The sequence below is a fragment of the Lynx canadensis genome, chromosome C1, assembly GCF_007474595.2.
Source record: "Lynx canadensis isolate LIC74 chromosome C1, mLynCan4.pri.v2, whole genome shotgun sequence".
Taxonomy (NCBI): Eukaryota; Metazoa; Chordata; class Mammalia; order Carnivora; family Felidae; genus Lynx; species Lynx canadensis.
The window spans coordinates 106,042,461-106,159,246 of NC_044310.1; the positions used below are offsets into that span (position 1 = coordinate 106,042,461).

General features: G+C 49.4%; 7 protein-coding genes and 1 pseudogene across 9 annotated transcripts; 1 reads left to right on the forward strand and 7 right to left on the reverse strand.

Moving 5' to 3' along the window:
• Nucleotides 1-2,759: 2,759 nt before the first annotated feature.
• On the reverse strand, nt 2,760-6,364 carry MRPL9 (mitochondrial ribosomal protein L9). The gene is made up of 7 exons (XM_030325042.1): nt 6,233-6,364; nt 5,903-6,059; nt 5,321-5,445; nt 5,069-5,119; nt 3,976-4,077; nt 3,127-3,210; nt 2,760-3,019 (listed from the first exon to the last, which is right to left on the reverse strand). Exons 1-7 carry the CDS (start codon nt 6,347-6,349, stop codon nt 2,885-2,887), a joined length of 771 nt encoding a protein of 256 aa, XP_030180902.1. The 5' UTR covers nt 6,350-6,364; the 3' UTR covers nt 2,760-2,884.
• Nucleotides 6,365-6,472: 108 nt separating this feature from the next.
• OAZ3 (ornithine decarboxylase antizyme 3) lies at nt 6,473-12,562 on the forward strand. The gene is given in 8 exon segments (XM_030325043.1): nt 6,473-7,000; nt 8,571-8,617; nt 9,163-9,275; nt 9,554-9,614; nt 9,616-9,690; nt 10,793-10,968; nt 11,474-11,559; nt 12,305-12,562. Coding segments are annotated over 7 exon segments (681 nt in total). The 5' UTR covers nt 6,473-7,000; nt 8,571-8,590; the 3' UTR covers nt 12,448-12,562.
• Nucleotides 12,563-13,948: 1,386 nt separating this feature from the next.
• On the reverse strand, nt 13,949-29,072 carry TDRKH (tudor and KH domain containing). 2 transcript variants are annotated; one of them, XM_030325041.1, is made up of 14 exons: nt 29,014-29,072; nt 22,410-22,559; nt 21,349-21,455; nt 19,824-20,013; nt 18,962-19,101; nt 18,530-18,854; nt 17,042-17,202; nt 16,687-16,859; nt 16,403-16,467; nt 15,992-16,143; nt 15,438-15,539; nt 15,102-15,198; nt 14,844-14,924; nt 13,949-14,665 (listed from the first exon to the last, which is right to left on the reverse strand). In XM_030325041.1, the coding sequence occupies exons 2-13, from the start codon at nt 22,531-22,533 to the stop codon at nt 14,872-14,874; spliced, it is 1,689 nt and encodes a 562-aa protein (XP_030180901.1). In that variant the 5' UTR covers nt 22,534-22,559; nt 29,014-29,072; the 3' UTR covers nt 13,949-14,665; nt 14,844-14,871. The 2 variants fall into 2 exon arrangements, with proteins under 2 accessions (XP_030180901.1, XP_030180900.1); XM_030325040.1 differs by having other exon boundaries at nt 28,976-29,072.
• Nucleotides 29,073-38,008: 8,936 nt separating this feature from the next.
• Nucleotides 38,009-42,992, reverse strand: LINGO4 (leucine rich repeat and Ig domain containing 4). The gene is given in 4 exon segments (XM_030326165.2): nt 38,009-40,371; nt 40,891-40,937; nt 40,939-41,026; nt 42,861-42,992. Coding segments are annotated over 4 exon segments (1,995 nt in total). The 5' UTR covers nt 42,926-42,992; the 3' UTR covers nt 38,009-38,576.
• A 1,922-nt stretch (nt 42,993-44,914) lies between these two features.
• On the reverse strand, nt 44,915-67,470 carry RORC (RAR related orphan receptor C). Its single transcript, XM_030326164.1, has 11 exons — nt 67,379-67,470; nt 65,153-65,182; nt 54,246-54,331; nt 53,781-53,922; nt 52,066-52,578; nt 51,720-51,841; nt 50,627-50,759; nt 50,425-50,532; nt 50,133-50,243; nt 48,192-48,301; nt 44,915-45,175 (listed from the first exon to the last, which is right to left on the reverse strand). Exons 1-11 carry the CDS (start codon nt 67,416-67,418, stop codon nt 45,014-45,016), a joined length of 1,557 nt encoding a protein of 518 aa, XP_030182024.1. The 5' UTR covers nt 67,419-67,470; the 3' UTR covers nt 44,915-45,013.
• Nucleotides 67,471-73,116: 5,646 nt separating this feature from the next.
• Nucleotides 73,117-74,493, reverse strand: C2CD4D (C2 calcium dependent domain containing 4D). Its single transcript, XM_030327041.1, has one exon. It carries the CDS (start codon nt 74,205-74,207, stop codon nt 73,179-73,181), a length of 1,029 nt encoding a protein of 342 aa, XP_030182901.1. The 5' UTR covers nt 74,208-74,493; the 3' UTR covers nt 73,117-73,178.
• Nucleotides 74,494-82,071: 7,578 nt separating this feature from the next.
• THEM5 (thioesterase superfamily member 5) lies at nt 82,072-92,750 on the reverse strand. Of its 2 annotated transcripts, XM_030325056.2 has the most exons (6): nt 91,890-92,750; nt 90,523-90,724; nt 89,189-89,327; nt 84,994-85,104; nt 84,541-84,665; nt 82,072-83,996 (listed from the first exon to the last, which is right to left on the reverse strand). In XM_030325056.2, the coding sequence occupies exons 1-6, from the start codon at nt 92,010-92,012 to the stop codon at nt 83,953-83,955; spliced, it is 744 nt and encodes a 247-aa protein (XP_030180916.1). In that variant the 5' UTR covers nt 92,013-92,750; the 3' UTR covers nt 82,072-83,952. The 2 variants fall into 2 exon arrangements, with proteins under 2 accessions (XP_030180916.1, XP_032450272.1); XM_032594381.1 differs by lacking the exon at nt 84,541-84,665 and having other exon boundaries at nt 82,879-83,996.
• A 2,731-nt stretch (nt 92,751-95,481) lies between these two features.
• On the reverse strand, nt 95,482-103,306 carry LOC115520573 (annotated as a pseudogene).
• Nucleotides 103,307-116,786: the final 13,480 nt, after the last annotated feature.

Genomic DNA, 116,786 nt, shown 5'->3' on the forward strand with positions numbered 1-116,786 from the left:
TGTCCTGGACCATATGGACATTCCACAGATCATCACGTTACTTCATTGATGACATCATGGTAATTGTACAGGATAAGCAAGAAATGGCAAGTGCACTAGAGGTCTTGATAGGATAAACATCCTTCAAGTAGTGGTACATAAAACTGCAAATACCCAGTAATGTTTTTAGAGGCCCAGTGGTCTGGACCATGCCAGGATGTTCCCTCCAAAGTAAAGGAGAAATTTTACTTCTCACATCTCACTCCCAAGAAGGGAACACAGTGCCTGACAAACCTCACTGGGGTCTACAGACAGCATATTCCACACTTGGAAATACTGTTCTGACACATGTATCAATTCTGATAATGGACAGATGCAGTCATGGCCTGCAAGGGCATAATGACCAGGTACCTTATCAGGTAACCTATTTGGACCAGAAGTACAAGTTGAGGGGGTGTGGGTAGGAATCTAGATGGGGAGTAGAGAAGGGAGACGAGTACCAGTGCAGACAGGGTAAGTTACAGCAGCAGGGGCTACGGCCTGTCCCAGACCTTCCTCTGTTAATCAGTTTTCCCAGGAAAAGAGGCCCATCAAATCCTGAAGGGATCACTCTAGAACTCAAGAAACAATGGATCCGAACAGCACGAAAGGTGGACTATAGTGAAGACCTAGTGTGCTGCCCAGATTCCCCGCTTCAGGACTGAAGCACTCATTTCCCAAGCTGCTGAGAATGCGGACGGTGCTCTTCTGAGTCCCCTTGGGAGCTGCCTTTTCCTGAAGTCAGACACCTCACCCAAGGTCATGGCCCCTTTTTAGCCAACGTGGGGGTACGTATGTGGCCACTTGCCTCAATAGAGTACACATTTCCACACAGCCATCCTAGCTTGAGTGTGAGGGACTGACGGAGGTCTTTGTTGAGACCAGCTTAACCTCCTCCTCTACCGAATCCTGCTTCCTGGACTCCCCCACAGGTGTCAACCCAGTCTAAGATCCCTTCATCATAAACTCCCTGCACACAAATTTCCAATTCAGTTTGTTTCGCCAGGAACTTACACTATGACAAATATTTAAACACTTTTGAGACGAGCTGTGTGGAATGTTGTGGTTGTTGCTCAGGCAATTTCAGAGATGTTCTGATGGGGACATGGTGGTGTGGAAAGATGTGTTAAATGAGCTTTTCACTAGTAACAGTAGGGATGAAGATCATTGAAATGGCAGATTTCAAACAACACCAGTCGTAAGTTTCAACACACCTTGAGTTATGGAGTCTGCTGGCTAGTGTGTGGCTGGCTAGTTTTCAGCGCAACTGATGATAGACTTCTATCAGTTGGGATGGCCTCATGTGAATCAAAGTGCTTAACGGACTCATAGTGGTAGGTGAGCTCAAACATTAGGTTAGAAACTAGTCTCTCTGAGCTTCTGATAAAGACAGCAAAGAGTCATAAATTGTGTGACCTCACATTGTATTGGAGTGACTAGCACAATCCATTTGTCAGCAGTTGGATCTTTTTTCCACTCGTAGACCTTGAACTTAGGCAGAATTATCTACTTCCCTTATCTCCTATCAAGATACCTGTTCCATAATTACCTAATGACTAGCCCTATATCTTAACCTTGCTCTGGAAACCAAGATGCCATCTTTTTCAAAATTTCAGGGTTACAGAAACAAAGTAAGTTCCCTTTTTAAGCTTTTTTCATTGCAGCTTCATTTTCTCCAACAATTACCCTTAGGCCTTATTTGGATCCCTTTAGAAAAGTAGAATCCATTGTGCTTATTCATATTTATAGCTTTATAAATATACCTAACAAAAATGACTTTTAAGACCTAAGACATATCAGCTTGTTAAGTAATTTGCCCATAGCACCCACAGGATATAGCCTATAAATGAATTTTATTTTCCCTTCCTTTTTAGCACCAAACCCCAGTAGCTCAAGAGTACAACCTACTTGGAAGTTCTGCTCCCAGTCTACTCATGCCCAGTAAACAGCATCTAAGAACACAATCTCTCTAGTCAATGGTTTTGTAATAGCACTGCATGGTGACAAACGGTAGCTATACAGCATAACGTATAGAATTATCCAATCACTACGCTGTACACCTGAGGATGTAACACGGTGTTGTCAACTATACATTAAAAAAACCTAAAAATTAAAAAGGTAAAATTTATCAAAACTTACGCACACACGTAAAGACCATACATGGTGCCATTTGCTTGAGAGAAATGTAAATAGACATAAAGGTGCAGTACTAAATCATAACTGCATAAAATTAACTGTAAAGACTGTAATAAACTAAAAAATAAGTAAAAACACAATCTCTTTATTTCCTCTTGAAATACAAATGTTCAATTTGTATGAGAATGAGCTTAGTGACGGAGACAGTGACTAGCTCTTCCATTTGTTCCAGTGAATTTCAGGCTAAATAAGATCCAGACTGTTTCCACCTGTTAATATTCAGCTTATCAAATCAACAGCCTGGTACTCCTTGAGCAGGACTACCCCAGTAAGGCCAGATGTGGTAACAGTCCAAGACAGAGGTGGGAAATACGGAGGATTCAACGTGTATATGCAGTTTCGGCTGTTGTCTCCATATGCTCTGTAAAATTCCACTATTTCGTCAGAGCTGGGAGTTGATCAGGGTGATGGCCCATCGTTGCTCCACTGCTCCTGATTCGGCTCTTCTTTTTTGCTTATTCATTTGGGGAGAGAGTGTGAGTGGGGGAGGGGCAGGGAGAGAGGAGGACAGAGGATCCAAAGCAGGCTCTGCACCGACAGCACAGAGCTCAATGTGGGGCTCGAACTCACCAACTGAGAGACCATGACCTGAGGTAAAGTCAGATGCTCAACTGACTGTGCCCTCCAGGGGCCCCTGATTCTGCTCATCTGATTTTGAGGGAGAGTAGATTCAGAAAGTCTGGGAGCTGGTGGGGGCCATTCCCTTGGCAGCTTGTTGGGCTAACCAGTACTTGTATCTTTTGGTCTTGGGCCTCTCAAAGTTCACCACAGACATAGGTACCCTCACAGTGTCAAGTCCATTTACCTGTACACAAAACCAAAGGAATCTTCAGAGGTTAGCTGGGCAGATAAGAGCTAATACCAAGCTTTTTACCCAGCCAGAAAAAAGGAGACAGGACGTGAAATACTCACCGTCACCTCACACCAGTACTTGCCCCACTGTGTAATGGGTTCTTCTGGTAACTTTAATGCATGTGGGGCGACCACAACACCAAGCTGCAAAAAAGTCAAAGCCAAAAGGAGTTCTGTTTATGTTGATGTAACTCTAGGCAACCTCAAAGAAGGTTCTGGAATTTCCTGTACAGGAATGAATAAAACTGAGTTTACCCTGGCTGATACCATGTTTACCCTCCACAGATAGTGGCAGAGAAACTCAGTCCCAATTTCTCAGAAAGGGAGGAGGATCTACCAGAGAGAAACAGGGCTTGAGACCAAAATCACTTCCTCCACACAAGAGTAGAAACTCCACAGTGGGTCACATTTCCCAGGTTTTTCCTAGAGAGGAAATAAATGATGCCACCATCTTTTCCTATCAGTCTTCAAATTTTGACCACCCTTACTCTTTAGTCATTTCCCTTCCTCAACCCTGCAACCAAGAACACTTTCCCTAACTCCAGCTGGACGATCACACCCTTTCCTAACGAAGGGATCGATCCTGGGCCTCCTTCCCAGGGGTAGCTTCTGCCCTCAGAGGGACAGTGGTGCTTGGGAACACTCACATTTTTTTTTTTTTTATTTTTTTTTTTAAAAAAATTTTTTTTTTTTTCAACGTTTATTTATTTTTGGGACAGAGAGAAACAGAGCATGAACGGGGGAGGGGCAGAGAGAGAGGGAGACACAGAATCGGAAACAGGCTCCAGGCTCCGAGCCATCAGCCCAGAGCCTGACGCAGGGCTCGAACTCCCGGACTGCGAGATCGTGACCTGGCTGAAGTCGGACGTTTAACCGACTGTGCCACCCAGGCGCCCCGGGAACACTCACATTTTTGAAGAAATGGCGGGCAACTATTTCAGGGTTTAGTTCCCATTTGACGTTGTTTTTCATCCCCACCTCCAAGTGACAGCTTTTGAGAAACGTCACTGTCTGATAGGAAATATAAACAGGGGCTAGGTTAGAGTTGGAATCAAAGGAGAAGAAACATGTTAGCAAAAGGCACAAGGTCTGAATTCAGGAAAGAGGCACAATGTCTGCCTCACAAGCATACAGGTGAGAAGATGAATAGGAAGGCGAATATTTCTACTGCCTCAAGGCTGATTCTGTACAAAGAAGGAGAATGTCACCTATTCCTGGTTGTTCCTAAGCAAGGAGAAACAGGCCATGTCAAAGTTAGACTTATCAGTGGGGACCACTGATACACCCCAGGATAGAATGGCTTTCGTACACCATTTTAACCCAATACTTCTGGCCCTTCAGTCCCACCTCTATCCTTTCTGCTTATAGAATGAAATATAAATTCATCAGCCGAGGATTCAAAATGTTTTACAAATCTCACCCCAACTCCCTTTACAGCCATAAGTATTATCCTGTATGAGTCCTCTGTTTTTGCTAGACTGGTCTACCTTTTATGTTAAAGCGTGCCTTAATTATCTACGTACACTTTTTCTTCCTTAAGAATACCTTTCCCACCCTCCTGGCCTATCCAAAGCCTACTAATCCCACAGGGGCCAATCTAATCCCATTTGAAGAAAAGCCCTCTCCATCACTCTAATCCTTTTTGGTCCATGTCATTCTTCTAATCTACTGCCTTGAAGTTACTGATCACTTTCTCATGTGTCTCATGTTTTTTGTGACTTGTCTGTAAACATCTATGGAGGCAGAGCCCTCATCTCACACTTTTCCATGGGTCCCCTACTACCTGGGTTGGGGCTTTACTCAATAAGCTAGGGCACTTCACCCAACAAGTCAGGATCTCCCAGGAGGTCTCAAAACCAGTTTTGGCAGCCAAGCATTTCCCCTTTCTCCTACACGTGTGTCTGCAATCAGGATACTTCAAGGAAATCAAGGAGCCTCTCAGGAAGAGGCTGGTAACTCCTTAAGTGACAAATAAGTAAGAACTTTCCATGTTTTTACTCACCATCTCACCCGCCCTGGTCTGGATCCTCTCTAATTTTCCTTCTTGTCTCAGCTAGAAAAAGAAAGTTAAAGGTGAAAAAAATGAAAAGAAAAATGAGTCCATGATAAATATCAAACTCTTATTATGCTGGACATAGGCTGGGTTTCTGGATTCCTATTCTAATCCCTATTTCGTTTTTAAGTTAAATATCAAAGGGAAGGAAGTTGCTAGAAGAAATCTTGAGGTTTTATTCTTCCAAGTCCCTCTGCTCACCAATTTCTCCTCTTCAAAGAATTTCTTGTTGTCAGGGGATGCATATACAGCCAGACCTTGAGGCAACAGTCGATTCCGGCCCAAAGGTTTCTTCACTGAGACCAGGTCACCCCGGACTCCAAGTCCTGCCAAGGAGAACAGACACTGGATCAGATGACCTCCTAAAGAGGCGATGATCAAAGACACACCTCTTATTCTCTCACAGTACTTATTCCTCCTAGAAAAAATATTAATACTCACTAAGAACAACACTTAAGAGACTTCTAATTAGTTTTTTTACGGCCTGATTTAGAAGTTTCACATTCCCTGTACAAAGTGAGAGTTGTCCCATCACAGGGTTTCAGTCATTGTAGCACATGCTGTTGGGCCTCCTTTCCCCTCTACACAGTTGCCCCATTCGCGTTCCTTTTTCTATGCAGGAGGCCAATGGCACAATCACAGTACTTTTTATGGCTTCCTCTCCTCAAATACAGAGCAGATTATTTCTACAAACGGCGAGAAATAGCTAAACGGGGAGGGCAGGAAAGAGCTGACGCCAAACGGGGCCAGCCTGAGGTAGGAGATACCTTTGCCGGGCCTTACCTACCACCGACTGGGTGAGGATGAGCTCCAGGTTGCCTTTGGGCCCGTGTTTCGTGTCCTCTACCAGCTTGTAGACGCGGTGTCGCCGGTGCAGGCGCGGCTTCCGGCCGTCTCCAGCCAACGGTACCTTCCACCAGCGCTCCACGATGACCGTGCCCTGGCAGTCGGGGAGCGGGGGTGAGCGAGTCTCCCGGGGAAACTCCTGGCGCCCTCGGGCGCCGGCACAGTGTGAACCCGCCACCCTCAGGCCGGAACCCCTCGGAAGCAATACTCGGGGGTAAAGAGCCCCGCCGGAGGCGAGGACCGCCACGGCTCAGAGCTGGGCCTCACCCGACTGTGAGAGAGGCTGAAGCCGCGCTCCGGGCCGGGGGCGGCCCCCGCGAGCGGCAGCCGCAGCAGCTCCCGGACGGCTCCTCGCAGCAGCACCCACGCCCCAGCCGCCGCCATGTTCCCGGCGCCGAGGGAGAGCGGAGGAGGCCCCCGGCGCCGGCGCAGGAAAGGCCCCAGCGGCTGCCCGCGGCGCGCCTGAGCCGCCGCTGCTCCCGCCGGCGAAGCCGAGGGGCAGGCCCGGCCCGGGTCTGACCGGCCTCCCAGCCGGGGTCTGGGTTGACGCTCCGTGCTTCAGCGCTGCCTCATCCCCTCTTCACTGTTTCTTCTCGGGGCAGGGACGCCCGTAGTTATTGGCAGATCATGGAGGGAGCTGGAAAAGGCACCGTGTCCCTCTTGGCTTCGCTTTAAAATGGGGGCTTCGGTTTAGCTGCAGCAGCTCTGAGGGTTCCAGCTCTGGCATTCTGTGATAACCGGATGCTGAGGGAAGAGGGACGCTGCTTTCCCTTTTGCTTACTGCAGATCTGCCTAAAAGTGGGGGAGGGATGGGATCCTCTGGAAAACTATGGCAGCCCCGGGAGGAGGCTAACCCTTAATCTTTACACCTGCGGTATTTAAGCTCGTGTTTAAAGCAGAATTCAAAACCACAAGGGAGATGAGCCACAGAAAAAGGAAACTGTGGTAGAGTCTGGACCGTTCGAGAGTCTCAAGCCCTCGAGAGAAGACCATCTAGATGGGATGAGCAGGGTCTGTTTTGGCAGCGGAGATTGTGTAAGGGCGCTCTCAGCATCGTGTTGTTTTACTTGTTTCACCGGTAAACGTTGTCCCTCCTCCTAATTGCGCTTTCCTCGCTTAGCTTCCAGGACACCAGTTTTGTTTTTGTTTTCTTCCTACTTCACCAGTTTTCACAGTCTCCTTGCCTGGTTTCTCCTTTTCTCCGAACTTCTTAGGGTGCCGCCTAGGACAGTCTTTGGATCTTTACTCTTCTCAGTATACACCCCCGCTTTGATCTCCTTCAGTCTTGATGACTTCCAAAGTTCTCCATCCTAGACTTCTCCTAACTTCACCCAACTCGAATAGCCTGCTGCTTACTCCTCTTCTTGTGTGTCTAGTGGACACTTCAAAGTTAATATGCTCCAAACTAAACCCGTCTCTAGAGCCTGCTTCAAACTGTCTCACCTTGCAACCTTACCCATCTCAGTTGATGGAAACTTCTTTCAGTTCTTGGACTCAACTTCTTTCTCTCATGCTCCAGGAAATCCTGTGGGTTCTATCTTTAAACGATTTCCAGAATCCAACCACTTTGCACCACCTTCAGTGCTTCAGCCTGGAATAAGACACCATCTTTCTCCTGGATCACTGTAGTAGTTAGTCTCTTGGCAAATATCCTTTAATGCTCCCCAGTTTATTTACAACACAACAGTCAGGATCTTTTAAAAAACATAGATAATATCATATCACTCCTCTACTCAAAACTTCACAGTGACTTCCCTCACACTGTAGTCTACAAGGCTTTCCCAAATCTGGCCCATTAGCTCTCTGACCTCACCTCCTGCTTTCCTCAGAACTTACACTGCAGCCTCCCTGCTGTTTCTTGAAAACACCGGGCACTCTCTTCAGGGCTTTTACATCCACTGTTGCGTAGGCACGGAATCCTCTTATCCCCAGATGCTGGCTTGGCTGACTCCCTCACTTCCTTTAAGTCTTCGATTAAATGCCATCTTTTCAATGAGGCCTACTTGGATCACTGTATTTGTTTCCCCAGCCTGCCCCACCCCCTTCACCTCCTGACCTTCCTTTATCCTGCTCTTTTCTCCATAGCAGTTCTCATTGAACATCCTAAGTTTTCTTACAATGTTTACTGTTTTCTTTTGTCTTCTCACTGTTAGAAGCTAAGTTCCATTAGGCAGGGATCTTCGTTTATTGGTGGATCTCGGCACCTAGAATTCTGCCTGGCTTTCAGTAGGCCTTCAATAAATATTTGTTGAATGAAATGAGTGAATGAATATGCAGAGGTCTCAAACTGGTGGCCCCAGAATCAAATTTTGCTCACAATGTTGATTTTTTTAATCAACAGCTTTTATTTTTTAATAACCACTCCTTTTAAAAATTTGGAGGAATTTAGCACAAAAATCTATCTTTCCATTTTATGTTGAAAAATCATATCATCTGGAAGCACTGAGTCTGCATTTCTGCAACTGGATGAAACTGAGTTGTCAGCTTATTTTAGACAGTATATGAGCTTTCCATTTTGCTACAGCCCCACCCAGCAGCTCCATTAATTTCCATTAGCTGTCTTGGCTCCTAAAGGCATTTATAGTTTGCAATTTCTACCCTCCAGGGCAATGAGAAAGTTCAACAATGTGTAGCACTCCTGGATTATTAAAGGTAGGGATGACAATAAAAATATTGAATTGATAGGAACTGAGAACCAATGAATCAAGTCAGGCATTGGATCAGGGCTTTGGAAACCTACAGTGTCAGACACCAACCATTTAGTTGCTGAAGTGGGATGTGTGTGGTGTGTGTTACGAGTGTGCGCACATGCACGCATGCCGCTGGAATAAGGGGCCAGGTTGAGGGCACTCAACAAGTGTTCAGGCAGGGCTATTCGCCAATCAGTACAGAAGCTAAAGTACTGGTACAATTAAAAAAAAAAAATCACTGGTACAGCCATGAAGTACATACTAGGTGAGTAGGAGGCTTAGTTAAGGGGGTTGGGTGGGGTGGAGGAGCAGCAGAGTGGAGTCTTGAAGTGACATAGGGCTGACCCTTTGCCCATGTCATAGTGCCCACCGGGTCACAATGACACCAGACTGCCTGAACCCCTGCCACTCATCTCTGAACCTCACTTTGCCGCAGGGAGGCACTGAACTGAGAAACTGCCTTGTAACAGGTTGCGCCCTTCTATCTTCTCCCTTTCTTATATCAAGAGGGGAAAAACACGGAACTACCTCTACCCGATCTGGTCACCATACGCCTATTACCTTTACTGTTACAAATACCGGATCACCCTCCGGGAGAAGATGCTGCCTTGTTATAAAAGGTACTTGTTTTCCTCTCTACTTGTAGTCGTTTACGTAAACTGTCAGGAAAAATAAGAGAATTTGAAGGAAGTGGCAAGAGATAATAATAGCAAAATAGGATGGAAGGCTGGCATGGAACTTAAAATTTTCCCACCTGGCTGGCCTGGGAGAATGGAAGCAGATAGGCTCATCCACAAAAGATAGTGCCAGAGCCTGGTCCTATGTACCTGGAAGTTATGAACCCCTCCCCTTCTCAGATGCAGAAGTAAACTAATTTGGGCCCCCTTTTCCTAACCAGCATCATATATAAGGAACGGGAGGACTTGACACTCCGGCCCCGTTACTGCCTTCAGTGCTCCTGAGTCCCCAGCAGGCCTCCAGGGGGTCAGAAGCACCGAGCAGGGTGACCACGACCAGCTTAAAGAATTATACTCGGTAAGTGGACTACACACTGATGCTGTCCGGGGGCGGCCCCTGGCTTGCTGTAATGACACCTTAGGGAGAAGGGGCATAATTAGCTAACTGGAGAACAAATTTTAAAGTTTTTTTTTTTAACGTTTATTTATTTTTGAGACAGGGAGAGACAGAGCATGAACGGGGGAGGGTCAGAGAGAGGGAGACACAGAATCTGAAACAGGCTCCAGGCTCTGAGCTGGCAGCACAGAGCCCGACGCGGGGCTCGAACTCACAGACCACAAGATCATGACCCGAGCCGAAGTCGGCCGCTTAACCGACTGAGCCACCCAGGCGCCTCTGGAGAACAAATTTTAGATCTCGAGGCTCACGCAGAACAGCTACTCTCTTTGGAAACAAGGATTCTGGCCCAGAGATATTAAGTCAAGATCACAGAGCTGGTGGTGAGAAGCAGGATGGGGAAAGAGGAGGTTGGAACAAAGAGCAGAATGGATTAAGAGTTCTGGGACGGAAACTTGTTTAGATGCCAAGAGGGGACTAGAACCTAGAACTCCTCGACTTGGCCCTGTACCATACTACAATAACATGCCTGTGGGTGACCTCTGCATTTTAACTGAGAAATCCGAGAATTCAGAGAAAACCCCCATGATGTAAAAAAAGTGGAAGAACACGGTCAGTGAGTCCGTAAACAGATGACATGGCATTGTTTAAAGAATAAGCTCCCTAGGGGTGCCTGGCTGGCTCAGTTGGTGGAACATGTGACTCTTGATCTCGGGATTGTGAGTTCGAGCCCCATGTTGGGTGTGATTAAAAATCTTAAAAACAAAACAAAAACAAAAACAAAGCTCTGTGATGTAAATATGTTTCTGAAGTGTTGGTGCACCCCTCGGGTGAGGTTAGCAGGCAGTGATATTGCAACTGCATTGACTGCTTTCCAGATTGGTATCAAGGAAAACTCCACAATAGAGAATTAGGTCCTAGGACTAAGGGACAGAGTGAGGATTTGGCTCCAATTCGGTCAGCCCCAAATTTGCTTCCTCAGACACAGCCAAATTGGCCTGAGATCTGACTTGAGGACTAGATGAGAACAGGAGGCTATGTTACTCTTTTGTTTCCTTTCCAGGCTGGGAACCTGACGGTGCTGGCTACTGACCCCCTGCTTCACCAGGATCCAGTACAGTTAGACTTCCACTTCCGCTGCACCCCCCAAACCTCTACCCATTGGCACGGCCTTCTCTGTGATCATCGACTCTTCCTGGATATCCCATATCAGGTCTTGGATCAAGGCAACTGGGAAAGGTGACTGAGCCCTGATAGGAAAGTGGGGTGGGTGAGCGGGGAAGAGGCAGGAGGGTCCCTTCTTTCATCATGTCATAATCAGGTGGTGGGCGTGCTAACCCATGAGGGTGGATTCAGGAGCTAGATACTTTCACACCACCGAACTGGCATGCAGGCAAGCCCGTGAGCTGAGCCACGATCTGGGCTTCAAGGGAGAAGAGCCCCCAGGGAGATTGATGGACCCCGATTCAGAAACACAGAAGTGAGGATCAACAACAGGATGTGTCTTCGGACTGTCTTTCTAGAGTGGCTCCTTCTCCCCAGGCCCCTCTAGGATATGGAGGTCAGTCCTGTTGTAATCCCTGGGCTTCGGAGAAACATTTACCAACACCAGCTTATCAACTTTCATTTCCTGGCTTGGGTCAGGAAAAAATTGAGCCATGAGGTTTCTTCTACTCAAGTAGGTGTTTGGATTTTGAATTCACTAAATATTTCATCAACTAGGATTCCTCTTTCTGGCCCCTAGTTTGACTGCCACACTGGAGTATGTGGAGGAGAAGACCAACGTGGACTTGGTGTTTGTAAGCTTCCAAAATAACCGGAATGACAGAGGTAGGGATTGGCAGTCCTTCCTGGCCCCTGGTGCTGAAGTAGCTGACAGCAACTTTTCCTTTGTAGGAGACCCTCTTCCCTGACTTTTTAAAAAAGATCACACTCATGCACATTTCAGGGATTTAACCACCATCATCCCCACCCCCGTTCCAAGGAAATGAAGGCAACTAGCACTCTGTTCTCAGATTACACTTGGATTATGAGGAAAGCCTCGAAGGTAGATTTCAGAAGCCAGACCGAGGAAGCACTGGTGACATTAACAGAACTATTCAAGGCATGTAGCTGGTAGGACAGAAAGGACCTCAAATGTATTAAGCACCTACAGTGTGAAAGTGTTGGGTATAGGGCCAGGAAGATAGGAATGGGTTTATCCGGATGCTTGGAGCACACGTTCCAGAAACTACGACCTCCTCCCTCCTCCTCCCCCGCTTCTGTGGGACAGAAGATGGTCAAGAGCTTAGTACACCATCATTGTTAGGCATTTCATGATCATCTTATTTAATCAAATTCTGAGGAAGATCACCATCTTATAAATGGAAAAACTAAAGCTCCAAAAGGGTAACTTGTACAGTGTCACAAAGCTTAGCAAGCCTTAGAGCCAGGGGTGGAGTGTAGGTTTGTTAGTCCAAAGCAGATCACCCTAATGCTTGCACTACATGGCTTCCCTTCAGCCACTCCCTAAAGAAGCCAAATCCAGGGAAAGTTGTATAGAGCCTCAAAAAATGTTCTAATTTTTTTTTCACAGGTGCCCTGCTACGGGCCTTCAGCTACATGGGCTTTGAGGTGGTCAGACCAGATCACCCTGTCCTCCCTCCCTGGGACAATGTCATCTTTATGGTGTATCCCCTTGAAAGGGAACTTGGCCACCTGCCCAGTGAGCCTCCCTGAACATGCCTATTCCTGTTGAGGGGCTGGGAGCCTTGACCAGTGGGAACCAAGATGTGATTCAGGACACTTTCATCCTAGAAATAAAGGGTAGTGCAATCATCAAGTGTTCACTATTTCTGGGGGTGTGGGGGAAGGCAGGGTTGGCTGTAGTGGAACATTAGCCTTACAGAACTGAATTCACTATAGAATAAACGTTTAATGATGGAAAAGTCAGAGAGGGAAGAGAGCCAAGGATTTTAGGTTCCTTTGCTTTCCCCTCTACTCCAAAATCCATTTACTTATTCTAACCAGTAACTGTGTACTTGCCAAGAGCAAAAGCCAGGGACTAGGGAATTCAGAAAGACAAGCCTTGTTGGGAGTTTTTCCTTCACATATTTCAGATTGGATTAGAGGCAAGTATGAATTCCTTCTCTTTGGATGTGGAGAAAATCCAAGAAGGTAGCTGGACCCCACAGCTTTGGCTCAAGGGGAAGATTTCAAAAGACAAAATAAGAAATATGGAATAGAAGAGGGTGTTCCAGGCAAGGACAGGGTGTGTTGGAGCCCATCCAACTGGGACATGAACTGATGAGACATAAAGGCCACATAAATGGAACAGACTTGTACTCACGGGAAGAAGCCAGGGCTAAGAATGAGGCACTGCTTGTTTTCCTCAGCAAGAAGTCCTACCAATGAATTACATCAGGGCCTCCTTTAAGAGTGAAGGCCAAGGGGCCGAGGAGCCTGGTGACTGACTAGTGGGCCTCGTGACCCTGTTGTGGAGCAGTTGCCAACCCCAGGGCTGAGCCTGCTTCGGGGGGGAGGGGGGGACCGCGGTAGTTCACTGCAGCCAAGGTCCGAAACCTTGTCAAATCAATGGCAGCCCTCCAAGGATTCTTCCAAGATCCCACAAACTCATCAGAGATGCTCCTTCACTGGAGCCTTTCTCTAACACACGGTACTGAGAGTTTTCTGAGAAAATAAATTTTGAAAATTTTGGCTATGGGAAAACCCATGCGGTATATGGGTAGGCCTAATTACTAGATTAAAAAAACAAAACCCTGCATAAAGCATCCTTATGTGCTAGTTTTAAGTTTTGTAGTTCATCTTACAGATCCTTAAAAAGCCCTCCCTGTTCATCGGCCATTACCCCACCACTCGCATTACTATACACTTACACTTGCTGCCAAGTCCCTTTCACAGCTCTCACTGGCTGAATGCTACTGGCCACGATGCAGGGGTGCGTGAAGACATGGCCTCCCGGAAGGCTTACAGTAAGGTCATAGTGGAGACCTACCAGAACCCAGGCCTCTTCCAAATACCTAGTTTGGGTGGGGTCCTTATTCACAAAGGTTTGGTTCTTAGTGAATGTTTAATTCTGAAATACCTTTAGGGAAAGGATAGGATCTGTGCATGGGATGGACACTCGCTTCAAAGACGGGCCCTCCACGTAAGGTATGTGACAAATTCCAGGACCCATAGTCCTGCTTCTACCTTGATTCAACCAACATTTAGTTTTAGATCTTTCTTGAGAACTTTATTCATCAAAGAATCCCCCAAATGATTTAAACGGCTATGGAAGTTCTCTTTCACTTCATGGAGGTGTGTGTGTGTATACATATAGATACTACACTAGCACTTTAGAGTATTTCCTGAAATGCCCTCTCTTTGTCTAACTTGTATTTTAACCAAAGTTAACAGGGAAATAGCTGGAGCACTGTTTCAAAAAACCTACCTCCAATAACATTTCAGCAGTTGAGGCTGGGAGGCAGTGTTCTCTTCCCATTTCCTGAGGCTTTTTAATATAATCATGCTGATTTGTGCCTGTGCCTCCCAACTCAACTGCGGTCTTTGAGCTAACCACTCAAAAACCTCCTTTAATTAACAGAGTCACCTGAGGAGGTGAGTCAGAAGTCTGGAGAATCATCACTTCCACTGACCAAAACCTGGCTGCTTTCCAGCCTCAAAAAGGACACAGCCTTGCAGAAGCATACAATAATCGCCTGGCAGAGAGCAGCGGACCAGAGGCTGAGCAGCCTGGAAGCAAACTCGAAGAAGATGGGGTCGGGCAGGTGGAGAAGGGACATGTACTTGTCCTCTTCTCCACCCCACACTCTTTGTGGTAGTCCAACAGAAGGAGAGCATGCATTTGGTCCACAGCAAGCCAGATCATGTAGGTAATGGAGGAAGGACTACATAGATCCCTTTATCATAGGCTCCTCTCTCCAGGCACCAAATCCTGCCAAGACACAAACACACAGACACAAAAGTCTGAATAGGCTCAACCTGAGAACGAGTGAAACTGCAGGAAAGCAGCTGTAGTCATGCTAAGATGGGCTAGGGAAGGGAGGACAGGGCAAGCCCCAGCTGTCCCCTGGTTACTTTCCTGTTGCTAGACAGAGGAGAGGTGCACTCACATGGCACAGCAGACGGTGTCAGCTGACTTCACAGTAAGTAGTCCTCTTCAAGATTATCATCACCAGACACAGAGGCAGCTTCTGCTTAGCAGAAAGGGGAGGAAGTTAGGCATGGCCACTGAGACTCAGGGAATACGGACTTCTTGGTGCCCCGTGGCTGCTTTTTAAGAGCTAAGTCTTAACATTGTCCCTAGTTTGGAGACCCACTGAAAACCAGTAATTCCCAAAGATGCTCTGGGGAGGAAATGCGGTTTGTACCTGACAAGCTGAGGCAGGACAGGGTATTTGCTATTTCTCCAGGGCTCTTCCTGGTCTCAGCGAGCATGTTGCCGAGAGAGACCTCTGTTTCTGTGGCCTGCAGGGATGAAGACAAGAGAAGAAGACTGTAGTGGCTGGTGGGAAAGGAGAGGCCGCCCTCTCATTTTGTCCTCAGGCTCTGGTTAAGGCAGTGGAGTCAGATAGCTGAGAGGAACAAGGATGCCCCCTTAGGAAAGGCATCCTTAGCACAGAGTCCATAGCACGTCACGTGTGACCAGAAGCCCTCCCGTCTCCCGGGGCAGACTCGCCCCGGGGCAGCACATTACATGTACTCACCACATCGTGCAACATGTCTGGGATGGCTCTGTCTTCTTCCATGTCTTCAGGAAGTTCAACTGCATATCCTTTACGAACTAATTCTAACCCAATATCAAGTTTCTGAGAAGAAAAATGCAAAGGGAATGATGTTCTCTGTAGAGAGGGGCATATCTGAGGAACCAGGACAGCAGGGTTAGGAGTGATACTTTAAAGACATTCCTTCAGGGGTGCCTGGGTGGCTCAGTCGGTTGAGCGTCCGACTTCAGCTCAGGTCATGATCTTGTAGCTTGTGAGTTCAAGCCCCGTGTCGGGCTCTGTGCTGACAGCTCAGAGCCTGGAGCCTCTTCAGATTCTGTGTCTTTCTCTCTCTCTCTCTGCCCCTCCCCCGCTCACACTGTCTCTCAAAAATAAACAAACATTAAAAAAAAATTAAAGACATTCCTTCAGTAAGCAGGATCTTAGGAGGCAGGAATAATAGCAAATATCAGATAAGGGCTTCTGGGAAAGAAAAAATGAATGAGGATATAAATATACTGACGAGACAGTGAGCAATGAATAGACCCCAGTCATACCTTCCCATTGCTAGTATCATATAAGTAAATCTTGGGCCAAGTTGAGATCCCAGTCTGGACATAGCTGGAGATCTTAGCCACCAGGGGCTTCCAGTCAGCACAGTGAGTGAGTCTGTCAAACTCATCCAAAGCTTCCTCTTCCCACTGTTCACCTGGCAAAAGATTGCAGGGAGAACCTAAGAAGGAGTCCCTACTGATGGGATGAGATTATACCCACCTATTTCTACTCCAAAAGACACCTATGTCTGCCTGCCAGGCGTGTTCCTGGTTATTGCTTTCTACTGCTGGGAGGGAAAAGACAACTGAGTGCCCAGAACTCAAAAAGCCTGGGAATGTGAGAAATCCTGCCAAGTGCTATAAGGAAGTTATTTTATTTGGAGGCAAGGTCAATAGGTATTGTGACCAATTTACCTGAGGGGGCGATCCGTGCCAGACTACATTCTATTGCTTGAAATGGAAGACTTAGGAAGTCACTCCTAAAGGAAAGAAACAAATTAGAATCCCAGTGCCAGAAGGGCCTCTTACAGTCTGTGTTTCTAGACATCACCAATGAACCCAAGGGAGAAGATAATCATCTGCTCTCTGTCAGCAGGCTCTCTTCCCAACCCCCCCAGTGATGAGTGCCAAGAGCAAACCACCTGCGATGGCCAGGGCTGAGTTAACAGCTGGGACTCCACCTGGGCCTCCACACTGACCTGAGTGCCCGGAGGTCCTTCAGTGGGCAATCGCCATTATCTCCAAAGTCAACGAAGTACAGGTCCAGGTTCCCATTCTCCAAAGTGCCAAGGACCCGAGCTCGGTACCAGGAGCCATTTGTAGGTAGAGGTGCTGCTACAATGTCTCCCACATGCACAATCAAGTCTTCAGGCTGCACATGAGGAGGGGGATCAGGATTGGGAGAGTTAGGATGGGCAGGCTAAAAAACAGATAAGCAGTAAATACGAGGAGAAGAAAGAACAAGTAGTTGTTCCCTAGGAAAAAAAGAGAACATATCACAATAAAAAAGGCCCCCTTTTCATCAAACCCAACCCTGTCCCTACAGTAACTCACTAGACTGTTCTCATAGTGCTGGGTCATCTCACTGACAAGCTTATCCAGCTGCAGACTGCGGGAGCCAATGATCTGGATCCAGAAGTGGTTAGGGTGTTCAGAGGCAGACACGTAGACTTCCAGGAACTCATCGGCATGGAAACTGAAGTCCGGACTAGGGACTAAACACAGGGATAAGCAAGTTAAGCTACAGAATCCTCACCATCTAACCTGGTGACCATATTAAAACTATGGTTGAAATGGGGAGACTGGAGGTGCCTGGGTGGCTCAGTGGGTTGAGTATCCCATTCTTCTTTTCAGCTCAGGTCATGATCCCAGGGTTGTGGGATTGAGCCCTGCATCAGGCTCCACATACAGCACGGGGCCTACTTAGGATTCTCTCTCCCTCCCTCCCTCCCTCCCTCTCTCTCTCTCTCTCTCTCTCTCTCTCTGCCCCTCTCCCCTGCTTGTGCTCTAAAATTAAAAAAAAAAAAAAAAAAAAAAAAGGCAGACTGCATCAGAAGCGAGAGTTACAAAAATAACCAAGTGGCTATCACCATTTAAAAAATGGCTGGAGGGGGGCGCCTGGGTGGCGCAGTCGGTTAAGCGTCCGACTTCAGCCAGGTCACGATCTCGCGGTCCATGAGTTCGAGCCCCGCGTCGGGCTCTGGGCTGATGGCTCGGAGCCTGGAGCCTGTTTCCGATTCTGTGTCTCCCTCTCTCTCTGCCCCTCCCCCGTTCATGCTCTGTGTCTCTCTGTCCCAAAAATAAATAAAAAACGTTGAAAAAAAAAATTAAAAAAAAAAAAATGGCTGGAGGGACAACTGAATGATTCATATAAGAACATCCTGAAGAAAGGTGCTAAGCTGAGTGGTGTACTGTTCTATGTAACTGAGTAATAAGTTTACACTTCTAGTCATCTGCCATGTATTCAAATCAGACATCAATTATAACTGCAACATGGACCAAAGGAAAGATGTGGGCCTGTTCCAGATCCTACTCTATCACTGACTCATTGTGTGACCCCCAAACAAGTCTATGAACCTCTTAGGGGGCCTGGTCTTCCCCGTCCATCCCTAAACCTATGCACAGAAGAGAATGCTCACAATCTTTTCATCCTCCTTGAATGGTGATGATTTTTAAAAGCAGTAATGAGATAAGCCAAAAAAAAAAATCAGGCTGAGTATTTTACTTGTTTAATAAATCTGTTTAGAAATGAATACCATGTAAATTCAATTACTTGATATATTACTCAGACTAGTTTCCTGTGAACTAGTATATTTCACTAGTATATTATCATTCTCCATCACTAGTCTGGTTTGTGTTCCGAAAATTATTCATGGTTAATAGTAACCCAAGTAAAATATCACCACACAAAAGGACTTCTGTGAAGAGGCTCATAAGTGCAGTCAAGAAAACAGAAATTATTTTTACTGCTTCCTTTTTTGGGTTGTCTAAGCCAGTATTTCTACCTTTCATATGGTAAATGGGTTCCCATTTGTTACATACTTTCAAACATGGACATCTCTGGACTGGTCTGGGCTCCAGATTTCTGAAAGCTGTCCCCATTAGGTTTCTCCCAAGCACCTTCTGGCCCTTCGACAGCCATGTCACCGCTTCCTTTTCGGGGAGGAACTCTCAGTGGTGTAGCCGGCTCCGGCCCGGCACCAGTATCAGTGCTCTTCCACAAAGCTGGCTCTCCAGCTCCACCAGACTCTATCGCTTCGTCTCTTCTTACACTGATTGGCTGCTTGCGTGGGACTCTGGTTTCTGCAGAATGAGCAATTCTCTTCCGAAGTTCTTCATCTTCTGAAACTTTCTCTAGTATCAAATGCTGTGGAAAATAAGAGAGGAGATCGATTTGGCCACATATTTTGACCCAGGGTGGAGTAAAGGATTCTTCTCATTCTTAGACACAATTCAAGTCTATTAACTACTTGCCTTGGCTGCTGCCACTTCCTTCTGTGTTCCTGAGATTTTTATAAGCCTTGATAGTAGTAGCGTCCCCTCTGATTCTTTGTCACAGGTAATTTTGGCTCCAGAGGCTTTACAGATAGAACGAATTGTCTCGCCACCCCTCCCTGCATTGAAAAACACATAAAAACCTGTCCTTCCCTCTTGGCCAGCTTTAACCACTAGAAAAATCACTATTTTGTATATACTAGGAGAGGAGAGTCTGTTCTTATTTTCAAAGTGAACAGAATGTAAGATACTGACTAGAAAGCAGGAACTATTGCAATCCTTACTATATGAAGGGGAACAGGGACAATCTTCTCTTTCTGCTTTACTTAAACTCTATAAACATTTAGTGTACTTCACGTCATTCCCATTTTTTGGCCACTCAGCACACTTTATATCTGCACTTTATTAGAAGATATCCTACACAGTGTGAGAGGCACTGAGGCAAGAATGGACAATTCTCTGCCTCTAGGAGAAGCATAAGGACTGCTCTAGGGGAAGGCATAGCAGGTGCTCTCTGGAAGAGCACGGTCTTGAAAGATCTGGGATAAATATGAGCAGGCTTAGCTCTTCTTTAAAAATCTATTGTGAGGTAAATACATTTACCTGAGCCCTTCTGGAGCCTATTTGTAAAGTTCAGACCATATAGCTTCTTGGGGTAATGGGGTTTGGGTTTACCACTGCTTCTGTAAAAATGTACAGCTCTGGTCTCAATGTTCCTGTCTCCCCACGCTCCCTCAGGAAGGTGATGGGGAAGAAGGCCAGGAAAAACCCTTGGGAAGGTATGAAAGGAAGGCAAAGGTGAAAGAAAAAGGAACCAGCAGAAGAAGCTGTCCAGTGGTACCTATGATCCTGCCCACGGATCTCTGCGGAACAGAAAGCTGCTCAGACACAGGGGTATTCTCTGTCAGGATCTGATGGATGGCTGCTTTGGCCTTGCACACCTGCACAGGAAACCCACTGATAAGCAGCACCCGTTCATCGCCTACATCCTCTGTGTCCACATCAATCCGAGCACCTGTCTGTTTCCGCAGCTGCAGAGAAAAGGATACGTGGCAGTCCGCTCTGGAATAGCTCCCATTTGGGTCAGCTAGGTATACTTTCAACTTAACCCTGGAAGTAGATGGAACTGGACAGTTATCAGTTAAATCAAGATGCTATAAGCTGTCCTCAACTATCTGTACTGATGAAAGGCGATTAGTGACAAAGGTAACCCCAAATAATAGTTCATTCAAAACAGTTTCTCTTTATATTTTTTAAAAAATTTTTAGATGCTTATTTATTTTTGAGAGAGCGTGCACGAGTGCAAACGGGAGAGGAGCAGAGAGAGAGACAGAGACACAGAATCTGAAGCAGGCTCCAGGCTCTGAGCTGTCAAGCACAGAGTCCGATGCAGGGCTTGAACTCACCAAACTGCAAGATCATGACCTGAGCCAAAGTCAGAAGCTTGACCAACTAAGCTTCTAACTAACTAACTAACTAACTAACTAACTAACTAACTAACTAACCAACCAACCAACCAACCAACCAACCAACCAACCAGGCACCACTCTCTTTGTATTTAGAACCCTCTTTCCCTCTCATTTTATTTGGATCAGAGAATCCAATATTTTGTTTTCTTAACAAACTGAATAGATAATAAGAAAAATTAGGCCAATTCAATATTTACTATCAATTAATGAGAGCTAATTAATTCCACAGTAGAAAAGAATGGTTCAGACTGCACCAAGTTTAGAATCACACAATCAAAAATTCCCATTTCAGGGCATCTGGGTTGCTCAGTCAGTTGAGTGTCCGATTTCAGCTTAGGTCATGATCTCATGGTCAGGCTCTGTGCTGACAGCTCGGAACCTGGAGCCTGCTTCAGATTCTGTGTCTCTCTCTCTCTCTCTCTGCCCCTCTCCTGCTCGCACTCTGTCTCTCTCAAAAATAAATAAACATTAAAAAAAAAAATTCAAGAGCACCTGGGTAGCTCAGTTAAGTGTCTTGACTTCAGCTCAGATCATGCTCTCCCATTTTGTGAGTTCGAGCCCCACAGCAGGCTCTCTGCTGTCAGCGCAGAGCCCACTTAGGATCTGCTGTTCCCCTCTCTGCTGCTCCCCTGCTCACGCGTGCATGCTCACTCTCTCTGCCTCTCTAAAATAAACATTTAAAAAAAAATCCCCATTTCAAGCTAAGTCATGCATGCTCTGGGGAGAAGTACTCTTCTTTAGAAGGAAAAGAGCATGGTTAGCTAAATGTTCCTTTATTTTTTTCTTTTAAAGACCTACATAGTGCAGGTGGCTTTTGTGGGATGGGGGCAGAGGAGGGAAGAAGTTATTAAGCAGAATCAATCCCTGGGAAAGCCAATTGCTTGCTTACACACTTACCTGTTTAATATTGGCTCCTTGCCGGCCAATGATGAGCTTTACGGCCTCCTGGGGAACTCGCATCTCTATTTCAATGTCGTCCTCCCCAACAAATGTCAACCGTTCTTCTGCATAGATCATGGCTCATCAGATCAGACTCAGATAGCATCCAAGTACCCCAGCCCTCCCCTGAAACTAGGTGTCAAAGAGACTGATCCACAAGACAGACTAAGGATCTCAACCATAATGACAAAGAAAAGTAGCACCTGAGTAGGAATTAGAGGGTCCCAGAAGATAGGCATTGTCTCTGGGATACTGTTTCAGATGCTAAAATGGGAGAAGCATTTGGCTCTGCAAGAAAGGGGTGCTGGATTTTGGGTAAGCTGTGTCTCCCAAGATAGGACTCCTGGAGAAGAACAAAGGCTAAATTGCCCAATGAATACACTGGGCTCAGAACTTCTGCTTGTACCTAAATCCTTTCTCTAGGTTCAGCCTGTGTGGAAGCTGGACCCCATGGTTAGCTTTCTAACAACTAAATGCAAAAAGCATATAAAAAAGATAAAGAGTATATGGGGCGCCTGGGAGGCTCAGTTGGTTAAATGTCTGACTTCGACTCAGGTCATGATCTTACGGTTCGTGGGTTCAAGCCCCATGTTGGGCTCTGAGCTGACAGCTCAGAGCCTGGAGCCTGCTTCAGATTCTGTCTCTCGCTCTCTGCTCCTCCCCCGCTTGGGGGCACATGCTCTCTCTCTCAAAAATAAACATTAAAAAAAAAACTATTGTAAAAAAAGAGATTATACTCTTTACTATCTATAGATACTAAAAAAGAAAAAGAACCCATTGCAGTGCTGCTGTTGCTGAAGGGAACAGAGAATAGAATTAGGAGTTCTTCATTCCACAGACTAGCTTCACATTAAAAACATAGAAAAGAAGAAACCAAACAGTTTCAAAGACCCCCTCACAGAAAGCCAATTACATCCCAATAGACATACCCAGTCCAACAAGGAAAATTTTCATTTCAATTTAACAAGGCCAGAGCACAGCCTGAACATTTCCATATTTACAGCCGGGGGTCCACATACCTCTGCTCTCCCTGTACCTGCGGTATAGGATATAGGCAACTGTTGCACTGGCTGGGATCCCGAGGCCCAGCGCTATTTTCTGAATAGTGGACAAACTTGTCCAAGAAGTTCGTTCAGTGGACATTTTCTGCTGTATTCTGACTTAACATCCTGAAATAAGCAAATGAGGGAAAAGAAGCAATTTCATCCCAACCTTTACGACTGGCAGAGAAGCATGGGAACATATGACAATATTATTGAAAAGAATACTACAATATTATTGAAAAGAATACTGCCTACCTTCCCATATCAAGAGCTTGAGCAGTATCAAAATCTTTTTTTCCAAAAATCTATTTCATGTAAAAAGGTCTCGGTATTTTTTAAAAGTTGCTAAGGGACATACACAACAGAGGCATACTTCATTCCTTCCCCCCTCCTAGGGAGAACTACACGTTGATCACGACTTTATAGGACAAAGGAATAAAAAAATTATTATATGAATCAAACATTACAAAAATACACCTTTAAATTTCACATCAGACTGCTTCAAATTCCTTATCTGTGCTCTTCCATGTCTCTAGGCCTTTCCAGAAGCTGTTGTCTCTGCAAGGAATAGCTTTCTAGGCCTTTCAGGCTCTCCTCCCTTCGACTTCTAGACTCCGCTGCTTCCACTTCATTTTCTTTTATCTACACTCCTGATTTCTAGTCATTCCTCAGCGAACACTGGAAGGAGGTCTGCCCTACTCCTTTACCAAAACAACAACCTCCCAGGTAGCCAACAGAGATGGCACGTATAAGCCCTACCTAATCTCCCCTATGTGCCCTTCTTCTCTTGGCTTCTCCTTCTCTTGCCCTGGAGGTGCCTTTGTGGTTTTGGTCTTGTTTTCCTGTGGCCTCTATCCACTGCTACTGTCACTCTGCTGTCTTTGGGCAATTTCATCCACACCTGCAGCCTCAACTACTACCTATATGCTAGTAACTCCAACAACACAGCACCTGATTCAGAAGCTCATTGAATCTCATTCAGACCACTGCAACAGCCTTCTTGCTTAGTCTGACTCTGTACCTTCATTTTGCTGCCTAGCTAATCTTAACATCTTCACTATATTTCCTTATTCTCTAGTCTTTCTCACCCTCCCAGGCAATTCATACGGTCTCTTCTCAAGCCTCTAGTGCCTCCTTCTCCATCCTCACTCTCAAATCATGTTCTCTTCACTTCCTACGCCACTGAGAAAGTAGAGCATTCAGAGAAAACATTAGCCAAGTTCCACCACATTTACCCATCTACTTCTATCTATGCCCAAATCCCTACCTTCTCTCCTGTAACCATGGATGAACCGTTTCTGTTCTGGGCACTGAAGTCTCTCATAAAAGCGTCGCTCTCCTTCCTTCTCATACATTGTTAAGGTTTTCCTCTCTACTGGATCTTTCCATCAGCAAACATACCACTGTTTCTAGTTTCTTTAAAACTCTTGATTCTACTTATTCCTCCAAATACTTCTCATTTCTTCCCTTCCTTTTACAGGAAAACTCACAAGTGCCAATACTTCTGTGCTCAATTTCTCTTCTTGAACCCACTCCCGCTGCTCTTGCCAAGGTCACCAGTGACATCACATTGCTAAGGTCTTCACTCTACCTGCCCTTGCCCCCACATCTGGCACAGCTGGGGATCCCCCTGCTCGGAGACCCTTTCTTCACTTGGCTTCCATGACAGCACTCTCCTGGTTTTTCTTTCTCCTTTCTGGCTGCTCTACTGGTCAGTTTCCTTCTCCTTCTTGTAACCTCTAAATACTGCAGTGCTCCAGGGCTCTGTCCTTTGCCCTCTCCTCTCCTCACTTCCTTGGTGATCTTGCCAAATTTCATTCACAGCTTGACTTTAAATCCCATCTATGCTGAGAACTCCCAAATTCATAGATCCAATTAGGACCATTCTCCTGAACTCCAGGTTTGTATACGTAAATGTCTGGGAGACAACATCTCCACTGGATGTCTAATAGGCATCTCAAACTCAAACTCAACAGGTGCAACACTTGTCTGTAGTCTTGGCTGACTCAGTAAATGGCAACTCCATTCTTTTGCTCAGGTTACCCTCAAATAGCACCTCCAGGCTATCAGCAAATCCTATTCGTTCTACCTTCAAATTATCCAGAATCTGACACTTTACCACTCCACTGCTATGACCACCATTTGCTTTAAACATCACTATCTCTTGCCCAAATCGCAATCAATTATATCCCAGCATTTGCCATTGTCCAGTTTATTCTCAACAGCTGGAGTAAGTCAGATGTTGCTCTTCCACTGAAAACCTTCCAGTGGTTTTCAATCTCACTATGATTCTAAGCCAGAGTTATTATAATGACTTGTGAGGCCTTCGTTTTGATTGTATATCTACTGGAATGTAAATTCTATAGGGCAGGAATGTTTTCACTCTTCAGTGCCTAGCACACAGTAGCCAGTCAATAATCATTTGTTGAATGAATAAACTTCAACAACTGTTGCTTTCATGAAAAGTCATTAATGGCATGAAAGTTCTTTATCATCTGATCTCTGCCTACTACCTTCGCAGCCTTCTATTCTAACCCCACTGCTACTAGGGGAAAAGGACATGCTCTCCTGTATATCCTTACTCTGACCCATGTGTCACTTGTCTTCCTTATACTCCCTAGCCCATCTGATCTCCCTGGCAAAAACCCTACTCCTTCCTCAAGTCTCAGCTCTACTGGTACACTCCTTCTAAGGCCTGTAGGATTTCCCCTGGCTGGCTTAGGGTTTCTTCTTAGTTCATGCTGCCCCGTAAATGGTACTTCCCTGATGGCACTTGTTCACACTGTATGCAACTGTGTACCTGTTATGCCTGTGTCTTCTAGACTAATGGATTCAGCAGTGCCATTCAACCACATTTATTAAGCACTTCTATGTGCTAAATGCTATTGTGGCACTAAGGATGACAAAGATGAAGAGATAAATGTACTGAGTAGCTACTATGCCACTAGGCCCTTTCCATACATTATTTTAATTGATCTTCATGCAATCCTATAAGGTAGGAAGGAGTATATATGCTTAGAGAGGTCACCTAATCTCTTAGCCAGAGTCTGGGGTATTATTTGGATATTAAGAACCTTACAAAGTAACTTTAGGAGCCCCTCCCCCTTTTCTTTCACATAAACTTTCAGCAGAACAGTACTTGGGTGTCTTTACTTTGGCAATTCAAAATTAACAAATACTTGTTTAACACTGAAAACACTGTAGCTGGTAAAAAACTAAAGACAGTGTCTATTTCCAGGTAGTACAATCTAGTATAATACAGCATGGCTTTTAATGAAACTTGCCTTAAAATGAGTGAGGAAATATAATTTATGCTATGATTTGCCTCCAGGTACAAAAATTCAACCCAAATGATTACAATATCCAAGAAAATAATGTGTGTGTGTTTTTTTTTTTACCTTAAAAAAACTAGTTGTATCGTAGGAAGGCTAAACACTCGTTAATAAAAGACCTACTTAGGAATAAAACTTTGGTTTTAAATGTGCTTTTCCTGAAAGCCTTTCAGGAAGAGTGAAGGAAAAGAGAAGTCTTTGCACAGAAATCTCCTTCCAAGGAGCAGATAAAAGTCATGTCAAGACCGCAGGTGGATTTCCTACTATTAAACAGAGGACCGAATTTTTGCATGTGGCCTCATAGAGCTTTACTGACCAGTAGAAATAAACAAAGTTCTTTAAACAACCACCAGAAGTTTGCCAGATCTGTTTTCAACCAACAGTTTTAAACAAATTTAATTCACTCTCTTGCCTACTCATGCCCTGAAGAGAAAAAACCTTGTATTACCTGGGTGAGTGACCCTTTTCGAGTGTCGTTATTCCAGGCAATTAATTATTTAGTAAGTAGGTCCAATATATATAGTGTATCACTTGGAGATTCAGTACAGACATGAGGGAATTTTTTTCTTCTTTAGTGGGTAGGAAGAATGGAGTTTAGTATGGGTTTGAGTTAGGAGATTCCTTTCCTAACTGAATTAAAAAAAAAAAAATTTTTTTTTTTCCTAGGCTGTAAATAGACCCTTTCACTGCTCTCTATAAAAGTTTGGGTGGGATCATATTTGCATATACTAAAAGAAAGGAAACAAACTGTTTCACAAGGATTTTTGCTTACATTCTTGAGTTTTTGAACCTCAAACTATTTTCTTATATTACGAGATGGTTTATTCTGGGTATTTGGAAAAGATTCACCTTCTTTTATCTAGTGGTTACTGCATGTATTTTCTCATACAATCTCTAAAGTGCAAAGCTTGTCTTCACTATTAATGTGCCTCACTGAAAGAGTGCTGGCTCCTTGTTATGGGCTGAACATGCTGGGGACACAAGCAGGAATAAGAATTCTTGCCCTGAAATAAAGTCTAGGAGGAAAGATAAACACCAAAACAACTAATTACAGGCAATGCAAAGACAATATAAATCTTGGTTAATGGAGCAGCCTGGAGGAGCGAGAACTTAAAATGTTTCTTAGATGGCACAGAGTTGAAAACCACTTCATTAAAATACGAATTTATCTTCTGCATTCAAACCAATAAACACTGAGTATCCAACGTGTACTTGGCCCTGGGGATACAACAGTCCAGACAGACTTGGTAGCTCCTTCATGGGACTTCCTATTAGGCAGGGAAGGTTTTATCTTGACAAGCAGGAGTCTGTAGGTGTTGAAGGTTTTGGGAAACAAATCTAGGCCTGTGAACCAGAGCAGTAACTTAATCTCCACTGGAGTGCTGTCTGCCTTTTAACACCACTTTTCTGGCTATAATTCATGCCTAAAAAAAAAAAATCACAGAATTTTGGAATTGGAAGGACCAAAGAGATGATCTGATTCTACTAATAATGTTCCCACTGGGGAAACCAAGGCCCAGGGAAATAAAGAGATTTCCCTAAGGTTACACAGTCATTTCCATACAATGCGGTATGCAAAGTGGTTGGAAGACCAGTCACAATGGCACCTCTTTAAGGAGACTCAAACAAAACAAAAACCCCAACAGCATTTCCCCTCCAATTCAGAAACTATCAAGATCAAGGCAAAAATATGATATTCCTCTGGCTCTGCAGCCAAACCCCCCTTAATCCCGAACTTCTGTGCTTGGGGTTTTATCACTATGGGCTTCCATAGTTCTCCAAACATCCCTTCATAACACATGCATTGCTTGCAATTCTTGACTAATGACGGTCTATAGGAGAATGAATTGAAGGCAGCAACTGTGGGGGTAGGGAGACCAATTCACAGGCTAGTCCAGGTGTTAATGATGGAGACAGAGAGTAGTTTTGACAGGTAGAATACACAAGACCTAGCAACTGATTCAGGGAAAGGTTAGAGGGTGAGCCAGGGAGCTATCAGGTTTTTCATTTGAGCACCTGGTAGATGTAGTGTTTGAGAGAGAATGTTAATGATCTGGTGGTGGACGGAATGTGTGTGATGGGAAGATGAATGTCCGCGACCAGGATAAATTTATTGCACGGCTTTTCTTTGAATCCAAAGCTAATTTCCACTTAACTCCTTTTCACATATTACAAATGAAGTTTTCGCTAATTGAGTTAGTGGTCTCAAAGAAGGAGTAGCTACTTGATTAATTATGATTTTATTTATAATATACATATTTCATACGGTGTCTCTTTAAGTGGGAAATAACACGACACCAACGGAGAGGTAACTGTATGTACTGAATGTCAGCTTGTGTTTGATTTTAGGACTTCAAAAATGAACGTGAAAAGGAGGTTGGAACTGAGAACCTTCCCAGGGGAAGCAGAGTGAAGAAGAGGAGACATGTGGCTCATTTCAAGGGAAGAAATTCAACTAAATAATGGTTTTCAGTAAATACTGATTTTGAAACTTGATATTTACATGAAACAGTTGCTAACTACCTGATATGCATAACTATGGGTTACTTTTACATTATCATTTCAAAAACATCGTTAGCAAATCACTGCAAGCTCCACGGGGGCGGGGGGGGGGGGTGGTGGGGAGATTTCTCATCCCCAGTTATCTCCTGATAACCAGAACCTACAAAGTGGCTAAAACATGGGGATATGCTTGTGGAACTGAAACAGCTCAGTTTTTCCCATCCTTGCTACATTTATCTTTAACCAGTGAGTGGAGAAAAAAAAAAAAAAAAAGCATCAACCGACTTCAAGCTGTGAAAAGAGTAAAAATGTAACTTTGACACGGGAATCTTCAGCATTAGTAAGGAGGGAAACTGGAAAAACAAACAAAAACCCCAATTTACTATTTTCTGACAACTGGAAACAGTCATCCTATTAGAGATAAAGAAAACACTGGAGAAAAATCAAAGGCAAACCGATAAACTGATGGCGGTTCTCAGTGTCAAAAAAGACCAAAAACACCAGTCGCGGAGTCCAAACTGGCCTGGGGGTTCGTGGTGGGGCCAGAGCACTTCCTTTGGATTCCGTTAGTAGCCCCGGCGTTCTGCTGACCACGCCCTCGGACGCCTCCCTTCGCTCGGCCCCACTTTCCCGCCTGCTTGTGGCCCGGGCACCCCAGGCTCGGCCTCTCGCACTCCCCAAGCCTCCGCGCCGCGTCCCCGCCTTTACCGCTCCTCGACTCAGCCGTCGCGCGCTCCGCCTCGCACCTCACCCCGGCGGCCGTCACCTCCTCCCTCTTGCACCGCGACTCCAAGCCCCTCCTGCCCCGCTTCAGCCGCCTCTTCCCCACCCCCGCAGCCCGCCTGCACCAATCAACGCCCGGCTCACAGTCCGACCAATCGTCTGCCGAGCCGCAACCAATCCTTCAGCGGGCTGCCCCTGAGCGACGGGGCTGCTGCCTGCTCAGACCCAATTACCCGGATGGAATTCAAAGCCGGCCACCGCGTCAGCCAATAGGAGCCCGGGAAACCAGACGTTGTTAATTGAGATTGCACCTGCTGAGAATTAAACAGCCAATTAGAGGCTTCATGGAATCCTTCCAGGCTCCCTCTAAGCCAATTACCGAAGAAGCTTCCACCTCCCCTAACCTCGGAGAAAATCAGCGCTCCCGAAGCTGGGACCGAAGTGCGAGAGCGTGGAATCACTCATGTGTGTCATCGTTCGCAAAAAATTAGTGCCTTTGTGCAGAGCCAGTGTCACTCCACAGCCCAGTGACCATGGGAGAAAGCAGCCTTATGATGGGCGATGCTCTGCCACTTGTTTCCTCTGCGATCTTTTGCCTTGATTGGTCCTATATCTACTGTGGCAGTGACTCAGGTGGTATGGGAAACATTTTGGGGGGAAAACCTAAAATAGGCGGCGTAGAGTTGGAGAGGTTGAGGGGAAGGAGCTACGGCGGAGGAGTGAAGAGACGATGTGGACGGACAAGGCAGCAGGAGAGATGGAGAGGAACCCGAGTTCGAGCGCCCCGTGGTAAGGGAGCTGCGGGTGGTGCCGGCGTCAGGGATTCCCCTTTCCCTAGGGATGGAGGGGAACGGGTCGGGGGATCAGCGCAAACGCACAAGCCGGGGGTCATTTCTCAGGGGGGAGGGGCGGAGTTTTCTTTGGAAGCGGGCATTCCAGCCGCGGTCCAGGACCCTCGACCGTTAAGGACGGTTGGGCCCTACTACCGCCTCTGCGCAAGCCTCGCAAGCCGGACCCTGCACCCCACCCCTCCCCGCTCCGCACCCGGGCTCACCCTGGGACGCTGGGTTGGGCGCTCCTGGTAACGCGCGGAGGGCTTTTGCTTTAGCTTCTGTTGCTGTGCCGGGCACATGATAAGCACTCTGAATGTTTAATGAACGCGAGATTGTCTCTTTGGTGAACTAAAGCGATCTATGCCTTGGGGCCTCAGGTTTTCGTTTTGTATTAATTTTTTAAATGTGTATTTTGAATAAGTAATACACATTCTACAAAATTCGTAAGCATAACGGGTGATTACAGTGAATACCGTCTCCTTTCCCTCAAGAGGCAACCAGTTTTACCAGATTCTTGTAAAATTTTCACGAGATATTCTATAGTAAATATATACATATTTTATGTATTTATATATATTTATTACTTAGTCGATAACTTACTGTCCATACTGTTTTTGCAATTTCCTTTTATGTAGCCTAGATAGCTTACCATAGTAGCACATGTATTTGCTTCATAGTATGTTTCACGGTAAGCCTAAGGGATATATTAACATATGTTTAGTCAATCCTTTCACATGTTGATGCCAAATATATGTCATTTGGCTCTTGTATATCTGTATAATAAATGCTTAGGACTGCAAATACTAGGTCAAAGAAATGTGTGCATTGTTTTTTAATTGGATAGATACAATTTTGCAAAATCCCTCCCTTGCAAAGACTCTTCTCATTTTCGTTCCATCGGCAATGTTTGGAAAAAAAAATTGGTAAGTATAGTATGTATTGCCAAACTGCCTTCCACAGAAGCTTTAAATTCTCTCTCCCATCAGCAGTGTATGCAAGGGACCTGTTTGATAACGTATGCTTTCTGATTTTTGACAGTCTCGTAGTGTAAATGTTATTTCATTGTAATTTTAATTTCCATTTCTTTTAAGTCAGGTTGAACATCTTTTAATGTTTAAGTGGCTGTTGTATTTTGTTGGTAAATTGTTCATATACTTTGTTCATATTTGTATTGGTTATTTTGTCTTAATATTTGCTCCTTGTTCGTATATAAGTTAAAAATGGTTTTCCCTTTTCTCAGTTTGTCCTATGTCTTTTTACTTTTGCTTATGGTGATAGTTTTGCTGTGCAAATCTTTTTTATTTTTTATGTATTTGAATTTGTCACCATTTTATTTTTTATATAATTTTTTAAATGTTTATTTTTGAGAGAGAGAGAGAGAGAGAAAGGAAGGGAGGGGCAGAGAGAGAGGGAAACACAGAATCTGAAACAGAGCCTGATTCAGGGCTCGAACATCAGGAACCACGAGATCATGACCCGAGCCAAAGTGGGGGGCTTAACCCACTGAGCCACCCAGGCATCCCAAATTTGTCACCATTTAAAAAATAACTTCTGGGTTTCCTATGATATTTAGAAAAATCTCCTACTAAGATTATTAAGAAATACTATGTTTTTTATTTTTTCAGTTTTTATTTCACTTTTTTTTTTTTTTTTTTTTTTTTGAGAGCACACGTGTACGTTTGCTGGGCGGGGTTGGAGGAGGCAGAGGGAGAGGGAGAATCTTAAAACAGGCTCCCAATATGGGGCTTAATCTGGCAACCATGAGATCATGACCTGAGCCAAAACCAAGAATCCTAGGCTTAACTGACTGAACCACCCAGGTGCCCCAGAAATTCTCCTATGTGCGTATGTTTTTAAAAATACTTTAATAGTGTCTTTTTGTATATGTAAGTATTCTCCTGGAATTTATTTTGGTGTAAAAGTGTGAGATAGAGATCCAACAACTTTGTTTTATCCATTCCTACTTATTGAATAAACCCATATTTCCTCCGTTATTTTTGAATGCTACCTTTATAAGACCCAGTTGCCTGAATTGTATTCAGACCTGTTTCTGGACTTTTCATGTTCCATTGATCTGTCTATTCACATTGTAATTCTATACTGTTTTAAAAAATTAATGTACTTTATGTGTTTTTTCAACACAACTTTAAAAAGTGATGTACATGGGGCATCTGGGTGGCTTAGTCAGTTAAGCGTCCAATTTTGGCTCAGGCCATGATCTCGTGGTGGGGGAGTTCGAGCCCAGAACCTGGAGCCTGCTTCTGATTCTGTGTCTCCCTCTGTCTCTGCCCTTCCCCCGCTCATTCTCTCTCTCCGTCTCAATCTCTCTCTCTCAAAAATAAACATTAAAAAAAATAAATAAAAAACTAATGTACAATATACAAACAGAAAAGTGCACAGATGAAAAGAATACATCTTGATGAATTTTCAAAAATGTAACCAACACCCAGATCAAGAAACAGAACATTACCACTGTACCCAAAACCACTCTACACAAGGGGGTAGTCATACTCCCCTCAAGGGTAAACCACTCTTCTGACTTCTAATGGCACAAACTAGTTTTGCCTGTTTTTGTTTTTTTATATAAAGAGAATCACATGGTATGTACTTTTTTGGGGTCTGGCTTTTTTTGTTTGACGTTATTTTTGTGAGATTCAGCCATATTGTTGTGTGTAGTTTAAAACAATTTTTTCATGTTTTACTTATTTTTGAAAGAGAAAGTACAGAGCCCAATGTGAGGCTCGAACTTGTGAACCTCGGGATTGTGACCTGAGCCGCAGTGGGACGCTTAACCAACTGAGCCACCCAGGTGTCCCTGTTGTGTGTGGTTTTAGTCCATTTGTTCTCATTACTACATAGTATATTGTGGAAATATACCACAATTTACTTTTTGATTGTGCTGTTAATTTAATTTTGATTGGAGCCTCATATTGTTAGATTACCCAAGGGAGAATTGTATTTATGATACAGATTCTTCTTACTATATACACATTTAAGCCATTGGTGTCCCATCAGTAGCATATTAACGTTTTTGTCTTATAGACTTTATTTCTTGTTAAAATTATTCCTAAGTATTTGAGTGCCTTGAGTGCAATATCCATTTTTACTTTTAAAAAGGTAAACGAGTAGTTCAGACCCATTATTACAATAAAAAGTGTAGGCCTGCTTTATGAAACCATTATCTTTTAGCTCCAATAGGACTTGGTGGGCAAAAAGTAATGAAGTGAAAGTCCAAGAAGGATTACAAATTAACAAACCACAGGAGGAATTTCTTAATCAGAGCAGCAAAGAGCCAGGTGTAAAACTTTTCCCAGAAACACTTTGAAGGAGGGTTGACTTCTAACTGGCTGGGCAGGGAGGTTGGGGAGTAGAAGGGATGATTCCAATCCTATCTGGGATCTGTCATCTCACGCATCCCCCAAGAGCCCAAGTCAGGATTGAAAGATTGGGTTATGAGGATGAGATTGGGTAAATTGCAATTTTTGTGTTCTCATCTCCAGTTCTGAAGAGTCCTCTTTCCTCAAAGGGTGTTCTGAACAGGGTGTGGGAGTAGGTGATACCAGTTAAAGGTCTGTGTTTTCCAGAGCATTCAGTGAACAGGTGTTTCCATTCAATAAGCCAAGCAGGCGAGCAGACTTCAGCTAGAGGGCCAGGCAGTGAGAGGTTCTCAAAGGCAGTAGGCTGGTTCCAGAGCCTTTGCTGTTCCCAGAGTTCCCTTCCTGGACAGCAGGCAAACAGTCCAGTCAAACAACATTGAGCCACTTGGGTTTTTGGAAAACAGCACTCATATCTCCCTTTGCCCGTTGTAAGAGTTCTTACAGAGCCCTTCTTCCCCATGACTCAAGGTTCTGCATCAGAAAGCAGCAACCCAGAGGGTGGGCCTTAGTATCAGCAATTACCCTGGCCTTGCTCTTTAGCTCTGACTGATGGATTGTGGTGGGCGTCATGAGACAGAGCTGCTTCTGTGGCCTCCACCACTCAACTCTAGTCTTCCTACTTATTTCCCCTTAGAGTAGTTTGGAGAAGAAGGACTCAGGATCCCTGGTCTCAAGCGCTCTCCATCCTGAATCACCACCACACTCACTTCTTTAAGCAAAAGTGCCCCCACCCGGAAGTCTTCTGCCTCCTCCTGAGAGATGGAAGCTGGCTCTAGGAGGAGAGCAGGGGAGGGGAGAAGCTGGAGGCCCTAGGGACCTGCTATGACCCATGCTAGTGTGTGCTTTGTGCTATAGTCCTTGCCAGCCTTTTCTCCTTGTATGTGATGGACCCGGAGAGTACGGACAGGCCGGTGCTCAGCCTCCCCTCCCCACCCGATGCTTCTCACAGTAGACTTTCTTCACCTGCTTTCCATCCAGGCTGCAGTGGCTTCAGGGTGACTGAGAACAATCCATGCACATTTTTGTTCATAGCTCACACCAGGCGTTCGCAGAGGGGTCTGTGACTCAAAAATGCTCGCAAGGCTTTCATCCTTGAATCAGGGATCCAGCACAGCAAAGGAAATAGAGAAATTAGAATATATCAGGGACTGGGGCTCCTGGGTGGCTCAGTCAGTTAAGTGTCCGACTTCGGCTCAGGTCATGATCTCACGGTTCGTGGGTTCAAGCCCCGTGTCAGGCTCTGTGCTGACAGCTCAGAGCCTGGAGCCTGCTTCAGATCCTGTGTCTCCCTCTCTCTCTGCCCCTCCCCTGCTCACACTCTCCCTCTCAAGAAAAAAAAAAAAAAAAAAAAAAGGAATATATTACGGACCAAAATGGTGGGGAGTGCCCAAATGCTACCAGAGTATCTTGGGGTCCAAGCTTCTCTTAGCTGAGGTGAGACTGTCTCTGAAATGGAAGAGAGGGGGTGGAGAGGGCAGGGTGGGGTGACCTCAGGAAGTTTCTGTCAGGGAGGGGTGGGCACACTCTTCCGGAGCGGACAAAGCCTGTAGACTGTCCTGCTGTACTAGATTCCTGATCAGCTTCTTGTACCCTAAGAGCTTGCTGAGATTAGAACCCAGAAAAGGACCTAGAAATGTGAAGTCCCCAAATCGTGAGAGGCTCTGTTTCTGGCAGCCAGGATTTCAATTCGGCCCATCCGATCCCGGGAATTGCTGCCCCTTTCTGGCCAGTCCCTGGGGCAGAGGCAGCAGAGGGCACTGAGAAGAAAGGGTAGCCACCAGCCAAACAACCCTCAGCTTCCTGAGTCAGGTGCCTCAGGGGTCCTGAAGGTGGGGCACCACCAGCAACTGGCTTTGTCCCCCTAAGGGGCTGGCTCAGAGTGGCAAGTGGAAGAGCACCTGGGTCAGGGACCCATGGCTGAGAGGCCCTGCAGACGGGCTGAAAGAGCAGGCAGTGACTAGGACAGCACAGGTGGTGGAAGGCATTTGGGCTTTTAATTTAATTTGATTTTTTAATGTTTTATTTTATATTTGAGAGAATGTGAGCAGGGGAAGGGCAGAGACATGGAGACAGAATATGAAACACAGAGCCCGACGCAAGCTCGAATGCATGAGCAGCAAGATCATGACCTGAGCCGCAGTCGGATGCTTAACCCACTGAGCCACCCAGGTGCCCCAGGCATTTGGATTTTGAGTCTGACAACCCCGAGTTCAAAAGCAGCTCCCTCACTAACTAGCTGTGTGTCCTCAAGCAAGTGAATCTATTTGACCTTCAGTGGCATCAGTTAAAGTGTCCTGTGTTACAGAGTTCGTGGAAGGATTAAATAAGAAAACAAATACAAAGCCGCCGACACAGCATAGGCTCTGGATAAGTGTCTTCTCCACTCCTGCACAGCCCTGGGGATTTCCCCACAATGTGACCTGTAACATCCCTGAACGTGAACACACACCACTAGCACATGTCTCTGGTTGCATTTACATGCTGGTTTACACACACACACACACACACACACACACACACACACACCCAGCCTGTACAGTCGCAGTTGGCTAAGGGCAGCCTTCCCCAGCAGGTCAGATAGGGACCTGGCTTGCTGATGATTGGACAAGCTGTGGAAGTGCCCATCACAGTGACCTGTCACATCAAAAGGCTTTAGGAAAAACCGTGTTAAGGAAACAAGGGGTGGCAATTGGGGGTAAGTCCACTGGCGTCCTGCACCCCGCCCTGCCCTAGGAATGTGCCTCTCAAGGGATGCCACGCCCACCTCTGCTGAGAAGGCCCTGTCGTGCCCAGAGGTGATGTGTCTGCAGCTGTGCTGTCCAGGAGATTGGCACTGGCCACGTGTGGCTTTTGAGCACTTGAAAGATGGCTGGTGTCCCTGAGGAGTGGAATTTTAAGTTTATTTCAGTTAAGTTAATTGAAATGTTAAAACTGATACTTGATTTGGTGGAAAACTTTTTAACATGTTTGGAACAACTTGTGTGAACCTACTTTTTCAACAATGAATTTTATGAAATCTAAGAACAGATCAGATCTTTCTGGTGAAAATTCAGTGAGATGTGCTATAAATGTAAAATATACACTGGGTTTTAGAGACCTAATATGAAAAAATAATGTAAAATATTTCAATAGTAATTTTCATATTGATAACATGCTGAAATGATAATAGTTTGGGTACCTTGGGTTAAATAAAATATAGTATCAAAGTTCATTGTATATGGGTTTTTTTGCTTTTTAAACGTGATACTAGAAAATTTGAGATGACCTGGGTGCCTCACGTTCGATTTCTGGGCAGAGCTGCTCGGGTGACTTTGGGACTTGGCAGCTGTGGCCCCTGCTCCCTGCGTCACCTGTGCCCCACTGTCTCTGGGGGCTTCCCTGAGATTTCTCTGCACAATATTGCTGTTTTTGCTGTCTTCTGCATTGCAGGGTGGGCAATGAGAGTGAGAACCTCTAGTACTTGACCCCCAAGTCCCAACCTAGTAAGCCGTGGATGGAGGGTTTTGGAGAGGAGAGAAAGAGCTGTGTGGGGGCTGGGGGGAAGCGTGGTGGAATCTTTCCGGTGCCTTATAAACTGGAGAGGGGAGGTTGTCAGGATGCTAAGAGAATTGTGAGTGTGTGGCGGGGGCAGGGTTGGAGGCTCAGGGGTACGCTTTTCTCTAGATTGTTGGATTCTCCAGCCTCCCTCTCCCAACCCCCTGTTCTCATCTCTGACCCACCCCCAGAAGCCCACCAGGGCCCCACTGAAGAGCTTGCCTGCTGGTCAAGTCTGGCTGCCTCCTGGATGGCGTCTGCTTCTCTCCCCTGTGGGGATAGTTTGAGCTGGGAATCTTCTAATGAGTAGAGTCTCCTCAGAGCAAGGAGCAAGGACGAGAGCAGCAGGAATCAGCAGGAGGCTGATGATGCTTGCATACTGAGGGGTGGGTGGGGGCCCTTGAGGGTGGAGGGGAGCTAAGGACACTGAGCAGATGCTGCTGCAGAGAGACCCAGGGCCTCGTGACTCCCCACTTCTCAGTCCTTCCTCCCTGCCCCTCCTGTCCCTTCACTCCTCCCCTTCTGAGATGCTGAAGCTGCTGCCTCTTGAATCTCTCCTTTTCCCTGGCTTGGCTTTGCCACCTATTTGAAGCACGCTCAGAGCAGTCAGCGTCTCCTCTCAGCCTGCCTCTGCGTCTGGGGTCTCCATTAGACAGTAGCCTCTATCCAGAGACAGCTTCCCACCTGGGCTACGCTGAACAGGGAACAAGAGGCCCCTGCAGAAGGGCAGTGGAAATTAACTAGGCAGCCAGATCCTGCTGTGGCCCCTTCCCTCTGCTCTCCCTACAGTGTGCAGTGCCCTTCCTGCCTGGTTCCTCCAAGCCTGGTCCTACCGGGTTCTTGGTCTGCCTGCTGGGACAACTGCAGATCTGTGCTTTTGTTAGGCATTTTCTAGGAGTTCCCTTTGTACTTTCCCCCTAGGGTACTAGGGATCTGTGATTGGGGGATCCCAACAAGAACTGGAAAGTAGGGAAGGAGCCAGGTACCCCAGGCTGGAATTTCTTCAGAGGGATCCCTTGGAAGGTGGAGGATCCCTCCTTCTCTAACTCCAGAGTACAGGGAAAGGGCCGAAATGGAAACAGACTGAGAGTTTCTCCAGAACATCTCTGGGCCTCCTTTGGTGTTAAGCTTATATGTCGGGGAGGCTGCTGGGGTACATGCTCAGTGGGCAGGCAGAAAGGGTAGGAAGGGAGAGATTTGATAAAAATGAGGGGGGAGAAAGAGTGAAGTAAAGAAAACTCCGGATATCACATTAATTTAGACTGCTGCTGTCATGGCCTTTTGGCAGCAAGTTTAATGATGTGACAGATGGGGCAGGTGCTGGAGGCCTCATGCAGACACAGCCAGTGTGCAGTCTCCCCCCCGCCCCGCCCCCCTGCATTGTACACTCACATCTTCTGAGCCTGAGATCCTTGGCCCTAGTTCCTTGCTCCTGGGGAGGAGCAGAAAAGAGACCAGAAAAGAGAGGTAGACTGCATGGTTGAGAAGCAAGCGGCGCTTCTCAGCCTCACCTCTGCAATAATCTCGTAGCTGTGGTTAGCAATTGGTACTGGTTGTTAAAGGGTGTCAGTGTGTGTGAACGAGTAGACTGGAGCCTTGGGGATGTTTCCTGCTTGGTGGAGGGGGGTGCGGGGAGGGCTAGACTGACTACAGGTCTACAGCTTCTGCTCCCATCCTCAAACTGCAAAAGCAGGGGGGAGGCAGACCTTCTTGAGAGGCGTCATTAGCTGTTGGCACGATGCAGGCGGGGGTGAGCCTAGGTTCTGGTTCAAGCAACCTTGGTTTTCTTCCCTTTTGGTATCCGAAGCTGTCTTGGCTGGAGCTCCGATGTGGAAGTAAAGGTCAGAAGAGCTTGGCGGTGACCCGGTTACCCCCCGAGTTCTTATCCCCTGAGGGCCGAGGTGCCACAAAGTCAAAGGTCATGTGATGTTTGACCCGGCCTTTGCCCTTGCTCCAGAGGGCAATGAGGCCAAAGCAGAGGGTCACCGAGGTGAGGAAGGGGAGGAAGCCAACTGCTAGCACCATAGCTACGCCTCTGCTATCCAGGAAGAAGGGCCCTGGGATCCCTGGCGTGGTGATGTTAGGGTCAGAGAGAGTGCCATTTGGTGGTTCAACTTGGAGTACTTCGAGCCAGGTCCTCAGGGAGTCATTCCCAGCAACATTGCTGACCACGCAGACATAGGCCCCTCTGTCCTGCAGCTGCACTGAGCGGATCTCCAGTGTCCCATCCTCCAGGACCCTCACTCGCCCAGCCCTTCCCAGCCAAGGGCCCTGAGGCCTCCTCCAAGAGACCGTGGGCGCTGGGTCTCCGTCTCCGGAGCAGGAGAAAACGGCCTGCCCCCCTTCCTCTGCGATGACCCATCGCGGCCCAGACTTTCGGATCAGGGCCGGTTGGCAAGTGAAGTGCCCTGGAGGCAGGATGTCTGAGAACTCCCTCAGGCTCTTGCCCTGCATGTGCCGGGGGCTGGCACAGGCAGGGGGTGCCGCACCGAAGTCCAGGCGCCTGCGCAGCCGGAGCAGCCAGAGGAGGCGGCAGTCACATGTCAGGGGGTTACCCGACAGCCGCAGGGTGACTAGTTGGTCTGGGGAAGGGAAGGCCGTTTCCTCCAGCGTCTGAAGGGCATTATCTGCCACGTCCAGGAGGTGGAAAGCGGTCAGGCCGTGGAAGGCGTGGGTGGCAATGGAGGTGAGGCACGCTCCCGCCAGCCGGAGCTCCTGCAGCCGCACCAGGGGACTGAGGCTTCGGGCGGGGATGGCTGAGATGGGGTTCTGAGACAGATCCAGGACCCTGAGGAAGCTCAGGTGGTGGAGCGCTTGGCAGGGTACTGCGCTCAGATTGCAGCGGGTGATGGCCAGGTTGCTGAGATTGAGCCCAGCCAGGCTCCCAGGCTCCAGAGCCCCCAGAGATGGCCAGGAGTGGATCTCCAGCTCCTTTAGCTGCCCCAGCCCCCGTAGTGCCCCAGCTGGCAGCCTCCCAATATCCAGTTCTCGAAGCCTCAGGGTCACTAGTGCCGGGAGGCGGGCCAGGGCCAGGCCGGGCACTGTGCTGAGGTTGCAGCGTTCCAGGGTGAGGGTGCTCAGCTGGGCCAGCCCTGCCAACGCCCCTGGAGCCACGAACACCAGGTGGTTGTCCCCCACCTCCAGCTGCCGGAGGCTGCCCAGCTCCCCAAAGGCTCCGTCAAGGAAGAGGACAATGTGGTTGAGGCGGAGGTCGAGCAGCGTGAGGGCAGACAGGCCTGAAAAGACCCCGGGCCCCATGATTCGCAGCCGGTTGCCCTGCAGCCTCAGGGTCAGGAGGCTTTGGAGGCCATAGAAGGCCCCAGGCTCAAGGGTGGACAGCTGGTTGTAGCTGAGGTCCAGTTCCTGGAGCAGGCCCAGGCGGGAGAGCATTCCGCGCTGAAGCCCCCACAGGCGATTTCCACTCAGGTCCAGGAGCTCAGTGTCCGCCGGGAGTCCCCCAGGCACAGCCTCCAGTCGCCGAAGGGGGCAGAGCACTGCCCGGGGCTGGGAGGCACAGTCACACACGGCAGGGCACCCACCACAGCTGCCTCCAGACAGGAGGAGCAGGAACAGGAGAGGGGGCCATGGGGGCCAGGCTTGCTTTGGAGCTGGACCCATAGCCTTCCCCTCTTCAGTCCTGGAATAGATGATGACATGGTCCTGTTTGGAAAGTGACTTCAGACGATGGTGACCCTGGACCTCCTGGGCCTCCGTAGAGGAGAGGGAGATTGAGCTACCTGTGTCAGCATCACCAGCAAGTAGGGAAGACCCAGGAACAGTTCTGGGGGACTGCCTCCTTGGGGGCTCCTGGGCCTCCTTTCTGGGGAATCTCTGCTTTGCTCTCCCTCCCAGCCCTGGGTAACAGGCCGCGTGCCTCCTGGCTCATGGAACGTGAGTGAAGCCTAACTTCAGCCGGGAAAGTTGTACGTGAATGGACAGGAAGCGGGGAAGTAATGTTGAGTCTCCCCATTTTCCTATGTCTGTGAGATCCAGGAATACCGCAGGTCCCTTCTCCCTGACACTTGTCTTCCCCAAGCTCTGCCCTCTGCTCTCTGCCCACCCTGTTCTCCCATGTTATCTATCCATAGCTTTGTCTATCTGTCCATAGCTCAGGGGGAATCACATGCTTGGATTCTGATGGGAGCACGGTCCTCACCTTGATGAAGTCCTCCAGGGCTGGGAAGTATGCTCAGCTCTGTGCCCCTGGACTCCACCTACTGCCCCTCTGCCCTTCTGGAGCCTGGCCCAGGGCCTGGGGCCCTGAATTAGCAAGACCCAATCTCCCTGAATGCCTGTGTGGATGACAGCCAAGCAACACGTTAGCCATGGCACAGGCTACCGGGGGGCACCCGAGTCCCTCATGAGAACCCTACGCGCAGCCCCTATAGATGACACTGTGGTGTGTGAGGGACCCAAGGGATGCCTGGGTTTTGAGTGTTGTTGCTTGGTCCTCAGGCTCAGGCTCCTGTTATATCCCTCCTCGATAGTGTTTTGATTTAGTCCAACGTGGGAATCTGAGGGAGATCTCTTGTCCCCAAACAATACACAAGAGACAGACTGTGAGCCAGGGAGGCATAGACAAGGAGGAGAGACAGCACCTGGCCAGATGGTGTGGGTGGGGAGCAAGGGAGCCCTTGGCTGGCACAGATGATCTCTGGGCACAGGCCGTGTGCAAAGCATGTAGACTGCAAGTGGGTTTCTGGGAACCAAGGGCCTGGGCAGAATCAGGATAATGGCAGGTATCATGGCCACTGGGGACTGGTCGAGGTGACAGAGGAGAAGGGGCCCCATAGGTGGTGAACTCACTCTCACCTCACCGTGTTAAATGTCAACAGGGCATTGAACCATGGAGGGGAGGTGTTGGGACCAAGAGGTAAGTGATGCTCCCTAGGAGGCAGGATGCCTGGGTTTCTTTCTAGCTGCAGATCCAGATGGCCTTTGGGGCTTCAGGCTGTCTGTGCCCTGAAGGGTCAGCTTTCTGTCACACGCCCCATTTTCTCCCACGTGGAACTTTACGAGGTGGTGTGACTTCTTCCCATTGCGGGGTCGGGGGAGGGGGATCACATCCCTGGATCCTGATTGGAGTGAGGATCTGCACCCCTCCTCTAGAAGAGTTGTTCTGGCGCCTCTCCCGCTGTAGTAGCGGGAAACCAGAGAGCAAAGAGGCCCGGAGAGCAGAGGGATGTAGGACACCATCCTGAGGCTTGGGAGGAGAGAGAATGGTGCGGGGCGGGCAAAGGCAGCTGACCAGGCTCCTCTTGTCCCTAGACCGACCTGGCAGGTATCTCTGGCATGCTGAGAGTTCTCCAGGGACAGACGTGTCCCAGTCTCCCTCGTTGTCCCTACTTCTGTTCTGGGAAGTCCACTCGACAGCTAGCTCTTTATCACTACCGCTGCAGCTACTGCTCCTCCTTTGTGCTCTGCACTCAGCAAAAGTGCACTGAAGCATGTAACCCAGCTTCCCTCCCTCCCCCTTCTGTCAGTTTCCTCTTAGTCCCCAAAGCCTGCTGGCCCAGGGGCTGGGGGATCTAGGGACAACCCCTTTTCTTTATTTATAACGTGGCTAATTTAATCCCAAACTTCCCTTGCCAGTCTCCATGGCTACAAGACTGGCTTCCAGCCACTTTGCCGGAAGAAATGGGTGTCAGAACCACTTCTTTCTTTAGATGGGGTGGGGTCTCGGGCATCAACCCTTCAAGGAGTAGGAAGCTTTCTTCTTCTTGTCTCTATGTGGCAATCCAGAGACACATATGAACCTTTAAAGCAGACCTGACTGGAGACATGGGGACTTGCGTGGGGAGGGGGCTTTTAGGGGAAAGATTTCTGGAATTTCCATACTGATAGTGGAGAAACCCTTCCCAGAGGTAGAGGAAGCCCTGGGGAGACGGAGGGAGGTCTCTTTAGAGTCCTTCCCCATAGAGGTGTCTGGGACATTTTAGTTTTCCCATCAAAGTCCGGTGGGGCCAGGATCAATGGCTGGTTGGGGTGGGGTGGGGTGGGGCAGGGGGGAGGGGCAGGAGGAGCGCAAACCCTCTAGCCTGAAAGGGACGCTGGTCTGGCCTTGTCTCTGAGAATATTGTAGAGAAGGACAGCTGCAGCTTTGGGACAGGAGGTGGGGGCACTTACCGGAGAAGCTGGAGGGCGGCATCAAGTTGGACACTGCCTCTGTCCAGGGCTAGGGGCCGTCCCATTCAAGCTGCACCCCGGGCCGCCAGGCCTCACTCCCCTCACTGCCCGCTGCCCCGCCGCCCTCCCGCCCGCCTGCCCGCTGGGGCTGCTGTTGCTGCTGTGGCCGCTGCTGCCAAGACCGAGGTAGAGAAAAGAGCCAGAAAGCATTTCTCCTTTTTTTTTTTTTTTTCCTCTCTCTCTTTTTAAACCAGGCGAGAATGAGTCTGCAGCAACCCTGTTGGTGCAAAATAAATAAATAAAGCAACCAGGGAGGGCTGCAGCAAGCGCCACTACAGGATGGAGAAGGGGAGGGAGCGCAGATGGAGACTTTGGGGTCTAGGAGGGGTCAGGAAGTGGAGGCAGCCAGCAGCTCTGAAAGGGTCTCTGGCGGACATGCTGACTCCCCTCTGGGGAGCTCAGGGACAAGCACCTTCCTCTCCCAGATGCGGCCTTTCAATCTAAATGCCCCCCATGGGTATCATTTTGTGGGGAAAGGTCTCCATCCAGAACATCTGCTGTGGAGCTTAGTTCGAGACTCCTGTGGGGGTTTCTGAGGAGCAACTCCCAAGCCTCCCTGGGGGCTGCTCAGAGTGGGGACTGCGATCCTTTTGATGCTCATGGGTTGCTGGGCTGAAAACCTGGGTCTCCACACAGGAATGAGACAGGAGAGAGCAGCTGGTCGGTGGTCTGATTTAAGACCCTCCCCCCTCCCGGCCCCCACCACACATGCCCCTGGCCTTTAAAATCATTTTATAAAGAATAGCACAAGTTAGGATTTATGTCTAGCCTATTAAACCCTCCCCTGAGAGCAATACAACCCCCTCCCCCGCATCACCTGCTGTTTATCCCTCAGAGGATGGCTCATAGCGATTTGTAAAGCCAAGCAAGAGAAGTTTTGGGGCAGCCTGAGAGGCAGGTGTCTGCCCTGTTCCCTGGTCTCCTCCCTGCTAGAGTCAGTAGTGCCCCATCACAAAGTGATGAAATTGTGTCTGTTGCCTTTCTCCATAATGACAGCAGGACTCCTCCAACGTCTGTCTGGGACCATCTGACTGACCAGTGTCCAGCCATCTCTTCTTCTCCTGGGATTTCTTGTGCTAGAAGACATCTGGGGCTGGGATGGCGTTTGGGCCACCCCAGGTGTAAGGTTGGTGGACTGGAGCACCATGAAAATGTTCTGGGGTCCCTCAGGGTTGGGACTCTTTTCCTGAGGCCACTATGCACCTCTGAGCTGTGACCTCAAGGAAGACAGGGACTGTGTCAGATTAAATGTACTGCAGAGGTGCATAATTGCAGGTTGAGTTTGTGAGTATGTGTTTCACCTGTGCATGGGTGTGTGTCTCTCATCAGGTTTGTGTTGACCCCTAAAGTCTACTTCTAAAGTGCACATAAGAGGTTTGAGTTCTAACTCAATCTATGATGCTCTTGGCCTCCATTGTACCTTATCCCTAAAAATCCCATAAAATCCCATAAAAGATTATCCCAGCCCCTTACCCCCATCTCATCCTTACCCTCCACATATCCAGTTTTTTTTTAGACCCTGGGTAAAGGGAAGCGTGCCCAACCACTTCCTTGCTGAGCTGAGAGGAAGAGGGAAGGCAGAAAATCTAAAGATCTGTGTTCATGTTATATACAGGTCCTTCTGGGCTCCAGCTGCCAGTCTCTGAGCTTGACATACCTCCCCAGCCAAAGCCCACAGGGAAATGCAATGAGGTATTTTAAAGTCCTGTTCTTAGCTTCTGAGCTCAGAGTTGAGTTCCATTCATCCAGGGTGTCCTGGATCCCCCTGGTGTCCTGAGGACACTGTGGTCCTCCTAGAGGTCCCTATGTGCCACCCTGGGCCTCTCAGAAGCTGGGGGTGAAGAGTCATGGTGAAGGAGACGCGACCAAGCTGAGGCTGGAGATGGTGTTCCTTCATCCCTACCCTCTCTGGCTCTTGGCCCACCGCTGGGCATGCCTGTGGGCAGAAAGCCAGTCTGAGCAATCGCTCACCCCCAAAGAACAGGCAGGGTCCACCCTCTCAGAGCACAGGAAAGAAAAAGGTGAGGGTAGGAGGAGGGCTGGGGCGAGGGCCAGCGGGCTCCAGAGAAGGGTAAAGCAGTCCCTCCTCTGGGTCACTCGGACAGCCCCTCAGGTGACTCAATTTCAGTGCTGAAGAGTTCCTTGTAGAGTGGAGGGAAAGCAGCCTGGACCACGATGGGGTGCAGATGCTGGAAGGTTTGCAGCTTTTCCACGTGCTGGCTACACAGGCTCCGAAGCTTCCCCTTGGGTGGCAGCTGGACATGGGTTAACAGGGGGGGAGGGTCAGTACGCCAGCCTCCTCCCCAGAGCCAAGATGTCCTCTCAGCCCTCCCGGGCTAGGGCAACCCTCCTTGCTTTCCCCTCTGCACTTGGCATCGGAGGGGTGGCTGGATCCGATCCCATCACAGGGGAAGTATGTGTTCAGGAAGCCAGAGGCAAGCGAGGGCTGCTGCAGGACAGGTGTGTGTTTTCTGAGTGAACCCCCAATCACATTCCCGCTACTCACCTGGTAAGTGCTCCAACTCCCACTTTCTGCTCTTAGGATGGTTGGATCCTGCGACTCTGTTATGTACTATCACTGGCCTTCATTGATGCTGTTCTCACGTGGAATGCCTTTGCAGTTCTTTGCTTGGCTAATTCTTCCTCACTTTCAAGTGTCACCGCCTCTGGGAATGTTTCCCTGACTACCCCTCCCTGGATTAAGGGCATTTCCTTTGGGCTTCTCTCTGTGTAGTAGCACTTAAATCTGATTGTAGGAAAACGGTCTCATTTGTCTGCCTTTCCACCCTAGGTCTAATCTCCTTAGGTAGGTTCTCTCCCTGTCTCCCTCTCTCTCTGTACCTTTTGTTCCTATCATAGTGCTTGGCACATGACAGTTGCTCAGTAACTATTTGAACTAGTTTCGAAGCAGGTACCCAATGCTACCAATACTCAGTTGGAGGGGAATAAAAAAAGCCTAGAGACCCAGGAAGAGACAGAGGTAGGGAGACCTTATTGAAGAAAGGCCAAGAAAACCATTCATCTTCTGCAGCTTCCTGTATAACCAAAGTAGGCTTGAAAAGACCGCTCTCCAGCTACCACCTCCTCTCCCACCACCATCTTAGTTTCCTAGGAAAGGGGCAGTCAGAGAGGACCAGGCAACATGGATCCCTTGATATCTTTTAGATTCATTCTTTTTTCATTTCTACTGCTTTACTTTGAGTTTGCCTGGACTGTCACAGTACCTCCATCCTTCCTTCCTTCCTTCCTTCCTTCCTTCCTTCCTTCCTTCCTTCCATCCTTCCTTCCATCCATCCTTCCTTCCATCCATCCATCCTTCCATCCTTCCTTCCATCCTTCCTTCCTTCCATCCTTCCATCCTTCCTTCCTTCCTTCCTTCCTTCCTTCCTTCCTTCCATCCATCCTTCCATCCTTCCTTCCATCCATCCATCCATCCATCCATCCTTCCATTCAATAAATGTTTGTTGAGAACCTACTCAGCTAGGCACTGTGATGGGGTGTGGGGATAGATCAATGGATAAAATAAGGTAGAATAAAATATCTGGCTTTATTAAATGCATATTCTAGTGAGGGAGCCAGAAAATATAATATGCCTGAAAATTTCTTAAAGAGCAATAATGCAGGGTGGGGTGGAGGGCTTTTTGCATCAGAAAACCTCTCCAGAATGGAGGGATGGGGCAAGCCATTTGGAAAACTAGGGGAGGAACCTTCTAGACAGCAGGAACAGCAGATACAAAAAGCCTGAGGTGCAACTGTGTGTGATGTGTTGAAGGAATAGCCGGGAGGCGACTGAGAGGGCAGGGAGAGGAGAGGAGGTGAGAAAAATTCAGGGTCATATTGTACGTGAGGCCAGTCAGCCATGACAGACCCTACAGGTGAGTCTCAGCAGGATGGGTGGCTATAGGAGGGCTGAGACTTATGCTGTGTGGCTACTGCAGGGCAGAGGAGGGAGGAGCAGGGGCCACTGTAACAGGCCAAGTGAGAACTGATAGCTGGGGGAGGTGGGGGGTGATGGTGGAGGGGGTGATTCTGAAGGTGGAGTCAGACCTGCTTTCCAGCTGCACCCCCCCCCCAGGGTCCAGTCAGTCTCTCCTTCCAGCCCGTCCAACTGGACTTGAAGTTCTTTAGGGCCTAGACCGTTGTGTAAGTCATTTCTGTATCCTTGGCACCTAGCACTCACTGTGCCTGGCACATAGCAAGGGTCCATTGCTTGAATGATTACATAAAAGGTTCTTTTACACTGGTTCCAAATTAAATTGCCTAAATAATAGCTCTGATGATATCATTCCTCCAGCCCTCATGGCTCTCCATTGCCTGGAAATAAAGCCTTCACTCCTTAATATGGCACTCAAAGTCCTCTCTGATTTGCTACCTGACCTGATTTCCAGCTTCTTCTTGTCTTCTGCTACTTCCCTGCCCTCATCAGTCAGTGCCAGCTCCCAATCTTATGCTTCAGTCAAAATGTACTATGAGCTATTCCCCATATATGTACTATTTTGCCTCCTTATTTTTGCTGATATTGTTCCCATAGCCTGGCATGCCTGTCCTACCACCACGAATGTCTGTTAAAATCTGTCATACTTCATGGCCTACCTTAAATGCCACCTTCCCTAGGAAGCATTGATGACCCACTCTTTTTACCCCAGATTATTTTTAATCCCTATTCTATGCTCATAACATTTCCCCAATATCTCTTACCGAAGGAACTCATCAGGGGCGCGGGGACACAGTGGGAGAGCACTGGGATTCAATCTTGTATTTATTACTCGCCAATCATGCAAACTTCGGCAAGTCGCTTAAGTCTCCTCACCGCTAAAGGGATATTTGAATACCTGTCCTATTACTGAGTTGCCCTGAGGATGACAGCATGTCTGTGACAGCACCTTGTTAATCGTACTACTATCGTTATCACATACCATATGCGACTCTGTACCAGAGTACCAGTACGAGCCTCTTCCTACCGCACTACGAACCCTCAGTGGGGGCAAGGATCGCTTCTCTGTAGCTTTCCATTCCATGGTGCCTTGCACAAACAGATACTGGGTAAGCGATGGCTATATTAAACTGAACTGATTCCTGGAGCCCCCCCCCCCCATTCCAGGCTCTCTCATGTTCCATCTGTATGCAAATTGCAGCGATTGCTTGTCCCCTTGGTTTCCGTGCTGCTGCTGCAAGCTCTCTAACACCATATGGTACTCTGTCCCCACGGAGCCCCGGGGTCCCAGATCTCGTGCCAGGCCTGACCTCCTCCACCTTGGGGACTGCTCCTACCTTGGCCAGGATACCTTGGCGGTGGGTCTTGTAGAGATGGTGATGGAAAGCCAGCTCCAGGTTGTGCTGCAGCTGCTCTACTTTCCTCTTCTCTTGGAGCCCTGGCCGGTCTGAAGGAGGGTGCGGCACCATGGCGAGAAGAAGAAAGAACATGGACGTCAAATTCCCCCAACAGGGTGTGTCGTGTTGGGTATCTGTGCTGGAGCACGGCCTCCAGTGCGCGTGCACATGCGCATGTGTCCTGGCTTGATAATGAAAAGCTCTGGGGGGTGGGGGGTGGCGCCTGGGTGGCTCAGTCAGTTAAGTGTCAGGCTTGGCTCAAGTCATGATCTCACAGTTCATGAGTTCAAGCTCCACATCGGGCTGTGTGCTGACAGCTCAGAGCCTGGAGCCTGCTTCACATTCTGTGTCTCCCTCTCTCTCTCTGCCCCTTCCCCGCTCACTTTCTGTCTCTGAAAAATGAATAAATCTTAAAAAAAAAAATTTTTTTTTTTTTTAAAGATGAGCTCTAGGGCCTGGGGCTGGGCTAGCTGTCTACAAGGCAAACTGGGGAGAGATAAGGCGGATAAGAACACCCAATTTCCTGATGCCCAAGCTGCCTTCTCCCTGATACCCTGATATTTCACATGGCCCCTTCGATGCTGGGATTCCACTATGGGGGGATGAAGTGGAAGAGAGCCCTGCCCCCTGGCCAAGGCTGAGACCAGATGGGAGATTGCCTTGGTGAAGCCTCCTAGGCCAGCATCAAGGCCTCTGCATCAATTGGTGGCTAACTTCAACAGACAAAGCACCTTTTGCCCTGGCTCCATCAGATAGCCAGAAGTCATCTTTTTTTTCCCTAAATGTTAATTTATTGTTGAGAGAGACAGAGCGTGACTTGGGGAGGGGCAGAGAGAGAGGAAGACACAGAATCGGAAGGAGGCTCCGGGCTGTCAGCACAGAGCCCAAGGTGGGGCTCGAACTCACAGACTGCGAGATCATGACCTGAGCCAAAGTCAAACGTTTAACCCACTGAGCCACCCAGGCACCCCACCAGAAGTCATCTTTTAAGTCTTTATTTCTAGTTCAAATGATTAGGTCTCTGCTCATTGGCAGAGCCAGACAACAGATCGTCTTCATCTGCAAACTCAGGTTAGTAGCTCAGCTCATTAGCCCAGGTTCTCCAAATACTTAGCATTCCCTGGCTCAGCCCAGCCCACTCCATTCCAGTGGAGAGGGTGTCCAGAGTTCCATTGTGATGGCACACAGTCTTAAAATTAGCTCACGCATGGGGTGCCTGGGTGGCTCAGTTGGTTGAACATCCGACTTCGGCTCAGGTCATGATCTTCCGGTTCGTGAGTTCAAGCCCCTGCGTCGGGCTCCATGCTGACAGCTCAGAACCCGGAGCCTGCTTCAGATTCTGTGTCCCCCTCTCTCTCCGCCCCACCCCTACTTGTGCTCTGTCTCTCTCTGTCTTTTAAAAATGAATAAACATAAAAAAAGTTTTAAAATTAGCTCACGCAGAGCAGTGATTCTCAGATTTGGTGGCACACGACAATCACCTGTGGGAGGCTGTTAAAAATCCTGGTGCTCCAGGCTGCACCCCAGATCAATGACCTTAGAGTCTCTGGGAGTGGAGCCTGGAGAAGAATCACTTTTAGAGCTTCCAGGTGATCACAGTGTGTGGTCATGGTCACACTGGACACTCTGGCATGAGCTCACAGGCCAGCTAATTTCTCTCTGGGATGTGGCTCACTTCCTTTCATCCCCACGGCTCCCTGGCCCCCCACTTGTCCCAACTCCACCTTGGGAGCCGTTTCCCCTTCTCAGGCTCCTCTGACCCTTCATTCTGCTCTTTAAAGCAGTTTTCCAGACTTAACCACATTTGAAGGTCCAGACCCTTCACTATCCCTTGCCCCCCTGCCACCCGAATGTCCCTTAGGCAGGCCCAGCAACACTCACTGGCGTTGATGAGCACGAGGGCTGTGTAGAGAGCAATCTCATCCTCAGAAAAGCGCAATGTGCTCAGGGAGTGGGAGAAGTCAAAGATGGAGCTGATGAGCTCCCCACAGCCTAAGGACGGAAAACCAAAGGATTTGCCGGGTGAACGAGGCCACGGTGCCCGGGGACACCCACCCTCTTGATGTTTGGAGCAGAGGGGGTGATCTGACCTGAAAAGAGGATACCCTGGTTCTTGAAGCTCTAGGGGGCTTGCCATCCCACCCCTCCCTCTCCATTTCCCCCTGCCCCTCACCCAAGGCTCGGAACAGCTCCGTGCCTCCGTATTTGCCTTCGAAAAAGACTGTGTGGTTGTCAGCGTTGTAGGCCCGGCACATCCTGACCAGGACCACTTCCATTGCTCCTGGAGAGGGCAGGGACATGCAGGCAGGAGTCAGGCAAAGCAGGAAGCCAGCTCTGTCCCCCTCCCCCCAGGCCTGCCCACCCTCCCTGGGCACCTGCTTTGAGAAGCACAATCTGGTCATTCTGGCAGAGCTCCATAAAGCCTGAGAGCCTCTTAGCGAACTCCACCACGTACTGAATGGCCTCAGTGAGGCGGTGGGCACAGCGTTCCCACATCTCCCACATTGACTGCAAGGAAGGAGGAGGTCCCACTGTAGCCCGGTTTATGACCCTGTCACCCTCCCAAGCCCCCAGGAGCCCGGACTGATAAACATCAGGAGTGAGGTTCAGAACTTCCACACTGTCTGCTCCGGCATTTTTAGCCTATTCTCAGCCCAGATGCACACTTGGGGTCAATGCCTGTCACGTGGTTGCACTCACTGAGCCCCCACCAGCAGCTGGCACCCGGTTAGCTGTCCATGGGGAAACAAAACCCATCTGAGAGCAGCTTTGCCCTCAAAGAGTTTGCATTTTGTAGGGGTGAGAAGGACACACTGACCCCTCTCCCAAAAAGACACACCCAAATGTCTTGATACCCTGGAGAAGTGAAGGCTGAATGCCAAACAAGTATTTTTAGAACAGGTTGTATTGTGAGAGTGTGATGCAAAAGAGTGTAAACTTTGGAGCCTGGTGGATCCGAACATGCCTTTGGCTCCACGACTTTGTGGCCCAGGAAAAGTCTGTGAACCTCTCTGAGCCCAGTTTCCCGGTCTGCTAAGAACCGAAATAAATGCCAAGCTCTTAGGTGGCTGTCGTAAGAATGGAAGATAATTTATGTTAAGCGTCCAGCACAGCGCCTGGCAGAGAAGGGGTGTGTAACATCAGGGTTCTGACTACTGTTACCATCAGAGGACGAGGAAGGAGAGAGAGTATGCCGAGGTCTGTACGCCAAGGTGTGGGTGCTGGAGGCGGTAGGATGAAGGGCAGGCAAAATGTTAACCAGCAGGGGCCAAGGAAGAGCTCTCATCCATTGGCTAGACACATGCACACACGCACACACACACACACACACACACGCACACCCCATGTTTCAAAGCGGGGACACCCTTGTGCGTTGCTCCAGCCCGCTCGCCTGTGCAGGTGGCCATCTCTGCACTCCCCCAGTGGAGGCGGGATGTCCCCCCTTCCCACGGGCTCTCCTGGCCTCACCTTCCTCTGGTAGCCAGCCACCTCCTCCCGGGAGAAGATGTTAGGGCGCTGTCGTAGCAGATCCTCCAGTCGCAGCTGACATGTCTCTCGGTAGGACTTACAAACGTTCTGCACCAGGTGCTCTGGGGCCAGAGGAGGAAGGCACAGGCTCCGTGTCAGCCAGCTGCCACCCTACCCACACAAAGGGCACTCCTGGCCTGGCCTACCCCTGCTCTGCCTCCCTCCCCTCTTCGACCCCTCGGCTCCCTTGGGCTCAGGTTCGGTGTACATGGAGTGCTGGCTCGGGCCCCTCTCTTGGAAGCCCCTCCCTCATGGTCCCTGCCCTCTCCACCTCCCAGCTGCTCACCAGTCTCTGTCAGGGAGGCATAGGGCACCTCTGGGGTGCTGTGGAAGCTGGGGCTGCAGTAGCTGTCCGGGCCCTGTCCTGGTTCCTCAAGCCCAGGATGCCTGGGGTCCTCGAAATGAAGCCCACATGTGTCAGGGGGCAGCTGGCTGCCTGTGCCATAGAAGCCGTCTCTGGCCTCGGCCTTGCCCCGCTTGGGGCTGTGTCCCAGGTGGTATGAGGCCCCGTTGGGCCCCGCCTTGGCCAGGCTGCTGGGGCAGGAGGGCCCAGAGCCTGGGGCTCTCAGGAGGCCGGGGGGGCAGGCCGAGGCCTCAGGCAGGTCAGGCGAAGAGCCCAGGGGCAGCTGCCCATCTGGGAGTCCCACAGGGCATGCGAGGGCATCTGCTCCCTGGCCCCCCACTGGCGGGGTCTTGGCCACTTGTCCCCGCTGCTGCTGTTGCTGCCGCTGTAGTTGTTTCTGCACCTCGGCGTGCAGGCTGTCCCTCTGCTTCTTGGACATGCGGCCAAACTTGACAGCTGAAAGAGGTCGGGGACCAAGAGTGTTCAAGGCAGGAGGACTTGGGTGCTGGGCGGCACCAACATGCATTTTGATCATTACAAATTCACTTGCTGTCCCCTGAATAGCTAGCACCGAGCACAGCTTCCTCGGGGGCCCCCACTGTTGCTTGAGACCTCTGCCACCTCTTAGGTGTTTGCTGCAGGGCCGGTCCAGCCCAGGCGTTTTGGTCTCCCAGGCAAACTCTCCCGGCTGGAAACTGGCTTCTGCTAATGGCATGAATCTGGACTGAGGACTCTGGCCTCCTGATGCTGGGGCTGGGGGTGGTCACGTCGGGGGCCTCGAGCTGTATTGGGGTCACCTCGCCTGTCTAGGAGGGTCGGAGGAAGAGGAGAGCTGAAAACACAGGTCTCCCTGTGGTCAGGCCTGCAGGCTCCCTGGTGACCTAGATACTCACCACAGCCCAACCCAGGCTCCGCGGCTTGTTTCTGAACATCCTCTTCTGCTCTCTCTTTCCTGCCTTTTCACTCCCCCCCCACCCCTCCCAGGTGTGGGGGCACAGCCCCTCGCCCCGCCTGCCCCTTTGCACCCCAGCGTGTTTCCTTTCACTTTGTTATTTTGGGCGCTGAAAAGTGCTGACGGACTCTTTCTGGCTCCTCATCACCTCATGCCTCCCCCAGCCCCTCCCTGGGCTCCCTCTGGGTGGTGATGGGGGGCTGTGCTGAGGCAGGGGCGAGGACACGAGAAAGCGCCAGGGACAGCAGCCCTCCCCACGCTCATGACTTCTGGGTTGTTCTCAGGCCCACTCTGGCTCCCTTCCTAGCCACCATCCTGTGTCCTATCATAGGGCTGGCAGACCAGGAAGGGAGATGAGCTAGTACTGGAGCCATGGGGCAGCAGGGCAGCAGGGAGGATGTGGAAGCTGGATGGTATCTGGGCCACAGGTGAGGGGACTGAGGAGAATCCATCACAGGAAGAGGAAAGGGAGGAGTCGGGGATGTTGGGGAATGGAGGACTGTTCTAGCAGACCCTAAAACTGGGGACGGCAAAGTCCTTTGGTGAGGGTGGTGGGCCTACCCCACCGGGCACCCCCGTTGTGCATGGCCAGCCCATGCCCCACAGAAGGACGTTTCTACAGGGTAACCTCTGCCTAGCACAGCAGGCCAGGCTGCCTCTTTGGAGACTCCAGGGAAACCCCAGGGGGCTCCCTGCTTGGCCTCACCATCTCGGGACATGCCCAGTGCCAGGCATTTCTGTAGCCGGCAGTGCTGGCACCGGTTTCGGCTGGTACGGTCGATGGGGCAGTTCTGCTGGCGGGTGCAGGAGTAGACCACGTTACACTGCTGGCTCCGGCGGAAGAAACCCTGGGGAAGGCAGGCGAGGAGACCTTGGCTGTCTCTCCTGGCCAGGCCCAGCTCAGTCCCCAGTGCTTCCAGCCCCAGCTCTGGCCCCAGCTTTCCCAGATTCGACCCCCCATCAGTTTTCTCTCCTCCATGTCTTAGCATGATGACAGTTTGCCCTGCCATCATGTTCCCAGCTCAGGACAAGGCCCTCCTGTGCACAGGGCCTCCCAGGTAAGGCACCTCCCAAGCAGCTCCCTAGCTGCTTCAGTAGACCATCCCGGAATAAAGGCCACAGAACCCCTTCTCCTCACCTCAGAAGAGACTATACGCGCGCACGTGCTCACCTTGCACCCCTCACAGGTGATAACCCCGTAGTGGATCCCAGACGACCTGTCCCCACAGATTTTGCAAGGAATCACTTCAATTTGTGCTGGAAGAAAGAAAGAACGGGAGGTCAGCCCAGGAGCCTTATCTGCCTCCTGCCCCCTCACTCGCCCTGCTCCAGCTTGTTCCCCTCTTGAAGATGGAAGGAAGGGAAAAAGTGCCAAACACTGCTCCACAACAGGCCTAGGGGGGCCGTGTTTGGTTCGGTGGGGCAGCCGGAGGCTGTTGCAGCCCCAAGGGGGCAAGAATGCAGCTGCCGAGAGGCCACCTGTTCAGCCCTTCAAGTGGAAAAGCTCCAGTTGCCTCCCTCCCGCCTGGGGACCTAAGAGTCCTCGCTGCTTTACAACACCTGCTTCCCACGCAGGGGGCTTCCTCTAGGCCCCCCTCCCCTACCAGGGCTCTGCTTCCATGGGAAGAGTGTGAAGCGTGGGGGCGGGGAGGGGGGAGATGTGGTGAACCAGCCGGGAGGCACTGGGGGCCAGGTACAGATGCCAGCCATCCTTGGCAAGGCAGTGAAGGCTCGGGGGTGGGTTGAGCAGAGGCCCCGGGGCCAAGCAGACAGGGTCCACAGAGTAGGGCCCAGGGGGTATGGAGAAGTGAGTTAGAGCCCAGGAGAGGGTTCAACAAGCCAGGTCTGTCAGATGCTGGCAACCCAGGGAGAGAATCAAACAGGGTGCTGAGGCCCCTGGCCCCGGAGCAGAGAGTGGGCAGCTTTGTGTGTATCAGTACATGAGAGTGTGGATGTTTACGTGTGCACGAGGGCCTCTGGGTCCCATCGTATGCCCACGCATCATGAATGCTAACTTTGGCTGGGACTAGGGACCATCTCATTTAAACTTTTTCCTTTCCTTTACAGGTGAGGGAATAGACCAGATGAGGTAAGTTTGCCCCAGGGCCGGGTCTACATCCTAGCTCCCCTGCTTTCCATTATGCTGTTCTGTGTACATGGCTTTTGGGGTACACACACCAGTGGGCATGTTTGAGGGTGTGTGTACACATGGAAGGTACACATAATTGTGAGCCAGTGGGCATGTCTGCTTGAGCCAGCAGTCTCACCTGCACGTTGGCGTGTTAGTGTTTGTTCTCTGGGCCACAGGGCCCCTGACCTATACCTGGCTCCAGATTCTTCTCTCCTTTGCCCTGGCTCCGTCAATGCCCACAGCTCTCTCCTGAATTTCAGGGACCAGCAGTTGGCCTTCTCCCAGCTCGTCGTTGAAGAGGAGTTGGGATTCCCACTATGTCAGGGGGACTCCGTCCCTCCCAAGGGACAGGGGTCTCTTGTGTGCCTTTGGTGTCCTGCTGCCTCCCCTTTGAGCAGGGAGGCTGAGGTGGAGCAGACCAGAAAAGTGGTCTAGGACTGCAGCCCCTGCTCATCGGTGATGTGTTCCCCATCCGTGTCCTACTCTGAGGGTCAGTGGAAGCAGCAGCTTGTCTATAGGGCAAACCTATATTCCAGTGAGCTTACCTCTGGCTCTGGCCTGGGCCCTGGTCACACATATGCGTAGGGCCTCCCAATGTGAAGTGGGCGCCTTTACACCACCGACCCTCAAGCCAGCTTTGAGCTGAGTCAGAGTAAGCAGCCACCTCCTCATGGGGGACTGGGCCCATGAGTATCTGAAACCCCTCCGTGAGAAGTCTGTTCTCTTCTCCACCCCAGCCCCCATCCGACTGCCCAAACCCCACACAGGAGGCTGTGATCACCTGTGGCGGGGGGGGGCGGCGGGGGGAGCGGTGACGGAAAGTGAGCCTTTCAGATTCTTTCCAGTAAATTAGGAGTAGATTGGAATGCATGGAGGGGAAGAGAGAACAAGACGGGGGATTGGTAGCTGGAAAAGGGACAGAAAACATGGAGACACTGCATGTCAAGTCACTTAGATTCTCTAGGCCTCAGTTCCCTTGCCAGTGAGACCGGGGTACAAATAACACTGTTTGTCCATGGGGGGATTGTAGGTAGTTTTGCAGACGCAATGACATTACCTGTGGGAAGCGCTGTGTAAGAGGCAAAACTCTACGTATGCTGTTACTACAGAGCAGGGCCAAAGGTGAAGAAGGCCAGTGGGCATTTGAGGCCTGATGGAAACACCCGTGCCCCATGGAGTCTGTGCTTGCATCAACACCTTCCCCTTCAACAGTGTGGGTCTCCCTCTGTAGTGGCCCTCAGCCCAGAGAGGGGAGAAACCACCTTGGGTCACCCAAAAAAGTAAGCGGCAGGGAGATTAGGCCAAGCCACAGTGGGAACTCGGACTCCAGCCCAGCAGTCAACCACAGGCCTCCCTGCCTCTTCCCTTCTCCAAGAGCCACATCCGTGTGCGTGTGTGCACCAACCACACAGGTGACCCAGACACATCTCCCTGCCCTATGCCTGACCCACTGCTGGTCCTGGCCCCAGGAACCTCGCGGCACTATAACCAAGACCTTATTCTTCTCATAGGCTGATGTGGCCAGCCATGGACCCCCTTCACAAATACCTATTCTTGAGGGGGACGCTGGAGTTTAGACCCCAGCCACCAGGCCAGGCACTCCTCAGGGCTCCCCAACCACAGTCCCAAGACAGAGGTACACAGTGAGAAGGAACACAGAGTCAGAAGTTCCGAGCTGGGAGGCTCAGACTCTTGTAGCTTCTGAGCTAGAGAGACCAAGAGGTTCAGGACTAGCAGACAACAGAGACTTAGAAACTGAGCTGAAGATGCAGGTGCAGAAACACAGAAAGACCCACACCGATGTTCTGGCCCCATGCCCTGCCCCTGGCCCTGTCTGCACCACCAGGCCCTTGCTCTCTCTGCTCCCTCCTTCCCCTGCCACCTGTACCCCTTTCAATGCCATCTGCTTGAAACCTCAAAGAGAAAGTCCCGTTGCACGCGCGAGGGGGACTTGTGGAGGCGGGGAGTGGAGAGAGCGGGGAGAGAACGGGAAGAAGCGGCAGAGGTGGCAGTGAGGTGAACAGGAGCTGAAAGCACCCCGCACCCCTCACCTTCACAACCTACCCCCGAGCCCTTGCCTGCAGCAGCAGGTGATGGGAACCCAGGTTGGGGAGGGGGAGCTGAGTAATCACGGGATTACTCAAACGGTTGCCCTGGAGCCTGGCCTGCCAGGAACTTAGCGTCTAAGGACCTGATGGTGCCAGGAACTTGAACCAAGCAAAGGTCAGGACTGTCTAGGCCAGCCCCTGCGGCCCCCGCTGCTTCAGGAAGATCTTTGCACCTCACTGCTGCTCTCTCCCAGGGCCCATCAAAGGAAACCCTCACACTCCCAGGAGAGAGAGGTGTCCACCTACAAACGCTCCTGAAATCAGCTAGTGATTACATGGCTCTAGCCCCCCATCAAGGGATCTTGTGAAAATTTTGTGAGCAGGTCCCTGCTCAGGTCTGAGGGCCCAGATCCTGCATATGGACAAGCTCTGCTTGGTGCCCAAGCTTGCTGGTCCTCAGTCTGTACTTTTGAGTAGCAAGAATTGAGTCCCTCTTGAAGCTTTTGTGCAGGGCTGCTCCTCCCTGGGGGACAAGGGTGGGGTTGGCCGTCTTTCCCCCAGCTCATTTTCATTTCTTCTCCTCAGCCTGTGAGGCCTCTAAAGCTGCATTCTGATAGGACACTGGGAAAAGAAAATGAACCCCTTCTCGATTGCTTCAGAGACTGAAGCATCCCCAGGGAGCTTGCTGTGTGCACCTCTGATGTGGGGGAAATCCGGTAGTGAGGAGGTGGTCTTTCCCTCCCTCCAACCCCTCTAGTCTCACCCTTCCCACAGCTGTGAGATTCATTGATAGCGCTCTCTGAATGCATCCAGAGCCTGGCTCTTAGGAAGCCAGCTCTGGGCCTTGTCCAGGTGCCCTATGCCACAGAGAGGAAGTGGTAGGAGCGAAGGAGGGGCTCTAGCCCAGGGGGATCTCTCCCCTCAAACCCCAGAACCACTCCCCCACCCCCACCCCCGCCGCCCCGCCAACCCTGGTAGAGTGGATGCAGCCAGAGGCGCCCTGGGGTCCTTATCTTCTCTTGGTGCTTTGTCAGTCTCCAGATGGGCCTTCCTTCTCTTTCTCTCCCCTTTTCTCCAGCTGACAGGGGTTCAAGGGCGATGATAATGATAGACATAAGCCGTGGCTGAATTTTCCTTGGTGCCAGGCTTCGCATACGTGTTTCATTAATGATTACAACAACCCTAGGGACCAGGCATTGCTTGTACTGTCCCCATTTTACAGATGAGAAAACAGTCGAGGAGGGAGTAAGTGGCTTGACTAAGGTCACACGGCCTAAAGTGGCAGATCTGACATTTGAACCCAGGTCTCTGTAATTCTGTAACCCATGTCCCCAACCATTAAGCTATACACCCTGTAAGGATGAGATGCCCAAGTGAACCAAGCAAATGGGATACGGGACAAGGTTACTGGCCACAGGGGAAAGGTGGGCTGGAAACAGAATTCAGAGAGGACCCCCGGGGAACTAAAGCCGGGACTCATGCCTGGTGTAAGGACGCCCAGGGACATGGTCCCCTCACTCCCTGCTTTTCATCTGCTGTGCCACCTCCTCCTGCCTGTATTCATGTCTTGGGGCCAAGGTGTCCAAGGCCAGCTCGCCTGACCCAACAGAGCTCCTCTGGGGGTGTGGGCTGGCTTTCATACAACGTAGTAGGCCTCTGCAGGGATGAATGAGTGGACAGGAAAGAGGAATGCACCTCTTTTCTTAGCTTAGCTCCCCCACCCCCACCCCCATGGAGACCACAGCTCTGGCCAGGGGTCCCAGTGTACCCTAGCCTGTCACCAGCCTCCCTCCTTTCTCAGCTCTCCTTCCCGCAGCTTCTGCAAAGCTGGAAACCACTTTGGTGTGTGCCCCCACAGGGGAGCGGGAGGGGGAGGGGTGGTGGGGGCCAGGAGAGAAGCACTTCTATCTGCTGAACACTGCTCCCAAGGTAGGGCGAGGGTTTTCTGCTGATACACCCAGATCCCAGGGCTGAGAAAGTAGTGAAGCTAAAACTCAGGTGGGCGAGGGAGAGTCTGGGGTTCTGAAAAGCCACGAAAGACAGCCAGCCACCTGAAACCCCTCTGGGTGCCCCCGCCACCCCCGCAGTCTGGGACAGGAGAAAGGAGGGGAAACAAAAGAATTGAGTGAAAACAACCAGTGAATGGGGGGAGGGGATGAATCACCAGGAGGAAGCTCTGAGGAGTGGGAGCCCCAAGACACAGTCAGCGGCCTTCCCTGCCGCCAGGCTTGTGCATCCTTTCCACAGGGCTCTGCTGTTCCAGGAGACCAGGAACCCAGAGAGACTCTGGCTGGGGTGCTGACGCCCTGCCCTGTAACCGACCCTCCCCCGAACACACATCCCCATCTTTTCTGAGCCCAGAGTCCCAGGACAGCATTGCAGTAGCAGGAAGAGTAGAGATTAGATCTCAGAAAGGACTGGCCGTGGAGGACAAGAGGAGACCCCAGAGCTGCCTTCCTTAGAGGGCTCTTAGCATAGGAAAGTCCCTGTTCCCTGTCTGAGTCAGGGGCACAGAGGCAGGGGAGATGAGGGGGCCCCTAGGAGGGCAGCAATACTGCTTCAGTGTGATGGGACAGGCTGCAGCGCCGCGGCCTCTAGGACCTTGGGCTAGGGGTATTTGGGATTCCAGTTAGGGATGGGAAGAGAAGAAAAGGCAAAGGTTCTGGGGTGATGCAGGGAAGGAGGGGGCCCTTTGTAAAGTCTTCAGGTGGTTCAGGGCTCCCAGGATAATAGCTGTGGCACCCTTGGGGACCTGGACTACTTCTGGCCCACGGCTCCTCATTATCATGACCAGACTTGGAAAGATCAGGGCACAGCAAAAACTGGCATGCGACCTCACACCTCCCCTTCCCCTTCCCCCTACTGCCCCATGCACACTCAGTGGTTGGTGGGGGGAGCTCATGCCTATTGCCTCCACACTGGCCGTGCCCTCAGAGAGAGATGACTAGGGCCACCATCCCTCTGGCTGGCTGGGAGTCTTTCTGGGTAATGGACATTTCCTCTTTGCTTAGCTGCAGCTCGCCATGGCAGGGAGCCCCTATCACCCTTCCAGAACCTCCATAAAATCCATGCCTCCCCCTTCCTGCCTTCCTAGACCCACTCAGTACTCAGCGTCTCCTCTCTGCGGCCCGTCCTCTTTCCTCCCCATCTCTCCCTGTGTCTGTGTGCCTTTCCATTGTCTGTGCTCCAGCTCTGTGTCGGGCTTCACGCGGTGCTGTTGGGGTGGTAGTTCTCCACTTACAGCTCCATCAGGGCATCATTCTTTCCCCAAGTATTTCATGACTCTGTCCTTTGGGTTTGGCCTCTGCACCTCTCTCTATTTCCTGGTGTGTTTCTGCTCCTTGTTTGTCTGCCCCTCAGTCTCTGGGTGTGTCATAGTCCCCAGCCCCCAGTGTGTAGACTCTCCCTGGCTATAGTCAGAGAGTGCAGAGGTGGCTGGCACTCACTAGGTGTGTGTGTGGGCGGGGATGGGGGCAGCCAGGTAACCTGGGGCTATGAGATACCCAGAGATGTCCAGGTGACAAGGACTAGTGGCATCTACCCCCAGATCGGAGGGGACCCCCTTCTCTTATCTACCAGCCTGGATGGAGCTGTTGGGGGGAAATTATGTAGAACTGCCTAGTGGCTCCCTCCTCCAGTCCTGGGGACTCCTGTTCTCCTGCCAGGCTCTGAAACACACCCAATCCTTGCTTCCCAGGGTGGATTTACTGACTGGGGACCATTTCTGGGAAGACTGGTTTGCTAACTTTTGCTGCTAGTCTGAAGAAGCTAGAAGGAAACTGAAGCTCCAAAGGGCCCCTCTTCCTGTGGAAATCTTTGGCTCTTTTCCTTGCCCCTCCTGACCCATCCCAGCTCATACACCCACACTGGAATCTCTGTCCCAAGCTCCTTCTCTTCTATGGCCTCTCTGTCTATGTCCTGGGAGAGTTGAGATGCCTTCACTAGCTTTGGGGGTGCTCACCTTGGGGACCAGGGCTCTCTCCTTGGTCGTGGGTCCTCAAGAACTGGGACCCTCTTCAGAGTTAGTTTTGTTTTTAAATTTAGCTCTTATTTTGCTTATGAGGAGACCAGAGCCCAGTGACTTGTTTAAGACTACGTGGCTAGTTGGTGACAGAGCTGGCATCAGAATCTGGTCTTTAGATTCTCAGCCCATGGGTCTTTCCAGGACCCAATATGGCCTCCCTTCTGTGGTTTGTGGGAAGACCCCAGGTTGAGGCTGGGCCTGCCTCAGGCCTCAGGCCACAGGGACATGGGGCTTCCTTTTTCCTCGTTTGCCCTGTGCTCCGAGAGGCCCTCCAGCTTTCCTGACGCGAACAGAGGGATTGTCTGATTTACTTGTGCTTGCTCTGCTAGAAGGCACAGGGACTGTACACATCTGCCCACAAGCTGTTGGCCCATGGCTTCACACCAGGAAGGGGTGAAACTGAAGGCTTTCTGCTCTGTCTCCCCTGCCTGATCCCCCCTCATCAAATGAATGAGGGAAACTGGGGACACACACACACACACACACACACACACACACACGCTGGATGTTGGGTTCTGACCCTCTCTATCTGCCGATCTGGCTGTCCTGCTGCTTCAGGGCACAGCAACCCCTCTGGCTCCTCTTTGAACCCACTCTGAGGCAGGTTGGCAGCATGGAGGGAGTTGCTGCAGTGGGAGAGTGTGCCTGTCAGTCACCAACCTCCCTCTGCTGCAGCCCTGTGATCTGGGGTGAAGCACTGGCCTCGCTGGGGCTCAGTCCTTTCTTGTTAAACGCGGGGCAGAGCACCTCAGACACTCCTGCAGACCCTTTCCAGGGCTCATGACATACGTGGTCCTCCACAGCCCCCTCTATTACCCTGCCCTAAGAAAATTGCCTGGGGAGTGAGACTCCACAGCTACTCCACCCATCTCCCAACAGAACTTGGCCTTGACTGGGACACACCCTGTGGTGGGGGGAAGAGCCCTCAGCTTTTCTCACGCTGTTCCCAAGACACCTCTCTGTTCCAGAGGCCCAGGGATGACAGTGGCATCTAGGCTTCCCCACTCCCAGGTGGCCCCATTCACTTACTTCTCATGATTGAGCCTTGGGCTTTGCTGCCTTGGCTTTCTGTCCTCAGTGGGGGGTGGTCCGGGGATGGGGCACAGCTGGCAGCTGGGTTGGGGGTGAGGCCCTCTCTGCCGAGCTTCAGCCTGTAGCTCCTCACCTAGCTCCCTCCCAGTTCTTCTGGGCCAGGGGGGTTGAAGCCACCACCACACAGGTGGCCGAGTGACAACCCCCCCCACTCCATCCCCACCCCCTCTGGGGTGCAGCGAGTAGGATGACAGGCGCTGCACGTGGCCAATCTGGGCCTGGGGCAGGGTGTGAGGGGCGGGGCAGCCAATTGCAGGGGGCGTTGGAAAATTCCAAAACCACATGCGACAGCCACACGCGGTAAAAGCTGTTTCCACCCGTCAAGGTAGTTCTGGCTGGGGAGCCAGAATGGAGCTCACGGGAGCCTGGGGCCAGGTTCCTACTCCCCCTCCCGCTGAGGACCAGAGCCTGACCCTCTTTGCCAGGCGACTCCAGGGACAGGGATGTTTCTAGAGGTAAGTCACAGGATGTCTGCCCCCGGGGGGGCAGTGGCTGGTGCCACCAGAGACCCTGTGGACTGTCAACTGCTGCCCAGTGGGGTGCAGTCTGAGAGGCCGCCCCACCACCCCACCCGCCATGCTCATGACCTCCCTCCAGACATGGCATATGCCCTCGGCTAGGGACTAAAGATAATAGCAGCAGTAATAATCATCAGACAAATATCCATTATCCGCAGGTAGGGTTATTTCCTCAGGACCAAAACTACTGAAACTGGAATGCAGATAATGTTGGCAACGACGATGATGATGATGATGGTGGTGGTGGTAATAAAATAATAATAATGTTTACTATGTGCCAGAAACGGTTATTAATTTCTTATGTGGATTATCTAATACTCACAAAATACTTTATGAAGTAGGCACCATTATCCCCATTTTGAAGAAAGTGAGACACAGAGAGGTTAAGTAACTTGCCCAAGGTCACACAGCTAGTTAGTGGTGGGGTCAGTATTCAAACTCAGGCAGTTTGGCCCCAGATCCCACCTGAGGGATGGGAGAGCTTCTCTGGTCCATCCTCTAGCTCTTGAGGATGTCTCAGCTTGGGAGGTTTCCTGGCACTTGAGGCTAGAGTTTATTGGCCTGGGGGTCCTTCTGAGGGTCCCTCTCAGCCTCAGATCTGCTCTGTGGGGTACCTGGGCCTGAGGGTTCCCTCTTCAGGGCCCTTTAGTGATTAGGCCCTCTCTTGGTCTGGGAATCCCTCCTGGGCTCCTCCCTTCTTGGGACTGTCCTGGATCTCCTCCTTGGGTTGTCTCAGTTCAGAACCTTTTTTTCTGAGGCTCTCGTCCTGGGGGAGTCCCTCATCTCTTCCGGATTCTCTGATCCTCTAAGAGGTCTCTGGTCTTGCCGGGCCTCTAATAGCTCCTCAGCACAGTACCTTTCCATGCTGGCCTTCCTCTGGCTCTCGGGGCAGCAGAATGCACATGCACGGAAGGCCTGTCACCCTGGCTTCTCATAGGACACTCTGGGGTAGGGGTGAGGGCTTGGTTGCACAGGACCAGTGGGGCTGGGAGAGGGGAAAGGGGCGTGGTCTTGGTCAAGGTTTCTGTGGTAAGAGGTTAAGGTCGGGATGGAGTATAGGCTCCTCCAGTTCCAGCTGCTCCGAAAGTCCCCCTTCTTCCCCACCCCCCACCCACATATGGTCCCTGGTTCCCATCCCCCGGTTCTTGAGCACGTCACTCCTTGACCTGCTTTCCTCCCAGGGCCCTGCTCAGCATTTCCGTGGGGCCCTGTGGCTAGGGGCAGGCGAGGCACAGATCTGGATTGTGCTGAGCCAAGCAACCCCCCACCCAGGAGGACGCAGCATCCTGGATAGCCCCCTGGCTCCTGTCCGCCCAGCTCAAGGACGAGGGGACGCTGTTGCCCTCTGAGATGTCCCTGCTTGGAACAGGGAGGCTCTAGGCAATCTTGGCAGCCGGAGCAAGGTCAGTGAGCTCTCAGGAGGAACTGGTAGGCAATCCAGGGGAGTGCCATGGAGAAAGGCAGGTGGTCTCTCTTGCGCCAGAGTGGTTCTCATTAATGCGCGGACCCGTGCTTCTGGAGGAGGCCTTTCCCAGAGTACCCTCAGGCGGTTAAGGGTGCGCCTGGACCTGATGGGATATAAGCTTTGGGACTGAGATTGGGTGGGTGCATTTTCTGGGGGAGTGGCCTCCACAAACTAAGGGGTTAGATCCCATGTGCTGAGAGGTCCCTAGAGGGGATGCTTCCTCACCAGTGTCCATTGGGAAGTCCTTCCTGAGCTCTAGCCTTCCTACATGCTGTGGCCTCAGTCTTTCGGGGTCCAGAGTGTCCCTGTGTATCATGTTTCCTACAAAGGTGAAGGTTTTCCTGCTCTCCAGCTCTGCACGGCCTGGCTTGTTCACACCTCAGGATGTGTTAACCACCAAGATGAACACCAAATGTGGCTCAGCTGTCGCAAAGCCCGGTGCAGGCTCCCTGAGTCCCGAAGGCCAACCCTGCCTCCCCCTGCTCTCTGTCTCCCTCCCTCCCGCTGCCAGCTCCTGTGCCTCCGTCCAGCACCCCTCCTCTTCTTCTCCCACAGGTCTCTTCTAATCCCTCTCTCCTTCAGCCTGTGGTGCTCCCTCTGACTCCACAGACTTCCTCCTGGCCTCCCATCACCCTGATCTTGAGGTTTCTTCACACCCCACCCCCGGCTCCCCATCTCCCTGTTTCCCTAGGTGCCACCTCTGCCTGGCTCCTCTGTCTCTGGGCCAGCTCCGGAGCCTTGCTGAGCTCCTGCCATCTCTCCACACCCAGCACCAGGTGCTGCCCCAACCCTCTACTCACAGCTGTGGGTCTTCTTTGCAGCCAGCAGCTCTGGAAAGAGAAGAGAGGGGGTCGGGGCCAAAAGTTGAAGACCATGGGCACCAGGAACACCACCCCATCACTGGCCCTATCCCACCCCATTCCTTTCTCTTGAACCTGGTGTCTGAGCAGAAGGTGGGACCATCCTGCACACACCCCTCTCTTCGCTCTATGCCCTTCAGGTCCTCACAAGTGCTGGGCTTCTCACTGCCTCTGGGAGTTCCCCAAGCTCTTCCTTCTCCCTTCTCTCAGAATGCCCTTCCCTGACACCCTAGTCAGTGTAGCCAACTTCCCCTCATCCCTCAAGTTTCCAGTTGGAGAAGCTGTACATGCCCCTCTCCCCTCCCCTCATGCTGACACTTGGCACCTTGTATTTGATTTCCTGACACTCACCACGTTGTTCCCTAACTGCTATCATTGTGTCACTATCCGTGAAATGACGCTTTCCTGCTGGTCGGTAAACCCTGTGGAGGAAGGGACTGTGTCTGTCTTGTTGACCTTGCTATTCCCAGAGCCTTCTGTGGCGCCTGGCCCATTAGAGGTGCACAATAAATATTCTGCAGCCAGAGTGACATCTCTGTGGTCTCTCCTTTGTGCCCGAAAGCACCTGGGGGTGCCAGAGGTGTGGAGGTTGAGAGTAAGGCCGTGAGGATGTTTGGAGGAAGAGGATGGAGACTGGGAACACAGACTCTGCCCTCCGAACCCTGGCTCCTGTGGCATACCAGCCTGCAGAGGAGGGGGTCCCTTCCTGTGGCAGGTCTGGGCAGAGAGCAGACAGTAGGGTGCCCAGCGGCTTGATGTGGGGTGGGCAAGGATGCACACACCTTGGAGGGGCAGCTGCTGAGGAGCAAGCCTTTGCTAGAGCATTGTGGCGACCCGGTGGTGGCGATGGTCATTCACTTTGGCATTTATTGAACACCTACCGAGGGAGACCCTGGGAGGAGGCTTCCCCTGCCAGGTGTTGGTTGATTTCCTACAACCACACAACAGCTCCTCATAGAGCACAAGGCTAGCCTTTTGTACCAGAAAAGCCTGTAGCCCTGCCTGAGGCCCCCTACAGGCTTGCTCCCTAACCTCTGAATCTGCTCTGCTGCTGGAGTTTTCTTTCTGCTGGCCATTCCCGGACACCTCTCCACCATCCCCCTCACACTGTCCCTTTGCCCAGGAGATGCTCCCCACAGGCAGGTTTCCTTCACGGGGCGGGGTGGGGGTGGGGGGGAATGCACTAGAAGGGCTGGGCTCTGCTGGGGTGGGGTGGGGGAGGACTGCCCAGAGAGGGAGTGACTCCATCCGGCCCCTCCCCCTCCCACTGATCCTGCCTGGCCCCACCCAGCTTCCTCCCTGACGTGGCACCCTCTCTCTGGCCTCCTGGGGTGGGGGTGCTTCCCTGCCAAGGCGGTGGTGTTCTTCCTCCACCAGGTGGCCCCGGAGCTTGCTGGCACTCACTCCCCTGGGTGCTCACAGCTGACCAAGCAGGTGGCCGTGCATTCTGCTCTGAGAGGGTCTCTGAGTTATAGACTGTGGGTGGGGACAAGGACTGCCTGACTCTGTGCATCCCACTGCCCCCGGCTTGGTTCCCCACGTTCTCTGCACAAATGAAACCTCGCACCCCTGGGCCAGTGGGGAGAAAAGTGCCAGGCTAGTGGGCATGGGCAGCGAACAGGGTGTGGTTGCTTCCTCCCCCCACCCTTTGTCTGTCACCCTTAAAGGCAGGAGGGGATCCTCCACTGGTGAATGAACAGAAGGTGGGGTGGCCAGCCTTCCATCCACTGCTGCTGTTTGCCAGCTGAGTAAAGCTGTGTCCCCACCTCATCGCAGGGGGCGCTGACATTGGGAGGGTCTGCCCACATTCTGGCCCTTCACTGGATCTAGCTTCCTTCACTCTGTTCTCCCCCCACCCCCCACCACCCCACACCTGTCTTCCTTCCCCGCTGCTCCCTTTCTTTCCCCTCCCTGTGTTTCCTGCTTATCCCCCTTTCTACAGTCTCTTCCTCTGCAGTATCCCCAGCCCCTCCTGCTTCTCCTTCAGTTTCCATCAGGACTGGCCTGCATCCCCTGCCAATCGATCTCTCTCCTTCTCTCTTGTCTTGTCCTCCTCCTCCTCCTCTCTTCTTGACCAGAGTCTTCCTCTCTCTCTCTCTCTCTTTCTCTCTCCTGAACCTCCTGACAAGTCCTTTCCACCTGCCTGCAGGGCCATGGGCCTCTTACCCTGAGAGGCTCGGTGCTGTCTCTGTGGGGCCCTGTCCATGGGGCAGCTCCCTTGGTGCCGTCCTTGCTGCCCCGGCTGCCCAGGAGGGCAGGGAGCAGGGCCCAGGGGAGGGAGGAGGGAGCAGGGAGCAGGGAGGGAGCACCTGGCCTGTCAGCAGGCAGGGGAAAGGAGTGGCTGGCAGAGTGGCCTGGCACCAGGAGGGGACAAGGAGAGAGATCTGAGGAACAGAGTTTGGAGCTTTGGAGAGAAACAGGATAAGTAAAGGGAAGGAGGCCAGCATTTATTGATCACCTACTGTGTGCCAGGCCCTTTGCCAGTCACTTTAGAAACCCATGATTCTCATAGCATCCGCCATTATTCCAGATTTACCCATAAGCTATGTGATGCTCAAAGATATTACTGACTTGCCCAAGAACAATAAGTGGCTGCACTGTGATTTGAACCCAGGACTTTGTGACTTTGGAATGGTGTGTTTTCTATCTGAACCAAGATAGGTGACGTGCAAAGGGGAGATGGGAAAGGGGTGGCTTCTCTGTGGGGTGGGGGAGCGCAGACTGTGACTCTTCTCCAGGATGAGGTCAGACTCCTCCCATGGTTCTTCAGTTCCTTGAGGCCTCTGACTGCTTAGCTCCTGCACCTGGCTGTCCTTCCCTAGAATTCTCTGACTCCCTGATGCCTCCACAGGTCTGTTGGTGGGCCACAGGGCAGGGCTAGGGGAGTGTGCAGGGGCAGAGGAAGATGGGAGGGGAGAGATGAGGAGAGGAGAGATGCCGTGCTCTGCACCAGTTGGAGGAAGCAGAGCCCCTAGACTGGGTTGGCCTGCACCAGGGCCGGCACTGAGGAAGGGCCCTGCAGAGGGGCCTCGGGGCAGAGCAGGTCCTGGACGCCACTTCTCTCCAGAGTTTGATTAGCTGGGCCTGGCTCTCCTGGTTACCCAACAAGCCGGCTGGCCAGGGGCCAGGCTGCAGTGGGGCGGCTCCCTGGCACCTCCCCCTGCTCTCACTCCCAGCTGGTAAACAGCAGAGTGGGGGCCAGCCACGCCGCAGCACGTGGCACCTGGCGTGGAGAGGGCAGGCAGCTGTCTTTTCCCTCTCCTGCCCCCCCACCGTGCCCTTCTCCACTCCTGCCCCACTCTGGAGGCTTCACGCTCTTGCTACCATCAGCACCTCCATTCCTGGGTAGCCCCCCAGTGTCTCCCAATGGCTGCAGCTTGAGGGACAAAGGTTAAAAGTAGAGGACTCCCCAACTCCTAGGATAGTGGGCAAGGGGATAGGGAGAGAGGAGGAATGGAGTGGACCCTTCTGGGGACCTTCTCATGCCGAGAGTCTGACTGTGTGCCTGTGCCTCTGAGTAGCCCGTGTCCTTTTGGTAAATGCGTGGTCCATGCCTCTAAATATACTTCTTTGCACAGAACAGGATGCTGGTCTGCTTTGGGGGCTCTCCCCCTTGGGCAGGCTTGGAGTGGGAGGCAAAACTCTCCAAAGCACCCAGTGCCCCCTGGCAAACAGGAGGAGCCAGCCTGAGGCTGAGGGACAGGGCTGCAGTGGAGGGCTGGGGTCGTGTTGGACTGCTCCCCACTTCCTAGCCCAGTGATTGGCTTTGCTTCCACTCAGGATCCTCTATCTGTGTCTCTCCCTGCCAGCTCCTCCCTGTCTATGGGTCTGTCTTCTGTACCTCTCCATTTTTTCTCCTCTTTCAGCCTCTCTTCCTCTGTGACTCTGGGTCTCCCAGGGTCTTTTCTGACATCCCAGTTGTGGGTACAGAGTGGAGGCCCTGGCACTGTGCCAGGTGGTCCTGCCCACCCCAGATACTACAGCCATGGCTGTCTCTCCTAGCCATGCTAATTGTGCCACTGTGCGGGGTGAGGACGAAGTGCCAGGGGTCGGGGGTCGGGAAGACAGGGTCCTGGCCTCTGGGTCTTTGTGAGTCACGTGCCTCCTGGACACTCTCAGGTCTCTACTCCTTCCCTGCCCTAAGCATACATGCCTGGGGCTCTTTCTCCCTAGGGCAAGAAGGTACCATGGTCATCCTTTTGGAAGTCCCCCCCCCCCCCATGCCTAACCTTCCTCCCTCCTGCTCCAATCACAGCCCCTTTTTCTGGAGGAATCAGTCCTTTCAAATCAGGCAGTGGTTTTTTCCTCCGATGCATTCTTACATTCTTATGCAAGGAAGAGGCTGATAGGGATCTGAGAATCATTTCACCCCCCCACGTGCCCAAGTTCCCTTATCAGGCTGGGGAATCTCAACTCAGGGGGCCAGCAAGCAGCCTGGAGAGGGTGGAGGGTGGTGGTGGTGGCTTGGAACTGGAGAGCAGTCACCAACTTGTTTTCCCTCCCCCCCCCACCCCCTAAGCCACAGAAACCACTTGAAGCTCAGTGCGAGCCTGCCCTTCCAGGGGGGTGCCTGGGGGTGTGGAGGTGGAAAGTATATGTGGGGCCTGGGCAGGCTGCGGACCACATACTACCCCAGCCCCATCCTCCAAGGGCCACCCCTCTGGGAAGCCTGATTCATTGATTAGGACAATCTTTCCTGGGTCTTCTCTAGGAGGTCCATGCGGGACGGGGGGTGGGGGGGGAGACCTCAACCCACCAACCCACTGGAGTGACCCAAGGAGGGGGTTGTCCCTCCTCCTCCCCAAACCATTAGAAGAAGCACAACCAGTGCTCTATAAACATCTGTAGATCTCACAGCCTCCACCCCTCCCCTTTCCTGTCACAAAGGCCACTGTGGGTAGAGGGAACAGCAGGAGTTTGACCCCAGCTCCTGGCCCTGAACTTTCTATGGTGACCCTGCCTGTATCACTCATCTGTCAGTTAACATTTGTGGTCACTTAGGTTTGGATGCAGCAAGGAGGGTTGAAAGGCAGGAGCTCTGGTGTTTAGAGCCAAAAGACTTGGATAAGAAGGTGGCCTGCCATTTATTGGTCTCCAGTTACCACATCAGTAAAAAGGGGACAACAATAACTGTCCTGGAGGCTTTGAGGCCCCAGCTGTGTGCACACAAGAGGGGTTCTTAGGACCTGATTTGTCCTAGGGCACGTTTCTGTGGCTTTAGCTGGCCAGGAAGTTTCTCCAGGGACATTGTGGCCCCCATCACAGGGGCCGGCTGACAGCTTTGAACTGAGTGAATTGCTCTGTGAATTCCCACCTCACAGCCGCCTCTGAGCAGCAGGGTGGGGTGGGGCATCTGGTGGAGCCAGGGTCCTAAACCTTCCCTGCAGCCTGGCTTTTCCCCGACCTGCCTGTCAGGAAAATGGGACTAACAAACAATAACTACCTTACTGAGCGGTTGTGATGATTACTGGGATAACACAGGTAAGGCACGAGACCTGGTACAAAGTACTGTGGTTAACAAAAGATGTTTTGGTCCATCCCTCTCTCTTTCCATTCCTATAGTCCTCCCTTCTCTTTATCTGACTCCCCCCCTTTTTTTTTAATTAAAAAAAAATTTTTTAACGTTTATTCATTTTTGACAGAGGGAGACAGAGCATGAGCAGCGAAGGGGCAGAGAGAGGGAGACACAGAATCTGAAATAGGCTCCAGGCTCTGAGCTGTCAGCATAGACCCCGACACGGAGCTCGAACTCGAACTCACAAACTGTGAGATCCTGACCTGAGCCGAAGTCGGACACTCAACTGACTGAGCCACCCAGGCGCCCCAGTGACTCCCCTTTTCTATGCCCCTTTCCTGCTTTCTTTTTCTCTATCTTACCAAATAACTTTTTTTTTTTTTATACATTTTACTTACTCACTTTGTAACTTGTTTGAACCTCATGTCTGTTTTGATCACTGCCTGGCACCTCGTGGGTCCTCCCTACCTTGTATTGCAGGAATGCAGGAATGAAAGTTAAAGGGCCTCTACATTTCTTTCCAGGGACTTTCAATTGGGCATCGAATGTAGTTGCTTACCAAAGGTTATTATGGGGGCAGGGGTGGGGTGGGGTTGAAGTAGGACAGTTCTAAGGACAGAGCTAGACCCATGGGTGACTTCACAGATTGAAAAAATTGGAGTGCTGTCATCCTAGGGCAGGAGGAGACCCCTTTCAGAGTGACCTGGTTGGGAACTTGCAGCTGGCACCTATATATTAGATAATGAGGGGATTAAGAGCCCAGACTCAAGCCATACTCTCTGGGTTCAAATCCTAGCTTTACTCCTCAGTAGATGAGTAAAGACCAAGGTCATATTGGATAACAATAGTACTTAACTCTCCTGGGAATTGCTGGGAAGAAGAAACTGAGTCGACAAGTTGTTGAACAGTTCCTTGCTTGGTGATAATCTTGGTAGCTGTTAGCACTTATTATTGCTTGGTCAATGCTACCACCTGGTGGACATCTGGAGCTAGATTTTACTGGTCTTGGGCTGGGGCAACAGGTGGGGGTACCTAACCAGAGGATGGAGAAGGAATCTGGGCGATCTGAATGGAGGTATGTGTGTGTTGTGTTAGCATTACACATACTGAGGGCTATCAGGATCCAGCAGGCTCTTCCCGCCCCTCCCTGCCCCCATTCAGGGCACCATGGAAACTGAGAAAGGGCCCAAGGGGGAGGGGGAAAGAAGCTGGTTGGCCCAGTGTCTTCTCCTCCCCCCTCCTTCCCTCCCTTCCTCCCTTTCTTCCCCTCCTCCCTCCTTCCTTTCTCTAAGCCTGGCCTGAGCCAAGAGGAACCTACTCCAGGGAAGGTGGAGAGAGAAGAAGGTCACTGCTGACATCGGGACATTTAGGTAGGAGGTAGACAGAATCTGACCTACATTTATCCATCATCCCCACCCTCCCCCTATTCACTGGGCATCCTTAAGAAGTGCTCTCGGGGTGCCTGGGTGGCTCAGTTGGTTGAGCATCCAACTTCTGCTTAGGTCATGATCTCGCGGTTCATGAGTTCGAGCCACATGTCGGGGTCTATGCTGACAGCATCAAGCCTGGAGCCTGCTTCGAATTCTGTGTCTCCCTCTCTCTCTGCTCCTCCCCCAGTCATGCTCTGTCTCTCTCTCTCCTTCAAAAATAAATTAAAAAACATTAAAAAAAAAAAAGAAGTGCTCTCACACTCAGGTGGGACTCCCTCCCCATATGAATCCCTGGGACATTTTATCTCCATCATTCAGTGCCCACGTGCTGGTCTGACTCTCGGTTCCTGCTTTGCCTCCTAGGATGGCACAGGAATAAGCAAGAGACAGGACACCTAACTCAGCACTGTGTCTGGTGTCTCCTGACTCACTCATCAAGATACAGAAATTTCATCTCTTTTCATGACAGATGTGGGTACAAGTGGGGAGTAGATGAGTGGAGGATTGCTGGAATCCCCGGAGATAGGGGGACTGGTGGGGGGCAGGGGGAGTGTGGCTGATGTTTGTTTCAGTCACAGACCTTTTTTCTGGAGTGACTCAGTGATTGGAGGGCCCCCAGGAGGGGTGGAGGCCTTTTTGGACAGGATCTTAGGACCTACGCAGCCCGGACCTATTAAACTAGCTTCAGGGTCTCTTGGGGATGGAGCCCAGGAGTCTGCATATTTAACACACTCATTCAGCATTGCTGATGTCTGATTATTCTAATGCTTATTCAAGTTTGAGAACCACCACTTGAGGTCTGCTCCAACTCAGTGTGAACGCGCTTCTTCCATCCCTGGTACAGCCATGGCAGAGGGAAGAGAGTAGGCTGCAGATCTGAGAGTATAGGGTGCCAACAGGGGAGAAACCCTGCTAGAAGCAGACACTTTATTAGCAAAAATAAATACCGGCCAGGCAGCCTGAAAAGAACGAATACTGCAGATCGAGTGGAGGCCTCCTGAGGAAAAGACAGGTTCTCAGCCTATGGACTGAGATGGCCAGGTGCCAGGGAGGCCCCTGGACCCAGCTCCCCACCCAAGGGGGGCAGCAGGGCCATAAGAGGCGTCTCACACTCTCCCAGCAGGATATCTCGGCGGAAGCCCGCGCCCCGGTCTAGCACCTTGGCCCTCAGACTGCGGGCCACCAGGTCTGGCGGCCCCAGCCCGTCGAAGAAGAAGTCCTCGTTGAAGATGGGGTTGGCGCTGCACTTGACCACGCGGCTCCGTTGGCCCCGCGGCCGGACGCGCGGCCACAGCCTCAGCACCACGCAACAGCCGCCGCCGCCGCTCCCGGGCCCGGCCCGCGACCGCGGCAGGCCCTCGGCGCTCACCAGGCGCAGGCGCAGCCGCCCGGGCCCGGCCAGGTACTCGGCGGAGAGCCGCAGCTGGCCGCCTCGGGGCGCGAGGCGCAGCACGCTCTCCTTGGTGGGCCGCAGCCGGCAGCACGGGAAGTCCGGGTGGAAGAGCGGCGGCCCCACGCGGCGCGGCGCGTGCGGGCTAGTGCGGGCGGAGCTCGCCTCCTCCGGGGCCGCCGAGCGCGGCCGGGGCCGGCCGGGGTCTGGCCGCGGCGAGCCCAAGGGCGACGACTCGGGCGACGAGGCCGTGTCGCTGTCGGGGGCCCGGCAGAGGCGCAGGTCCGGGGCGGATACGTGCAGCGGGGCGTGCGCCGGGGACAGCCCCCTGGCGGCGGGGGGGGGAGGCGGGTGGAACAGGGACTCGCGCCGGCGAGTGTGCGGGCTCTCAGGCAGGAAGGCCCAGCCTTCGCGGCCCGCCAGGTGCGGCAGCGAACAGGCCGCGGGGAGGCCGCGCCCAGCCGGGGGCTGGGCGCCGCCGGGGTCTGGGAGCCGGGGCGGGATGCAGAACTGCGGAATGCGGTCGGGGGTGAGGACGTTAGGACAGGCGCGCGCGGGCGGGCCCCGGGCTCGGCGCTTGGGGAGCAGGTTGGACGGCGCCCATCGGGGCCCGGACTCCGGGGCCCCCAGCCTGTAGCCGGCTTTCTCCAAGAGCCACATGAAGTGGGGTGAGGATGGCGGAAGTCCGAATTCCGCGAGGCCGAGAAGGTGCAATTTCAGCGTTCCGGGAGGGAAGGCCTTCGGAGGAGAGAAGAGGGCTTGAGGTGGGTGACGCTCCGAACATACACCGGGTGGGCCGAGCACTTTGCCCCCAGCGCGCGGGCCCCTCTCTGGGCGGGAAAAACGGGGCTGTGAAGCCTGGAGGCCTGGGGAGAAATGGAGGATACCGGACAGTCACATTTTCAGATGCAGGCCTCGGCAAATGCAGACTCCGCAGTTAGTGCTAACGGTGTTCACTCTAAAGAAGGCCCAACATACCCACTAGAAAGAACTCTAGCTACTGTTAGGAGAATTAGAGGGACATTCTCGAATCACCAAAAGGTCTGTAGTCACAAACACGGACCCAGATCCCAAACTCCGCTTGTACATCTTGCTCCCCTGAAGAGGCATAGAGGCCCTGGGCAAGCTCATCCCCTTCTCCCTCGCGCGTCCTGAAGACGCAGACTCTCCTCCAAGATCTTGTCCGGGGTCCCCTTTGGCTGCCTTCCCCGCGCCTCGGCTCAATCCTCCTAAGACTGAGCCATCCTTTGGCCCCAGCCCCACCTGCCTCCTCTTGCTCCTCCCTCTCCTTTCCGAGCGGCTCGAGGCCAGAAGCGGACTCTCTGCACACCTGGCCGCTGTCCTCCGAGCACTCAGGGCCGTCCAAGGAGATGCACCTCTCGGGGACACAGAATCCCCTCCACCCCAAGCCCTGACTGTCCCGTTCCCAGCCTCCCCGCCCCGCCGCATCCCGAGTCTGCCGGGCGGGGCCGGCCGTTGGGCCGCCACTCCCACTCTCCACTCCTTTTCTCCCCAGGAAACCACTGAGCACAAAGGCGGTATTGATTCTCCGCCACCCCCAGAGCGGCTCTCTCAGAGGCTCCGCTGCCGCTCGCTCACCGCACCCCCGCGCCCCACCCGCGGACCGCGGCGTTCCGGCCGTCCGCCTGGGAGTCCGAGCCCATGGCAGGCCCCGTCGGACGTCCGGGGTGCAGGCCTCACCTGTAGGCCGCCGCCGGTTCCTGGCCTCTGATCAGCAGGCGTTCAGAGCCAGGAGGGGAGTAGCTTCCTCTCTGGCTTGCTCCCCCAGCCCACTCCTTCTGGGAGGAGCTGGCAGGGGCCTCCGCTGCCTACGTACGACCTCTTTTCCTGGATAAACAGAGCTCTGTCTCCACGGTCATCAGCCCGTCCTTCTTAACTCCTTCCTCCAGCTTTCTAGCAGCAAGCCAGTCCTGGGACCCCAGCCTCCTCTGCTCCCCCGCCCCTGGGAGGGCTGCAGTGAGGAGGTCGTTATCATCGGGCAGTGGCCTCCACCACCCTGTGTGCTGCACTGGCCACACCCTAGCCCTGCCAGGTGAAACCCATCGCCTTGATCACACAAACCACATATTCTGCAAAGCCTTCCTTGCTGGAATCCTTTGACCACCCCCTCCCCCTCCCCCCAACACCCTGTGCAGTTCTGGAGCCATCACAATAGCTTCCCAGACAGAGTGACTTTCTGTGAGTAGTTCTCTGAATTACACTGGCCCAAGGAAAAGTGACCAGGATCCAAAGTCTGAACATAGAGACACTGACGACAAAGCTCCTTCTGTCCTTGGGCCAAGCTCAAGCTGGGCCTGTGCTCCCTGTCTTTGGCAGAAGGCTGTTAAACTGTGAACATGGAGGCTGCCTCGCCTTTCCTTCCCCTCTCCTGCAAGCAGATCCTAGGAAGCACAGGCCACCACTGGCAAGATGCGACCCTCAGTTTCACCCACCATCCTTCAGTCTCTCGAAGGCGTCAGGCTCTTTCCCTACCTAGGATCTTAGCATAGGCTATTTCCTCCCCTAGGACCACACCCCCCCTTTCATCCTTCAGATCTGACAGCCTTCCATCTAAATTAGGGACTTCTGCGTGGCTCAGTTGGTTGAGCCTCTGACTCTGGTTTAGCTCAAGTTATGATCTCCTGGTACATGAGTTAGAGGCCCGCATCAGGCTCTGCACTGACAGTGTGGTGCCTGCTTGGGATTCTCTGTCTCCCCCTCTCTGACCCTCCTGTGCTGGCTTTCTGTCTCTCTCTCAAAATAAATAAACTTAAAAAAATAAATTAGGGACTTCTCTTGTATACTTTCACAGTGCCCCATACCTTTCCTTTCTGGCATTGGTCACAGGTTTTTTTTTTCTCTGTAATTTTTGTATGTGATTATTTAGTGTCTTACTAGACTGTAAGCATCATGAGGACAGTGCTTAGTACAGGCAAGTTCTTAATCAGGATTTCTTGAATGAATTAATGATATTAAGCAGAATTATACCTGAATCAATTCAGTCTTCCATTCACTGTGTTATGTGCTGGGGATACATAGAATGGGGGGCAGTCTAAGGGGAGAGACAGACAATAAAGATGCAAGCAACAACAACAAGACAAATGGTGAAATGCAGGAAACATGATGGTATTTTAACATCTGATACTTGAGAGTTTTGAAAGAGCAAGTGTTTCTTTTATGGAGGTCCCTGGTGGCCCCAGACCCTTTAGTACTGACCCAGACCTTTTAGCTCCTCACTCAGCTCAGCCCTGGTGTCCTTTCTCGGGAGGGTGGTCTGCATGGAGTGCTGCAGCCAAGAACTCATGGCTTTGGCATCAGTCAGATGGGTTGAGGATCTCAGCTCTGTGATTTACTAGCTGTGTGATCTCTGGCATATAACTGAATCTGTCCAGGGTTCATTTTTCCCATCTGGAAGACAGAACATACCTAATCCTCAGAGTTAGTATGAGGACTAAGATAATACATGGGCATCAGTTCAGCTCACTTCTGCTAAAAGTACAAGAAAACAGAAAACCCAACTCAATCTGGACTTGACAATAAGACATTTTTTGCTTCTATAATAAGAAGTCCAGGTGTGGGGTAGGATTCAGACAAGTTTGATTCTGTGGCCTCATTCATTCATTCATTCATTCAGTCATTGACTACCTACCATGTGCCAGGCACTGTGTTGGACTTGAGGATATAGCAGTGAAAAAAGAGATACATCTCCTAGCCAGCTGAAGTTGATGCTTTAGTGGAGGAAGAAAGATAATAGACAAAAAAAAAAAAAAAAAAAAAAAAAAAAGTAAAAATAGTACAGTTTATTAGAAGGAAATCAGTGTTTGGGGAGAAAGTAAAAGTAGGAAAGGATTATAGAGGAGCACTCAATTTTAAATGGGGTGGTCAGGGATGGCCATCTTGAGAAGAGAACATTTTAGAAATGACATGAAGGAGAGAGGAAGGTTATCTGAGGGAAAAGCATTCTGGGCAGAAGGAATTACCAGTGAGAGGCTCTGAGGCGGAGGCATGCCTAGAGTGTTCAAGGAGGCAAAGCAGCCAGCATAGCTGGTACAGAATGAGTGAAGAAGAGAGGGAGTCAGAGGGATAACAGGGACAGATGCTGTTGGGGCTTATAGCCACTGTGACAATTTTAGCTTTTACTTATGATGAGCTGAGGAGTGACATGACTTGACATGTATTAAAAGAGTTGCTCTGGCAGCTGTGTTGAGAACGAAATGAAGGGGATAAAGGCATAATTAGAGAAACCAGATGGGAGACTATTGAAATAATCTTTGTTCAAGATGATTGGGGCATGACTCAGGATCTGGATCTATTCTGAAGCTAAAGCCAATAAATGGACCCATCCCCATCTGAAGAGAAAGAGAACGATACAAAGTTTTTGGCCTGAACAACTGGAGGAATGGAGTTATCATTTGCTGAGAAGAGAGAAAGTTTAGGAGCTCAGCTTTGGATCTATTAAGTTTGAGATGCGTGCCAGACATCTAAATGGAGACGCTGGGTAAGCAATTGGATTTATGAACCTGGAACTCAGAGGAGAGTTCCAGACTGGAAATATAAATGTGGGCACCAAGAGAAATGAAGACGGAATTTAAAGTCACAAGACTTGAAGTGTAGGTAGAAAAGAGTAAGGGTCTGAGGCTTGAGACTCAAACTGAGTCCTGGGCATGCCGATATTTAGAGGGGAGAGGAGGAGAACCAGCTGTGCCAGATGCTGGGACAAGATCCAGTAAAGTGAGGACTGAGAATTGATCACTGGATTTAGCAATGCAAAGTCACTGGTGACTTTGAGAAGACCAGTTTCAATGGGGTGGCGGAAGCAAAAGCCTGGTTGGAGTGGGCTGCTGAAAGGTTAGGGGAAAGAGAGAGCAAAAACAATTCTCTTGAAGGATTTACTAGAAGAGCACGGGGGAATGGGGTAGTGGCCGGGGGTGGGAGGGAGTGGAATCAAGAGAAAAAATTTTAAATGACAGAAATAGTGGTGTGTTTGTATGCCGATGGGAAAGATCCCATAGGAAGGGGAAAATTGGTAATGTAGAAGAGACAGAGGAGAATTGGTGCAGCAATATTCCTGAAGAAATAGATGTCGTGTGTGAGAAATCATTCTGGGAATTGTCCTTTGCCTGCTGTGTAAACAGTTCACCCAGCTACTGGGGAGAACATAGAGTAACTGGATAGAGGTAGAAGGTGGAGGAGTGGGTAGTGGGAACTTGTTTACTCTGAATGCTTCTAATTACTCAGGTCACCAGCTGAGAGTGATGATTGATGGAGGAGAAGGTGGCTTTAGGGTTTGAGTAGAGGGGAACAGGAAAGGAACAGTCACCCAGGAGGACAGGGGACTGGATGCTCTAGGGAAAATGCAAGATGGGTCCTGGGTAGTACTGCAGGCTCGCCTTTAGGAGAGCAACCATGACTTTATGCTGAGACCGGGCAGCATGGCTGCAAGATTTTTCTCTAGCTGTGCTCAGCTGTACAGATGTAGGGGGAAAATGGGCAGAGATTTGGTTTAGGACTGTTGCTCAGTGGTTGACGATTCAGTTTCTGGCTCCCTCTCTCCTTCCATTTCCTTCTCTTGGTGGATGAAATCAGGGGTGCATATAAGAGTGCACACCACCTGGGCTGCACAGTGTGGGGACTGAGAACTGATTACAAATAATCCACAGCCTGGCTGTATCCGTCAGGGTCTGGTGAGGAAAACAGCACTTGCTGGGTAGTTCAACAGAGGGAGTTTTAACACAGGGAACTTGTTACAAAGGTATTGAAGAAGCTAAGAAGGCAAATAGGATGGTGAGGACTGTCTACCAGGATCTGGAACCATGGAGACACAGGCACTACTTGAGTCACCTTTCAAAGCAAAGAGAAGGGGAGAACTACCCTTACTTCTTTCTACTTTCCGCCTTTCAGTCGGCCACTAGGGCCTCTCAAAGATAGGTGGCAAGGGAGACGGGGAACTGTAGTTTGTATGCACTAGCCCTGCACAATCTAAGGCAGAGTAGGGGAGGGGTGGGGATCTGGGAGCCATCAAACAAATGACTGGCACACTGAGTAGTCATAAGATGACTTAATGAGAACAGTAAGATATCAGACCTGGAAAGAAATGATTTGCCAAACAGTAGCAGAGTTGAGACTAGAAGCCAAGATCTTCTGTCTCAAAGAGCATTGTTCTTTCTTATACCCTAGAGGTCTTTGGATTTGAGCAGAACTACTCCCTTGAATGAGGCCCAGAGTGCTGCCTCCTCACCTCCTCCAGCACCATCACTGCTGCTCCTGGGGGACATTACATGTGACTGAGGGCCCTCATCTCCTTTTTCCTGCCACTGCCATTGTAGAGGCACACCTGGAGGATGGGGCATTACAGAGTTCATCTGGGTTGAAGCCTGATGAAGAGGCAGGCAGGGCACAGGCCTTTCCTCCAGGTAGACAGGCAACAGTTACAGGACTCTCTGGGCTTTTGGGTCTCGCTAAGCTGTCTGTCCCATGGCCTTGAGGGGTGGCCTCAGGTAGCATAACTTGGCCACCAGTGCTCACTACGGGTGCTGGCAGGTGAGGGGCTTGGTGATCTACTGTGTCTGATAGCTCTGGCTCCTTACCCAGGACCTTTGATGAATGATCTAGCTTTGCAGTTCCGGGAAGGCCTTAGGGGTCCCTTCTTCAAGAGCTGGTATGAGCTCCCAATGTCTCCTGCCTTCTTGAACTGGTTGTTCTTACAGCTGTCTTATTTACTCTTCAGTTCTCTTGACACTTGACTCAGGCTTCTGGAGAACACATATCCTCTGCTGTAAGCAGGAGAAGCTGCCATGTTTGTCTGGATGGCCAGTTGGATTCCACTCCATCTACTTTTACAATAGTTGCATTCCAGGTAAATTTGTTTTAAGTGTGGAGGCAGAACCTCCCCTGTTTCTGCCTAGAAAGCCGCACAACTTGGCCTCCTGGAGGGGAGGGGTGTTTGTCAAAGCCCTAGAGCCTAGAGATGATGACAACATTTCACTTACCAGTGTCCCTGCTCACCCTCCTGGTCTTATCCAGTGAAGCCTGACACTCTCAGACAGGTTGTGGGGCCTTCCCACCTCTGTAGATTTCTACCTGTTTCTTTTAGAAGTATCAGATGCATCTAATCTATTTTAAGATGGAAACTTAAGTACAACTATTTTGTTTTTATTCTTTTCCTTGACTGGAAGTGTTTTAATGACAAATAGGCTCTCCTTGACTGTGAATACAGGTCCATCAGGCCCATCAAGTTTTTGGTATGCACTGTGTTTGTAGATTATCAGGGCAACTGTAAACACAGAAAAATAGGGTTTTGATGTGAATATATGGGGGGGGAGGTGGAAAGTTGGCTGCCACAAGATTTCTGGCTATGGCCTCTGGTATGACTCTAGCTTTTGAGGGCCACTGGGTCAAGGCCCTTCAAATCTAGGTCCACCAATCTTTGACCCATTATTCAAGATTGGTGGCTTAGAAAGTGTGTGGTCTAATTACTAGAAAGAGAACCTGATTTCCCTACCTCCCCACCACTGCTGACTTTGTGTACAACTCTCTGGCCCTGTTCCATGCCACAAAAGGGTCCATTCTCTCTGATCCCCTGAATCCCCAGCCCCAGCCCCAGATCCTGGAACTTCAGCCTAGGCCTGAACTTGAATTCTTCACTTGCCAGGATAAGGGTTTGGGCGTAGACTGTTTGTTTCTCTGATGATCCTCCTCTCAGACTGAGACGGTAGTTGCTGGCTACTCACCAATCCCTTTTCTCTTTCTTCCACAACATATAGTTAGACCATATTCTCCAACCAACCTCCCTTTGCTGTTTATTGGAGCCTCATGACTGAGTTCTGGCAATGGAAATACCTTGAAGCTTGGCCCCCAAACACCTCCCTTGTGATTCTCTCCTCTCCCATCTGGTAACTGGATATCAACACCCAGGATGAGTCTGGAAATTATATGTTGGATATGGCAGAACTTTTGTCAGCCAGATTCCTGAATGACTCCTATACACCAACAACTGGACTTTATGTGCGTAAGAAGTCCATTCTATTTAAGATATGGGTTGTGCTATGGAGCTGTAAAGGTTTACCTGTTTTAGTATTTGGCTCCACCACACCTAATAATTAACAATCATTTGTGATATGCCCTTTGGAATTCTCATTCTTTGGTAAAACTTCTCGAGTCCTTGGCCTCTTCCTGGGCATCCCCTGCACCCAGTTGTCTTAACAGAATCCTGCCATCCCTGAGGAGGCTGCTCGGTTTTCCACTTCTCTCATCTGTAGCTCAGATGGAGGTTCTGATTTCTCCTGGGTGACTAGTGCCTCCCCCTGTCTGTAATCTTCTCTATGTCAGACCATTACTCTGGCCATGTTCTCTTTTCTCCTTTACCACTGTTTCCTCACCTGATTTATCAGCCATTGTCCCGTGGTCTTGCCAGCTGGCTCACGCCTTCTCCTCACCTCAGGTCAGTGCACTTCCCTGTTTTCCATCAGCACCTGGGCCTTCTGCATGCCTTGGCCCACATGGACCTGGTTGGTTTGTTCTCCTGATCCCCACAGTGGCCTATCCCAATCACTGCCCTTCCTCCAGACCTCTCTCCCCACAGATGGCCTTGCCTCCTGTTTCACCGAGGAAGCTGAGGTGCTCTGGTGTGAATCCTCTCAACCTCCCATTCTGCTTGGTATCAGAGTCACTGATGCTGTTGCCATTTGTGCTCTTGATCCATCTCTAAGACCAGACAGCTGTTCTGTTGGATGATGCCTCTCTTTCTCCTAGAGTTTCAGCCTCTCTCCACTGGCTCCTTCCAAAGCAATTTATAAATACACTCAACCCTCTTTCTTTAAATAACATTGACAACAACAACAACAACAAACAAAATTCTTAGAAAGAATCATCTAGAGTCACTTTGTCATTTCCATCCATTTTTCATTCAACATAATTTGGATTTTGTGCCCACCTTCCGGCAAAGAAGACCTCACCTTCCTTACTGCCAAGGCAAAGGACTGTTTTTAGTTCTCATCTGTCTTGCTTTCTCTTAAGCATTTGACACTGCTGACCCCTCCCTCTTCAGAATAGTCACTCCTGTCCTATCTTAGGCCTCTAGTGGCTCTTTGGTCCTCTGCCCCAATGTTAACCCTTTGTGTGACCAAAGGTTCTATCTCTGAGCCCTTCCCTATCCTTCATTTCTTTCCCCTCCCCTCCCATCACTCTGTAGACTTCTCTCCCAGCTGTCCTGTGTCAGTTTTCATATTGATGACTTACAAACCGAGTCAGTTGTTCACCAGTCTTCAGCTCCAGACCACAACATCCAGGTTCCTGCTGGTGCTTGCCACGTGGCAAAAGTACCACGGGCACGGCAGGCTCAATGTGTGAGAAACTTAACTCATTGTCTACCCCCACTTCAGAACTGCTCTTCTGTTCTCCCAGCAAGGCCACCCGCCATCCCCAGGCCAGAAACTTGGAGTCATTCTGGAAGATTCTTCTTCACAAATCCAGTACATATAATAAGTGGCAAAGTCTCACACTCTTGTGTGTGTAACATTTTCCATCTCTCTCATTGTCAAAGCTCTGACTCACGACAGAGCCTTCCTATCTCTAGCTGGGGAGTTTGCAGGGGCCTCCTAGCCAGTGTTCCCACCGTCAGGCTTGCTGACTCCCCCTTTACTGCCACCAGAGTCGTCTTCCTAAAAAACAAAACTTTATGTCCGCCCCCTGCCGGCCTCCACGTTAAACCCTTTAAAAGCTTCCTTTTGCCTACAAGACAAAGTTCAAGTTGCATTAGCCAGGTTTGGGAAGGTTTCCATGGTCTGCTCCTGCCCTGCCCCCTTCTCTTTCCCTAAACTCCTGCCCTACTCAAAATCTTGCTCTTCTCCAAAGTCACTCTGCCCTTTTACCCCATTCCTTTGCTTTTACTATCCCTTTTGCCTGGAGAGTCCTCCCCTCCCTTGCTTGCCTGGTGAACACCACTCAAGTTTTGAGACTCAGTTTAAGCACTGCTTCCTCTAGAAAGTGTTTTTTTTTAAATCTCCTTTATAGAGTGAAATTGACCCCTCCCTTTGTGTCTGTACTGCATCCACGGCAGGAGCCAGGGTGGGGTGGCAGGAGCTGAGGGCCCCCTGCTTGTGGCCTGCTGTTGTTCACCTCAGCACCGGGGCTCTGTCTTTGTCTCTCGTTACTGTGTGCTCGGTGCCTCACCCAGGGCCTCGACGTGCAGGTGCTGAAGAAATCTCTTGGTTGGTGATGATGGGAAAGTTGGTGTGTGGGGGGTGCTGGCAGGATCTTGGCTTCCCACTACAGAAGGGTCTTAGCCTGAGAAGGAGTTGTGAATCTTTATTTACTCAGAGGAAAGTGCCCTCTTCTTCATCTCACCAGTCACTTCCTGGAGACACCTCCTTGCTCTGCAGTGGGTCCTGAGCAGGCACAGTGACTGTCACTGGGACAATTCCTCTTCCAGCTGCAGCTGAAGGAAAACACCTGCAGGAGAAGGGCAAGCTGAGTGGCAGGAGCTGGATGTGGTGCACGGAGCATTTGCATCCTGTTATCTAGTACCCGATCCTGTCCTTGTGGTACAGGTCCGGCCACTCATACATAGAAAAAAAAAAAATCCTAGCCGGGTTCTCCCTCATTTCATCAGAGTCTACAGCAGGTGCCCATTCCCACTCTAAAAAGCTGGACCCATGGGGCGCCTGGGTGGCGCAGTCGGTTGAGCGTCCGACTTCAGCCAGGTCACGATCTCGCGGTCCGTGAGTTCGAGCCCCGCGTCAGGCTCTGGGCTGATGGCTCAGAGCCTGGAGCCTGCTTCCGATTCTGTGTCTCCCTCTCTCTCTGCCCCTCCCCCGTTCATGCTCTGTCTCTCTCTGTCCCAAAAATAAATAAACGTTGAAAAAAAAATTAAAAAAAAAATAAATAAAAAGCTGGACCTCAGTTTGGGACCGGATCCTCAGTATTCTTCCTTCCATTTGTCCTGAGGGTGATGGTGGCAGGACAGAGTCTGGGCTGAGGCTGAGAACCTCCTTACCTGAGGACTTGGCATAGACTCTCTGCTGGTCCCTGCTCTGGGCGATGCAGGACATGTAAAGCTTCTGGTCCTCGATCTTTTCCACGTCAACATTCAGCACAGCCAGAGAGCCCACAGGGATCAAACTGAAAGAGGGCGTGGCTTAGTCCAGCCGTCATGTGGCTTAGCCCAGCCTAAACCTGGCCACCATCCCTTCACTCCTCTTCGCTTCATCCTTCTCTTCAACCCACCCTGCCCCAAGAAACAAGTGGCCCAGGGCTCAGGGCCCATTTGCAGGCTCCTGGAATCTGATGGGAGAGGCTGTGCTCTGGCCAGGGACTAGAGGAACAGCTTAGCAGCAACTGGGGGAGGAGAGCGGCAGACAGGGCTCCTGCACCCAACACTGAGGATGGCCAGCCCTCAGTGATAAAAAAAGGTGTGACTTTGGCCGACATCTCAAGGATTCATACTTACTTTTTGAACCTGATGTTGAGGCTTAGTGTGAACAGCCCCTCTCCAGCCAGGTAAGCAGTTTTAGAGAAGGTCTCATCCATCATGGCGGCCAGGGACCCTCCATGTGCAAACCTGGGGGTGGGGAGAATAAGGCCTGGGCTATGGGCCTCCCTCTGACCCCGGCCCTGCCCATGGAACCACCTTGCCTGTACCTTTCTCCAGGACGGGAAAGGAAACAGAGTAGGATCCCAGCTGATCAAACTGGCCAAAGTCACTTCAGCCTTTCTCCCGTGTTGCTTCAGCATGTTAGCACCCCCTGACACAATTATCTTATTTTTCCAGGAAAATGTTGGGCTTTTTTTTTTTTTTCTGATAAAGTTCATGGAAAAACATTTTTCTGATTCATCACCTAACTGCTGGCAGCAATTGCCATCATTTGGAAAGGTGCGCTCATACAGGGGAGGGGAAAGTCCCTGTACTTTTTGGCTTGGGCTTGGAGGCACAGCCTGGGGTCAGCCCCCACCTTATCTGTCACTATAGCCAGTGCCAGGGTCAAGCCTGCATTTTCAAGGCGGCTAAATGTGAAATGTGACCTCTGCCCTCTCTAGTGCCTTCCGAGCAGCCAGTAGGCTGCCTGCAGAAAGGGCCTGCTTCAGCAGGATGTGCAAACTCTTGATTTACTTAAAGTGAGAGAAATGTTCATTCTTATGTAAACTGACCTGCATGCCAGAGCTACTTCACTGTTGGTGAGGTTGGGGAACATAGAAGGGTGTCCAACTCTAACAGATAGCACAAAATGGATTCAGGGTTCTCATTTTCAAAAGCCTGGTTCTCCATGGACAAGCCCAGCTGCCCCATTGTGCTAGCATGGATTCCTCTCCTGTTCTCACCACCAGGAGGGGAGAGAGCTGGGGGCCATGGAACCACACACCCACCTGGTTTGACTCCACCTCTCACTACCTGTTTGATCTTGAGCAAGTTGCTAAATAAATAGTTGAGCTGCTAAATTGCTAAGCTGTTCTGAGCCTGTTTTTCCACTATAATTTGTGAATAAAAAGAATTCCTATTAAGGGGCCTGGGTGGCTCTGTTGGTTGAGTGTCCGACTTTGGACACTTCCGGTGATGATGTCTTGGTTTGTGGGTTTGAGCCCCGTGTCAGGCTCTGTGCTGACAGGTCAGAGCCTGGAGCCTGCTTCAGATTCTGTGTCTCCCTTTCTCTCTGCCCTTCCCCTGTTCACACTCTGTCTCTCTCTCTCTCAAAAATGAATAAATATTAAAAAAATTGAATAAAAATAATTCCTATCTCATCAGATTACATGAGGTAATGTTTACAAAATCCCTCGTGTACCTCCACATTGCTTGAAAGAGGGATAAAGGAGTTGATGCTGAAGAACCCCAAACCCACTCTTTCCTTATCCTCACTGGCCAGGCAGGGGCCCATTGGCAAGTGTGTGGATTCTGCAGGATAGCCCTTGGCCAGCCGGTAACCTACCCCTCCTAATTGCCTATGGGCTGGGTGGGTACTTATGACAAGATAGAAAATATATATTGGTGTCTGCCTCTGATTCCTGACACAGTGCTGCTGAAACTCTCGTAATTTCCTGGGTGATGGGACTGTCTTGTTCTATTGAGGCAACTCTGGGCGTGCTCCTGGATGGCTCCTGGATGGGGGCTGTCCCCAGAAAGACCAAGCTATGATTAAAATCTTGGCACTCTCACCTTCCCCTACCCCATTCTCTCAAGAAGGGAGGAGGGCTAGAAATGGAGTAAATGACGGATCATGCCTGTGTGAGGAAGCCTCCATAAAATCCCAATGGTGCAGGGTTTGGAAAGCTTCCAGGGTGGTGAACGCAGGCACAGTAGGAGGGTGATGCACTCTGACTCCACAGGGACAGAAGCTCCTGCATGCATTGGGGACCCTCCCAGACCTTGCCCATGAACATGCTTCATCTGACCATTCTTCGGTATCCTTTATCAGACCCTTTAATAAACTGGTAAACATAAGTGGTCCCTGGAGTTCTGTAAGCCTCTCTAGTGAAGTAATTGAACGTGAGGAGGTGCTAGTAGGAACCTCCAAATTGTAACCGTAGGGGCCAACGCAAGCCACCACAAGATGGGCCAGTTTGACACGAAGATTATTTTAAATAATTTTTTAAATGTTTTTAAAATGTTTATTTATTTTTGAGAGAGAGACAGAGTGTAAGCAGGGGAAGAGCGCAGAGAGAGGGAGACACAGAATTGGAAGCAAGCTCTGGGCTCCGAGCTGTCAGCACAGAGCCCGATGAGGGGCTCAAACTCACGAACCATGAGATCATGACCTGAGCTGAAGTTGGACGCTCAACTGACTGAGCCACCCAGGCGCCCCTATACACTATTACGTTTGATTTCCTCTTGTTCATCTGTCTCACATCAATATGATTCCTCATCCGGCTAGAAGGACTCTTGAAGGCAGCAGGAAATTCTTGCTCCCCAACATAGCCAAATCAGACAGAAGTCGTGGGAGCCTGGGGGCCTGCTACTTGTGATTGACATCTGAAGTGGGGGGCAGGCCTGTGGACTAGCCCTTACTCTGAGGGATCTGATGCTCTCTCCAGATAGATGGTGTCAGAATAGAGTTAAATTGCAGGACACCCAGCTGGTGTCACAGAATTGCTTGGTGTGGGGAAAAGCCTTCACCCGTGTGGTGATAAGAAGTGTCAGAAGTAAAGTGTCCTGTGTGAGCAGTAAGGAGACACATAGGAGAGAAAGAAATGGTAGAGGAGAGCTGGGTTTTTCCCTACAGAGTAGACCGAACTGGGTGTTTCTTTCTATTCAGTACTAATCTCTTCTCTGGACCCCTCAACCTACTGACCTCAGTGTTGGATGGTCCTCCTCTGTCTCTCCTGCCCCACATCCATGAGCCCCTAAATAAAAGCTACACTTCACCCCCTACTTGGGGTTTTCCTCTTTAGAAGGAAGGGGATCCCTGACCTGTGCAGGGCTCTGACCTAGTCCCCCAGTGTCAGCATGCATTAGTATGAAAACCAGTGTCCCCATGGAAGACCGCTTTTGTATTGCCAAGGTGACCAAGGGCTACAGTCTGAAACCATGGCCTGTGGAGGTGCTGACATCGATTAAGATCTCCGATGGGGCACCTGGGTGGCTTAGTCGGTTAAGTGTCCGACTTCGGCTCAGGTCATGATCTCATGGTCCGTGAGTTTGAGCCCCACGTCAGGCTCTGTACTGACAGCTCAGAGCCTGGAGCCTGCTTTGGATTCTGTGTCTCCCTCTCTCTCTGACCCTCCCCTGTTCATGCTCTGTCTCTTTCTGTCTCAAAAATAAATAAACATTAAAAAAACCCAAATCTCTGAATTTAACGGCTACTGAGTCCCTCTCAGGCCTTGGGACCCTAGAGCTGCCTCCCCCTTTCTCCCTCTGCCTTGCAGGGACTCTGGCACCAACAGCTTTCAGCGATTGTTTAAAGAAGGAACAGTGACAGAGCAGAAGGCAAACAACCACGGACTTAGTGGCACAGTGGCCTTGGGCAAGAGGCTCAAGGCTAGCTTGATTTCCCTTGTGGAATTTATGTCTAGCAGTCTATTCCAAGTTTGAAGACAGCAGAACACAATAGAGAGATCGGTGGACCCAGATTAGAGTCCTGATCTGTCCTTGATTACCCGTGCTCCTGCGGGCAAGTTACCTTACCTCTGTGTGCCTCAGTTTGTCCACGGGTAAAATATGAAGTTTGGGTAGATGGTGTCTGATAGCTATATTGTGCTGTATGGTTCATGAGTATATACAATATTATATAGTTTTCAGCCACTTAGGCAGTTGGATATTACTGCCCCAGGTTTCAGGTAATGAGGCTGAAAGCCAGAAGTTAAACTGCCTGCTTGGGGTCCAAAGGCCAGCAAGGCAGAGCAGGACTGGAAGTCTGGCTCCACATCTTGTCCTCTTCCAAGGTCACCACACCCTTCTCTCAAAGTGGGCCCCCAAACCACCTTCTTATTGGGAAATATTCAGATCTCCATAAGGAGGCTCTCCTTGTCTGAACAATGGGGACTGGAGCAGACAACCCAGGATGCCCTCCCAGGCATGATGTTGAGACAGAAGCCCAGTGCCCACTACCCCCACCCAGCTCCTTAAGGAGAGGTACAGACTCCAGGGCCTGGTGTGTGGCTAATCCATCAACTAAGCAAGCCCAGGAAGCAGCTGAGGACATCCACCCAGGCCTTACCCTGGGGCCCCCTCCAGGTAGGGGCCAGGTTGGAAAAGACAGATGGACTTCTTCCTTGATGGGTGGAAAAAAATGACATACTCGTAGCCTTGTCCTTCCACTTGGAGGCACCTGGTAAAGATGCGCCAGTCGCTTTTGTCTGGGGAGAGACGGGAAGGGCTGTAGCTGGAGGGGGAGTTCGTGATTGTATGGGGCCCGTTGGGATGCAGGGCCAGCCATTCAGCACCATGTCTGGAGCCCTGTCTCAGGCACAGGGTCTAGGAGAGAACCAGAGGACACCCAGGCTCTGCAATCTGAGAGTGGAGACAGAGCCCTCTTCTCAGGGATCCCTCAGTCTGGAAGGAGGAATAGTCAGGAAGTTCCCTGGCTGAGTGTAGAGATAGGATCAGGACCAGATTAAGACTTTAACAGATCTTAAACACTGAAAATTTAAAATGTAACATGTAATTCATATATAATTCAAAATAACAAACAGTAAAATACTAAACATAGTCAAATAGGAGTGCTGGCTGGCTCAGTTGGTAGAGCATGTGACTCTTGGTCTCAGGCTTATGAGTTCAAGCCCCATATGTGTGTAGAGATTACTTAAAAATAAAATCTTTAAAAAACCCAAAAAGTAAAATAAGTGCAGAAAAGTCTACCAAAGTTCTGGGGTTTTTCCCCCCCAGAAAGACAACGACAACAACTACATCCTTTTTTTGATGAGTACCAAGTTCTTCGAAAAAAAAAAATTATTTTGGTGACCCTGCTTTGTTTGTGACATAAACCTAAAGGTCATCTGTCTACTGGACCACCCATTCATGAGTAGGCAGGAAAACCACATATGTGAATGAGACAAGAAAATAGGGACACCCTCTGACACACACATATGCATGCACACACAAGAAGAAAGACGAAGGTGGAAAGTTCTATCCATCTGGTGGGTGTTTTGGGAGACTGGCTATGGGCCCAGTAGAACAAGGATGGTATGCCAAGGCCTGCAGTGAGGGTGGGGACTGGGTGGAGAGGACGACTTGGGATAAGGCTTGACACCAGGTAAGAAGGCAGAGGGCAGGGGGGCTGCTCTTGGCTGGGAGCAAAGGTAGCCACTTGATTATATTCTCTTGGATGGGAGGTGGGGAGCTAGAGACCAGAGAGCATACTCTTCTTTTCGCCACCTGCTGGGGCTGAAAGTATAAGGAGTGGGGCAGACACAGAAAGGACTTCCAGCTGAGAACTGGAAGGGAGTTTGTGTATCTCCTTCCTGAGGGTGGAGAGTCAGTGCAGGGCAAGGGATTGGCTGAACCCCCAGGTGGGCTGGGTGTGCCCAGGGGTCCTCCCAGACCAGCCCTTACCTGAGGTAGCTGCTAACCCGAATGGGAGCTTGAGCCCCTGGATGTGGTCTCTGTTGGACTTGAAGGAGGGTAGTTTGATCCAGCCATCAGTCTTGGTCTTCTCCAGAAATTCCTGGTACAAGTTCAGCATGTCTGGACACCAGCTGGCATTGGGAAGGGCATAATCCTTCAAATCCGTCTTCTCCAGGCAGAATCTTGAAACCTGGGCAGCAAAATCAGGGAGACCAAACAGCTTCCTGGGGGAGGGAGGCTGCTGCTTGGGCTGTGAGACCTGTAAGTGATTTGCTCCTGGGTTCCTGGCTCCTCAAGCCCTTCCACCAGTGTTGACATACAAGAAACAGCCCATTTTCCTTGTAGGGGGTTTGGGGACACCTGTGGGTGACTGGCAAGGAGATGCTAAACTGTAAAGGAAGGGGAAAAAAAGGAACCAGGGCTGACAGGTAGAGGCATACTGCTGTGTGGCGGTCCCGTTTAAAACCTGTGAACTCTCCTTTGAGGCTGAGAACTGCTAGTCTGAGCCCCATTGTACAAATGGGGAGACTGAGGAAATATGGCTAAAGTTTCAGGGAATAAAACTTCCCATAATAGCGAATACTGCTCCTATTAATTGAAGCTTGTGAGTGTGAGAACTGATGGTCAGACTAGAGCCTGTTCTGAGACACTGTCTACCCTACGGGATGCGACCACAGCTGTTGAAGACCACTATTACCACCCCCACACCTGAGGGGCTACTCCAGCTCTGACTACAGCTGTGAGTGTGCCTGGGCAGAGTAGTTCCTTTGAAACACGGTTTTGGCACCCACAGAAGTGTGATACCATCTGCGAGACAACGTGAGCCCTCTATGGCATTGAAGGCTCACGGATCAGTCACTGCTCTGGGCAGTAGGCCAGGTGCTTTGCCAAACCACACACAGACCCCTCCATCTGGAACCCCCCAACTCAGCTGCAGTGGTCTGTGTGCCACAGAAGGAAAGTGACGTTGGTGGCCACACAAGATTCAGACCAGGACAAAAGTGTCCTAGTGGTTTTAGTTTTGGATCCTGGCTCCTTGGTTTCTTTGTCTTCCTTCCTCCCCACCTTCCTCCCTCCTTCCCTTCATTCCTTCCTTCTGTAATCTCTGGGCCCAACATGGGGCTCAAACTCATGACCCCAACATCTAGAGTCGCATGCTCTACCAACTGAGCCAGCCAGGAGCCCCTTGATCTGGGTATTCCAAGAGCACCTTCCCTTTGCCAAATCAAATAGCTTCCCACTACACTGCCCACCTGCCCATCCATGATCTGGGAAGTGGAAATTTGGAGTGCTCTTTATGCCTTAAGCCCCCAAGAGAAGGGCCGCCTGCCTGGCTGAGCTGGGAACTTACTCACCAGGGAGTCTGTGGAGGATCCAAACGCTGAGGTGCGGTTGAGTCTGGGCAGGATGTGGGGGGCTCCAGGAAGGACTCTGTGGTGGCCAAGTCTTATTACTGCCTGGAAGCCTCTCCTTATCATGGCTGAGTGTGAGGATTGGGGCTGGTGGGGCTGCTGGCAGGCTCTTAAGGAAGCAGCAAAGTGAGTGAGTGCTCTTTAGCTGCACCCTGGTGCTGTTGGTACAGCCAACTCTAAGACAAGTCTCTCTCCCCTTCTGTCACAAGGTTTTCATCAGCAAGCTTCTGCAGATGATTAGGCAAGATGGGGCTGGTTTGACACAACACCCACAGATGCTTGGGGCCTTTAGCTGGTCCCAAGCCCCACCCAGCACTTGGGGAGGGGCCAATGCTGTTTGGGCATGAAGGTTTAACAGGACTGGCCTGAGTCCAGAAAGAAGTATTTGTTAACGAGGCAAAAAAAATACATAAAGAAATAGCATATGGTACATGGAGCCTCAGAGGGCTGCCCTGAAGTGTTTGGGGAACAATCCAAGAAGATCCCCAGAATGATAATGGAGGTCTGTCTCTTGATTAGAGGATGTTGGGGGAGGGTCTGTGTGTGTTGGTGGTGGAGCCTTTGGGGCATGTGGTCTGCAGCAAGACCACGAAAGCCCTAGAATGGTCCTGGCCCTCAGAGAACCACCTCACAGCTCTCAGTTGCCCCTTCTGATATCCCAGATAAGGGGTGGCACGGAGAAGCCTCCACCTGCTGGTCCCTCGTGGGGATACACACGAGAAGGGGAAGATTTTAGAAGCAGAGACAGAAAATCATTTGGATGGGGTGCCTGGGTGGCTCAGTCAGTTGAGTGGCTGACTTTGGCTCAGGTCATGATCTCACGGTCTGTGAGTTTGAGCCCCGCGTCGGACTCTGTGCTGACAGCTCAGAGCCTGGAGCCTGCTTTGGATTCTGTCTCCCTCTTTCTTTGCTCCTTCCCCGCTCATGCTCTGTCTCTCTCTCTCTCTGTCAAAAATAAATAAACATTAAAAAATTAAAAAAAAAAAGGAAATTATTTGGAAGGAAGCAGCTTAGCCAAGATACTCTCATGCTTTGGGAACCCCAGGGAAGAGGCTGTGTGCTGAGGGTGAGGTGGGGAGATGGGCAGTGGTGGCCTTGTCACTGGCAAGCCTGGAAGAGAGGCGGCTTTCAGGGGAAAGGTGGGAAGAGTGTTCAGCCAGTGTCTGCAGGCCTGTGGGCTTTTTTGGTGATGATATTTGTTCTGTTGAATTAAAATTGCCAGTTTTCAACTATAAGTCCCAGTTTTTAGTTCATTGGAGAAAAGCATGTTCTGAAGGTCAGAACTGTGCGAAGGTAGATGATGATGATGATGGTGGTGGTGGTGATGATGATGGTGGTGATGGTGATGATGGTGGTGGTGGTGGTGATGATGATGATGGTGGTGGTGGTGGTGATGATGATGATGATGGTGATGGTGGTGGTGATGATGATGGTGGTGGTGGTGGTGATGATGATGGTGGTGGTGGTGGTGATGATGGTGGTGGTGATGATGATGATGGTGATGGTGATGATGATGATGGTGATGGTGATGATGGTGGTGGTGGTGGTGGTGATGATGGTGGTGGTGATGATGATGATGATGGTGGCGGTGATGATGGTGGTGATGATGATGGTGGTGGTGGTGATGATGATGGTGGTGATGGTGATGATGATGGTGGTGGTGGTGGTGATGATGATGGTGGTGGTGGTGGTGATGATGATGGTGGTGATGGTGATGATGATGGTGGTGGTCGTGGTGATGATGATAATGATGTGGTGGTGGTGATGATGGTGATGGTGGTGGTGGTGGTGATGATGATGGTGGTGGAGATGATGATGATGATGGTGATGGTGGTGGTGAGTTTTGGCAGTTTCTGAAAGACCAAACAGATTTAATAGGGAAGTTTACAGATTTTGTCCCACCTGCTTTCTGTGTTTGGCTGCCCCAGAAGACTAGAATATAAATATTTTCATTATGTCCTGTGAAGGTTTTTTTGCTTGTTTATTTGTTTAAGAAAAGTTTTACTGGGGCACCTGGGTAGCTCAGTTGGCTGAGTGTCTGACTTTCAGTTCAGGTCATGGTCTCGCGGTTCGTGAATTTGAGCCCCGTGTCAGGCTCTGTGCTGACAGCTCAGAGCCTGGAGCCTCCTTCAGATTCTGTGTCTCCCTCTCTCTCTGCCCCTCCCCTGCTCATGCTCTGTCTCTCCCTCTCTCTCAAAAATAAATAAACATTAAAAAAATTTTTTTAAATTAAAAAAAGAAAAGCTTTACTAATGTGTTATTATTTCAGTAAAGTTATTGCAACAGGTGTAAAAGGCATACATTATCACAGGCTATAAAGTAACAAAGGAATTTTATACAATTAAAATATTACACAGACTGATGGGATTTACTGAATAACTAACAGATCCATAAAGGAAACCAAGTCTGAAATATGAAATCCAGTAGCACCTAGAGTATCTCTGAAAGTAAAACTTTTAACTGTTTCATTCTTTCCTAATATATTTTTTAACTTTCTCCCAAATACAGTGCTCTCAAACCCCAAAGATGAATGAAGGGCGTAATAAACCCTGAAACCAAAAACATATCGCCAGAAGAACTATAAACACGGACTCGGACTTAAGAGTTTTAGTTGGAACTCACTGAACTTACTGTACTTGAACCAATCCTAGGATTTCTGTGCACTGAATACTGTATATGAGGAAGGTCTCTCAATCATAAGGTTTGCCAATAGGGACAAGTTAAAAATTAGGAATATACGGTATTATTCCTATCAAATATTTTTTTCATAATTTATGTTTATAACAAAACTATAATTAAAATATTTATTATACTTGCTTATTACACATTCAGGGACAGGGCAAGGACATTTATGTGTTTGATAGTTTAGCATCCACTTTATTGTGCTTACTTATTTTTGTAAGGAACACGCAACACATACTACATCCTCCCAACATTCAAGGTAATGCAATAGCAAAATTCTCCAAAGAAAAATAACTGGAAATTGCACTAAATACTGTTTTAATTAGGAATAATTGCTATAACAAAACAAATAACATTATGCATTATTTTTCCAATGAGCTTCAGTTGGAGAAACTGAACAGCAGAAATCGATCTTTAAGATTTTGGTCATGCAAAACTGGTAATTTTCTGAGATCTGGGAGATGCGTCAGCAAAACCACAGACACAGCCTACCTTTCACCAAAATCCTGGAGAAAAGTATTTTCTGACTTTGGGGGAAAGAAGACTGAACGCTGGCTAAGATGGGACTTGCTGAAGTCTCGAGCCACCTGGGAAGCTGGCCCCAGGAATGAGAGAACCACCATCCTGGTGGCAGATGAGAAATTAGCTTTGTGTTGAGCTGCCTAATGGCTTATTTTAACAGCTGTAAAAAAAATATTTTTTTACATTTATTTATTTTTGAGAGAGAGCACAAGTCGGGGAGGGGCAGAGAGAGGGGGAGACACAGAATCTGAAGCAGGCTCCAGGTGATGAGCTGTCAGCATAGAGTCCAACACGGGGCTCAAACTCATAAGCCATGAGATCATGACCCGAGCTGAAGTTGGCCGCCCAACCGACGGAGCCACCTAGGTGCCCCTCAATGGCTTTGAATAAAAAAAAAAGTGAAATGCTTCATTGTGTTTTCTCAGAAACTAATAAAAAGATTACAGAGTCCTACACAGTTTGGAGACACAAAGTGGATGCTGAGTGACTAGAGGTCACTCCAGGTGTGGAATTTTAGAAAGTTAGTCCTTGGGGTAAATGACGCCGTTGCTCTGGCAGCAGAGAGGAGGTAGGGGACACTCTGTGATCGGCCAGTGGATAGATGAGGGTCCCAGCTGGAGGAGCGATCTTTAGTTCTAGGTTTATCTCCCACTGCTCACACCTCTGTCTTCATAAATGGTGATGTCAATAACTCGAAGTCTTCTCTCAATAGGATCTGTCGGGGGAGGCCTTGGAAAGCATATATCTTCTCACTCTCCTACTGGGACGCTGTCTCCAGAACCTTCTCATAATGGGTTTCCATGCGTAAGAATAAGGGGAAGCCAAAACAGCCTTCAAGATGTGATTGGCCCCCAAGCTTCTCTGCTTCTGCATAAAGGTTACTTAGAGTTCGAATTGTTTTTTCAAACTGCTGCCTATCAATCCGGCTCTCCTTGGTCTGGAGCTGGCAGTGTGTGGTGCTGCCGTCGTCTTGCTGAATGAATACCTTCCCAGACACTGGCGCCTGCCGCGACCTCATGGTGAGGACTGGCTGGGCCTGCCGCCTCCTCGGCCCTCCAGCGGCAGTCACACCGCCTATGTTGTCCTGTTCTGTGAATGTTTGAATGAAATTTATTCAAAGATGCGGAAACCAGGTTTCTCATCGTTTCAAGTCTCTGGGTCTAGCCAAAAATGCCAACATTTAAAATGCAGACTTTTACACAAAACAGGTCGAGGATCTCCAGATAAGTAGAAGGATCTGGGAAAAGTCACCTTTATGCCTATGCAGCAGCTGTTGGCTGGAGCCAGACGTCATGCCCTCTGGCTCGTCCCAGGCCTCCCCTGGTACCTGGCATCCCTCCATTCCCTTGCCAGTCTCTATGTGTGATACTTGATTGGGAGGATGGGACTCGAGGAGGAAACAGGAGAGAAAAGAGGAATCTTAAAGAGGGTACATGGACTGTAGAGGAATCGGAGGAAAAGGGGAGTAGGAAGAAGGAGGGGCCTGATTCCAGGAAGGTTATCAGGAGCCTCAGGTTGGCAGGTTTATCCTGATTCCAGGAAGAATCAATAGCTGAACCTGAGAAAAGAAATCCTTGTTTCATTGCCTGAAAGCTACGTGGGACCTGGCTAACCACCCATGCACAGCCAGACTTCCCTTGTAGTTGGTACACCCCAGTGGGATCAGCATCTCTTGTTGCCTGACTAGAAAAGTAACACCGTCTGTGAAGTAATAGAAAATATATATAGTGGTCTCTGCCCCTGGTTCCTGAACACAGCTCCTAAATCCATAGGAATTTTCTGGGTGATAGGAATGTCTTTTGTTCTAATGAGGCAACTCTGGATAATGAGTCTCCTGATAGCTTCAGGATGGGAGCCAGTCACCAAAAAGACCAAACCAGAATTAAAAGCTTGGAACTTCCAGTCCCTGTAGGTTTTGAAACCCTTTGGGAGGGGTGCCTGGGTGGCTCAGTGGGTTAAGCACCAGACTTCAGCTCAGGTCATGATCTCATGGTTCGTGGGTTTGAGCCCTGCATTGGGCTCTGTGCTGACAGCTCAGAGCCTAGAGCCTGCTTCAGATTCTGTGTCTCCCTCTCTCTCTGCCCCTCCCCCACTCAAGCTATCTCTCTCTCTCTCTCTCAAAAATAAATAAACATTAAAAAAGAAAGAAGAAAGAAAGAAAGAAAGAAAGAAAGAAAGAAAGAAAGAAACCCTTGGGAGCTTCCCTGGTGTAATCTGAAACTAGCCCATAACGGAAGGGCAATGAGAGACCCAAGAAAGAGGCAGGCCACGCCAGGTTAGCAGGTGGCAGTTTTAAGAAGCAAAGGGAACTTATAGGAGAGGCTAGTCTTGGGCAGCAGCAGGACAAGTGGATCCCCACACCCACCTGCCACATTTTAGGTTGAGAGAGAAAGTCCTTAACTGGAGCCAATCATGTATACTATGCAGGCGTTTTCAAAACCACATCATTACTCAAAGCTGTGTCCTTGGAGCAGCCTCTAGGAGTAGTAAAGGCAAGTGGAACCCACACTCCAAGGACAGGGGAGGGGGTGGGGACCTCTGATCACTGGGGTCCAACTTATGGGTCAACTAACAGTCACGTCTTCTTGATGACCTTCCCCAACAGGTCCCACCCTCCATTCTTCAGGAAGGGGACAGGGGCTGGAGACTGAGTTAATGATCCATGATGCCTATGTGATGAAGCCTCCATAAAAGCACTAAAAGTACAGGGTTTGGAGAGCTTCCAGGTTGGCACACCCCAACTCCATGGGGATAGCAGTTCCTGTGTTCAGGACCCTCTCAGACCACACCTCTTCACCTGGCTGTTCATCTGTATCCTTTGTCATATGCTTCATTATGTAATAAACCAGTAAGCATAAGTGTTTCCCTGAGTTCTGTGAGTGGTTCCAGCCAATGATCGAATCCGAGCAAAATGGTCATGGGAACCTCTGATTTATAGCCGAGTCAGACAGACATTGTAAGCAACCCAGGAACCCACCACTTGCCATTGGCATCTGAAGTCTCGTGGGACTAAGCCATGAACCTGTGGGGTCTGCATCTAACTCTGGTTAGTGTCAGAGCTGAATTATAGGACATCTAGGTGGTGTTGCAGAGACTTGCTCGGTGTGAGACAAGGCCATGCATCTGGCGTGAGAAGTGCGGTGCAACCATGAAGGAGAAACACAAGAGAATTTTCCTGTAGGCCTTCTCCCACTTGAGTTGTTTCACAATTTTTGGTTAAATCAACTGTTAAATATTTACATCATTATGATTACGAAAGTGTTGTTCTCACACTTGCCAAGTACCAGTTATACATCCTTTCTTGTATAACTTTTATTTTCCTTGAGTTGATGATTACCAAAGTTCAGCTGGATGCTACTGTCCAGGGCAATACGAAAAACTGAAGGGGCTGTCCAGTGGGTCAACCTCCATCTCCCAGCTGGGTGGGAAGAGATCCAGAAGACAGAAAAGAAAAGAAATAAAGACCTGGCAATGTCTGTGATATTTAAGAGCAGTACATTGGGATCAATGGTATGACAGATTAAAGGTGACTAGAAATAAAGACATCTGAGGACAACATTTATGCCGATGGCAAAACCATAGGTGTGATCCTGCAGTCAGTGGCTGGAGTAGAATGAAGGAGTTTGTTCTAGGCCATTTAGGGAGAGAAAGACTTGGAATGTGGAGAAAGTGCTACTTTCTCCCCTTCTGACTCCTTTCCCCACCATTCCACACATGTCATGGATTCCCCGTGCAATACTAAGACCCTTGCAGATGTGGGCTGGGAGGTCAGCTATGCAGGGAGGTGGAAAGGTATTGGCCGGTGCCTTGAATGGGTTTTTTTCCCAGCATGAATTTTGGCCCCAACCCTTCTTCTGTGTGAACTCAGCTCAGGAAAAACAAAGAAAACTCAGCTCAGAGGAAAGAAAGCATCTTCCCAGACCTGGACCCCCTGGAGATGCAATTAGAAAAAAGAGAGAAGTCAGTCAACATTCAGCATAATTCAGAACTCCCGTTGGATTTTGATTTAGCCTATTTGCCTGCTTGGTTCACTTTCTGTTTGGGACTCATGGGGGAATGTGGAGTCTGGGGGTTTCTCTCACTGCGATATGACCTGTCCCCAGAGGCATATCCTGGGCCAGACCTGACAGGTAGGTGGTCCACAGGAGAACCAGCAGTGGTGTGCCCATCAATAATTAACAACCACTTCCTGCGGGGGTGTGGTGGGGGGGACCTCTATCTGGTAGCTTTTGCCAACTTCTGTGGTAGAAATATTCCCACAGCTGGCTGATTTCAAGCTACCAGTGAAACCACTTACCCTGACTGTGAGGCAGGGGAAAGATGTATACAGCTGGCTCCTGCAAGGTGGTAGGAACTGGCTCCAGCACCCACTGATCTAGAAATTTCTCTGGTGTGGCGCAAAGCAACAGAGGTAACCAAGGCCTGGTAGTTTCCATGGATCACTTCCTGGTCTCAGGATCCTTTCTTCCTTTTAGCAGCTCCCAAATCTAAATTCATAGCCACCCCTGTCTCTTTGGGAGTTCCCTTTCATCATGGAGTAGCCCTTAGTCTCCCCAGCTTGCCCTCCTCCCTTGCTCCCACTAAACAAGTTCACAGGACACTCTTTGCTTAGAGATACAACTGTAAATCACTAAGAGGAAACAGAAAAAGAGCAACACTTCCAAAAACCTTACAAAGTCCTCCTCAGTTTGGGGGCCCTGGAAGCCCTCTCAGACCATTCCAGACATGTGGTGGAGCTCCCTTGATGGGGGCCAGCCGGCTCCCTCCTGTGATGGTGGGTTCCCGGCACTTTGGAGTGGTTTGTCAGGGTGGCCCCATCTGGCCTTCTTGGATGAGGCAGGGACTTCCCTACTGGACTTCCTAGAGGTCTATGAACTCATTTCTTCCTGAAGACTTGGCTCTTGGGCTCACCCCTGCAATTTCTAGAGGGGTCCCAGACTGCTCGTGCCCTCTTTGTGACTGATCTTCAGACTGCTCAGGCTGGCCCTGACCTCAGGGAAGGGTGGTTTCTTGACCTTCTTCTGAGCCAAGGGTCAGGGGCCAGGCTGAGTGATGGGAAACTGAAGGATGCTCAGAGGCGGCCATCCTGGTCTTGCTCCACTCAGGAGGTGCTATGAAAGGACACAGGCCCAATTACCAGCTTTCCTAATTTCTCCGGAAAAACCAGTACAAATCCAGGCTTTTATGTTATGTGAAACCTTTTTCTTTTTAAAGTTTATTTTGTTTATTTTGGGGGTGGGGAGGGAGAGAGAGAGAGAGAGAGAGAGAGAGAGAGAGAGAATCCTAAGTCGGCTCCATGCTGAGTGTGGACCTCCCATGACCCTTGATCATGACCTGAGGCAAAATCGAGAGTTGGACACTTAGACTGAGCAACCCAGGTGCCCCGAAACCTTCTAACTTTTAAATGTTGTAACTAATTTATAAACATACTGCTGGAGCCAAACTAGACGTCTCCGACTGGATCTTGTCTGGCAGGCTGCTGATCATGCCACCTGGTCATAAGCTCGCTCCCTGCCCTTCCTGCTCTTCTGCCCAAATCCCGTCTCTCTGACTACCCCCAGAGCAGTCCTTCGTTTATGGTTTCCTCCGGGAGGTATCATCCTGAGATTCATTGTACACCCTGGACTCCCACAGCTGGCCTTCGGAAAGGAAAATACGTGTCGTGTATTGAAAGTGATAAATCAGTTGCCTTGGCGTTTTTGCTTCATCCAGTTGTTAAGGGTTTTGGCCTGCGGGTGGGATGGGTGAATGAGCGGCTTGGGGAAATGCAGAAGCTTAGCCTCAGACTAGCCAACATGGGGGGGCGGGTGAAGAGGAACCCTGTGCTCACCAAACCTGGGCACAGGATGGAGCTAAAAGAAGCGGTTGCTAAGTGCTGTGCCCAGAAGGGCCCTGAGCGGGTGCCACCCAGAAAAGAATAACAGAGGATGAACAGGGCTGTGGTGGAAGGCCCGGGGCCCAGGGGAGCTGGGTGGCTGACAAGCAGGGGCTGGCTCCAGGTGCCACTGCCCGGTATGATCACTGCACTGATGGTGGGGGTCCCAACAGAGTACGGGTAGGGGATGTGCCAGGACTGATGGAACCTGAGCTCCCCTCCCTCCAGATGAGAGAGCCCCTCCCACAGCTCAGCTGGAGTTACCTATTTGTGAACTACCAAGAGGCAGAGAGCCAGGCCCTCGAAGCTCAGAAAGCGACAAATCCTGAATGGGTGTGTGGGCACACTCAGGGTGGGGCTCACAGTTCCCGGCGAGGCCTGTACTTGAAATCCCTTCTTCTTCAAACCTAGACAGTCACTTGGGAGGTGGTACCTTCAAATCAATGGGACTACATGGTGTCACTGGCAAATCTGCCTTACTAGTTTGGGGCATGAAATAAGGTCACGTTCCATTTCCAGAACACATCAAATGGCTAACACTGCTCCCATGATAACCTGAACCGTTTCTCCCCTGAAAACTCAGAAACAGAGGTGTCACTGTGTGTTGAACTGGCTCCGTGGCCAAGCCTGTGAGCCCTCCAAACATAGGTGATGGTGACTTCACCAGCTTCTGGGGGGTGCCCAGTGCTCTGCTTTCCTCAGGTCACGGCCATCCTGGTGGCAGAGAGCGTGTCAGTCACATGGGTGTGCAGCCAAGGCCTGTGGCCCTGACTGGGTGGCACTCCTACTGACCAATCACAGCAGGGGCTAAGGTGAGGTGACATGTGAGGTAACATGTGAAGGCAAGTCTTCTTCAGGCCTCCAGGAGGAACCTCCTCTAGGCCTTGGGAGCATGCTCACTGGGTGATTCAGCTGCCCAGTGCCCCAGAGGAGGCCTTGAACAGTGCCCTCACAGGGTAGGCTCCTAAGGCTCTCCTACCTCAAGCTCCCACCTCTGTGCTTCTCAAGCAAGGAACCCTCTCTTTTTTGGGCAACTTCCCCTGCTAACACCCTGTAGCCACCCTTCTCCACCTCCCTTTCTCCCCAGCCGGGCCTCAGACCTCCACTTAGTCCACATGAGGGAGGCCCACTTACTTCTCCAAATGCTTCCCATCTGTCACTAGAGTTCTAGAACCCATAAACCCTGGATGATTAGCATCTGAAAAAAACAGTTCTTCCTTTCCTGGGGACTACTAGGGCTCCATCTACACATCTCTGGGAGATGACAGGAACCATTCCATTCTTTGAGTGTCAGGTGAAGATTCAGTTTCATACTGAGCCAGCCTGACCTTGGATTCCTTCTTTGATGCCAGGCTGTCCAGGAGTGTCTGGCGTTGGGGCTCTGCCTTGGGTTCTGTCTATGAAAATTAGTAAAAAACCTGTAGAAAGATCCTTTCCTGAGGCCGGGGCTGCTGGCTTTCAGTGGGCCATGGGAGCTCAGGAGACGTGGGCTCTTTAGAGGGCAGCTCTCCTGTCCATGGCTGGGCAGTGTCCATTGGGCACTGGGCACATGGCATCACCACTGTGCCTTGGTGGTCCTGTCAGCAAAGAACAATATTGTAGCCGCTCTGGTGTAGAGTTCCTTGGCTTAGAGAAAGACTTGCTCCCTCCCTGGGGCCTTCTGCTAGTCTGAGGTGGCCTGGTTCCTGCACACTGTGAATGCCAGTGCTTTACTCCTTGCCCCTGCCTTCTGCAGCTCCAGAGTCACCTGGCTGTTATAGTGCACACATACACAGGGGCAGGCACGCCCACCCTCACAAACGTACTATGCATGGCCACACATGCTTATATATGTGCACATGTGCTCACACAGATGCATTCACGTATACACAGATATGGGTATATATACATGCACACAACACACACATGGGTTTGTGTGTGCATGTCTACCCATTCACATATGTAAATCATACTGTACACATGTATATGCAATGTACACACGGGCGTACACACACTCACAAACACATACACAAATATGGCCACACACATGTATACATTCAGAGATACGAATGCACATGTATGGACAGACATGGCGTTTGCATACATACTCCCATGCATACATGCTCACTCGCACACTCACATAAACACCACACATGTGCATATATTCACACACACACATACACACTTACCTGTTTACATATTGTGATATTGAGAGGTATTGTGCCATGCATTGTTCATCATAGTTTAAAGTTTTGCTTCTCTTTTAAGATGTAAATATTTTAAATATTCTTGGCAAAAAAACCCAAAACCAAAAACAGTAAATATTCTTGTAAAGGGTCACACTGGAAGCGGTTATTAGTTATTTTATTTCTTAGTTTAACTGGGAACCTGAAAGTAGGTTTTGATGAGGAGAAGGGGGACAACAACTCCGAGTCTGAAATTATGGAAGTAACATTTCCCTGGAGGCACAATTTTGTCAGGTACCCTGTCCCTGAAAGGGCATGGCTAGACCAGACAGAGTGACTTCTTTGAAGCGGAACTCCTACAGAGCTTCAGACTGTCTGATTCTGGAGGTGCCTCCAAAAGCTTTTGGTCTAAGTCCCTCACCTTAGAGAGGGAGAAACTCAAATTCATTGAGGTTAATCAAGTCTCCTAGGTTGTGTTTCCAAAATAGATCTGAATCTGTCTACTTCTCTTCCCTATGATCCATGTGCCCTGGATTTTATTCCAGGGCAAGACTGATACTTAGGTTATGTGCCCTTTCCTTAGGCCAATGTCTGCAGTCAAGGGGATCAAGGGGATGAAGAGACTAGGGCTGGCCTGGTGCCTACCCCCCCACCCCCCAGGCTGTGACTGGGAGCCCTCCACACACAATAGAATCAAAGGAAACCTAAAAAGGTTGCCTGCCTAGTCAGCATAGTTCTGTTAGCAGGAGACCAGGAGGCAGGGATGTGAGCAGACCAAAAAAAAAAACCCCAAAAAACAAAAAACAAAAAAACAAAAAAACTGATGACCATGACTGTATCTTAGCAATTGTCTAGAATGTTCGGCCTCAGAGTTTCCAACAGAAATAAACACATAGGTCAGTCGTGATGGGGGAGGGGCAGCCGAGGGGGCGAGTCCCAGTGTGAGGACTGTGTTTTGGGGGAGCAGGGATGGAGTGCAAAGTAAGAGGAGGGGTAACGGTGGTCACTCTCTGCTGAGGCTCATTAGATGCGTTACAGTTCAGATTGTCTTTAACTCTAGAGTTAGCGCTTCAGAAACTTGGGGACGTTGGTGTGGCATGTTACAAATGGATAGAGGACTTGGGTGACTTTGTGGAAGTTTTTTTTTTTTCCATATTTTAGATATGACTGAGGTGCATATTCTCTTAAAAAATTTTTTTTAATGTTTATTTATTATTGAGAGACAGAGAGAGAGCATGAGCATGGGAGGGACAGAGAGAGGAAGAGACACAGAAGTCTGACTGAGCCATCCAGGTGCCCTCTTTCTCTATCTCTTTTTTTTTTTTTTTTTTGAGAGTGAAAGAGCATGCATGAGTGGTAGAGGGGCAGTGAGAGAGAGAGAGAGAGAGAGAGAGAGAGAGAGAGAATCCCAAGCAGGCTCTGCGATATCAGCAAATAGCTGAACTCAGGGCTTGATCTCACGGACCATGAGATCATGACCTGAGCCAACTGAAATCAAGAGTGGGACACTTAACCAACTGAGCCACCCAAATGCCCCAAAGCTGTATTTTTAAAATAGCGCATTCCTCATGAGGATGTGAGGTTTAAAAAAAATTTTTTTTTAATGTTTGTTTATTTTTGAGAGAGAGAGACAGCACAAGCAAGGGAAGAGCAGAGACAGAGGGAGGCAGAGGATCCGAAGCAGGCTCCGTGCTGACAGCAGAGAGCCCCATGTGAGGCTCAAACCCACAAACTGAAAGATCAAACCTTGCGCCACCCAGGCGCCCCAAGGATATGGGGTTTAAAAGAGTAAATCCATATACAGAATTTAGCACAATGCAGAGAAAGTGTTCAGTAAAAATGTGTACAGATCCCCAGGTAGAGAAGCGATTTAAATAGGACACTCTTGCCCTTACAGAGAAGACAAAGCCTGCTGAAACTTGGCTTCTGTTGGCTGGGACTGGACTCTATGCTCATCTAAGGAGACGCTTACACCATGACTTAGAGCCTCTGGCTGGTGGAAGAGCTTGGTAAGTATATGTCCTTTTCCTTGTAGCTCATTTGCCCAGGCTGCCTCTAAAGAGAAGTCCTCTGGCAGCCTACCATCTGTCAGGGTTTGTCACAGGGAAAGAAAGTCAGAGCCTGGGCCTCAGAGCTTGACAGCTTGGGTTTGAATCCTGACTGCGTGCCTTTGAGCAAGTTAGGTAGCCTCTGTGTGCCCCTATTTCCTTATCTGTAAAATGGAGTAACCTTAGTCCTTAGTTCTTGGTTGTCATGGGACTTGGTTGTCATGGGTTGTCAATACACATCTGAGCCCACAAGACACAGTAATGTGTTAAGTGTTTGGAGCTTAAATAAGCATAGATAGCTATAGTTAAGGAATCTCTCTCTCTCCCATATATATATATATATATATATAACTTATATGAGATAAACTCAACATACAATTACCAGAGAAGTGCCTGGTGAGTTAATACAGCAAAATATTAGCCATTTCTGGTTGACATACCACCCCATTTCTGCTAGTGGAATCTTGTCAGACTGGCAGAAGGACAGGCACAGCCAAATCACCCTTCTCTCCACCCCCTCACGCACTCTTCCCCTGCAGCTAATGTCATGTGAAGCCTAGAGAGTCAGTGTGGAGGTAGGGAGGCAATCTGCATAAGGATCTTGGGAGTTTTCTAAGATTCAAGGTGTTTGAATCATGTCTGAAAGTACCCAGGTGGAGGAGGGAGATGCAGGGGGAGGCAGGAGGAGAGAAGGGCAGGTAGTAGGCAAGAATAGGAAGGGGAAGAAGGGGTGTGTAAAGTCAGGGCCATAAGATGGCTGGACTCTAAAGCTGGCTCCTCTCAGCCCTTTGGGTGCCAGAATCTGCAGGCCACAAGTGGCAACATGCATGACCACAGCTGAAGAGCTGTGTCTATCCATAGAGCGCTGTAGCACAAAGAAGTGAGCCTCACTCTGGGAAAAGAATGTCCTCTTCTTGCCCTATGCCCCAGAAAGCAGTGGTGGCTGTTGCCATGGAAGGAAGGTGGTGCCTGGGTAGCCACAGTAACTGTGGAAGAAAGACAGGGTCAGTGGGGGGCAGGCCTCAGTCACCACAGTGAACTAAGGGTCCACTGGAGAAATAACAGAACATCAGCTTCAGAGACTGGGTCCCTCAGCATCCCTACCCATTGTTTCCCATGTTAGGAACTAGGCCTGCCCCCTTGGTCCCAGGTGGCTCCTGGCTTCTTGGACTTCCAGCAGGAAGGAGGAGCAACCCTGGGGTGGGTAAAATCTGACTCGCCTGCACAGGTTAGGGGCCACTTATATGCATCTTATATGTTGAACTCAGGGCACATTCCATTAGACTAGCATTCAGTACTCGGAATGCTGTGTGCATAATTACAAATGACATTCAGGAAAATGAAGGTCCCAGCTGGCTTCCCTTGGAAAAATGTGGCCCGCCTTGAACTGTGGCAGCCCACCCACCTCCTGTAAACCCTTTCCTGCCCTCAGCCTTGTGCTTCCAGACAATGGCAATCTAGCCAAGTGCAGAAAAGGGACAGGGGAGGAAGGGGCCAAAACCTGAGGGCTACCAACTTCCAAGTGGAGCAATCTACACTGACCTTAAGAATCTTCCTCCTTGGGGTGACTGGGTGGCTCAGCTGGCTGAGCATTCGATTCTCAGTTTCAGCTCAGATCATGATCTCGAGGTTTGTGGGTTCAAGCCTACGTCGGGCTCTGTGCTGACAGTGTGGGGCCTGCTTGAGATTCTCTCTCTCCCTCCCAACCCCTCCACCACTCACACTGTCTCTGTCTCTCTCAAAATAAATTAAAAAAAAAAAAAAAAAAAAAAAGAATCTTCCTCCTTGGGGTGACTGGGTGGCTCAGCCGGTTAAGCGTCGGACTTCAGCTCAGGTCATACACGAGTTCAAGTTCCGCATTGGGTGGGCCCATGCCCCACTTCAGGTGAGCCCTGCTTCTCTCTCTCTCTCCCTTTCTGCCCCTTGTGGGATTCTCTCTCCCTCTCTCTCCACCCTTGCTCACTTGCACCCTGTCTCTAAAAAAAAAAAAAAAAAAAAGAATCTTCCTTCTTAGGGCAACTGGGTGGCTCAGTGGACTCTTGATCTCAGGGTCATGAGTTCAAGCCTCGCATTGGGCTCCATGCTGGGTGTGGAGCCTACTCTAAAAAAAAAAAAAAAAGTACCTTCTTTCTCAGCACCTGTGCAATAGATTTTAATGCAAGGCTTTTGCCCTCATCGGCTGATGGCATCTTGAGTTGTCCCCGGGAGAAGCAGTGTTAAAGATGATATGCAGAGTCTATATCCTTTCATGAATCAAAGGGACACAAATTGGCCCATAAGACTTATCTAGAGTGGTTCAAGCCTACCAGCAGTGCAAGGATTACTAAGACAGTGATAGCTATTACTTAAAATCATAATTTTCCAGACACTGTATAAACACATGATTGCCTTACCTCCTTTATTTCTTAGATACTACTGATGGCCATATTTTACCAGTAAGCAAACTGGTTAAATAAATTTCCCGAAATCACAGAGCCACCCCATGAAGTAGGTACTCTGATTATTACCATTTCATAGATGAGGAAGCTGAGGCAAACCTGGGATTTGCATCTGGGTCATCCTGACTCCAGATCCCAAGCCTCCAACACCAGGACTTACTGTCCTCCTGTCGTTCCAAACCCAGGCACAGAAGTGTATAAGTGTGATGGATGGAGATCTGGAAGAAGGCAGAGGAGGACGGACATTTCCTTGATCACTGATTCAAGGCCAGGGTTTTCAAACTTGAATTTTGTAAACTTTGTATTTTATAAAGAATGATACCCCAGTCACGAAATTGGTAAAGTTTTCATCATAAGGCAAATTTTGATAGTAGTGTATTGTTAGTGTCCATTTTAGGGTCAGGAAAAAAAAGCCCTCTGAAAAAATAACAATACCAAGTAAGTAAATGTCAAGGGCTGGGGGTGGTTGTTATAAAGCTGTAATTAGCTGTGTACCTTCGCTGAGTCAGGAGCACGAACTTAATAAGTGTTCTAAGTAGACAACACTCAGGCTGTTGATTCCCTCTCTGAGGTGGCTTATTGTTCTCAGGAAAAATAAATCTACTACCACAGGTATAGGATTATGTGACAAAGGATAAGGATACATGTGACAAAGGATACATGTGACAAAGAAAAGGAACTGGAATAGCCACCTCAGGGTCGCCTGGGTGGCTCAGTTGGTTAAGTGTCCAACTTCAGCTCAGGTCATGACCTCGTGGTTTGTGAGTTCGAGCCCCACGTTGGGCTCTGTGCTGACAGCTCGGAGCCTGGAGCCTGCTTAGGATTCTGTGTCTCCCTCTCTCTCTCCCTCTCTCTCTCCCTCTCCCCTGCTGCACTCTTATCTCTCGCTCTCAAAAATAAACATTAAAAAAAATTTAAAAAAGTAAATAAAAAATGAAATATCACAAACTCTTGGTCTACTCTGTGATTTATTTGCTGCCAATATTTAACCCTTTTTTTCCTTTTTAAAATTTTTATTACTTTTTTATTTTTTAATTTACATCCAAGTTAGCATATAGTGCAACAATGATTTCAGGAGTAGATTCCTTAATGCCCCTTACCCATTTAGCCCATCCCCCCTCCCACAATCCCTCCAGTAATCCTCTGTTTGTTCTCCATATTTAAGAGTCTTATGTTTTGTTCCCCTCCCTGTTTTTATATTACTTTTGCTTTCCTTCCCTTATGTTCATCTGTTTTGTATCCTAAAGTCCTTATATGAGTGAAGTCATACGATACTTGTCTTTCTAATTTTGTTTAGCATAATACCCTCTAGTTCCATGCACATAGTTGCAAATGGTAACCCCTGTTTTTGTTTCAACATCACCCCCAGGCTTTTGTCACAAGTACAGTGTCTACTCAGGAAATACCACTCTGATATCAGTCCATTAATTAGATCTGAAAACTTGCTACATAAAAATTCTCCTAAAAATCTTGCTTCATAAAAATCTTCCTACCATTATCTAGCTTGGGATCATTCTGTGCCACTAGCATTTAAATCACCTAATTCTCAGGGTGCCTGGGTGGCTCAGTCGGTTAAGCGTCCGATTCTTGATTTTGTCTCAGGCCATGATCTCATGGTGGTGAGTTCGAGCCCAGCGTTGGGCTCTGGGCTGACAGTGAGGAGCCTGCTTGGGGATTCTCTCTCTCCATAGCTCTCTGCCCCTTCCCTGCTGGCGCTCTCTCCCTGTACACGCTCTGTCTCTTTCTCTCAAAATAAATAAATAAACTTAAAAAAAAAAAAGAATTTGAAGTTAAGGGGCACCTGGCACAGTAGGTTAAGTGTCCAACTCTTGATTTCGAATTGGGTCACGATCTCATGGTTGTGAGATCGAACTCCCGAGTCAGGCTCTGTGCTCAGTGTGGAGCCTCCTTAAGAGCCTCTCCCTCTCTCTCTGCCCCTTCCCTGCTTGCACATGCTCTCTCTTTCTCTCTCTCTCTCTAAAAAATTAAAAATTAAAAAAAAAAATTGAAGTTAAGACATCAGTGAGGGAACTTTCTGGCTTCTTATCAGTTTGTTAGATAATTAGGCAATTAGGTAAGATTCAGATCATTGTACTGAAAGCTTTTTAAGAGTTAAAGATAAGTTGAATGAGGTTGAAAAAGTTTTGCTGGCGGGAATGGAAGTTGTCTAGAATGCCTAGTTGTCTGGGCTGAGAAGGCAGGAGTGGAAGAAAATGAAAACTTCATAGTCACTTACCTCGGCAATTTTAATTTCTCCAAAGCAGTAAAATAAACAAGATCTACCAGGTAAACATTTATCACAGACACAAGATTGATACATTTTCTAGCCCACTTACTTTTTTTTTAACAACTGAAATAATTTTTTAGTATCAGTACAAATCATAGTTTTGCTTTCATCAGAAAAACCTTACTATAATAGTATTTTTAGGGGGATTAATGAAATGTAGACGTGGTTTTGTCCTTGTAACATGGCTAATAAAGGACTTCTGGTAGTACCAATAACAGCTCTGCCACTTTCTTGTATTTGCTTGTATTTGCATTGTGTTATTTAAAGAACAGTTTTATTGAGACAGAAATTATATAAAATATTATTCACACATTTAAAGCGTACAGTTCAATTTTTTTTTTGCATATTACATTGACTTTTAAAAGTTGTGGGGAAAATATATGCTCAATCAATTTTCAACAAAGCAGGAAAGAATATCCAATGGGAAAAAGACAGTCTTTTCAACAAATGGCGTTGGGAAAACTAGACAGCAACATGCAGGAAGAATGAACCTGGACCACTTTTTTACACCATACGCAAAAAGAAATTCAAAAGATCTAATAGTGAGACATGAAAACATCAAAATCCTAGAGAACACAGGCAGTGACCTCTTTGAAATCGGCCATACAACTACTTACTAGGTATGTCTCTGAAGGCAAGGAAGCAAAAGCAAAAATAAACTACTGGGACTACATCAAGATAAAAAACTTCTGCACAGCCAAGGAAACAGTCAACAAAACTAAAAGGCAACCTACAGAATGGGAGAACATATTTGCAAATGACATATCTGATAAAGGGTTAGTATCCAAAATCTATAAAGAACTGATACAACTCAACACCCCAAAACCAAATAATCCAATTAAAAATGGGCAGAAGACATAAATAGACATTTTTCCAAAGAAAACATACAGATGGCCAGCAGACAGATGAAAAGATGCTCAACATCATTCATCATCAGGGAAATAAAAATCAAAACTACAATGAGACATTACCTCACACCTGTCAGAATGGCTAAAATCAACAACACAAGAAACAATGGGTGTTGGTGAGGATGTGGAGAAAGGGGAACTCTCCTGCAAGTTGGTGGGAATGCAAACTGGTGCAGCCACTCTGGAAAACAGTGTGGAGGTTTCTCAAAAAGTTGAAAATAAAACTACCCTGCAATCCTGCAATTGCATTACTAGGTATTTACCCAAAAGATACAAAAATACCAATTCAAAGGGATACGTGTATCCTGATGTTTACAACATTATCTACAGTAGTCAAATTATGGAAAAAGCCCAAATGTCCATGGATTAGTGACTGGATAAAGAAGATGTGGGCAATTTTATACCTATATATATAATGGAATATTACTCAGCCATAAAAAAAACAATGAAATCTTGCCATTTGCAATGACGTGAATGGAGCTAGAGAATATATTATTAAGTGAAATAATGCAGAGAAAGACAAATACCATATGATTTCACTCTTATATGGAATTTAAGAAACAAAAGAAATGAACATAGAGGAAAAAAAAGAGATAGGCAAACCAAGAAACAGGTTCTTAACTATTGAGAACAAACTGATGGTTACCAGAGGGGAGGGAGTGAGGGGATTAAGGAGTTAAATGGGTAATGGGGATTAAGGGGTGCCCTTGTGATAAGCACTGGGTATTGTATGGAAGTGTTGAATCATTAAATTGTACACCTGAAACTAATATTACGCTGTACATTAACTGACTGGAATTTAAATAAAAACTTAAAAAAATAAATAAAACCACTTACATAAAAAAAAGTTGTGGGAAAAAACATGTAACATAGAATTAGCCATTTTAACCACTTTCAAGTGTACAATTCAGTGGCATGAATCACATTCATAATATTGTACAACCATCATCATTATCTATTTCCAAAATTTTTTATCACCCAAACAGAAACCATATCCATTATGTAGAAACTCCGCATTCTCAGCTCTCCTCAAGACTCTGGTAACCTTTAATCTATTTTCTGAATGACTTTGCTTATTCTAGATATTTCATACAAGTGGAATCACAAAATATTTGTCTTTTTGTGTCTGGCTTATTTCACTTAGCATAATGTTTTCAAGGTTCATCCATGTTGTAGTGTGTGTCAGAATTACCTTTTTATGGCTGAATAATATTCTTATATATATATACATACACACACACACATATATATATACACACACACCACTCATCTGTTCATCAATTCATCTGTCGATGGACATTGGGTTGTTGCTACCTTTTGGCTATTATGAATAATGTGGCAAGGAACATTGGCATCCAAGTATCTGAGTCTCTCTCTCTTTTTTTTTGTTTATTTTTGACAGAGAGAGAGAGAGAGAGAGAGAGAGAGAGAGACAGAGCATGAGTGGGAGAGGGGTGAAGATAGAGGGAGACACAGAATCTGAAGCAGGCTCCAGGCTCTGAGCTGTCAGCACAGAGCCTGACGCAGGGCTCGAACTCACAGACCGCGAGATCATGACCTGAGCTGAAGTTGGACGCTCAACAGACTGAGCCACCCTGGCGCCCGAGTCTCTCTTTTTAATTCGGTGGCTATATATTGGTGGTTCATATGGTAATTCTGTTTAGCTTTTTGAGGAACTGCCAATTGTTTTCCATAGCGGTTGCCCCATTTTACATCCCCACCAGCATCATACGAGGGTTACATTTCTTCACATCTTTGCCAACACTTCTCCCTTCCTTCTTTTTTTTTTTTTTTAACAAAAGCCACCCTGGTAGGTGTGAAGCGATATCTCATTGTGCATGTGTGTGCATATGTCTTTAAGGTGAAATTCACATAGCATACAATTAACAATTTAAAAATGTATGACTCAGGGCATTTTGTAATTCACAATGTTGTACTATCACCACCTCTTTAGTTTCAAACATTTTTCATCACCCCAGAAGACCACCCCATAAGTAATCACACTCAGTTCTCTTCTCCCCTCATTCCCTGGCAACCATTAATTTATTTTCTGTCTTTATGGATTTGCCTGTTCTGGATATTAACTTCTTGCATTTAGCATAATGTTTTTTAGGTTCATCCAAGTTGTAGCATGTACCAGTATTTTATCCCTTTTTATGGCTAAATAATATTCCAGTATATGGATATACCACAATTTGTTTATCCATTCATCCATTGATGGACATTTAGGATGTTTCCACCTTTTGGCTATTATGAATAATGTTACTATAAATATCTGTGTGTAAGCTTCTGTGTGGATGTGTTTTCATTTTTCTTGGACATATACCTAGGTGTAGAATTGCTCAGTCATATGGTAATTCTATGTTTAGCCTTTTGAGGAATCACCAAACTGTTTTCCACAGCAACTATACCATTTTATAATTATGACTAGCAATGTGTGAGTGTTCCCATTTCTCCACCTTCTTACTGACACTTGTTATTTCCATAAAAATATATCTCTATATCTGTATCTCCATCTTAGTGAGTATGAAGTGGTATTTCATTGTGGTTTTGATATCCACTTCCTTCATAACCAGTGATGTTGAACATCCTCTCATGTGCTGATTGGCATTCTGTACCTCTTGTCTGGAGAAAGACCTGTTCAAATCCTTTGCTCATTTTAAGTTGGGTTGTTTTTTGTTGTTAAGTTTTAAGAACTCTTTATATATTCTGGATACTAAACCCTTATCACATATATGATTTGCAAATATTTTCTCCAATTCTTAGGTCATCTTTTCACTTTCCTGATAATGTCTTTTGATGGACAAAAGTTCTTAATTTTTATGAAGTCTTGTAGCCTGCAACTTTGCTCAATTCACTCATTAGCTCTAGTAGGTGTGAAGGTGTGGAGGATGGGAAGGATTTGGATGATTCTTTAGGATTTTCCATACATAGAATTATGTCATCCGCAAATAGTTTTACTTCTTTCTTTCTAATTTGGGTACCTTTTATTTCTTTTTCTTGCTCAATTGCTCTGCCTAGGACTTCTAGTACTGTGTTAAATAGTAGTAGTAACCTTGTGAATCCGAATCTTGTTCTTGATCTTAAGTAAGGACGTGGTCAGTCTTTCACTACTGAATATGATCTTAGCTGTGGGTTTTCAATAGATATTTCAAGGATATTGATCTATAGCTTTTTTTCTTCTTATCTTTGTGGTTAGTCCACTTAACTTTAAATCAATAACTAAGATGAGAAATAAGCCAATTCTGTAATTCTGAGCTGATCATGGTAGGGATTATCGAAAAAAACTTTAAACCTTCCTTGGGGGCGCCTGGCTGTCTCAGTCTGTAAAGCATGTAACTTTTAATCTCAAGGTTGTGGCGCACCTGGTTGGCTGACTCCGTTCGTTAAGTGTCTGACCTCAGCTCAGGTCATGATCTCAAGACTCTTGAGTTCGAGCCCTGCACCGAGCTCTGTGCTGACAACTTGGAGCCTGGAGCCTGTTTTGGATTCTGTGTCTCCCTCTCTCTCTGCCTCTCCCCTGCTCATGCTCTGTCTCTCTCCCCTTCAAAAATAAATAAACGTAAAAAAAAAAAAAAAGGTTGTGAGTTCAAGCCCCATGTTGGGTGTAGATAATTCTTAAAAATAAAATTAAAAAAATGTTTTTAAACCTTCCTGAGACATAAAATCCATTACTTTTTTTTTTTTTTTTAATTTATTCTGAGAGAGCACAGGCGTTGGGGAGGGGCAGAGGGAGAGGGAGAGCATCCCAAGCAGGCTCAGAGCGGTCAGCACACAGCCCAAAGCGGGACTCAAACTCACAAATCATGAGATCATGACCTGAGCCCAAATCAAGAGTCAGATAGATGCTTAAGCAACTGAGCCACCTAGGTGCCCCTAAAATCCATGACTTTCAATGATTCAAATTTGAAAGAGATTTTCTTATCTCTATCATAAAGAATGTTGTATACTTGGCATTGAAAGAGATGTCTGTCTAGGGTTCCATGATGGCTATTAAATAGAATAATAAATTTGGCCTCACGATTCCCTGGGATAGAGGGAAGGTCAGGGTCTTGAGAAGGTAATGGGAAGTGAAACATAGGAACGTGAAGGACAGAAGTTTCTTAATTCAGAAAAATGGTTTTTCTTGACTCATTTCCCATTAGATAAAAAAATTAACCTTATTTTCTGTTTGTCCTTTAAATTCCCCCAACAACGTATTTCTGCACATGAGTATCTTTCTATTATATTTCCTAGGCATTTAGAAACTTAAATTTGGGGTTAAGAGCAAAAGCTTACTTCCTAATTCTGTTTGGTCTGATAGTTCAAGGATATTTTAACACTGACCCCCAACAGTTCATAATCTTCACTCAAAGTGCCCCCTAACCCCCAGGGTAAAGAGGGGGCCAGGCAGGAAGGGCTGTACAGCAGCAGCTACTCAGCAAGCTGGTGACGGAGTGGGGCCAGCACAATTCTCACACACCTCCCTCCTTCTGTTTAGTTATCTTCTGCCAATCTTGCATATTTATCAAAATACAATATGATGAAGGCAAGAATGCAGGCTCTGTCGAGCCCAGGAACAGTCTGCTGCAAAGCAGGGAAACCATTTTGCTCTCGCTTGATGTGGGGAACCCCTGTATTAGCAACCTAGCTTTCCCCTTAGCCGACCTTTGCATCAGCCAGGGCCCCCACATGCTGCAATGCAGCCCGGACATCATCGAACCAGAACTAAAACCTTTGATGTGGGTAGAAGGGAGGTGTGCACATATGTAATAGAAAGAAGAAAAATGGTTCTTTTGGCATTCTTTCTATTAGGTTCTTTTTGCCTTACATGAAGGTCTGGTGTGCTTCAGCAGTTTGGCAAGCCTGTTCAAATAAATGAAATGTTTAAGTACCTTCTGTGTCTAAACTCCTTTCTACCAGAGTGAAACTAGACAGCAGTGCCGGCTCCCTTCAGCGTCCCATTTTTACACATGCCTACTATCCATGAAGCAAGCTGAGAGGGCTCTCGCAGGAGCCCAGTCTCTAGTTTCATTAAACAGAAGACTAGGCAGACATGCAACTGCACAGCTCTGGGCCAGGCACCTCCCCAAGCTCTACCAGGGTTTCCAGGGAGAGGGAACTGCTAGCCTCACTATCGCTGTGACCCTGACCCTCTGCTGAGGCCTTTCTTATGGTTGGGGAACTACAGGTGGGCCCTAGGGATGGGAGTCCTCCATGGGCTGGGCCATCCATCCCAAGGTCACCTGGGTCTGGCAGTGGAGGAGTCCAGCTGATCTTTCAGCTGTGCAAGGATGACTGGGTAGGTTACCACAAGGCTATCCCTAAATCATTCGGTTGAGCCACAGGAAATGGTCAATATTTGACTACTCAGACCTTCAAAAATGGCTATTTCACATGGGTTCGACCTAAACTTTTAATAAGGGGGAAAAAAAAAGACAAGAAATGAAGCCCAGACTCTTGTCTGCAATAGATTCTATTCACTCTTCTTAGAAACAGAATATGTTTCCTAGAATACTAGTCTCCCAATTCATTTTTTATCTTGTCTAAGGCTCTGTTAGGAGTTGAATTGTGTCCTTCAAAAGGTGTTTTGGAAGTCCACATCCCCCCACCTGATAATGTGAGCTTATTTGGAAATGGGGTCTTTATAGTGGTAATCAAGTTAAAGTGAGGTCATTGGCGTGGGCCCTACCAATGAGTGGTGTCCTTAGGGGAAATGTGGACAGATATGCCCAGAGAGAAGATGATGTAAGGACACACAGAGAACACCATGTGAATACATGAATGATGAATGTACAAGTCAAGCAATGTTTGAAGCTACCAGTAGCTAGAAGAGAGGCTTGAGCAATTCCTTCCCTATAGTTTTGAGAGGGAGCTGGGCCTTGTAGAAACCTTGACTCTGAACTTCTCTTTGCAGAACTGTGAGGCAAGGAGTT

Excerpts from the sequence above, each read along its gene's own strand:
- TDRKH (XM_030325041.1), bottom strand. The coding sequence starts at position 22,533 with ATGTCCACTGAACGAACTTCTTGGACAAGTTTGTCCACTATTCAGAAA. Across the intron at positions 19,102-19,823 it reads ATCCGTGGGCAGGATCATAG|GGAGGGGTGGCGAGACAATT; the intron begins GTACCACTGGAC and ends TTTTCAATGCAG. Across the intron at positions 15,540-15,991 it reads ATGATACTAGCAATGGGAAG|AAACTTGATATTGGGTTAGA; the intron begins GTATGACTGGGG and ends TTTTCTTCTCAG.
- THEM5 (XM_030325056.2), bottom strand. The coding sequence starts at position 92,012 with ATGATAAGGAGAGGCTTCCAGGCAGTAATAAGACTTGGCCACCACAGA. Across the intron at positions 89,328-90,522 it reads CGGGTTAGCAGCTACCTCAG|ACAAAAGCGACTGGCGCATC; the intron begins GTAAGGGCTGGT and ends GTCTCTCCCCAG. Across the intron at positions 85,105-89,188 it reads TACCTGGAGGGGGCCCCAGG|GTTTGCACATGGAGGGTCCC; the intron begins GTAAGGCCTGGG and ends CCCCACCCCCAG.
- RORC (XM_030326164.1), bottom strand. The coding sequence starts at position 67,418 with ATGGACAGGGCCCCACAGAGACAGCACCGAGCCTCTCAGG. Across the intron at positions 52,579-53,780 it reads ACTGGGCATGTCCCGAGATG|CTGTCAAGTTTGGCCGCATG; the intron begins GTGAGGCCAAGC and ends GACCTCTTTCAG. Across the intron at positions 45,176-48,191 it reads GCCAAGGTATCCTGGCCAAG|CTGCCACCCAAGGGGAAGCT; the intron begins GTAGGAGCAGTC and ends ACCCATGTCCAG.
- C2CD4D (XM_030327041.1), bottom strand. The coding sequence starts at position 74,207 with ATGTGGCTCTTGGAGAAAGCCGGCTACAGGCTGGGGGCCCCGGAGTCC.
- MRPL9 (XM_030325042.1), bottom strand. The coding sequence starts at position 6,349 with ATGGCGGCGGCTGGGGCGTGGGTGCTGCTGCGAGGAGCCGTCCGGGAG. Across the intron at positions 6,060-6,232 it reads TCAGCCTCTCTCACAGTCGG|GGCACGGTCATCGTGGAGCG; the intron begins GTGAGGCCCAGC and ends CCCGACTGCCAG. Across the intron at positions 5,446-5,902 it reads CCTCACCCAGTCGGTGGTAG|GACTTGGAGTCCGGGGTGAC; the intron begins GTAAGGCCCGGC and ends TCTCCTTGGCAG.